This window comes from Malus domestica, chromosome 09 (genome assembly GCF_042453785.1).
Source record: "Malus domestica chromosome 09, GDT2T_hap1".
In the NCBI taxonomy this organism is placed as follows: Eukaryota; Viridiplantae; Streptophyta; class Magnoliopsida; order Rosales; family Rosaceae; genus Malus; species Malus domestica.
The window spans coordinates 34250875-34395053 of NC_091669.1; the positions used below are offsets into that span (position 1 = coordinate 34250875).

At 38.2% G+C, this 144179-nt stretch overlaps 8 protein-coding genes, 4 long non-coding RNA genes and 2 pseudogenes across 12 annotated transcripts; 8 read left to right on the plus strand and 6 right to left on the minus strand.

Moving 5' to 3' along the window:
- Positions 1-15836: 15836 nt before the first annotated feature.
- LOC103444254 (protein DJ-1 homolog D-like) lies at positions 15837-25097 on the plus strand. The gene is made up of 4 exons (XM_029108660.2): positions 15837-16243; positions 16915-17355; positions 23854-24216; positions 24748-25097. The coding sequence occupies exons 1-4, from the start codon at positions 16058-16060 to the stop codon at positions 24934-24936; spliced, it is 1179 nt and encodes a 392-aa protein (XP_028964493.2). The 5' UTR covers positions 15837-16057; the 3' UTR covers positions 24937-25097.
- A 1841-nt stretch (positions 25098-26938) lies between these two features.
- On the plus strand, positions 26939-31633 carry LOC103444255 (protein DJ-1 homolog D-like). Its single transcript, XM_008383181.4, has 4 exons — positions 26939-27299; positions 28127-28567; positions 29788-30150; positions 31267-31633. The coding sequence occupies exons 1-4, from the start codon at positions 27123-27125 to the stop codon at positions 31453-31455; spliced, it is 1170 nt and encodes a 389-aa protein (XP_008381403.3). The 5' UTR covers positions 26939-27122; the 3' UTR covers positions 31456-31633.
- A 509-nt stretch (positions 31634-32142) lies between these two features.
- On the plus strand, positions 32143-81909 carry LOC108174010 (protein DJ-1 homolog D-like; annotated as a pseudogene).
- LOC139187975 (uncharacterized) lies at positions 33940-34530 on the plus strand. The gene is made up of 2 exons (XR_011571019.1): positions 33940-34075; positions 34235-34530. It is a non-coding gene; the product is annotated as an uncharacterized lncRNA (long non-coding RNA).
- Positions 37705-40631, minus strand: LOC139187973 (cold-responsive protein kinase 1-like; annotated as a pseudogene).
- LOC139187506 (psbQ-like protein 3, chloroplastic) lies at positions 47062-48053 on the minus strand. The gene is made up of 2 exons (XM_070804691.1): positions 47534-48053; positions 47062-47288 (listed from the first exon to the last, which is right to left on the minus strand). Exons 1-2 carry the CDS (start codon positions 47996-47998, stop codon positions 47193-47195), a joined length of 561 nt encoding a protein of 186 aa, XP_070660792.1. The 5' UTR covers positions 47999-48053; the 3' UTR covers positions 47062-47192.
- LOC114826342 (CBS domain-containing protein CBSCBSPB1-like) lies at positions 53990-57928 on the minus strand. The gene is made up of 8 exons (XM_070804689.1): positions 56686-57928; positions 55981-56162; positions 55432-55614; positions 55234-55347; positions 55020-55086; positions 54714-54819; positions 54564-54622; positions 53990-54359 (listed from the first exon to the last, which is right to left on the minus strand). Exons 2-8 carry the CDS (start codon positions 56115-56117, stop codon positions 54228-54230), a joined length of 798 nt encoding a protein of 265 aa, XP_070660790.1. The 5' UTR covers positions 56118-56162; positions 56686-57928; the 3' UTR covers positions 53990-54227.
- LOC139188064 (uncharacterized) lies at positions 61179-61861 on the plus strand. Its single transcript, XM_070805087.1, has one exon. The coding sequence runs from the start codon at positions 61179-61181 to the stop codon at positions 61725-61727; it is 549 nt and encodes a 182-aa protein (XP_070661188.1). The 3' UTR covers positions 61728-61861.
- A 96-nt stretch (positions 81910-82005) lies between the features above and the next one.
- On the minus strand, positions 82006-91948 carry LOC103444258 (cold-responsive protein kinase 1-like). The gene is made up of 7 exons (XM_008383185.4): positions 91424-91948; positions 84460-84869; positions 84088-84338; positions 83465-83678; positions 83079-83310; positions 82695-82845; positions 82006-82572 (listed from the first exon to the last, which is right to left on the minus strand). The coding sequence occupies exons 1-7, from the start codon at positions 91822-91824 to the stop codon at positions 82258-82260; spliced, it is 1974 nt and encodes a 657-aa protein (XP_008381407.3). The 5' UTR covers positions 91825-91948; the 3' UTR covers positions 82006-82257.
- Positions 91949-92927: 979 nt separating this feature from the next.
- On the plus strand, positions 92928-94300 carry LOC114826786 (uncharacterized). The gene is made up of 2 exons (XR_011571018.1): positions 92928-93066; positions 94109-94300. It is a non-coding gene; the product is annotated as an uncharacterized lncRNA (long non-coding RNA).
- A 4256-nt stretch (positions 94301-98556) lies between these two features.
- LOC139188166 (uncharacterized) lies at positions 98557-101389 on the plus strand. Its single transcript, XR_011571389.1, has 5 exons — positions 98557-98792; positions 98894-98962; positions 99700-99759; positions 100523-100592; positions 101013-101389. It is a non-coding gene; the product is annotated as an uncharacterized lncRNA (long non-coding RNA).
- Positions 101390-118629: 17240 nt separating this feature from the next.
- Positions 118630-119661, minus strand: LOC103444386 (psbQ-like protein 3, chloroplastic). Its single transcript, XM_070804690.1, has 2 exons — positions 119150-119661; positions 118630-118904 (listed from the first exon to the last, which is right to left on the minus strand). The coding sequence occupies exons 1-2, from the start codon at positions 119615-119617 to the stop codon at positions 118710-118712; spliced, it is 663 nt and encodes a 220-aa protein (XP_070660791.1). The 5' UTR covers positions 119618-119661; the 3' UTR covers positions 118630-118709.
- Positions 119662-126216: 6555 nt separating this feature from the next.
- LOC103411777 (auxin response factor 8-like) lies at positions 126217-137319 on the plus strand. The gene is made up of 13 exons (XM_008350399.4): positions 126217-126786; positions 126945-127168; positions 127299-127355; positions 127456-127611; positions 127721-127805; positions 131125-131215; positions 131301-131465; positions 131542-131664; positions 132059-132134; positions 133100-133247; positions 135133-136121; positions 136213-136403; positions 136806-137319. Exons 1-13 carry the CDS (start codon positions 126744-126746, stop codon positions 136981-136983), a joined length of 2526 nt encoding a protein of 841 aa, XP_008348621.3. The 5' UTR covers positions 126217-126743; the 3' UTR covers positions 136984-137319.
- A 61-nt stretch (positions 137320-137380) lies between these two features.
- LOC139187976 (uncharacterized) lies at positions 137381-140017 on the minus strand. Its single transcript, XR_011571020.1, has 2 exons — positions 139790-140017; positions 137381-137957 (listed from the first exon to the last, which is right to left on the minus strand). It is a non-coding gene; the product is annotated as an uncharacterized lncRNA (long non-coding RNA).
- Positions 140018-144179: the final 4162 nt, after the last annotated feature.

Consider the following 144179-nt stretch of genomic DNA (forward strand, 5'->3'; position numbering starts at 1 on the left):
TTAAGCAATCTTTTACCATTACTTAGTGCCTTTGATTTTGAACATGATAAAACAATGGACTAATATTTTTGATATGATAGCAATAAAATGAAAGAGATTGCCATGATTGACAACATTTTATTGTGTGTACATGATTGATCACGTTGAATTCTCAAAGTTTACAGTTAACCACAACTTCATGTTAGTGAGTTTAATGTACTCTTTTAATAGTTCACATAAGCTTTTAGAACAAACACAACATGTTTTTTGGCATAATTAGATTGTCATCCTTGAATAGGATGCGTTTCTCATTCAAACCAGGTGTATAAGATTGAATATTGAATTTGATCATTTTCCTTAAAATTAGCTGATTAATATTGACTTTTTGAGTTGGTTTTCTTTTACATTTCAAATTGATTCTTAATTAACGTTTGCATTTTACAAGGTCATTTAAAGGTCTAATAAATATTGGGTTTCCATATAATATGAGCTTTTGCTCTTACAATTTTGGAGGTATCAAAAAATATCGTGGCTGTGATTTTGAGAATAAGAGCAACTTGTTCAATTCAAATCCATCTTTCTCCAAATATTCATACCAAATCCCAGAATTCATGCCAGTAGATACTTCTTCTTGTATTTTTTATATTGTGCACTTGTGTATTCTTTTGTTGAGTTTCTTTCCCTATTTATGGACCTATATGTTTTTAATATTTATCTATGTACTTGTATGTCTGTACTACATATTTTTGTGTACCGAATATCCGTATCTTTTTTTTTAGTATATTGATATTTTTACATTAAGGAGATGAGGAGTTCGGCAAAGCCACACAATGAGTAGCCTAATTTGGTATCGAATTCGTCATCCGAATATCCGTACCTTAAACATATGTGGAACTATATAGTCATCTACTAGAAAATATGCCCAAGCATTGTTGCAGGAATTGAATATAGTAGTCGCAACATGCATGAATAATTTCCACACAAACTAACTTAAACGACAGTGTAGTACCTAAGAACCAATGAAGTAAAACTTTGCTTGCTATATACGGATATGCATGCTATAAGAAAGCATTCATTTGTAGATCGTATTGTGCCATCAGTATTATACTCATAGTTTCAGTGCTTAGCCTACCATGTGGGGAAAAACACAGAAAAGGGAAAGCAGAAAAGTAGAAGACATAATATTTGAGCATCTGGCAGGAATGGTAAGTTTCTGAAAAAATTGTTAAACCGTCTCACAAATTCAATCGTTAAACATTACACTGTGACCTAAGATAAAGATAAAGTATATAGTTCGTTCACAAATCAAAACAAAGTTCTATCAAAAGAAAATGTTTAAGATGATGAAAATAAAAAACTAGACTCGGTAACCATATTTTCCATTGGTAACCAAACGAATAATTTAGAATGATACAAACCCAATTCTAGCTCATCTGGTTGCTCTCATCCTCAACTCTGTATTTCAAAGGCTAAGTAGCCATGTTTGCAGAAGTTGCCAAATAATCACCATCTGAAGATTGAGAATAACTCACATTGTTCACATCGCACAAAATTTATAGAAACGGGGACAAATTAACATATTTAAAGTAAGCATTAAGATGTAAACATATTCAAAGGCTGAGTAGCTGATTGGATTCGTTTCATTTTTCGAATCCAATGAAAATACAAAACGAAAAGGAATTAAAGAAAAGTTAACAGTTTAAGTATTTCAAATTAGTGATTAATCAACCAGTTAGTCAGTCTCAATGATCTATCAATACCATGGACATCATACAGAAATTCAAGTAAATCCCGTAAACTATCAACTCCTCAACTCCATCACTCTTCCACCATTGTTTCTAATTTACCTCTCCCTTACTACTTTATATAAAGCAAATTGAACTGTCCATTTCAAATCAAATATACATGGGCAGAAAAGCAAAACCTAAACTCCCACCACATAAATTAATCAATAATCAAACAAAGAAAAATTCTTGGAGACCAGAACAAATCCAATTGGATTTTCATGCGAGTGATTGTAATTGCCAAACAAAACACATATATTTAAGTGCCCAAAATTTAAGCTTTACATCATAATCTATTCTTGTAACAAAAACAATTTCTCAGCCGTTGGGTATTTTCTGTGGCTTTTGATCAATAGTTGTACTTATATAGAAAAAAAGTAAAATAGTCGAACAAAAATGAAAGAAAGACGGATCAAATTATTAAAAAATCTAAGTTAGAGTTGTTAAAATTCACTTTCAGGTGTATGATTCAAACTTCAACACATTTATTATTACATTTTACCAACCGTCAGACATTGCTAATTGCCAAGATAGCAAGATAATGAATTCCATGAACGAAAAAAAAAATGACATGCAACTTCAACTTACCATGCCAAAGAAGCTCCATAAGAGTAGCGGCTTCCTCCTTACTGCATGTATCAAAAGCATTGCAACCGTAGATCCTGGAAATTATAAAAAAAACATCCAGTCAATAGACAATATAATAGTTGTGGGAAGGTGCAGTTGTGGGAAGGTGAGTATGCAACCAAGAATCTAAGATATACTTGGTTTGTGATTCCATTATAATTTCACACAAAAAAGATCAAATTTTGATTGAAACATCAAACAAAACAATCTCATCTGTTACAGATTGGACCAACCAAATAAAGAATCTATTGATATGGTTTTCAGCCTAACTATAAAGGAGTTTTATAACAGCGCAATCAATATCATTTGAACCCAACTAAAAAGAAACTGATTGTATGTTATAAATTCCATGGGTAATTTGATTTTGCAGATTAAAAAGAGTCGAAGAATATTGAAAATTACTAAACCCCATCACAACATCGCATCAGCAAAGAATCAAATCCAAATGTAAACTGTAGAAGAGTGACAATTGCATAAAGAATATGATAATAGGAAGCATAAATGGGATATTGAGGATCTCAAGTAAATTCGCAACAACACAAAACCCAACCAGCAACAATTCGTTCATGACATCTTAAAACACCAAATTTCGTCCCAAAAACAGGATATTTAATGCACAAAAATTAAAATGAGAGCGTTGCAATTCTTATCTTTAAAGGCATGAATGGTAAACTTAATAAAAGAATAAGAATCTGCAATGAACTAAATAAAAACACAATTTCTATAAACATTATTGCACAAAAATTAATTGTATTGAGAAACTCACCATCTCACTTCTCACGATGAAGTATGATGATAAAACCAATTGGTGGGTGCACTGAAATATATTAAGAGGCCCATTAAACGCACTAACATTATACAGTGAATTGCACATAAAGTACAACATTATCAAGTATACCTCGAGGCGGCATTGGATACGATCATTATAAAGTCTTCATCTCTGACACCAAGAGCACTCAGCATCTTAGAATTCCTCATCTCCCTACCATTATATAGCAGCTGCTGCTGCTGAAGCAGCACCCGTATCTGCTCATGCGCACTGAAAAACATACCACGCATTTGTTATATATTTCTCTATTAACTAATCAACTAACTAAATTTAAAATTAGCTTCCAAACCAAAAAAATTCTGAACTTTTAATTCTGCAATCACATTCAGTTCTTCATCTCTTACTCTAAATCCCAATTACAGAAATATCTAAGCATTACTTCAATTTAATATTGTTTTCCCCCAAAACAGCACAATCCCACAAACAAAAAAAAAAATTTTAAAAAAAATTAAAAGATCATGAATTAAGTTAAACTTCTCACCTCCACCTCCAGCAGAGCTTTCACATTCTCAACCTATCACAAAAAAAATCAAATCAAATTCAAATTAAAAAAAAAAGGAGATCTTCAACTTCCAAATTAATTGAAAGAACTATAAAACCAATTAAGGGTTTCTGCTGAAGTGAAAAGTAAGGGTTTTACAGTCTTGTGAGAATTGACGTTTAAGGAGAGGATCTGTTCATCTCCGGTCATCACTGTGAACTTCATCTTCTTCAATCCGTCGTAAAAAAAACAATAATAAATCATGAATTAAATTAAACTTCTCACCTCCACCTCCAGCAGAGCTTTCACATTCTCAACCTGTCGCCAAAAAAAAAATCAAATCAAATTCAAGTAAAAATAAAAAAGAGAACTTGAATATAGCAACCCTACTCCCCCTCTTACAGTTTAATATGTAAGGATGTTGTAATCCAATCATGTTAAATTCACCCTTTTAAACGCCACAATTTATCTAATAAAAAGAGAAATTGAAAGGAAAAAAAAAAACCTAAAGCGGAAAGTAGTGATTGAAAGCTCCCTCTACTGTCAATTTTTGCCTAAACTCCGTGAATTAATCGGAAACGAAAGAAAACTAAGAACTTGATTAATTGAGTGATTAAGAAAACATGGACTTGGTTAACTTGATATATGAAAGCTGAATTCATTTACAGATGCTTCACATACATCACGCATCCACTGTCTATTTCCAGAAAAAGGATATATTATCTGGATAACAGCACCTGGTAATGAATTGATACTCAAAAATCCCACAAAACCATCCACAAATACATATTTCACTATAAAGCATGAAAAGAGAGATTAAGGCTCAAAGGTACCTGTTGGGTGAAGTGCAGCAAATTCGAATGATGGCGCTAGGTAAGAGGACCTTGTTTTGGAAAGGAAGGATGCTGGGGCTAGTGGGAAGCTCCACCGATTCCGCCACATTTGCAACTTGTAGTGAGAGGAAAGAAGAAGAAACAGAAAGGAGAGTCAGAGGATGAGCTAGAGAACACAGGTATTACCATATAAGTGCCCTAAACCAAAAACAAAAAAACTTAACACAAAATTATGGATGTCGTTGGAGACCATTTTAAATGAAACAAATAAATATTGGGAAGCACTGATTGTCAAACTAACCTGACGAACTTCTCTTGTTGAAAATTCATGACTACAACTTATTTTCTAGAATCTCCAAACGGAAAGTTAACCTTTGAACGTTTGGATAACCCGAAGAACTTCCTCATGCACCACCATGTTCCCAAAAGCAATCCCTTGACAACGATTCAAAGTGAAATAAAGTGAATTCAACATAGAAACTTCTATAATTTCACATGTTTCCTAAAATTACTCGGCTACGTGTTCATAAAAGGGGAAATTTTTTTCTGAAGTCCAAGAGCAATACCAAAGTGTTATTTGCCCCAATTCAAGAAGCAGAAATCACACTAATACTAAATATCCACACAAAAATATCTTCATTTGAGCAATATCCCCCTAAATTTAGCATCCACCGTTTTCATACATTCATAAATTCATTGCTAACAAAAAAATGTAATAAATAAATAAAGAGTAAACTGCCGATTTGCCCCCTGAACTATCACCCAACTTTCGATTTGCCCCCTGAACTTTTTAATTGGAAAATTAAGGACTTAAACTAATTTTTTGGCCAATTTGCCCCCTGCTGTTAATTTTTCATTCATTCCATCCAAATTTCGGTTAAATGGAAGCATATGCACAACATGTGTGGGTAGTTCGGTCACTTCATTCTTTAAAATAATTGAAAACTTTAGATTTCTAAAATATAAACCTATGCAAATATGTGTGATTCTATAGCTTTTCTGTCTGAAGGTCTAGTGAAATGACGCTTTTGTCCACAAATGAGAGTTACGTGGTTTGCACATGATAAAAGTTAACGTTAATTTGGATGAAATTTATGAAAAACTAACGGTAGGGGGGAAATTGGCCAAAAAAATTAGTTTAAGTCCTTAATTTTCTAATCAAAAAGTTCAGGGGGCAAATCGAAAGTTGGGTGATAGTTCAGGGGGCAAATCGGCAGTTTACTCAATAAATAAAATATAAAACAAGGTCAAAAATGGACCAACAGGACCCCCTTGGATTCAAAATTTTGAACCAAAAATCAAATAATTTCAACAAAAACATGACATTTTGGATTTCCAATTTCATATCCTTTCAAGAAAAGATCAAAAAACTAAATTGTTAACATTCCCAAAAACTGAAAATCCAATCTTTGGGGGAAATCCATGAGAGCATGCAGTTGCATCAGTCAAAATATATTCCTTACCTTAATTACACATCTAGAGTTATCAGCTATAGCGAATCTTTTATCTCCAACCTTAAATATTACTCCCTTAATTAGGGCTTCTTTTCAGACCACAACATTGAATACGGTGGTGATTTGTGAGGACCACTAGACTAATTAAATCGTACAATACAATTTCAAGATCTAATTGCAACAACTTGAAATCATAGCAAGACGATCAATCGACGTAAGAAAGAGACCTTAAGAGCGGGGATCATTTTTCCTTGAATATGAATCCACATCATGTACCCAACTAAGATATAAATCCCCATAAATCCATTTATGGAAAGAACTAAAACACCCAAAACAAATATATATATATACACACACACACATATATTATATATCAGTATGAATATGAGGGATTGGATGAGGAAGTCTAAATATACCAGTAATGGCGAGTGGTGAGGATGAGCTTGATACTGACGCCATGTTCTTGGGCTGCTTTCAGAACCTTCTCAGGTTCAACTGGATCCACAACCGCTGCGTTTTTTGGTACTCTCGTCAATAATTCTAAACACCAATAACAATTGAATTTAGAACTGATCAATATTTAAGCCTAATTAATTAATAAAACCCTAATTAGGATAATCAGAAATTGAGATGAAAAGGGTGGATACAACCTTTCTGCTTTTAAAAACATGTTATAAATTTGTTCCGCACTTAGAAATACAGGAAATTAGAGAATTTTAATCAAGTGTTCGCAAGCATATAACATTAGCTGCATCCTATTCATGAAACCAAGGCTTATACACCCAAACTAAAAGGCAAAGCCCTTGAACACATCTCCTGGGGCCAAAACCAACAGAAAAAAGTTAATACCTGATTATTCGCATTTATTTATATATCATATACCAACACGTTAAACTCATTACTAAATCGCCTATTTGGGAGAGAGAATCTAGCATTGACATCATAAGATTGCTATATAACAGTGAAAATATGCCTACATTCCCCACCATTGAGTGCAACAAAATCCATGGTCTTGGGTGTGAACTTACCCTTCACTAGCGTCGTGGGTGTTCTTGAGAAGTCGGAGCCTTTGGAACAGTTCGGGAGCTTCTCTGGGAGGCTGAAGCTTCAGCTGTCCGGGAAGCATGCTTGCAACGGGTGTATCAGAACCTCCTAGATTAAATCAGTCGCAGGAAAACATTGCCAAGAAATGAAAATCAAACAAAATGGGCAACTCAGATGTTAAAAGAGAACACAATTATCTAAGATTCCCAAACTCCTTCAAACACATAAATTTTCTAGACTAAAAGAGAACTGGTACTTAGAAATCTGTACCATGTAATTGGGGCTGTACAAGGGCTCCATTTTGTACATTGCCGTGTTGCGCAGAAGCAATACTGGAATCCTTAGTGTTTATAGTGGCTACACTTGCTCTGGATTGTCCTCCATGTGCATTGTTATTATGCTACTTAAAACTGAATATTTGAAATAAAAATTATCAAACCCTAAAATTTCCAACAATCTCAAAAATTCCAAAACGCATTAAAAACCTCAATTTGAAATAGTAATCCAAAGCAATATAATTGCATAGATTGTTAAAAGTGAAGGAAAACTGATCAGGAACAAACCCTACACAAAAACACATATGTAAATATGTAGATACCGACACACACACACACACACACACACACACACATATATATGCACCTGCGGTTGGAGGAGATGGAAGGGTCGAGCCCACCGGCGCCGGTGCCCATAGGGTAAGCAGGTGAGTATCCCTTGTGAAAAATATGAAACCTTGTGAAAAGAGCGCATGTGGGAAAGAACGATATCAGCATCGAACACATAGAAACTGCAGCAGTAATAACATTCAAAAAAGTCTTTGTTCTATACGACACAATAAAAGAAATAACAGTGACCATAAAAAGTAAAAATAAAAAATTGGGGATTGTAAATTGTAATCTAATCACCCAATAAAAAAAATAAATTAAGCACAACAATATCAAAATTAAAAGGAAGGAATAATATGAAACCTTGTGCATAGAACGCTCGTGAGAATGAATCAGACAACAATCAAGGGTGGACAAATCACAAAAGTGACAACTAAAGGGCACCTAACGGACACCGACATCCCTCTCTCTGCAACGGACACCCCCGTCTCTATCTCTCTGCAATTGCAGAAATCCCTCGAGTTTCAGGAAGCAAATGGAAAACGAAGTGCTTTTCCATCCCCTACCCATACCCATACCTCCCTTACCCGTCTTTTTACCCTCGCAGAAAATCCTCACATCTCTTTCTCACCCATGTCCCATCTCTCTGTCTACAAATCGCAGAAAAGAAACCCTAAACAAATCCATGAAATCCCTCGCATAAATCCTCCCACATCTCTCTCGGACACCCCCTATCTATCTCTTTTCAAACCCTAAACCAAATCTCCTAAATCCTATCTCGGACACCCCACAAACAGCCAAGAAGCCAAAGATATTAAAGTAATCTCTACATAATACTTTGGAACAATGAAGCAAACGGGTACTTACTTGTTCCTTGTCCAAAACCGTTGGTGGCGCCGTACATTGTTATCAATTGTGGGTTTATCAAATCTTTCATGGCTTAGACTACATGAAAAATTAGAAACAAAAAGATGAATGTATGCTGTAAATCATCATATAAATGTAACTGCATTTGAAAAAAGAAGGGAATGAAAAAATCGAATTCTATTTCATCGGTATGTAACTGCATGAAAAGTTACATTGAATGCAGACTTAATCAATTTCCCCAAAGTCATTGTTAACCGAAAATCAATACCAAACCCATACATACCACCATTGAATTTGGCAAAACCCAAAAACAAAATACAAAAATTTACTCATATAATCACAGAAAAACATGAAATTTGAGCACCCATTTGGCCAAGTTAAAGGATAGAGGCACTCACATCATCGAAGTACTGTTTGAGAAGACCTCCTAATACTGGTTCTGCCTTTTTCGTGCTCTTTCTCAGAACTGCCATAAAAAAAGGGGAGAAGCATACAAATTCAGAAAAGGAAAGGTCCAAAACTGCCATAAAAAATCCAGAAAGCAAACAAATTTATCAAAAAGAAAAGTTCAAATTACAAAAACCAACTGATGTGAGTGAGTAGTGAGAGGTTGTGTTAGGCACCTGAGACACGTTTTGGTTTCAATTGAGAAGGCCAGAGCCTTGCATGCGAGGAAGATGACGCTAGGATTCCAGAGACAGAGAAATGAGGAGTAAGACGACGAAGGCGAGAGAAGGGAGACAACAGCGAGAGGATGATAAGACCCAATTCTCAATTCCCTTAATCAACCTGCAAGTAGCATAAGAAAGCTATGGAAGAAGAAGGAATGAGAGATGAAGGAGCAGAGCTCCAAATATTTTTGTATTTAATTTCTTTGTTGTAAACTCTGATCTCCTCAAAATACTGAGAGCTAGTGCTCTTATACAAGTTACAAATTATCATGCCAGCTGGACAATTATAACAAACTACATTAAAATAGGAATAAGCCTAATAATCCCAAGAATTAAACCCTTAATAGTGATTAAGCTAATCACTACTTACAGATCATATCATTATCCCCCCTTAAAGAACAACCTTGTCCTCAAGGTTAAAGAAAGAAAAACTTGTTTTATTTCTGCAATGGTCTAATGGGGTAGTGACTGTTGCTGCACTTCGAATTTTGACAAAATCGTGTGTCTCCAGAGTCCAACAAAATTGACAAGCAGGTCAATCGCAGAACCATCACTTTCATGGTTTGAACTGGCTGATTAGAATTTGTACCATAAAAGGCACACTCAGCTAACTCCTTCAGCTGTAATTCAGTCTCTGTGTCAGTTATGGACTCCAAACCCTCATCAGCAGTATGCACTACAGCCCATATGAGCAGTTGATACCGATTGCGCACAGAAGTCAAAGATCCTTGAACAAAGACAGGTGCAAATTTAGCATTTTCTAGTGCAGCAGTTTGGGTGGCACATGTTTCGTCAGCAAAGATCACAGGCTTCCTAGAAGACACCGTGCTCGAGCCTTCCACATGAAAGTTCTTAGTATTATAACGGTGTTTGCCATATATCTTTTCGGAGTCCACCAAATATAAAGCACAACTGCAACAATAATTGACATCCACAACTTCCCATTTGCCCAGCAGCCTTTCACGCTTTTCTTTTCCATAACCAATTCTTCCACCATAGTAAAGCAATAAAGTAATAATTCTTTTGTTAGTGAAATATGCCAACACTAAAGCAATGGACTCAATGGCAGCCCTCGATTTTATAGGTTCTTTTGAGCTTCCCACCAAATTGACCACATAGTGCATCCCAACAATTCCAAGGATAAGAATTAACAAGCAGCAGAATGCATATATAAGCTTCACACTAAACCATTGTTGGCTGAAGGCATCAAATAAGGATTCAACAAGGGAAATACTTCTGACAATATTGAATGCATATTGTCGAACAGCTTCAGAAACATCCACAACCTTACCAAGGGTTGGAGTTGGGTATTCTATCACTAATTCGAGAAACTGATAAGCTACAGTAACTAGCTTGTTAAGCTGCCTGTATACATTGGTTATTTCCTCTGGGATAGTTGGAATCTGTTCAAGTGGGATCTCAACTCCAAGGTCAACTCCCGCAACCTTTAGTCCATCCAATGCCTTTATAATTTCTTCCAAATTCTAAAGGAATTCCAAGTACTTCTTGAAATGCATTCCATCCAACAAGAGAATTAAGATTGAAGCAGTTGTTGTTCCATCTTTCTTCAAAGGGAGATTGACCTCAACCTTTAAATTCAGAAAACTTGTTAGATGGTTGGTAATCATGGAAAAGATTTTCTTGAAGTAAGGGATCTGTGCATTCATGGAGGTGATTATGTCGTTGATTCTATCATGGATAGCCTGATCCGTCATAAAAAGTGCAACCCATGAATAAAAAAGAATACACGCCATTCTTAGTTGAAGTTCAACAGGACTAAGAAATTCCATTGGTGCTTTTGCAAAAGAAGTAATTCCTATAGCTTTCATCTCAGAGACCAACGGAAAAAGCAAGTCATTTGAAACCCCATGAATTAAGTAGACCACATTTATAAGCGAGTAAAACAGATAATGTGAAATACTCGAGCATATGGTTTTAGGAAGGGAATCAAGGGGTTCTTGTTGCTGAAATTCTTCCCAATCTTTTCGAATCTTCAGACACAAGTGAGCAAGCATCTGGTCCTGCAGGTGTTGAGGCTGCTGGAAATATTTGACATCGAAGTCACTTGGCACACCATTTACAGTGGCTCGTAATTTTGCAATAACGACATCATAATCCTTTTCATCTGAGACAACAACTTCATGCAAAATTGGAAACTTCTTGCAATGTCCACACCAAAGAGCATAGAATTCCAGCAACACATATTTTCCGGACTTGACGTACTCTTGGAAGTTGTCAGTGACGAAGACCTTCAGATCAGTTAAATTAAGAAACAACATAGTCTTCTTATTTGGATTGGTAAAGAATTCAACCCCAACATCATCCAGCATTGAATCTACCACGTTAAGCACCTTATCGAGTTTCCCCGCATTGCCGGCATCAATAAAAGAGCTGCGATCACCCAAAATATTAAAAACACTTTCACATGTAGCAGTAGATTTCTCATATTGCATCACTTGTAGTAAATGGTAAAATGCATTGGATGATTAATGAAGTGTAGCTGTGTTTTCAAAAACTGAGGGTACTTGTCACCATGGTTCTCGTGGTGCTTGGAACAGAGCATCACCCCTAGAATTTTAGCTAATCCCCCTCCCGGATCCCATCCATTCCAGAATTCACCTATATTTATGCAGAATTGAGAGCATACAACCATGTTATGAAAAAGAGGGGTCATTCGATCGAAGATTTCCTGCAGCGTCCTCGCTTTGTCTCTTAGTTATTTCATCAAGCACTTTCTCTGCATTAAAAACCATCACAAACTTGCCAACCTCATACAGGCCGACCCACCCATGAATCTTATTCAAATAAACATCATTCATCCCCACATTTCCATCAGTATAACATGCAAGTAGACTATTCAAAATCCAATGCCATTTGACCTTCCCGTGTGACAAATTGTAAATCAAAGATCGCAATACCTCATGGCGACTTTTTGTGGTGTTTGTATGAGAGAGACCTATAGATGTAGTAGCTCCTACGTTCTTAAGAGGGAAACCCAGAACATGCGCCACTGTTGTAGCTTCCGTGGTGTTCAAAACGGGTTTGTGACTGTGAGCGTGGGCTGATTCAGTGCTAAAGATTGCTGAAATCGAAAATAGCAGCGGCGTTGTGGTCACCATCACAACGGGCCTGGTTTTCTCAACATTCTGCCATGAAACTGTGACTGATACAAAATCATTTGAGTGTGACGACTGGACGGGCGAATTTGCCATTGCTTGCAATAACAGAGATGATAAGAGTAACGAAGGAATGGAATGGACTTGGATTTTCGAGGGAATTCGTTGTGGGCTGCCTTCTCTGTCTTGTATCCCAAGTTGTGGAAGTTTCTGGTGACCGAGATCGGGAATTTCAGCATCATCGAAAGACATCGGGGCTGGACCGGAACCTTCCCCAGCACCTAGAGCCAAGTCATGGCGTAACAGAGCAAGGTGACGGCGGATTGGTGCGACGGCAGACTCCACAGCCTTGCAGAAAGCGAAGTCAGAATCCCGAATTGCATGGAGGTCAGCACGCATCGAAGCTACAAGGGAGTCGATTGCAGCTGAGATGCGTGCATCCATGGTAGGAAGACGGGTCGGGTGGGCGTGCACAGGAGGGAAACCAGGAGTTGAGAAGGATGATACCATTGATAAGACCCAATTCTCAATTCCCTTAATCAACCTGCAAGTATCACAAGAAAGCTATGGAAGAAGAAGGAAGGAGAGATGAAGGAGCAGAGCTCCAAATATTTTTGTATTTAATTTCTTTGTTGTAAATTCTGATCTCCTCACAATACTGAGAGCTAGTGCTCTTATACAAGTTACAACTTATCATGCCAGCTGGACAATTATAACAAACTACATTAAAACAGGAATAAGCCTAATAATCCCAAGAATTAAACCCTTAATAGTGATTAAGCTAATCACTACTTACAGATCATTTTAGAGGAGGATAGGACGGAGGCGAGACCGTCTGTGTTGTGGGTCTGCGAGACGGAAGAGGCAAGGAGGGTTTGAGAAGCAGATGGAAAAGGCCGGCTTTACCGTCGTTCTTCCCTTCCCGCGATCATCAACGCCTGTGCATCAAGATCAGTGGCAGAGATAGCCTGTGGCAGACTCGTAAATAAGGTGAAATTGAGCCACTGAAATCAGCCCGGTGGCAAACTCGTAAATAAAGTGAAATTGAGGCAAAATTGCACAGTGCCGTTCCCACTCCTACTTTAGCTGGTGGTGTATTCAATTGAGAATTTGAGAGATTTTAATAGATTTATAAATCCATGGATTTTTATGGAATTTATTAATTGATTTGTAGATATTCCATATAAAATTTTGATTCAATTCCCTTGAAATCTAATATGGAGATGTGAGATTTGTGGATGCTTAAAATACACTACGAAATCTCTCCAATTCTCTCTAATTCCTCAACTTTCTCAAATTCTTTAAAATCAATTTCTAATTGAATACATCTGGAATGTTATAAACTTCTTTAAAATCCTAATCGAATACACTCGGATTTCTAAGGATTTTAATAAACTATCTTAAAATTCTAATTGAATACACCTTGAATTTCAGAGAATCACTTAAAATCCTGATTGAATACCCCTAGATTCATTAAAAGAATTAAAATCCCTCAAAATCTCAATTGAATACACCCCCTAAAGTAATGTATCCACTTTGTCTACGGTTACATAACTCCATCATTTTGAAATTTGATTTGAGTATAGCTCATTTAATATGTGGAAATGTAATTCTTATTTTTAAGGATTAATTGATGATTGAGTAGAAATTTTCAGATGAAAATATTGGTAAATAATGATAGTACTATAAGTACTTTGATATGACATAACATTGAGTTTTAAATGGACAGACGGAAGTTAGATTTACAAACCATTCATGTTAGAATCTAAAGGATATCTTATTTAAGTTCTAAAGTCTAAATATTTTCTATTTCCATTAGTGTAGATAATATTGTTTATTCAAAAAATCCAAATAACCCACGTGTTTTAACTAGCGCCCAAAGTTTAAGGGTTTGTATTAAAGAGAAGTAAAGAACTTGTGAAAAGGAGGTCGAAAGTCCGAAATAACCCTAGACATAAGTCATGTGCTAGGCATATGACTTATATTGGATGAAAAACTTAACGGAGTTAAGGTAAGATGATAAATTAATGATTTCGAAAAGTTGATACGACAATTGCTTAGTGACAAATTAAAAAAAAATGTAAAATTTCACATAACATTTCTAAAAGTTTTCCATTAAGATTACAGTGTGATAACAAAGTAGAATAAACAAGTATGATCTAACATCTAATTTTTTGTGATTGGCTTATTAATTGATTTGCCCTACAAAACTGTCATTTAGTCTAATTTTACCGAAAAAAACTTGTGCACAGCACAACTTGCCACTAGATAATACTGAGTAGCAATATTATCCACTCAAAGCTTGCCACGTTATGAGTTTTTAAGTATAATTTTCACCTTTTCTTTTATATTCAAATTTATCGGTCGTGTCATATCAAATTCATTATCCTAAGGAGTTCTTAACATGTGACATAATGGCAACCTAGTTCGTTAACGGGTCATGTAGTTTCGTCTTGGATTAACGAGTCATGCAAAAATTTGTCATGCCTAATGCCTAAATTTGGTAAAACATCAGGTTCTTAGTAATGACCCAATAATGATTCGACTCATTAATAAATTCTTAATAGGTGACTCAATAACAACCTGACTTGTTAATAAGTTTAAGGCTAGAGTAGCTCAAATGCCCAGGAATATGATCATATTTGTGAGAATTTTAGAAATTACTTTATTGTGTCTGTTCATCTGTCATCTTGCTTGCGGTCAGAAATCATTTTGAATTTCTTTATTTAAAATTGAATATAAACAATACCTGACAAAAAATAAAAATAATCGTACGATAAACAGGAAATTTGGAAAAATAACCACAATTTGGACCTTATATAGAATTATAGCTACCTTTTTAAATTGATGATAATTATAACCAAAAGTTGACATAAAAATACTAATATACCCTTAAAATTACCAAAGTGCAAAATTAAAATATGCAAACCACAGTAGATGGATTCAACAGATTCCACGTATTCCACTTCCCTTTCAATTGGATTTGAAGTCAGAGCCTTTGAACACAAAATTCCTAAATCCTTTCAGCTATCACATTTCAAGCTCTTTTAGTTCTTCTTCAGTCCTTATATGAATCCAGTTGACGATTGAGAGCGGAGATGTCTAATTCAATGGTTTTGGTCTTCTGTTTTTTCTTTTTCTACTTCCCATTCTTTTACTTATGTCTTCCAAAACTTAACAACGTTCTGGACAAAAAAATTGTTAGAAGTGGGTCTTTTTATCGGCTTTCTTCCAAGTTTATGATGGAATAAATCAAAATTAACAAATTCTAATTGTTTCATCAGATTTCAAGATGGAAAATAGTTTGGGGATTCACAAATGGTGCCAAAAGGAATAAGGTTGAACCCAAATCAGCAATCTAGGGACTAGGAATTTTGAAGCCCCTCTGGATTGTTTTCAAATCTTTTTTTATCTTGAAGGTCGATTTTTTTTCCCGGTTAAGAGTAGCAAATGAGGAAGGTTTTAGCCATTAGGGGTATTTTAGTACTCTTATATCAACTTTTGGTTATAATTATTATATATTTAACATTGTGGCTATAATTCTATATAGGATCTAAATTCTGATTATTTTTCCAAATATTTCACGATAAACAGACACGATGAGTGATCCTCGTAAAAAGAATCCAAAGAGGATCCTTGTCCAAATGCCAACAAACGAATAGAAAAAGATACAGTTTAGTCCACTCTAATTTTTATTTATGTTTTAGGATGAATACCTCTCTCTTTCTCCGAACCAAGAAGAAATAAAGGAGTGAAAATTGCAAGAAATGGCGAGTGGAAAAGGTGGACGCAGGGTGCTGTTACTATGTGGGGACTACATGGAAGACTACGAGGCCATGGTCCCATTCCAAGCCCTGCAGGCCTACGGAGTCACCGTCGACGCCGTCTGTCCTGCCAAGAAAGCCGGCGACATCTGCCCCACCGCCGTTGAACAATACTCTCCTGCTCACCAGGTGATCAGCTGAACTCAACTACCTCTGCAAACTTTTAAATTCATACACTCAAGTTTTGGTTTAGCCATTTTACATACTTCGATTAGTTGACTGAATCAATTTTTAGGATTGCTAATCTGTTTTACCGATTAATTATATTAGTAATCAAAACTTGAATCATCAATGTAATTAAATAGATGATCAATCTAGATAGGGCTTCCCTTTCTACACCCAAGTTCCAGTGCCCCATTCCCGTAGTTTATATGAGTTTAGTGGAGATTATAGGAAAAGAAAAACTGGATAAAGCTCCTCATCTCTCATGATCTTCTAGATTCATGATTCATGTCTTACAAGGACAAGTTTTATACTTTGTAATTGACTAACAATCAATCAGAAGGTGGTTATAATAGTTATAACTAAATGATTGGATGGTACTTCACTTGAATTTTTCTACTCTTACAATGTGCCCTTTCGAAGTTTGGGATCAGTTTTCGGCACTAGAAATCAGTTGCTAATCAATATTTAAGAGTGCCCTCATTGATTGGAGATACTCTAACAATGGACAAGCTTGGTTTTTTTTTGAATCATGATCTGTGTTTCATTTGTACTGTATGCATATTCAAATATTGAGAGCTATGTTCATGTGTTTTAATCCGTTTTGTTTTTGTTATTTGTATTTTTTCCGCTTACAGACTTTTTCTGAATCACGGGGTCACAATTTCACGCTCAATGCAACATTTGACGACGTTGAATTTGAGAAATATGATGGATTAGTAATACCAGGAGGACGAGCTCCTGAATATCTTGCTATGGATGCATCGGTTGTGGAATTGGTGAGAAAATTTTCGGACTCCAGAAAGCCAATTGCTGCTATTTGCCATGGTCCGTTGGTCCTAGCAGCTGCAGACTCAGTTAGAGGGCGCAAGTGTACAGCGTACCCAACTCTGGGACCTGTACTTGCTGCTGCAGGTGCATACTGGGTAAAACCTGAGACCATGTCGGGGTGTGCTGCTGATGGGAATTTAATTACTGGAGCTACATTTGAAGGTCATGCTGAGTACATTGGGCTTTTCATAAAGGCACTAGGGGGTAACGTAACTGGTTCAGATAGGAGGATCCTGTTCCTCTGTGGAGTAAGTGTTCATTTCCTTTACAATGCAATGAGAAGTATAACATAGTGATTCCCATAAGTATATATAAGATATTTATAATCTCTATACTGTAGAAACCCAGCATATACAAATATGTATAAGGGTGAAAATGGTCTATGCGCCCATGAACCCTTCTTCGTGAACAGGTGAATAGTTTATACACTTGGAACACAATACACGCAATGCAATTGTTAAGAATTTTTGTTTGTCCACTGTAGATGCATGAATTGGAATTATAATAATAAACTTAAAATCAAAAGAATTAATGAAGTTCGTCCCTTCGAATAAATCACTCTGAAATTTTCTTCCTTGATTTTCTGTTCACTGTTTAATTCTTCTATCTGTTCACCCAACTAAATCTCAAAAACACCAAAGATTTCTCATATGTTAATTTATTAGTTTGCTCTCTAAAGTCCCAACACTGTCCCAAATCGATAAATTAGTTATTGTCAAATTTCATTCAACCTAAATTAAGAATCAAACTAGAACTTTATGTTCCCTTTAAAACCTAAGACCTTGAAGCTTACCTAAACTCGTTTCTCTACACTGCCAAATGTTAACAGTACAAGATGAAAAGCAGTAAATGTTGTGCTAGGACAGCACCAAACCCGTTGGAACCAACTCAAGCTAACCCACAGATAATATATCAAATGAAAATGCAAGAACAAAATATAAAAGACACCAAGATTTTAACGAGGTTCCTCAACAGTCAGTGTAACTGGAGTACGTCATTGGAGCAGTAGGAGCTCATCCAATAATCCACTATCAACCAAATGGGAGTTTACAAAGTGTTGGCAATCTCACAACCCAAATAACCCAATACACCCAATAGCTCACACACACCACAGAAACAAATAGAGAAAGAAATATAATGAATAATTTCTTCTCTATACATGTAGCTCAAAGCTATTATAACAATAACTATGATGGATGATTGCTAACCAAAAAGAAGAGCACCTTCTTCTTCTTTTCTGCTCTCAGTTTTCTGCTCTCTGCAGCTCTCTTTGCTCTCTCAAAGATGGACTACAAAACAGAAAATGGTGCACACTTCCTCTATCATTCTCACTTCCGTATCCTCACTTCATCAATACAAAAGCACCTAATAAAAAATTCAAAAACATCATCATGACCATCAATTTTTCTTTTCAACAAACATAATCATGATGCCTCCTCATCATGATGTCTTTCACCTTTTTTTATTTTGGTTTGTTTATTAGCCGAAAGTTGTTTTGTTTTGTTGTCCACTTGGCCACAATTCAACAATCTCCACCTTGGCCAAGTTCCGAAAAACGCCATGATAAGCCAACCAACACAATTAACACACAACATCACTCCCAAACACTAGCAAGAGAACAACTCATGCCGAGCCAAATGCTCCAAAACTCCTACTGCTCAACGCCTTCTTTATATAGGCAAAATGTGAGCCAAGTTCAAGCAATGAACAAACTTGGCTACACCAACAACCTTAGTCAACATATCAGCGGGGTTGTCTTTAGTTGGAATCTTCTGGAGAATGATTTCCCCTTCACCAACAATTTCACGAACAAAGTGATAACGCACATCTATGTGCTTGGTCCTCGCATGATGAACCTGATACTTAGCCAAATAAATGGCACTCTGACTATCACAATGTACCTCCACCTGCTTCTGATCAACCCCCAAATCTCTAATCAGCCCATGTATCCAAATGACCTCCTTTATAGCTTCAGCAACTGCCATATATTCAGCATCTGTAGTAGACAAGGCAACAGACGACTGCAAAATGGACCTCCAACAAACTGGTCCTTTAGCCATAGTAAACACATAGCCTGTAGTAGACTTCATTCCATCCAGATCACCTGCATAATCTGAATCAACATAACCAACTACAAAATGACCAATACCAGAGTCATCTCTCTCAAAGCATAAACCAACATCTCGAGTACCATGGAGATACCTCAATATCCACTTAGCTGCTTGCCAATGCTCTTTACCTGGATTATGCATATATCGACTCACCATGCCAACTGCATGAGCAATATCCGGTCTAGAGCATACCATTGCATACATCAAACTACCAACCAAATTTGCATATGGTATATTTTTCATTTGCAGCTTCTCTTTATCAGTTTTAGGACACTGTAAAGAACTCAATTTAAAATGAGGAGCCAAAGGGGTACTAACTGGTTTGGTTGAATCATGAACTCCAAATTTCTGAATCAACTTTTCAAGATATTGTCTTTGATTCAAACTGACCAAACCCTTCTCTCTATCTCTAGTGATCTCCATGCCAAGGATCTTCTTCGCTTCACCAAGATCCTTCATCTCAAACTCATTCTTCATTTGCTTCTTCAAATTTTCAATCTCTTCAACATTCTTTGAGGCAATCAACATATCATCAACATATATCAACAAATAAATGAAAGACCCATCTTGCAACTTCTTGAAGTACACACAATGATCATATTGACTTCTACAATAATTTTGGCCTCTCATAAATTTATCAAATCTCAAATACCATTGCCTTGGATATTGCTTCAAGCCATAAAGTGATTTTTTCAATTTGCAAAACAAATTCTCCTTCCCTTTCACTATATACCCATCCGGTTGACACATATAAATCTCTTCATTCAAATCACCATGTAGGAAAGCCGTCTTCACATCAAGTTGCACAAGCTCAAGATCATATTGTGCAACAAGAGCTAACATAATACGAATTGAGGAGTGTTTCACAACCGGAGAAAATATTTCATTGTAGTCAATGCCCTCCTTTTGTGCATACCCTTTAGCAACTAATCTTGCTTTGAATCTCACATTGCTTTTCTCATCAGCATCTTCCTTCTTGGCATACACCCATTTGCAACCGATAGCTTTCTTGCCCTTAGGCAATTTAGCTAACTCCCAAGTCTTGTTCTTCAAGAGAGAATTCATCTCATCACCCATGGCATTGCACCACCTCTCCTTTTCTTCACTCTCAATAGCTTCCTCAAAATTGGATGGAATCTCATAAGTGATAATAGGAAGAGCAAAAGAAACATAGTCACTATACCGAGCTGGCTTGGTAATTTGTCTCTTTCCTCTGTTCTTGGCAATAGACTCTTGAGGTGAAACTTCCTCTTCAACTTGAATAGAATCTTCAAGTTCAACTTCTTCAACATCCTCATGGTCTCCAACTTCTTCACTTGTAGTGGCTTCGACATCAGCGGAAATAGGATTTGAAGTATTAGAGGCAACTTTCTCAAGCTCCACCTGTTGGACATCTTTCACATTCTTCTCAGAGACTTTGTACATACTTTCTTCATCAAATGTCACATCTCTGCTGATTACAAGTTTTTTCATCTCTGGGCACCACAACCTGTAACCTTTGACACCACTACTAAAACCAAGAAAGATAGCCTTTTTGGCTCTAGGATCAAGTTTATTTTCAGTTACATGAAAATAAGCAGGTGAACCAAAAATACGGATATAGTCATAATCAGAAGAAGGTTTTCCAGTCCATACCTTCATTGGTGTCTTACCCTGAACAGCAGCTGAGGGTAACCAGTTGATGATGTGACATGCATAATTAACTGCCTCTACCCAAAATGACTTGGTTAAACCCGACTGAGACAACATACATCTAACCTTCTCAAGCAAGGTTCGATTCAATCTTTCTGCAACTCCATTTTGTTGTGGAGTTCCCCGAACACTGAAATGTCTCACAATTCCTTCCTCTTTGCAAACTTTAAAGAAAGGATCGGATGTGTATTCACCACCATTATCCGATCTCAAAATCTTAATCTTTCTCCCAGTCTGGTTCTCAACCATTTTCTTCCAACTCAAGAAAATGCTCAATACCTCACTTTTGTGCTTCATAGTGTAAACCCAAGACCTTCTTGAATAATCATCAACAAAGGTCACGAACCAATGTCTACCACTCAAAGAGGGAGTCTTTGTAGGACCCCAAACATCCGAATGCACATAATCAAGAATGCCCTTCGTCTGATGTACAGCAGTACCAAATTTCACTCTAGTTTGCTTCCCCAAGACACAATGCTCACAGAAATCAAGCTTACAAGTCGTGGCACCTTTTAGAAGACCTTGTTTCACAAGCCCTTGTAGAGCTTTCTCACCGGCATGGCCTAGTCTCATATGCCACAATCTAGTAGTATCTGAATCAGATGTGCCCATATTTTCAGAGACTACAGATGCTTCACCTGTCACAGTGCTTCCCTGTAATAAATACAAATGGCCACATCTAGGAGCTTTCATCACAACAAGTGCACCATAAGTAACTTTCAATGTCTGTCCATCTGAATGAAACCTGAAACCCTTGGATTCCAAAGTACCCAAAGAAATAAGATTTTTCTTCAAATTCGGTACATACCGAACACCTGTCAACTCTTTAACCATGCCATCATGCAACTTCAAACGAACTGTACCAATCCCTTTTGTTGTGCAAGGATTGTCATCTCCCATGAACACAACGCCACCATCAAACTCTTTCAAGCTTGAAAACCAATCCTTGTGAGGAGTCATATGATGAGTACAACCCGTATCCAACACCCACTTAGTAGCACAATCAAATGATGAGGAAGTGGTTAAAGTAAAATCAGAAAAATCTGTTTCAACCTCAGTAACATTAGCTTCAGAACTTTCTTTTCCTTTGGTCTTCAATTTGGGACAATCTTTCTTCCAATGGCCCTTATTACGACAAAAGGCACATTCATCCCTTTCCAAAGGTTTTCTACCTTTAGAGTTTCCTCTAGGTCGAGACTGTGATTTTTTCCTGCTAGAAGATGACCTCCTCTCCGATGATCTACCTCTAACAAATAAAGCTTCAGAGGTACTATCATGATTTTTATCTCTATGCCTCATTTCATAATTCATCAAGGCATTTGACACATCTTCAAATTTCACAGTTTCTTTACCATGCATAATAGTGGTAACAAAATACTCATAAGAGTCCGGCAAGGAATTCAACAATATTAAGGCCTTATCTTCATCCTTAATATCCTCATCTAAATTTAACAAGTCGGCAATCAACTTATTAAAAACATCAAGATATCTAATCATTTTTGTACCTTCTTTGTATTGGAAGCAGTAGAGTTTTTTCTTCAAGTGTAGCTGGTTCTCTGCACTCTTCGTCATATACTTGTCTTCCAATTTTTGCCACAACACACTTGCTACCGTCTCCCGCATCACAAAATACTTCTGAGTTTTTGCAAGGCACAACTGAATTGAAGAGCAAGTCCACAAATTTAATTTCTCCCATTCTGGCTTCGACATAACTTCCGGCTTCTCTCCCAAAGCGGCAAGTAGATCTTGTTGAGCCAACACATCTTTGACCTCACATTGCCACATCCCGAAGTTGTTTGTGCCATCAAACTTTTCCACTTCGAACTTTGCATTTTGCACCGTAGTTCTTGCAAACCCGGAGCTGCTTCCAAAAGGATTTTCATCTTGCCCGTCTGACATCTTTGGCAACTAGACAGTACCCAAGAGCAACCAGTGCTCTGATACCAATTGTTGTGCTAAGACAGCACCAAACCCGTTGGAACCAACTCAAGCTAACCCACAGATAATATATCAAATGAAAATGCAAGAACAAAATATAAAAGACACCAAGATTTTAACAAGGTTCCTCAACAGTCAGTGTAACTGGAGTAGGTCCTTGGAGCAGTAGGAGCTCACCCAATAATCCACTATCAACCAAATGGGAGTTTACAAAGTGTTGGCAATCTCACAACCCAAATAACCCAATAGCTCTCACACACCACAGAAACAAATAGAGAAAGAAATATAATGAATAATTTCTTCTCTATACATGTAGCTCAAAGCTATTATAACAATAACTATGATGGATGATTGCTAGCCAAAAAGAAGAGCACCTTCTTCTTCTTTTCTGCTCTCAGTTTTCTGCTCTCTGCAGCTCTCTTTGCTCTCTCAAAGATGGACTACAAAACAGAAAATGGTGCACACTTCCTCTATCATTCTCACTTCCGTATCCTCACTTCATCAATACAAAAGCACCTAATAAAAAATTCAAAAACATCATCATGACCATCAATTTTTCTTTTCAACAAACATAATCATGATGCCTCCTCATCATGATGTCTTTCACCTTTTTTTATTTTGGTTTGTTTATTAGTCGAAAGTTGTTTTGTTTTGTTGTCCACTTGGCCACTTGGCCACAATTCAACAGTAAATCCCTCCGTATAAGTGTTGTTATCTGGCAGGTTTGTTGGTTATGCTATCCCACGTCAAAATACTTCTTGTACATCTTGTACTGGAGCAAATTTGTTGTTGAACAACAGTGATACGATGATCAATTAATAAAAGATTGGCTGCTATGTTTGGTCCAGTGCAAATCAAGTAACCTGTTGACAAAAATTTGAATGGGTCTTGTCATATATGTTTGTGAGCTAAGTTTTATCTGCATATGATTTTAGTCTATGCTCAAAATGTTTATGTCTCACAGTTACTAAGCATCATTCACTTTCTCTACCTCAAAATTTCTAGGACTTCATGGAAGATTATGAGATAGGCGTGCCTTTTCAAGCCCTTCAAGCCCTGGGGTGCCATGTTGATGCAGTTTGTCCGAAGAAGAAAGCTGGTGATATCTGTGCAACTGCTGTCCATGATTTTGAAGGTGATCAAACCTACAGTGAGAAGCTGGGCCATAATTTCACTTTAACAGCTGACTTTGATGCACTTGATATCTCAAGCTACGATGCTCTTGTAATCCCTGGAGGCCGAGCTCCAGAATATTTAGCTTTGGATGAGAAAGTTATTGCAATAGTGAAGCAGATTGTGGATGCTAATAAACCAGTCGCATCCATCTGCCATGGACAGCAGATTTTAGCTGCTGCTGGTGTTCTGCAGGTAAGACTATTAACGTAGTTATTTAAAAGCTGTTTTCAACTTAGTACCTTTCTTTTTAATCTCCTATGCCAGACTACACATCAGGAAAAGCTAAATCAAACCCTCTGTCACAATGCCTCGTACCAGAAAAAGCTAGATCCTATAAAAAAATTATAAGGTTATTTTGGGTATTAAAGTACACAAGATGGAAAAGCAATATCCTATACTAACATCTGAAAACAGAACATAATCAGATTTGAATTAGACAAAGAACTTAAGCCTGGGTAAAAGAATGTTATTGTACTATAAGCTGTAAAATAAAATGTTCGTATAAACGTTTGCTGAATTAACAACATTTAACATCCCATTTAGGTTTAGGGTGTGCTTAAGGAACATGACTAGAGGTAAGGCTGTTATAACTGTTGCAACCACCGTGAAGTTCTAGTCTGTTTGTAATTGCTTCTAATTCTTGTGAATGGTAGTCAACTGACTTTTTGCACTTTAGGAACATTTCACAATGTCCTAATGGTTTTAAACTTGCTACATTTGTAGGGAAAAAAATGTACTGCATACCCAGCAGTGAAGCTTAATGTGGTTTTGGCGGGAGCAACATGGCTGGAACCTGATCCCATACATCGTTGCTTCACTGATGGAAATTTGGTTACCGGAGCAGCTTGGCCAGGCCACCCAGAGTTCATTTCTCAACTGATGGCATTGCTTGATGTTCGAGTATCATTCTAGTTGCTTCTTACCAGGTCAGAAGCTTGCTTGTCGTATGTGTAATTCAATAAAGAAAACGGCATGTATGTTAAGGTGACTTGTGTTTTGATGGGAGACCAAGTGATACTCTAATTTTGAACTGTATATGCCATGTTCTATGCAAGTTTTGGTTGCGGATGAAACTCGGTATTGTTAATAATATAGTTGGTATTGGAAGGGCGAACTGACATCGATAGAAGACATCGCCAAAACCTAAATCCAGGGCTAACTTTAACTTTGCAGGGGCAGGTGGCCCTCTACCACGTGGTGGAGAGGAGTGACGCCCTTGTATAACGACGTGGATTCGAACCCCGTCAGTGGTACACTAATTTATAACTTAACGACAATATCGCTCAACTCAAAAAAAAAAAAAAAAACTTTGCAAGGAAATGTGATCTGCCCAGCAAAATTAAACAGCGGATTTCACATGCATGAAAGCTTGAGTAGGAAAACGAGATATGTAAAACCATTCTCACCTCTTTGCATTTTCATTGAGAGAGAGAGAGACAGAGAGAGATTGAGAGAGGAAATGCTGGAAACGGGGCTTCTAAAATGGGACTTTTCGGTCTTTTCATTCCATAAAATGTTCTATATTAGCTAAGACCATCTCCAACTCGTCACTTAGTATTGTGGTTTAGTGGTATCCATCTTCATTTGAAAATGAGAGGTTTTACATTCGATCATTGTCAAAGAGGAATTTTCCCAGTGTGAGGCTTAGCTCACTCCCTCACCCTTAGATAATATCGTTTGCTAAGAAAAAAAAAAATCTATTCCCAAAAAAAAAAAAAAAAAAAAAAACTTCTCTAACCGAATATTCAATTCCAAGGTGGAGAGTTATAGTAGTTAAAACTAAATAGTATCATTATGATTGCTATTACTCTTTTAATTTTCATAATAAAATAATATAATTTTTTGCATACTGGGTGGAGAAGAAGGGTAATACATATTTAATGTCAAATTGAAATGTCATCCTCAAAATTAATTTGACAATTCTTTTCGAGATGCTCTAAGCAGCTTAAGCTTTTTTTTTTTTTTTTTTTTTTTTTGGCACTGAGTCTTTGAAATCGTTCTACAACAACTAATTTTAACTTGTACTTTTCACAACCATATGAGATGTTTTTTTCGTTGGATTGACAATATGTAATGCCACGAACAAAACCATAATTGATAACACAACACAAGCAGCCGTTTTGTAACCATTTCGTTTAGTCTTTATCTTTCATATTTTTTGCTATATATAGAGGAAAATATGAGAGAAATTAGATATGAAGAAAGGTAGAGGTAATTTGTTCGCCATTGTACTTTGTTACAAATTTAGTAGTATTATTCCCATTCATCAGTTATGACATATCATTTGTTTCCTAATACAAATAATGCAAAAGTAAATAGATTCAACGTTGAAATTATTTTAGCTAGAAAAAGATGGAAAATTTTCATCTTTCTCAAAACACGAGGGACTTTGCACAGAAGCAAGTTGAGCTAATTTTCATACTTCCAATTAATTTTATGATGTAATTTCAACTTTAAAAAAAAAAAAAAAAACAAGCATTGCAATGCCAATCCAAAAAAGAATTGGAATCAAATGTTAGTTCTAATTTCAGAATTTTGGATCATTGGAATTTATCAAAAATTTCAGAGTCAGTTTTATTTTAGAATTTTCAAAACATAATTTGAATCTCTTACATTTTGCTAGACTTTTAAGATTTTTCAATTTTTATGTATCCACCATTCAATTTTTTTTTTTATAATTCTTGGACATTTAATATATAATAGTATAATTAAATATAAAAAATAACATATCTAAACATATTAATAAACAAAATAAATTTCAATCGAGTAGATAGATACATTTTAATTGTTAGCTAAATCTTTCGAAATTTTTTTAAATAAAAAAAGTTGGGGCTCGGGGATTTTTTGGTCCGGGCCGGAATTTTCAATCCAACTTGCACCCTATCAAAAACAAAAAACAATGGGAAATTGCCACGATAACCAAAGGACAACGTGGTCTTGTCATAGATCTCCGTCCAGAAGTTTCCAAGAACGCTTCGGTCTGCGCCTGCCGAAGGCATGGGATATTTGGGTTTCATTATCCACTTTCACAATTTAGTCCACCCAGCTTCACCTCTCTCTCTCCCTCTCTCTGAAAAACCAAGAAAAAGAGAAAATAAATGGCGAAGGGGCGCAGAGTGCTGATGGTATTGGGTGACTACGTCGAAGACTATGAGGCGATGGTCCCCTTTCAAGCTTTGCAGGCATTCGGAGTCTCCGTCGACGCCGTCTGTCCTGCCAAGAAGTCCGGTGATATCTGCCGCACTGCCATTCATGAACTTTCTCCTGCTCACCAGGTGACCTCACCTCTCTGCTTTTCATAGTCAATTAGTCATACTATACTCTCAATTCCCGATTGGTCCCTTTCTACTTTGTAATCAAAGCACGATCAATTAGATAAAAGATTTTATTGTATTGTTTCTCTTTTGATACAACTTGTATGGGGAGGAGGGACCGAACTCGGGACCTCGGGGGCAATGGTTGAAAGTTATGAACCAACTGAGCTACAAGTTGCTTGCTTTAGATAGAATGATTACTTAACTTGAATTTGTAAAACCCAAACAAGGTATTTGCCCCAAAGATTGGAATGGTTACAACTCTCACATTAATTTGGTTTGGTAGAGTTTGTCAACCAATGAACTGTAGCCCTAATTTATAGACAAGAGGGGGAAAGTTTATTATTCAGTAGATTCACTCTGTCAGTTTGACAAATTTCAAGATGTAGCATTTATATTAGGTCGCATAATTTCTGATACCGAATTTATTTGGCGTGGTAGAAATCAAATGCAAACATCTACCCAGTTGAGATTGTGGAATTCTCACAAACAACTTGATGCTAGTTTGTGTGGAAGGGAACAAAAGCCAGGAGGTTTATTAGAGTGTTTACTCACTCGTTATGAGCTCCTTAACTGACCTGTAAATAGGTCGTGTTCAGGGGACAGATAGCCTGAACAAACTCTTGGCGCGATCACTTGCTACACTTGTACCTAGGTTTTCTGAATCATGATATGCTTTTCACTTGTACTGTCTGCACAATTACAAATCTCAAAAGCTAAATGTATTTCTATACCCTTTGTTTTAATATGCTTTTTGGGGGTAAATGTGTTTTTGCTCTTGGTTGCAGACTTATTCTGAATCACGGGGTCACAATTTTACACTCAATGCTTCATTTGATGACATTGAGTTTAACAAGTATGATGGATTAATAATACCAGGAGGACGGGCACCTGAATATCTTGCTTTGGATGCGTCAGTTGTAGAATTGGTGAAACAATTTGCTGACTGTGGAAAGCCAATTGCCTCTATTTGCCACGGGCAACTGATCCTAGCAGCGGCAGGCTCAGTTAAAGGTTGGAAGTGTACAGCATTCCCTCCTGTCAAACCAGTACTCGTTGCTGCAGGTGCTTACTGGGTGGAGCCTGAGACCATGTCCGCTTGTGTTGTTGATGGTAATATAATTACCGGGGCCACGTATGATGCCCATCCTGAGTTCATTAGGCTATTTGTTAAGGCATTGGGAGGAATCATAACTGGTTCAGATAGGAGGATCCTTTTTCTCTGTGGAGTAAGTTCTATTTTCATTTGAAATGCAATGAGAAATATAAGTTTGTGATTACATATAAATATATAAGAACGTGAAATTGACTTTACAGTATTTATGTTTTGATGTACTTTGTTTATGACAAATGTTATGGTGAAGTCAAATCTTAAGCTGAAACAAAATAATTTATGAACATGAATAGGTGGAATGGTGTATGTTCTCTTGAAAGTGTGAAACTGATTAATTTCTTTGTTTGTGCATATGCATGAATGGGAATAACGATAAACTTAAAATATGATAACCATCCCTTGACAATTTATTTCGAAAAAGAAAGGGGAGAAACCTGGGTAGGCTTTACCACATTGTCCACAATTTTCGTGTCGGTTTCATCAAGCATTGCTATGTGTGTAATGTATGCAGCGTTGCCTGTTGCCTGTATGCTTCAGTGCTCTGCCTATTTGGGTTGTGCTTCGCATTAGACCACTAGTGTTTTCCAGGTCAATGTGTGAATTGTGAAAGTAAAACCAAACATGTATACCAACCACTTTTCAGGTCATTTGCATGAGTTATGGATATGGAACATGTTAGGTAGTGAAGTCAATGGCTTATGAACTTAAATAACTCCTTTTACTTTAGTTAAGAGACTACTCTAGAATTTCAAAGTTCAGTTATTTTGAATGCATAACTTAGAGAATCTTCTCCCTTGCTTATTTCTGTACTGTTGAATTCTTTTTCATCCCCTCTTCATCACTGAAATCCCAGACTTGTCCCATATCCCGAGACAATAATTGGCTCTCCAAATTCCAGACACGACCCCTTGTAAATTTGTTGCTGTCAAATGTCATACAACCAAATTTCTTGAAACCAGTCCGTTAGTTATCCTTTTAAAACAAATCTTTCACTTTCAGAGCCTACCTAAACTTTTCCACTTACAATGCCAAAAGTTAGAATGCAACAAAACATACGTTAGCCCACCATGTATGCTTTAATAGGCTGGTTTTCTAACCTCTCCTGCATCAAATTATTTGTTTTACTTGTTTTTCGGAATCAAACTTACTGATTGTTTAACAGTGATAAGATGGCAGTAAATCAAGATTGACTCCTTTGCATTTGCGTTTTGAAAAGAAATTAAAGGGGTTTGTCATTTTTTTATGAGCTAATTCTTATGTATGTATTGTTCTAGGCAATGATCAAAATGTTAGCTTTCTCAGTTACTAATCACTTTCTCTCTTCAATATTTGTAGGACTTTATGGAGGATTATGAGGTAACTGTGCCCTTTCAGTCCCTTCAAGCTCTTGGATGCCATGTTGATGCAGTTTGCCCGAAGAAGAAAGCTGGTGACATCTGTGCAACTGCTGTCCATGATTTTGAAGGCGACCAAACCTACAGTGAGAAACCGGGCCATAATTTTACTTTAACAGCTGATTTTGAAGCTCTAGATGTCTCAAGTTATGATGCGCTTGTAATCCCTGGAGGTCGAGCTCCTGAATATTTGGCATTGGATGAGAAAGTTATTGCATTAGTGAAGCAAATTGCTGAAGCCAGGAAACCAGTTGCGTCCATCTGCCATGGGCAGCAGATTTTAGCTGCTGCTGGTGTTCTGCAGGTATGGTTACTGACATAATCATTTAAGAGCAATTCCCAATTCGTACCTCTCTTCCTTTCAGCAAGGTGCCTTTTTCCTTAAGTTTGATCCAAATTTCATTTTAGTTCATATTTTTTTAAGTTTTTCAATCAAATTCGATTATTTCCTTATCTGATTAAATCATGTGCGGCTGTCAACCATAGTAATGTTTTTGTTACAACTTTCACGGATATTCGGTCAATCCTTATGATCCAACCAAAGGAGTTCCTCCAATAATTTGGTTCAACTGGAAACAAAGTGAAGCTATAATCCCTGTTTAGGTAGCTTTATTATTTTATTGCTTCTGCGGCTCATTTTAATATGGGATATGGGTTTTCGGGGATGAGTTCCTGGCTGTTTTATTGGGATCAGTCCCATTACTGAATACGAAAGCAATAACATAAGTTTCACAAACAATGACACAAAATTCTTTAAGAATCCAAAATCAATTTTAAGCATATTAAAATTGTAAATTTTGAAATTTCAAATTAAAAAGTAGATATACAAATACAGTGTATATTTCTGTATATTTCTGTGTTTAGCTTAGCCTTTTCCTTTTTCTGAAAGATAAAAGTTTAAGTTCTAGTCTCCTGTTAGATATGTCAATGCTCAATGAAAAAGAAAAAGTAGATGTTCTGTACTTGTGGTCGTGTACATTTACAACAACAACAACAACAACAAAGCCTTTTCCCACTAAGTGGGGTCGTGTACATTTACATTGTAGAAAAATGTAAAAGGTAACGGAAACTATGTATGCCCAAAACAGATTAGAGTTCAGATCTCTAGATCAGTAACTTAAAAGATGTTCATGAACTGTACCCAAAGTGGGCCTTGAGGCGGCAGCAAAACACCATAGGTTTAGTTTAGCAAAACAAATTATCTGGGAATATATTTTTTTGCTTTAGCATCGATTTGAATTCTGGAACCTATTATCTGCCTAGTTCATCCTGAATGAATGTTTGTTCTGACTTCTGATGGATGTGCCGATGTGATTAAGCTAGAAAGCTTTGTGTTTTTGTTTTTTGTTTGTGAGGTAACTGTGCCCTTTCAATCACTTTTTGGGCACGTTGTAAGTGTTTATAAATGGCTACGTTTCAGGGAAAGAAATGTACTGCATACCCTGCGGTGAAGCTTAATGTGGTTCTTTCGGGAGGCACATGGCTGGAACCTGATCCAATAGATCGTTGCTTCACGGATGGAAATTTGGTTACTGGAGCAGCGTGGCCAGGCCACCCAGAGTTCATTTCTCAGTTGATGACATTGCTTGATGTTCAAGTATCATTCTAGCTCCATTTACCAGGTCAACCGCTTGCGTGAGTTATGTTTAACTATTATTCTGAAATAATAAGAGGTGTATGCTATGTTCGACCAGCGAAAGGCGACATGTATGTTATGTCTAAGTTGATGTCTGTATCTACGAGGGCGTACTCTTTCTTTGATCTATATATGCCGTATTTCCATGTAACTTCTTTCCTTCGATGGTTGCACATCTAACCGTGAAAAAAGCTCAGCCGCTCCATCTTTTGTTCCTATCGTCAAGCATATATATGTGTGTGTATATGTATAGAATGTTCTCTAACACAGTTAACCTCACTTTGGCCGATTGCCTGGTATCCCCAAGTGCGGTTAGCCGAATCATAGAAAACGTCGATATGTACGTACATGTGTGGGTGTATTATGGTCGAAGTCTCTGGAAGTACTGACTGGAGTGGACTGGACATGCAAAGAAAATTGGCATTGTTGTAACCCCAAATGGCCAATCTGTCGTTTGTGTGGACCACAGATTGCGGAAGGAAATCCAGAGCCCTGACATCGACCAATCACTATGCTTTTAGCATGACCTATATTATACTTTCTCTCTTTCAACTATGATTTCTCGACAACTAGCTTGGAAGCATTGAGCTCCAAGCACCAACAACAAAGTTTTCTGTAAGACGTCGAATTTAATGGTCGGAAAAGAGTGAAGATGCTCCGATGAGCGTGACGTGTTCTGCTACTTGTTGCTCAATCTACGATGTGTTTAGTAAGCAAGCAAAGCAGTGGCAGCTCAAGTGTATATACCATATACGAGTTTCCATCTCTTCTTCAATCATCCTCCATTACCCCTTTACAGCCTCAGAGTTGAATCCACCGAATTCGCTTGTATTTCTCTCTGGAAAAGAAAAACCAAGCAAGAAAAGTAAGAAACTAAGAAACGGGGAATGGAAAAGGAGAGCGGAGGAGGGTTGTGTTGCTGTGCGGCGACTGCATGGAAGAGTATGAGGTGGTGGTCCGGTTTCAAGCATTGCAGGCGTTTGGAGTGTCCGTAGACGCGGTCTGCCCTGGCAAGAAATCTGGTGACATCTGCCCCACCGCCATTCATCAACATTCTACTTCTCAGTTTCTCACCAGGTCAATCAACCACCTCTGTTCTGCAGTCTTTACTTCTATTAAGACCTAGTTTGAGAGTGAGGTGCTTAAAAAAAAAGCACCCATGAAAAAAATCTGTGAGGGTTTTAGGTGTTTGGTAAACTGAAAAAAAATGGCTTATTTTGGAAGCTGTTGTGAGAATAAGCTGAAATCAAAGGAAAAAGCTGAAGCTGCTATTTGCAGCTTTGGAAAACTGGTTTTTTTTCAAAGTACACGGAGCTACAATGCTTCTTTAATGAAAAGACCCACTATTAGAGTGTTTTTTTTCCAAAAGCACTTTTACAAAAAAGTTTACCAAACACTCTGTTGATTTATTTCACAGCCGCTTATTCTCATAGCACAGCCGCTTATTCTCACACCAGTTTTTTTTCAAAGCACAGCAATATCAAACCAGCCCTAATTCATTTATTTGGAAGAAAGAAACTGAGTGCTAGTTTTCCCGCTCTTTTAGGAAAACAATTAGCAAAAATTACTATGTATTTTTGCAATTTCACACTGAATGCAACATTTGATGACACAGATTTTAAATACTACGATGGACTAGTAATATCAGGAGGGCGATCTCCTGAGTATCTTGCTGTGGATGCATACGTTGTAGAATTGGTGAGAAAGTTTTCCGACTCCAAAAAGCCAATTGCTGCTACTTGTCATGGCAGCTGCAGCCTCGATTAGAGGGCGGAAGTGCACAGGGTTTCCGCCTGTGAGACCTGTATTGGTTGCTACTGGGGCTCACTGGGTAGAACCCGAGGTCATGTCGTCTGTTGTTGACGGTGATATAGTTTCTGGGGTTACGTATGAAGGTAATCCCAAGTTCATTAGGCTTTTTGTGAAGGTACTAGGAGGCAATATAACTGGTTCGGATAGAAGGATCCTGTTTCTCTGTGGGGTAAGTTGTGCTTTCATTTGTTAATCTTCAACGTCCTAAGTTAAAACCGTAACATTATGCTTCACGTTATTTGTATGTAGAACTTCGGGGAAACCAGTTGCATCCCTATGCCATGGGCCGCAGATTTTAGCTGCAGCTGGTGTTTCTGCAGGTATGGTTATTGGCATAAGCTTTTGTTTAAGAAGCTGTTTATGCCAACTTTGCACTATCGCCCGTGTAATCATTCTTGAGCTTAATATTTTTCCTAGATATTACTACCAGTCTTAATTATTCTTAATTATTGTAGTAATTGTCTTGGAGAAATATATTATGAGCTTAGAGATGAGGACAAAACCGAGAGGAGTTGTTCAATAAGAATATAGACTAATCGTCAGCAAAACTTCTCACAAACTTTCTGTGAAACACTAATTGCTTGACTAATCGTCAGCACTAACCAGTGGGGTTGGCAGTTGACGGACGACGACTGTCTAGTTAGACGAGGAGTCTCTCAAGTTTGACTGGCTATCTATCTTTAAGTCTCAGCCGGCAAAGAGTCCTTGATTCTTTCACCGAAAGAGGTCCCTTCATCAACTTTCTTGGCTAAGTGGAGTGTTCTATGATCAGATATTCCAGGTTACATTCAAAATTTGGCATTCAGATGGCTAAACTACTTTTACGATACATTTTGATACCGAGTTGGCTAAGCTATGTTTTCACAAATATAGTTGAGGCTGTCGAACCTGGGGCAGATGGCCCAGAACTTCATGCTAATCTGCATAACCTTGTCTTTAGGTTATAGAACCCAAGGCAGAGAGTGTTCCTTCCTCGGCAAGTCACTTGTTATAGGAATCAACAGCGCATTTCACCACACTACCACATTCAAAGGTATTCGCCCAACTATGCTCGGTAGGAAACTGGCACGCCCGCATCAGCAATCAAGCCATCGAAGGACGTAGATAACTCTTAATTGATAGTCCTGCTCGCCACGTAAATTATGTAATTTTTAGGACTAACAAAAGCAATTTCCCCATAAGCAACTAGACTTTTGTTTCCTAAAATTTGATAAAAATTTCTGTTTCTTTTGATTAGTGGTTAATGTAGTATCGTCTGTTATGCTAGAAAAGTCTACTCTTTAGCATCAGAGGTTGGACCATCCTACTAATGAAGTATTGTCTGTTATGGTAAAGAAGTCTCAAATAAGTCCTGTAGTAGATAAACAATGTAATTTTTTTTTTTCTGATTTTATCAATGGGAAGATGTCTAGACTAGCTTTTCCTACTTAATCTACTAGATGTTTAGTACCATTTGAAGGGATTCATATTGATATTTGGGGTCCGCCAGTAAAATCCATCCAAGGGTTTAGGTATTATGTAAGCTGTGTGGATGATTGTACCAAGTTTGTATGGATCTTTCCCTTATGCAATAAATCAGATGTTTTTGGAATATTTGTGAAGTTTTATACTTTCATATCAGTTCAGTTTGGTACTCTTATTAAGTGTTTACAATCAGATGGTAGAGGTGAATTTGTTAGTAATCATTTTGAACAATTTTGGCCTCAAGGGAAGTGTATCATACGATTTCTTGTTTATACACTCCATAACAAAATGAATTTGTTGAAAGAAAGAATAGACATATAGTAGAGACAGCTATCACACTATTGTCAGAGACAAGGTTATCTCTAGGTTTATGGTTTTTCATGCTTGTGCTCATGTTATATATCTCATTAATAGAAAGCCTTGTAGATCCTTACAAATGGACTCTCCTTTTTTTTGTTTTATAGAAGAAACCTCCATCATTAGGTCACTGGAAGGTATTTGGTTCTGCAGTCTATCCCTTTTTCAGACTTTACAACAGCAACAAACTTCAGCCTAGATCAGCTTTATCTATATTATTTTGGCTATGCAGTGCAGTGGGGTACAAGGGTGTAATCTGTTATCATTTGCAAACCAAAAATTTGTTATTGTCAAGGCATGTAGTTCGTGATGAGACCTTGTTCCCTGCCAAACTTCAAACAATAGACTGGTTCCTCCTTTGATTGTGACATTGCCTCAAGTGTTTCAGCAAGATACAAGTACTCCAGTGATGTCATCCAGCCCAGAAGTAGCTTTATCATTATCTTTGAGATCATTAACAAAGGAACCTGAAAATTCAAATGCTCATTCAAGTGCTACTCCTCCACAACCTCCTTTGTTACCTGTCCTTGATCCAAGTCATCTTCAGGTAATTTTACCTATTGATTCTTTGTCTTCTAGTATTGTGGAATCTTCTCATAATCATGTTATGCAAACAAGGTTGAAGACTGGGTCTATTTATAGGCAAGATTGTTCTGCTTATTTGACTGCATCTTCCTTGCCTAATAATTTTTTTATTGAACCTTCAGAATTATAATCTCTATTTATTACTGACAATGATATCGGTTATTCTGGTTATACATTCTTGACTAATATCACTGATGTGGAGGAACCGAAGACCTTTAGGGCTGCCTAGTTCCTTTGTGGCAACAAGAAATGAAGGAAGAGTTTGATGCTCTAAAAACTCAAGGAACTTGGGTTCTGGTTCCACCTCATGTTGATAGATCAGTTGTAGGAAGTAAATGAGTTTATAAAATAAAGAGAAACTCTGATGGTACAGTTGCTAGGTATAAAACAAGAATGGTAGCTTAGGGTTTTACACAGGAGCAAGGAATTGATTACTCATAAATGGTCTCTCAAACAATTAAACATTAAGAATGCCTTTCTTCATGGAGATTTGCAGAAGGAAGTTTATATGCATTAACCTCAAGGTTTTGTGGATCCTACTGATTCATCATATGATTGTAGATTAGTCAAGTCCTTATATGGTCTAAAGCAGGCCCTTAGAGCATGGCATTCCAAGTTTACAAGAGTACTACCTTCTCTGGGATTCAAAGTTTCCTCTTCTGATGCTAGCTTGTTTGTCAAATTAACATGATGGGGTCAATATGATCTTGTTATTGTATGTGGGTGATATAATCATTAGAGGTTCTGATGCTAATTAGGTTCAATCAATCATTGGTAAACTTGGTGAACTTATTAATTTTAAGGACATGGGTGTTCTTACCTATTTTCATGGGCTTCAAATTAGTATCAATACAATGGAGACTTGTTTGTTAATCAATCTAAGTATACCAAAAAGTTAATTAAAAAGGCAGGTATTGAAAATTGCAAGCCTGCACCAACTCCATCCAAACCTCATTCTCAAATTTGCATCACAGAAGGCATTCCATTGGCTGATCCTACCTTATATAGGAGTCTAATAGGTGCACTTCAGTATCTTACATTTACTAGACCTGATATATCACATGCTGTCAATGTTGTGTCAATATAAGAGTCAACCTACATGGTCTCATTTTTTTCACGGTGAAAAGAATTCTCAGATGCCTTCAAGGTTCTTTACATTGTGGCTTGAGATATAAGCTGTTTCTAGTACTACTCTCTCAACATATGTTGATTCAGACTGGGCTGCACATATAAACACTAGAAGGTCTATAACAGGATATGTTGTATTTTAGGCTCCAATCCTGTCTCATGGCAATCCAAAAAGCAGTCTTCAGTTTCAAGGAGCTCTACTGAAGCCGAGTAGAAGGCATTAACTCATTGTGTAGCTGATGTGTGTTGGTTAAGGAATATCTTGAGAGATTTACATGTAATTGTTCCTTCTCCTCCTCTGTTACATTGTGATAATTTGTCTACTCTTGCTCTCAGTACAAATCTTGTATTTCACTCTCGGATTAAGCACCTCGATATTGACTATCACTTTGTCAGAGAGAAGGTTCAAAAGGGGATCTTTTGGTTCAATACATACCTACAAAGGAGCAACTGGCAGATTTGTTCACGAAGGGCTACAAAATTCTGATTTTATTAGACATTGCTGCAATCTTAACCTTGGGTACCCACGTTAAGATTGAGGGGAGTAATAACAGATAGGTTGCCACTAGTCACTTGTATGCTGGTTGCTTAACATGTAAGCTGAATGTTAGCTCAGTTGTTAAACTAAGATTGGCAAGCTATAGATTTTGTGTAAAATAGTTTAGGTGGTTAATGAAAAGTTTTAAGTTCTGCAATTCTCTTTTCTTCTTCTTCAAGAACTCAACTAAGCTATTTCATTTCTTGTTTCAGAAAACCGTAGATTTCAATATACTTAATAAGCTAGAGGAATATATACTAGTAGCTCTCCACGAAACGCATATTCTCGACACTCTTAATATGCTATCTTCTCCACTTCATTTTATGAACCCTTCCATGTAAATAATATAGCTTTTATAGTTACAAACATGAATAACAAACAAACGTGCTTTACATGACAACCAAGTGTGAACATAAAACAGAAATTTCTGAAGCTAAGTATCTTCAAAACTTCATAGTAACGAAGAGAAACACATTAAATATTAAAGCCCGAAACACCAAAGAAAGTAGAAATCGAAGAAAACCTTCAAACCTTTATGTACAAGCGTTGCAAGATTGTACTCCTTTCCCAAATAGTTTAGCATTTAACGACCTGAAAGTTGAGAAATAGATGCAGTGGCATTCGATGTGGAGGAACTAGTAGAGGTTGATGTGTCTCCCCGGACTTTCGTATCAGAATTGATAAATACCGGCCTAGTAAGCGACCTATTTTCCAAAGACCTTGTGCCTGTGAGTAAAACAACGACTTCAGACATTGTTGGCCTCAGAGCAGCTTATGATTGAGTGCACATCAGAGCAATCTGTATGATTTTTTTCATATCTTCTGGTTTATGATCATTTGGGTCCAGGGTTGCATCGACCAACTCCAAGTGCAAACCATTCTCATACAGTTTCCATGCCTAGCCAGGGATGTAAATTGTGAAAAAACAAAAGGTACAAAAGTTATACAAATGTAAGCATTACAGGATCCATTTCATAATCTCGATGGAATCTGAGAGAAGAAATAATGTAGAATTTGGAAGTTACCTTTTCAAGTAGAAATTCACCCATAGCATCGGATTTAAGTTCACTGCTCTTTTGACCACTTATGATTTCAAGGACAACCACGCCATAGCTATAGGTATCCGCCTTTTTGGACAACTGGCCATGAATTGCATATTCTGGTGCCGTGTATCCCCTGTCACACAAGATGGAATTGTTAGTTGCTCTAGTGTACCGGCCCTATGTAGTAGATTCATAACACTTCTGTTTATGGACAGAAAACGTGAGTAGGTTAAAAGACCGTTATCAATATCGGTGTTCATTGCAGAAGAATCCCGAATTAGCCTAGTGCCAAAGGCGGCAAAATGAGGTTCAGTGATCCCAAACCCTGCAGGGTTCGATGCTTGGTGGGAAGTGACGTAACTTACAATGTTCCTGCAAATCTGGTACTGAGATGAGTCTGATCATCTGGTAAAAGCCTTGCAAGCCCAAAATCTGAAATTCTTGGCTGGAAACTATCATCCAAAAGGATGTTGCTGGTTTTTATATCTCTATGTATGATGCACACATGAAATTCCTCATGTAAATAGGCGAGACCCCTGGCTGTGCCGATGATTCTGTCAGTTCGTTGTTTCCATTTGAGAGAGCCTTTCTTGGACCTATTTCCCGTAAAGAATTATATCTTTAAATGAACAGCGTAAAATAAAATTCATATATGTTCAGAGTAAATATGTGTATGCATATCTATACATGCATTTACGTAACTATCATATATTTAAACCTAGCTGGGCTAAAAGGCCTAAAATTACCAAATAGGAATCTGTCTAGGCTGCTGTTTGCCATGTATTCATATATGAGAAGTAAGTCTGGTCCTTTGCTACAACATCCAAGAAGACGAATAAGATTCCGGTGATGAACATTGCTTATAAGCTTGACTTCGTTTAGGAAATTTGCCTTTGCCCTGTCAGATTGAAGTACTACTAGTTTTTTCACTGCAACTATTTTCCCATTGTTTAGAGTTCCCTGTCAAAAGATTAGGTAACATTAAGATTAGGTTTTTCGAAGTGTAATTAGAGAATACTCTTTGGAAAACATTCATGCAGAATCAAGGACTAACATTACGATTTTCCCTTTTTATGAAAACTTTATGCATGTTTGTATGCGAGGAGATATAACTGTCTTTAGACTATATACTGGACTGGGCATAGTAGCTGTATTATTTGAAGATTTTCCGAGGTCTTTAGCAGAAGATAAACATCGTACAGCTCTTCGCTAAGTATGAAAACAATCTGGTTCGGTATAGCTTACTCCAATGTAAACTAGTACACCTCCACTAGACCGTGCCAAACCAGACGACTAGACGACTAGTCATTATTAATTTCACAAACACAAATATTGACTAAGTTGATATAGGAGCATAATCATGTAGCTGAATTCTGTACTTTGTTATTTATTTTACCTTGTAAACGTCTCCGAAACCTCCTTCTCCTAGTTTGTTTTCTTGACTAAATTTTTTTGTTGCGGACTTCGTATCTTTATATTTGTAATTCACTGGTCCTTGCAACTCCGTTGCTCCCAATATGTCATCTCTATGATCCGCAGCGGACTTTCTTGAGAGTTTAAAATAGAGAAGAATTCCAACAATGAGAAGAAGAATAAGACCTCCACCTCCAACTGCCACTCCAATTATTATGCCTTTGTTTCTTGAATTACCTCCTACAAGTATTGTTTGCATTATCGAGTTTGTTCGATTAAGGAATGAGCGCGGACATGTCATTTGGGGAACAAATTTGACAACCCTAGTAATATTGAAATACATATAGAAAGGGTGTTCTTACCGCCTTTTAAGAAGTGTGCGATGTTCGTAGTCTGGTTATCTGAGAAGGAAGAAGTACTAGGGTACCGCATGAAACAACCTGCGTCAACTGCCCTACCATCGGTATCTGGAAGGCAGCTCTGTAGGTTGTTGTATGCCACATTCAAGCAATCTTGGCAACCGATCTTGCTAATTGTCTCGGCACATTGTGCCACACCGTAGACGGTTGCATTTCCATTACCTCCACTACTAACAACTTCGTTCTTAGTTGCTGCAAAGAAACCGTTGATTTTGGGTGTTGCAAGCCGAAGATCAACTAGCAGTGACCCAGCAGCTGCAGTGAATGTAGTGACCTGTGATGCAGTTATATTTCCACAAAGCCCTACATTACCTGGAAGGGTAGTCTGGTCATAGAACCCAGCGCTCTCGTACCTAAACCAAAGCATGTATCAAACTTAAAAAAATCAAAATTTTTATTTTTACTACATATTTGTACCATTATTTGTATTCCATCTCTATTAGAGAAATGATACAAATGATGCCACAAATATATGGTTCTAAAAAATAATTTGTTTCCATACCAAACAATTGTATAGTCAACATATAAACATTACAACATAGTATCGTTCCTCCTAGACACCATGGTTCAAAAAAATGGTGATCACCCACCATTCGATCTTAATTCAACGTTGGAGAAAAATACAATAATAGAAGTTAACTGACCACCTACCTTTAGGTTAAGATCAAACATTAGTCACCACCATTTTCCTTGGACCATGGGGTTTGGGAGAACAAGATTGCGAGACAAGTGTATGTGGCACTTTAAACCCTTCGGTCTTATTTGCATATAAGATTTGATTAGGAGAGATAAAATCAAGGATCCTCTCTTGATCCTTTTTGTGGAGATTTGGGGAACCAATCAATCTTGTTCATTCATCGTATATTGTGTGATTAGTTTTCGTTAGGTACTATTTATATTCAATTTAAAATTTAAAATTTAAAATTTCAAATGATTTCTAACCGCACGATATATGATAAACATACACGATTGATTGATCTTTCGGATCCTCACAAAGAGAATCCAGAAAGGATCCTTGTTCTTTTAAGATAGGGTAAATCGCCAAAATGGTCCCTGAGATTTGCATAACTCATCACTTTGGTCCCTGAGATTCCAAATCGATAAAAGTGGTCCCTGAGATTGTCTACCATCCATCATTTTAGTCATTCCGTTAAAAACTCCGTTAAATGTCCCGGAGCTCTTGGTCGAAAGTTTGGGCAATTTTCAAAGCTTCGTAACTCAATCGTTTCTTAACCAAATTCAACCCATAATATATAAAAATGAAGATAGGAAAGTGTAGAATAAGATTATACTTATTTTGAAGCCCAATGGTTGCCTGAGATTGCCGAAAAATAGCCTCAAAGTTGACTGGTTCGAGTGAAAACTTGAAAACTCACCGGAAACTGGTAAACTTTAAACGTTCATAACTTCTTCAATACTCAACGAAATCAAGTCATTCAAAAACGAAAATCATAGAACAAAAATTCCTGAAGCTATGTTTGTTAGAGGTAGATCATCAGAGATGAGATATTTCTCTAGTAAGAAAAAATCACTTTCTCGACCTAGAGGAAATTCTAAAGGTAGAAAAAGTTTGGAAAGGGATGAATGTGATTTTTGTCATAATAAAGGCCATTGGAAGAAAGATTGTCCTAGGTTGAAGACCAAAGGCAAAATGAGTTCTAAAGCTAATGTTGCTGAGCTTGAAAATGATTTTTATGATTTTGCTTTAACCACTTCCATATCATTTGATTGTGCTACTAAGTGGGTGTTGGATACGGGTTGTACTCATCATATGACTCATCACAAGGATTGGTTTTCAAGCTTGAAAGAGTTTGATGGTGGTGTTGTTTTCATGGGAGATGACAATCCTTGTACAACAAAAGGGATCGGTACCATTTGTTTGAAGTTGCGTGACGGTATGGTTAAAGAGTTGACAGGTGTTCAGTATGTACCGAATTTGAAGAAAAATATTATTTCTTTGGGGACTTTAGAATCCAAGGGCTTCAGGTTTCATTCAGATGGGCAGACATTGAAAGTTACTTATAGTGCACTTGTTGTGATGAAAGCTCATCGATTGTATCTATTGCAAGGAAGCACTGTGACAGGTGAAGCATCTGTAGTCTTAGAAAATATGGGCATATATGATTCAGATACTACTAGACTGTGGCATATGAGATTAGGCCATGCTACTGAGAGAGCTATACAAGGGCTTGTGAAACAAGGTCTTCTAAAATGTGCCACGACTTGTAAGCTTGATTTCTGCGAGCATTGTGTCTTGGGAAAGCAAACTAGAATGAAGTTTGGTACTGTATTACATCAGACGAAGGGCATTCTTGATTATGTGCATTCAGATGTTTGGGGTCCTACAAAGACTCCCTATTTGAGTGGTAGACATTGGTTCGTGACCTTTGTTAATGATTATTCTAGAAGGTCTTGGGTCTACACTATTAAGCACAAGAGTGAGGTGTTGAGCATTTTCTTAAGTTGGAAGAAAATGGTTAAGAACCAGATTGGGAGAAAGATTAAGATTTTAAGATTAGATAATGGTGATGAATACACATCCGACCATTTCTTTATAGTTTTCAAAGAGGAAGGAATTGTGAGGCATTTCAGTGTTTGAAGAACTCCTCAACAAAATGGAGTTGCAGAAAGATTGAATCGAACCTTGCTTGAGAAGGTTAGATGTATGTTGTCTTAGTCGGGTTTGAGCAAGTCATTTTGGGCAGAGGCAGTTACTTATGCATGTCACATTATCAACCGGTTACCCTCAGCTGCTGTTCAGGGTAAGACACCAATGGAGGTATGGATTGGAAAATCTTATTTTGATTATGTGTATTTTTGATTCACCTGCTTATTTTCATATAACTGAAAATAAACTTGATCCTAGAGCCAAAAAGGCTATCTTCCTTGGTTTTAGTAGGTCAAAGGTTATAGGTTATGGTGCCCAGAGATGAAGAAACTTATAATCAGCAGAGATGTGACATTTGATGAAGAAAGTATGTTCAGAGACTCTGAGAAGAATGTGAAAGATGTCCAACAGGTGGAGCTTGAGAAAGTTGCCTCTAGTACTTCAAATCCTATTTCCACTGATGTCGAAGCCACTACAAGTGAAGAAGTGGGAGACCAAAAGGATGTTGAAGAGCAAGTTTCACCTCAAGAGTTGATTGCGCTTTCGGAATTTGGCCAAGGTGGAGATTGTTGAACATGTGGCCAAATTTCAATGAGCCTTTATGTTTCCCAGCAGCCCAATTGAATGGGCTTTTTTATTTAGACCTTGTGAGAGCCACGTGAGGTGGCCTAGGTTTTAATTGGCAGTAGCAGCTGTTTTTGTTTGAGAACAGCAACTGCCTTTGTTTGAGAGCAGCAGAGGAAAAGAAAAAGGGTGCCGCAGCCCCACTTTGAAGAGAAGAAGAAAGTGCTCTTCTCTTTGGTTAGCAATCATCCATCAAAGTATTAGTTGTTGTAATAACTTTGAGCTTTGTATAGAGAAGAAATTAATCACTATATTTCTTTCTCTATTTGTTTCTTTGGTGAGTGAGAACTTTTGGGTATATTGGGGTTTTGGTTGTGAGATTGCCAACACTTTGTAAACTCCCATTTGGTTGATAGTGGATTATTGGATAAGCTCCTACTGCTCCGAGGACGTACTCTAGTTACACTAACTGTTGAGGAACCTCGTTAAAATCTTCGTGTCTTTTTCTATTTTTTGTTCTTGCATTTCATTTGATAAATTTCCTATGGGTTAGTTTGAGTTGGTTCCAATTGGCTTGGTATTATCCTAGCATAACAATCTGAGCTTACTGACCACACAATTCGGGCCCTTGAAATTTGATCAAATGGCTAAAGTTATTATAACTTTTAATGGGACCCCTTGTTTTTAACAGTTTGATCAAATTTCAAGGGCCCAGATTGTGTGATTAGTAGGCTCAGATTGAAAGGGATCCGGACGGGATCCATTTCCTTAATTTATTGCATATGGTCTAAATTAGGAGAGTGTTCATAAAAGATGTTATATATCTGTCTAGTCCAAACTCATAATTAGGTTGCATTATTTTAAGTTAATAACGATCCCCACCCCCGGAAATTTGGATAAATAACCAAAATTTGAACCCCATATAGGATTATAGCCACACTTTTAAAATTACAATAATTACAACAAAAAATTGATGTGAAAGTACTAATATACCCTATTTAACCATATGTGTCTACAATGTCTCGAGCTTTTCTTTTCATGTCAAGTCTTGTCGTTGCGTTGCTCTGCACTCACATTGCAATGGAGACACAAGCTTCTTTCTTTTTATTCATCAAACACAAGGACAAGTTGCAGTAGCACCTTCTTGCCTATAATTTCCTCTTCAACCAACAACGATGCCATTTCAACCAACAGCGATACGGAGTAGGAGGAGTTGGTCAGGGCTTCTTGTAGAAACCTCTTGTTCCTAAAATCAAAGCCCATGATTTGCTCCACGGCTGCCAGGGATTGCTGCGTTTTTTGCAATGGTTGGACCATACGATCCACGATGGAAATCATCATTTGCCTTTTCAAATTTAATTCCACTAAATATATATTATCTCAATCATACGATATTTCTAACCATTTAGAACTTGTTTGAAAGTATTTTAAAATAATTGAATGTGTTTTTAGAAGAAATGTTTTTTTGGAACCCATCATTAATAAAAATGTAAATAAATAAAGACACAACCTGATTCACACGAAACATTTTCAAACGAGCCGTTAATTAAACAAATTAACTAGAAAATGTGACTAAATTTATCACAAATGTCTGAAATAAGAAAAATAAGTGAGTGTAGTATTTAATTACCTTCGTTCAAGTGGGATGTGTGTGCGCATTAAAAATGTGGCCGCCAGCAGCTTGGAGTACAAAACCAGGCTGCCAAGACAACGACTATATATATAGGAAGTAATATATATGTAACGGTGGGAAGCAAACAACATATAACATTCGACCGCTAACTCGTCGTGGTTTGGCTTTAAAACGGTTTAAAAATGGCTGTCTTGGTTTCATCGAGTTAGCCACTTTCGAGTCGTTTTCCGACTAAACCACAGCAAGATAGTCGTAAAAAAATGAACCATTCTCTTTGTCTCGTCGAGAATTATGATTTTTGTTTTTGAATCACTCGATTTCATTGAGTGTTGAAGAAGTTATGAACATTTAAAGTTTACCTAGTTTCTAGCGAGTTTTCCAGTTTTTCCGCAGACCAGTCACCTTTCATGCTATTTTTCGGCCATCTTTGGCAACCATTGGGCTTCCAAATAGGTATAATCTTGTTCAACACTTTCCTATCTTCATTTTGATATATTATGGGTCGAATTTGGTTAAGAAACGACTGAGTTACGAAACTTTGAAAATTGCCCAAACTTTCGGCCAAAAATCTTAGTTTCCGGTATGAGCTCCGGGACCACTTAACGGAGTTTTTAACGGAAAAACCAAAATAATGGATGATGGACAATCTCAGGGACCATTTCCATTGATTTTCAATCTCAGGGACCAAAGTGATGTGTTATGCAAATCTTATGGACCATTTTGGTTAAAAAGCACATATTATAATACTTTGTAAAACAAACATTCATTGTCATTATAAAGTGCACAAGTTATAAACAAGTATAACTCACATGATCAAGTTTAATCAAGCAGTTAAATTAATCAATATTCAAGCATCTGCTTAAGCAAATGCCTCTATATATTATATAACAAGAAAAAGAGAAATAAGGATAAATATAAAGACTTACAAAAAAGAATAATATAACATTAACATATAATAATAAGATGTTTTTTCTAGCCGGTAATCATAAGCATATTTAGCAAAATAATAAATAAATAAAAAAAAGGGCTGTCTAATAATATGTATTTGTATATGAGGAAATAAATATTAAAAACAAAAAGTGAAGAGCAAGGAGATGGTGGGTAATAAATGTCAGTAAGTGAAGATAGTGAGATAATAAATATTAACAAAGTGTGGTAGTTAAGGCTTTAAAGATAAAAATTAAAAATTAAAAAACAACCTCAGCTTAGACAATGCTGGGTGCAGGTTCATCCACAGTCATCGGTTGAGGACTTGGATGAACTTTCAACACTTCTTCAGGTACCTCTGGTTAAACCGTGGCAGTGGAGTAATAGAAGCCGGCATGGTTGTGAATGACTGGACGACATTCTGTGGGTTAGACACCACTGCCACGGAACTCTCAGTTATCGAAAGAGTTTCAAGTTGAGGGAGGAAATCACTGTTTGTTAGCTTTATTTGAGTTACAATCTATCTGCTAGCAATCTCATGAGTAGTTATCTCTTTTCTGGCGTGTCTATTATATGGAAATCGTTTCAAAATTCTGATATTTCATTTTTTTTAAGTCTTATTTGTAAGAGCTCAGATTTTACCTGGTGTGTGATTAAGAAGAAGAGTGGAATTTGTTCATGGAAAATGTGATGTACACCTCAAAAGTATGATTCGATCACTGTAGTCTCAGTTGTCGTGATCTAAACCTTGCAGTTTACTAATTGTTGCACATCAAGGATGTTTATTTACTCATTGTCACTCGTGAGCTAATTATGCAGTGAAAAAAATTGTTTAAATCAAGTTAGTCCCCTTTAATTGCTACAGTCAGTCTTTTAGGGGAATTAAAATTTGGCAACTGAAACTAAAGGCGGAACTTTGCTCCAATTACAGGAATTAAATTCAGCTAACTAAAACTAAAGGGGGAACTTCGCTCAAATTACGCGAAGAACGTCATGCATTTTTCATCGAAACAAATGGAACCTTACGGAAAAGGTGTGCTTTTGGCAAATTGATCTAATTTTTTTCATTAAGCCTACAAGCTTACTCGTTATCAAAACTGCTCGATGTTAATAGACCGGCTTAAGAAGCTCTACTACTTGCGATTTCCTCTACAAGCCATCATTTGATGCACAACAAAAATGCAGGAAGGAAATAAAGAAGGAAAGAATTACTTGATAGTTATATTCTTGATAAAATTTGATCCAGAACTACAACAATGTTGTCATAGCATTGTCGGATATACGATGCGTCTTTGTCCCTAGTTGCATAATCAAGCTGCAAATGCACAAAAACATGTCAACTCACTGAATCCATTTTTTGCACCAGACTAAGAGCATTCACCACCTGAAGACCCTAGTTTAATTCACCCGTCCCATAATATAGCTTGTAAAGAGAAAAGAAAGACCCAAGTTTTCACAATGCATTCACACCATAGTACCACGACAAAGCTATGTCATCACTTTATATTCTTTGTAATTATCTTATCGTTTGTCAAAAGAAAAACGAATGGGGTTACTTACTCGGGTAACATTGTTGAAGAGGTCGGTATAAAGCTTCCTGAGTTGGGGCCTCTCACTTGCTGGTTTCCCTTGAATTATGGTGTAAAAGTCTTGCTTCAACAACGATGAGCTCTTCCTCAGAGCTGCCTGTAATTCTCTCCACGACTTGAACTCTATCAGATCCTTCACTTCCAACAAAGCTTGTGCATGCCCTCTGATTTCGTCCTCCGCTTCTGCAACCGTCTGATCAGGTGCTACCAGTGGTAGCTCGAACCCAGAAGCAGCTACTGTGAAAAGTACTTCTTTTGCCAACAGTGCCACCCAGCTTATTGCTGCCATTGCTCCTATTCTTCTTCTCTTGACATGGAACTCAAAACCCTTCAGTGGCAGTGGCTTCTCCCTCAACTGCTGAAACTCATAGGGTTGTTTCAGACAACAAGAAATTGTAGGATTCATGTGTTGCAGTATGGCTGGTTTAAATGCCATTGTCGTTCTTCTGCATAAGAATACAGAGCAAACAAATAGTGGATAAGGATAGAGAAAAATGTCTGCCTGTGGGATTATGAGAAGTGGGTGGGGGTGGAGGGTTGGGCTGGGCTGGTGTTGGGATTAGGCCTGGGCTAAAAATATAACATTGTCACCCTATAGAATAAACAAACAAACACACACTTGTACGGATATAGTCATTTTCATCAAATTTTGTTTGAGTTTTTTATACAACATTTTTTTTACTTGTACAACTCTTGTTCTCAATATTCACGTTTAGTTTTTTAGTTGTCTTCCTTTGGCCATCAATTATATTGTCTTATACATGGTGTTATTAATAAAAAAAAAATTCTAATATTCCAAAAAAAAAAAAAATTATTGACAAAACTGAATAATTTTAAAGAGATTGCTAGTACTTTATAATTTACTAGCCAATTATCATGCGCTCGATCATGATAATTGGAATTTTGTTTATTAATAAAATAAAATATTAAGATTTGTAGAACCTATTGGAATGCAAAATTGTGAGGTAGGAAGTTCCGGTAGAAAAAGGGTCCCCTCCGGATCCTCTTTGTGGGGATTCGGATAATCAATCAATCACGATCGTTCATCGTACATCGTGCGGTCAGTTTTCGTTAGATACTATTTATATTCAATTTTAAATTTTAAATTTAAAATGATTTTTTACCGCATAATTTACGATGAACAATCGTGATTGATTGATCATCCGGATCCTCACAAAGAGGATCTAGAGAAGATCCATTTCTGTTCCATTATTCAAATTGCCACGCAAGTCAATAAATACATACGTAAAGAGTCTGCATTAATTTATGGAAAGGCGATCCTCTTCAGATCCCTTTTATCTGTGTTGAACATGTGGCCAAATTTTAATGGGCCTTTATATTTCCCAACAACCCAATTGAATGGGCCCTTTTATTTAGCCCTTGTGAGAGCCACGTGAGGTGGCCTAGGGTTTTAATTGGCAGCAGCAGCTGCCTTTGTTTTAGAGCAGCAGAGGAAAAGAAAAAGGGTGCCGTAACCCCACTTTGAAGAGAAGAAGAAATTGTTCTTCTCTTTGGTTAGCAATCATCCATCAAAGTATTAGCTGTTGTAATAGCTTTGAGCTTTGTATAGAGAAGAAATTAATCACTATATTTCTATCTCTATTTGTTTCTTTGGTGAGTGAGAGCATTTGAATGTATTGGGGTTTTGGTTGTGAGATTGCTAACACTTTGTAAACTCCCATTTGGTTGATAGTGGATTATTGGATGAGCTCCTACTGCTCTGAGGACATACTCCAGTTACACTGACTGTTGAGGAACCTCGTTAAAATCTTGGTGTCTTTTTCTATTTTTTGTTCTTGCATTTCATTTGATATATTTCCTGTGGGTTGGCTTGAGTTGGTTCCAATTGGTTTATCCTAGCACAACAATTGGTATCAGATCCTAGTTTCTCTTGGTTACCATCTAGTTGTTGAAGATGTCAGACGGGCAAGATGAGAATCCTTTTGGAAGCAACTCCGGGTTTTCAAGAACTACAGTGCAAAATGCGAAGTTTGAAGTGGAAAATTTTGATAGCACAAACAACTTTGAGATGTAGGTTGAAGACCAAAGGCCATTGGAAGAAAGATTGTCCTAGGTTGAAGACCAAAGGCAAAGTGAGTTCTGAAGCTAATGTTGCTGAGGTTGAAAATGATTTTTATGATTTTGTGTTGTTTTCATGGAAGATGACAATACTTGTACAACAAAAGGGATCGGTACAGCTCGTTTGAAGTTGCATGATGGTATGGTTAAAGAGTTGATAGGTGTTCGGTATGTACCAAATTTGAAGAAAAAACTTATTTCTTTGGGGACTTTAGAATCCAAGGGCTTCAAGTTTCATTTAGATGGGCTGACATTGAAAGTTACTTATGGTGCCCTTGTTGTGATGAAAGCTCCTCGATGTGGTCATTTGTATATATTGCAGGGAAGCACCGTGACAGGTGAATTATCTATAGTCTTAGAAAATATGGGCACATCTGATTCAGATACTACTAGACTGTGGCATATGAGATTAGGCCATGCCGCTGAGAGAGCTCTACAAGGGCTTGTGAAACAAGGTCTTCTAAAAGGTGCCACGACTTGTAAGCTTGATTTCTTTGAGTATTGTGTCTTAGGGAAGCAAACTAGAGTGAAGTTTGGTACTGCAGTACATCAGACGAAGGGCATTCTTGATTATGTGCATTCAGATGTTTGGGGACCTACAAAGATTCCCTCTTTGAGTGTTAGACATTGGTTTGTGACCTTTGTTATTGATTATTCTAGAAGGTATTGGGTCTACACTATGAAGCATAAGAGTGAAGTGTTGAGCAATTTCTTAAGTTGGAAGAAAATGTTTGAGAACCAGACTGGGAGAAAGATTAAGATTTTAAGATCGGATAATGGTGGTGAATACACATTCGACTCTTTCTTTAAAGTTTGCAAAGATGAAGGAATTGTGAGGCATTTCAATGTCCAAGGAACTCCACAACAAAATGGAGTTGTAGAAAGATTGAATCGAACCTTGCTTGAAAAGGTTAGATGTATGTTGTCTCAGTCGGGTTTAAGCAAGTCATTTTGGGCAGAGGCAGTTACTTATGCATGTCACATTATCAACCGGTTACCCTCAGCTGCTGTTCAGGGTAAGACACCAATGGAGGTATGGACTGGAAAATCTTATTCTGATTATGACTATATCTGTAATTTTGGTTCACCTGCTTATTTTCATGTAACTGAAAATAAATTTGATCCTAGAGCCAAAAAGGTTATCTTTCTTGGTTTTAGTAGTGGTGTCAAAAGTTATAGGTTATGGTGCCCAGAGATGAAGAAACTTGTAATCGGCAGAGATGTGACATTTGATGAAGAAAGTATGTTCAGAGACTCTGAGAAGAATGTGAAAGATGTTAAACAGGTGGAGCTTGAGAAAGTTACCTCTAGTACTTTAAATCCTATTTCCACTGATGTCGAAGTCACTACAAGTGAAGAAGTGGGAGACCAAAAGGATGTTGAAGAAGTTTAACTTGAAGATTCTACTCTAGATGAAGAGCAAGTTTCACCTTAAGAGTCTATTGCGCTTTCAGAATTTGGCCAAGGTGGAGATTGTTGAACATGTGGCCAAATTTCAATGGGCCCTTATGTTTCCCAGCAGCCCAATTGAATGGGCCCTTTTATTTAGCCTTTGTGAGAGCCACGTGAGGTGGCCTAGGGTTTTAATTGGCAGCAACAACTGCCTTTGTTTGAGAGTAGCTAAGGAAAAGAAAAAGGATGCCGCAACCCCACTTTGAAGAGAAGAAGAAAGTGATCTTCTCTTTGGCTAGCAATCATCCATCAAAGTATTAGTTGTTGTAATAGCTTTGAGCTTTGTATAGAGAAGAAATTAATTACTATATTTCTTTCTCTATTTGTTTCTTTGGTGAGTGAGAGCTTTTGGGTGTATTAGGGTTTTGGTTGTGAGATTGCTAACACTTTGTAAACTCCCATTTGGTTGATAGTGGATTATTGGGTGAGCTCCGACTGCTCCAAGAACGTACTCCAGTTACACTAACTGTTGAGGAACCTCGTTAAAATCTTGGTTTCTTTTTCTATTTTTTGTTCTTGCATTTCATTTGATATATTTCCTGTGGGTTAGCTTGAGTTGGTTCCAATTGATTTGGTGTTATCCTAGCACAACAATCTAAGCTTATTGACCACACAATTCAGGCCCTTGAAATTTGATCGAATGGCTAAAGTTATTATAACTTTTAATGGGAGCCCCTGTTTTTAACCGTTTGATCAAATTTCAAGGGTCCAGATTGTGTGATCAGTAGGCTCAGATAGAAACGGATCCGTAGAGGATCCCTTTCCTTAATTTATTGCAGATGGTCAAAATTAGGAGAGTGTTCATAAAAAATGTTATAGATCTGCCTAGTCCTTACTCGTAATTAGGTTGCATTATTTTAAGTTAATAATGATCCCCACCCCCGGGAAATTTGGATTATAACAAAAAATTGATGTGAAAGTACTAATATACCCTATTTAACCATATGTGTCTACAATGTCTCGAGCTTTTCTTTTCTTGTCAAGTGTTGTCGTTGCATTGCTCTGCACTTGCACTGCAATGGAGACACAGGTTTCTTTCTTTTTATTCATCAAAGACAAGGACAAGTTGCAGTAGCACCTTCCTGCCTATAATTTCCTCTTCAACCAACAACGATGCCATTTCAACCAACAGCGATACAGAGTAGGAGGAGTTGGTCAGGGCTTCTTGTAGAAGCCTCCTGTTCCTAAATTCAAAGCCCATGATTTGGTCCATGGCTGCCACGGATTGCTGCGTTTTTTGCAATGGTTGGACCATACGATCCACGATGGAAATCATCATTTGCGGATTTTTTTGTACTACTTTTTAAATTTTAAATTTTTATGGGTTTTTGTTGGGTTTGATGATACTGGAACTTGGAGACTACTAGACTAGTATGAACTTGGTTTTGAGTTTGAAGCACATGTTGTCTTTTTGGATTATCTAGAAACCTTATTTTTCGGGTATATTAGTACTTTCATCTCAACTTTTGGTTATAATTATCATAAACTTGAAATGGTAGCTATAATTCTATATGGGATATAAATTATGGTTATTTTTCAAAATTACCACACCCCCACCCCCTTATACAAACTGGCCAATAATTAGAACTTGTTTTGGTCAGCCACCATCATTCCAATTTTTTGTTAACCCGATTGGGCCAGTTGCGCTAATAATTGCCTTTTCAAATTTAATTCCACTAAATATATATTATCTCAATCATATGATATTTCTAACCATTTAGAACTTGTTTGAAAGTATTTTAAAATAATTGAATGTGTTTTTAGAAGAAATGTTTTTTTGGAACCCATCATTAATAAAAATGTAAATAAATAAAGACACAACCTGATTCACTAGAAACATTTCCAAACGAGCCCTTAATTAAACAAATTAACTAGAAAATGTGACTAAATTGATCACAAATGTCTGAAATAAGAAAAATAAGTGTGTGTAGTATACTAGTATTTAATTACCTTAGTTCAAGTGGGATGTGTGTGCGCATTAAAAATGTGGCCGCCAGCAGCTTGGAGTACAAAACCAGGCTGCCAAGACAACGACTATATATATATAGGAAGTAATATATATGTAACGGTGGGAAGCAAACAACATATAAAATTGGACTTCTCTATTTTTTTCCTTTCTAAATTCAATGAATCTTATCTATATATACAGGAATAATTAGGAGTATCGACAATATTTATTCAAGCAACATGATGTATAAGACTAAATACAATATGTACTAATACTAATGTTTTGATTTAGGTACATGTTATAATGTCAACCCTAATAGAAATTTAAGAGAATGGTGTGGAAGTCAACGATACAAACGCCCCCTCTATTCTAAACAATTATTTAGATCCTAGTTTATAGTGTTACCAAGTGCCCCAAATAATGTAATGGCCTAAAACAAAGAATAATACCCCATATATTGTAACTAATTATTATTGGATTCAATATTAAGGATGGAGAAGAAATGGACGTATTTTTAATATTTTAATTTCAACTCAGATCAGATTTAAGAATTGTGTGATCAATAGTTCGTTGTCGCACTAGGTGACCAAGAGAATGAAAAACCAAATAAATATAATAATTTATTATTAAATTTATTTTAAGAGATATTTTCGTTCAAGAAACTCATAAATAACAGAGTTAGCAGGTATATTAGACTTAAGACTTGATTTAATATTTGGAGTTAGTGATTTTGTTTAGAAGAGTCAGAAGTAGGGGTGGGCGCGGTGCGGTTTGGTGTGGTTTCGAGTGAAACCACAACCGAAATCGAAACTTTTTGCGGTGCGGTGCGGTGCGGTTTTGAAGCCAAAACCGAAATGAAACCAAACCGTTTGGTTCGGTTCGGTGCGGTTTCAAACGGTTTCGGTTTGGTTTTTGAGAAAAAAATGTACAATTTAAAATATACACATATTTATGCATAAGATTGTCTTATTTCCTTGTATATTAATTAATGAATATGCACCAAAATTGCACCAAAAACAGCAACAACACCAAAAACTGCACCAAACCTGCAGCAAAAAACTGCAGCAAAACAACACCAAGAACTGTACCAAACCTGCAGCAAAAAACTGCACTGAAACTGCAGCAAAAAACTGCACAAAACTGCACAAAGCTTAGCTACACAATAGAGATGCATAGTTTAATATCCCTAACATATATAGATATATAACCTCCGAGACTCATCGTCATCATCATTGGGACTCAAGGCCATGGCAGAGTCCCAAAACTTTTGCATCATATTGGTTGCAGCCTCATTACTCGCTGCAGCAGTATTTCCAACCTGGTTAGCAATGAATATTATGTAAGATATTTCTTCTTGCTCAAGGTTAAGAAACAATTAAAAGAATATTAAACAAAAAAAAAAGCAAAACAGAAATGTGAAGATGATTGTGAAAGCAAACAGCGGCCACAGCAGGAACAACAAAAATGTACAATAGGTAACAAAAAATTGTAATAACCAACAGTAGGTAAGGACTAGACTTACAGTGGCGACAGCAGCATGAGTGATATGAATTACATCAACAACGGCAACTACAGCTCCATCTGCTTCCCGGTAATCAATAATTATCATAAACTATAAGTCTTATGTTACTTGACAAAGCAAAACACATTACTCTTACTATCAGCATCTTACCTCTGTCGAGAACAGGAATGTGTAAAAACTTTCCATCATGCATGGTATGCAACGCATCAACGATTGGTGTATCAACTGTAGCACATTCTGGATTTGGAGTCATGACCTATTAATCAAATCAAAAGAATGCTGAGATGGTTGGATTATTTGTATTCCTTCCATTATACAAGCATAAAATGAAGAGCCTCTTGGAATTAGCAGATGTTACAACTTCTGGCCAGATAAGACAAGGACAGAGGGATACATTTGCAGTTTTCATTAAAATGGCCCTAAGGACAAGATTTCCAAACTGATAGAGACGTGTACCTTCTCTACAAGAGTGGTCTTCGGAGGAAGATTTTGTGATATTACGCGCATTAAGATATCTTTTGAGCTGACAAGAACCAAAAGCGCAGATTAGAATCCAACTTATCTATGAAACAATAAGATTATCACAGCGACAAAAAAAGGATAGAATTACTGTGAAAAAAGTTAAAACTGTAATTTTGTTACTTTAAAAAACTTAGGACAATAAACTCACGTAAGAATTCCTCGTGGCTTGTTGTCAATCATCACAACTGCCGAGCTTACTCGCATTTCCTGCATCTTCTTTGTTGTCATCAAAACTGTATCTGTTGGTGAAACTATTAAAACCCTGAAAGACAAACCTCTATTAAATCAAAACTGGTAAATTTTATAAGCGTGTGGCCACATAAAACAACAGACATAAAAATATTACCTACTTTGTACTCTCCGGAATGATTGTTGACAAGGATGGTCTAAACAACCGCTCTCGAAGTGTCTCAACGAATGTATTGGAACCTGCATCTCCAAAAAAGAAAAAATAGCCGCAACCGTTTCAGGTACCGTCAGAGCCTTTGATAGCCGCAACCGTTTCACCGTGCGCTCTCCAGTTAGCCCCCTACCCCCAAATGCAAACAGATAAGAGACTATTGTCACTTTCATTCCAATGCACAAAATTTCAAACAGAACATGCCTATGCCTATTGATTTAGCTGTCCTCTACAGCATAAACCGATTCAATCTCAATATCTACCGATACCCAACTTCTAATCAGAACATCGAAATCAACCATCATAAAATTTTACTGTTTTACATTTACACAATCATGGGGTTTTCCACCCAATTCACATTCATGTAAAACCTCAATTCTTTCAAATAATAAACATTTCATGTCATTGAATATATACATACATATAATATATATACATACATATAATATATATATATATATATATATATATATATATCGAAAGTCGAATACTCACATTGAATGAGAAGCTGTGAAAGATTTTCGGGCAGAATCAGGGCCTCCGTTACTAGCATCAGAGGGTTTCTTCTTGTCCTGCAACGATGTGTTCGTCAATGACAGACTTCTCCTCGAAGAACTGCCTTGACTAGCCATCGTCACCTTCAATCAAAAACCTTTATATTCTCCCTCTTCAAATCCCTGCACCAAAATTAATTATTCAAAATTCAAAGCAATTCACGAATTTAATTTCCAAATTTTATTCATTCCCAAAATAGAAATTCCTCAATCTTCGATTTTCAGCTCGTTTTCTCCATTTCCAAACATCCCAACCAAATAAACGTGAAAAATATCGGATTCTTTTATTCAATTTTCTTCCATTTTCTCGGCAACCAAACAGAAACAGAAACATAAACTCACCGGACCCAGAAAAAACCTCCTCCTCCTCTTCCTCCTCTACTACAATCGAAATTACGAACATAGAAAAACTAGTGTACAGCACTGAAACCTGCCTAACCCAAGTAGACCAGACAATTTTGATACTAATATCTCAACTTTCGAAAAAAAATTACTTACTTTGCCAAACCCAAACCTGCCTAACATTCGAAAGAAATGCACATTTTAAATTATCAATCATGATTCAGTGCATGAGTTTGTTCTCATATTTTCCCCTTTAATCTAACAACATATATGAAATTGAAGACAGAGGATGAGAAATTTTTACCTTTGCGTGTGTCGACTCCAAGATTGGAGGCAAGGCAGAGATGAAAGCAAGCCGCAGAAGCAATCGCAGAAGCAGAAGCAGAAGCAAGCCGCAGAAGCAGAAGCAGTCGCTCGCAGGCAGTCACTCGCAGTCAGGTGACCAGGTCGCTCGCAAAGGCAGTCGCTCGCAGCCTCGCAGGCAGTCGCTCGCACGCAGTCAGGTGACCAGGTCGCTCGCAAAGGCCAGATGCGGAGATGCAAGGAGGCGCAAACCCAGAACCGCAAACCAAATGTATAAGTATAACCTAAACCTAGTTGAATGAACTAAATAAAAATAAAAAAGTGCGGTTTCGGTTTCGGTGCGGTTTTGAAAACCCAAAACCGAAACCAAACCGTTTTGTGTGCCGCGGTTCGGTTTTGAAACCGAAACCGTTTCAAAACCGCAAAACCAAACCGTTTGGTGCGGTTTGATTCGATTCGTGTTTCGGTTTCGGTTTTCGGTTCCAAGTGCCCACCCCTAGTCAGAAGGGCACACCACAGGCAAAAAAAAAAAAAAACACTTTAAAGTAAACACAATTACCGGTGGCTTGTTTAAGAGTTTAATTTACATTTGGTGGGTTTGGTTGGAAACCACATAGACAAAATTCAAAGTAGTCACAGACTCAAAGTTGCTGGCGGCTTGTTCTAGAGACTTATTTGACCAGCAAATGATTTTGTGATAATATTAGTAAGCATAATGCTGAGATCTAATTTGTAAATCAAAATTTTGTTAGTTAAAATGATGTGGCTGGTTGTTAATAATTGAATTATTACTCAAGTGTTTATTTTTTAGTGGTGACATATAATTTGATTTGCAAATTTAATTTAAAATTTTGATCTTCCTACCATTATCATATTACTAATTGGAATGTTTACTTTTTGTGACAAGTAAAGTGTACCTAAGGAAGCAACCATCATAGATGACACGACCACCGTTGGCAGCGGAGCAGTTGCGAATTTGAGACACGGCGGCAGTGAAGCAAGCAACGCAGTCAGCGGTGGAGAGGTAGTTCCTACACTGCACCATAGCGTAAACAGGGTTGGAACCCCTGACCTGCTGTGCCGTCGCAAAGTGGCTGCTGTTTTCCATCAGTTGCGTTCTGAGGTCGGAAAATGTGGCTTCGAGGTTGGTATAGAACTCGGACGCGTTGGTGGCATTGTATTGGCTGCAGCCCTCGTTTAAAAGATTGATCTGTGGGTCTGCATCAACGGCTGTGATGATCAGACAAGTACATGGCCACCATAGGGTCTGCATAAACTGATATATACATATTATCTTATCATCATCATCCATGACGTATCTCTCTCCCCTCCACATAAGCAGGGCCCTCATCGGGTTAGAGGAAGGAACTTACATGCATATTAGTGGGTGGACTTTTGACTTTTCTCACAATCTTGTAATGCTTGCAACTTATTTGTCATCGTTAAATAAGTTTAAATTGTAAAAATTTATATCTATCCACTACATAATGATGCCCTTCTTACAAGCCTACTATAAGACTTTGTAAAATAATATAAGAATTTACAATATTGGGGTATCACAATAATAATTTCAATTATGCGGACGAGCAAATTAAACACCAACGAAGGGAGGAGCTAAGTCGGGTCCAAAATATAAAACATATGAGAAAGTGACTGGCAGATGTATAAGTAATGACATTAGTGTTGCGAAATTTAAACTAACCAAAATTAGTCCAACTTAGTTCCAAATTTTATGCTCGCAAGCGTACGAATCATTTGATAGTATAGAAAGCAAGCACTTAATATCGTCCCTTAGAAAATGATTTAATTCTTATCAACTAACTTAAGTCCAATTGCAACGAAGTAAAACTAGCAAAGATTGATGAAGGATGGTTTTGAGAATTGAAACTAATAGTAAAAACAAATAAAAACAAGAAAGTTTGATCACAATGCAAAAAGTGGCAGCCAAGAACACAATTAGTAATTCAGTCGAGCAAAACGCTAGAGCATCCGACTCACCATAACCAATTCAACTTATTTTCTGCAGTGAATTATTAACGAGTACTCAATCTCGCTTATAGTCAAATTTCCCTAGCACATGTAATATCTATGGCATCTAGACTATTACGTATATCCCAATATGCAACCATCCATGGCATTTGGAATAGTTTAACATAATGCAACTCATTACGATCAGTGGAAATTTATATAAAGACTACACAAATCCTAGAGTATGGCATCTACTACTAGGCAATTCATGGTATCTATTTGCAAGAAGCTATCACTCAAGTTGAAAACATGGCATCTGCACAACTTGCATCAAATTTACCAAGTAAAAGTCAAGATGATAGCTAATCACCAAGACTAAAACCAAGCATATAAACACAACAGACGATACTCAATGAAATTGAAAACTTGAAATAATTCACTTCAGAAATTAAGCATTCATAGTCATGCCTACATCGTAGCTCTAGCTAAGGAAAATTAGTTCCGAAACATAACTGGAAATATCATTGAATTCATAATAAAATTAAACGAAAAACTAAGTTTAGAAAAGCCTGAAATCCCCGTGCTCTGCCACTGCTGCTTCTCTTTGTCTCTACCGCTGCCTTTTCTTTTTTTCTTTTTTTTTTTCGTCGCCTTCTTATTCCCCTTTTTTTCAATCATGACCAGGCTACCTCATTTCACTCTCCAATTAGCCGTTTCTTTTTCGTAACCGTCAAGACCTTAACGCCAATTTATTGATAAAAAATAGCAGATAAGAAGCGGAAAAGAATTGAATTCTTCACCAGCCACTTCGTACACTCAAGCATCCATGTTGCCTCTTTTCCCTATCCGCTTGATTAGTAACTGATATTTCATCTTCCAATTCCACTTCCAACAAATCTTGAAGTAACCAAACTGCCCACTGCAAGTGAACGGAATAGGCAGCCAAAATATGAAAACTGAATATGCCCATACTATTCATGCACCGATAACCCACAAACAAGAGATTGAAACAGAAATTCGGTGTGTCGGTTGTGAGTCAAGGAAAATGAGATGGAACAATACAAATTCTTCTTTCTTTTGTTGGTTCGAATTCAAGAAAAACCAGCCTGGTAGTCACGTGCACAAATTTATTGCACTAATAGGTTGACAAGTCAACCTCCTTTGATTGCAAAAGGATAGAAATGCTGCTCCTTGTTGGACAAAAGGGCAAACCTGGATAAAGTTTAAGTGAAAACAAATTTAGCTTTTTAATACTAGAGCTTAACAAGATGACAAATAATTCCCAAGATTAAAATGGAGCCTAACAAGTCTTTTGTGTGAGCCAATTATACAATGGTTATTTTTTTAAACAAAAGATGAAATAAAGCAAGTTAGTTATATTGCAATTCAGTCATCTCTATTCCCTAGCCATCATGGTACAGAGACAAGTAAATTCTTTCATTTAAATCCAACACATCATAGGAAAAATGTAATTTTTTAGGCAAAATAAGTAGTATAATTTGTGCTCATCAATTAGTATAACCCTTATTTATTTCTTATTCTTAGCTTTTGTATCAATTAATGGCTTTCGTCACCCTCGGGTGTCGGTCAGTACGTGTCTATCCTGGTATTCGGGGAATATCAGGGTTGGGGCGTGTCAAACATAGTGCTCAATATAACTTAGTAAAACTCTTCATATGAAGATATACGAAAAGAGAGGAAGCAGATATCACCTGGCGCGAGTAATGCTTTGCATCCCTCTTTATGGAAGCCATCTCAACTCTCATTTTTTGGACTTCAGCTTGAAATCTAGAATTTCAAGAAGGTTGTTTGACAAAGCAAAAAATTCAGAACGCAAAGCTACAAATTGATAATAACAACACTGTTGGGCAATAAACAAAGGACATTAACCTCCAAAGAAGAAAGTTTGCCCTCTGCATCCCTATGACCTTGGCGTGCATGGTCGACTTCTTCATGCCATGCATGCACCTTAGTATTCACAACTGTGAGTGAGTACTATAATACCTATTGAATTGTAATCTTGTCTTGGCCCAAAGATCATGAATCTAGTCCATGCACAAAGAAAGATCCATGCACATGCTAGAGAATTCTAGCAAAGTTCAAGTTGGTGGAAGAGTCTATAAGAATGGTGAGAATTCCACCAACATACAAGATTAGTGTAGATAATTCTAGCATAGGAAGGTAGTGGAATTATCTAGATATATCTAGCATGATGTTTCCATGCTTCTCCAAGGTTCCATCCATGCCTATAAAAGGAGAAGGCATCCACACCATTTGTAACAACCAAGAGAGCAAGTAGCAAGAAGTGAGAAGAAGCAACAAAGCTTCTAAGAGTGTTTGAGTGTTTCCTTTTGTACTAGTTTGTGAGTGAATAAAAAATCTTGTGTAAAAACTTTGAGTGTTCTTTCTTTCTCTTGCCTATCAATTTTGCTGCATTACATTCTCTTTGTGAGATAAACATCTCCAAAGTAGTGAAGTCTTTTTAAGCCCCAACAAAATGGTACCAAAGCTATGGCTAGGAACGCTATGGCAGCCTTCCAAGTTCCAGTGCTCGACAACAACAGCTTCGATAATTGGAGTATCAAAATGAAGGCCTTTTTGGGAGCACATGATGTATGGGAAGTCGTGGAGAAAGGCTACATTGAGCCAGAAGATGAATCTACTCTGTCCCAACCCCAGAAGGAGAGTTTGAAAGATTCAAGAAAGAGAGACAAGAAGGCTCTCTACCTCATCTACCAAGCATTAGATGACAATGGCTTTGAGAAGGTCTCGAGTGCAACCTCTGCCAAGCAAGCATGGGAAAAGCTTCAAACCTCTTACAAAGAAGCCGAACAAGTGAAAAAGGTTCGTCTTCAAGTATTAAGAGGTGAGTTCGAATCTCTACAAATGAAAGGGTCTGAATCAATCTCTGATTATTTCTCAAGAGTCCTAGCCGTTTCCAATCAATTAAAAAGAAACGGAGAAAAGTTAGAAGATGTTAGAATTATGGAGAAGATACTATGCTCGTTGGACCCCAAGTTCGAGCACATTGTAGTGACGATTGAAGAAAAAAAAACTTGGAAGAAATTAGTATAGAACAATTAATGGGTTCGCTACAAGCATATGAAGAGAAACATAAAAAGAGGCAATGGAATGATGAGCAACTCCTCAAGACACATGTCCAGCCAAAGAAGAAAGAAGAAAGCTTGGACAATGAGAGAAGCCAGTACGAAAGAAGTCGCGGTTGAGGTCGCGGACGTGGTTGGAACTTCAACAACCATAGAAACTACAAAAGAGGAGGAAGCTCAACAAAAGGTCGTGGAAGAGGGCGCTCAAACTTGAGGTATGAAAAATCTTAAGTTCAATGCTACAACTGTCAAAAGTTTGGGCATTATTCTTGGGAATGTGGAACTCCAAGCAACAAACTTGATGAGAAGGTCGATTATGTGAAAGAAGAGAACGAAGATAATGGCATTGTGCTACTAGCATGCAAGAACAATGATGGAGACCAAGACTATACATGGTACCTTGACACCGGCACCAGCAACCACATGTGCGGAAGAAGAAGCATGTTTGTAGAGCTCAATAAATCGGTGAGTGGCAACGTCTCTTTTGAAGATGAATCCAAAATACCTGTCAAAGGAAAAGGTAACATCCTAATTCCCCTGAAAAATGGCAGTCACCAATTAATTTTAAATGTCTACTACGTGCCTAATATGAAAAGCAACATTTTGAGCTTGGGTCAACTCTTAGAAAAAGGTTATGATATTCACAAGAAAAATTATAGCCTTTTTCTTAGAGATGACAAATGAAGATTAATTGCCAAGGTGAAAATGTCAAAGAATAGAATGTTTCCTATGAATATTCAAAATGATGTTGCAAAGTGCCTCAAAACATGTTACAAAGACACATCCTGGCTTTGGCAACTTCGTTTTAGGCATCTTAACTTTGGGGGACTGGAGTTATTATCCAAGAAGGAGATGGTGAGAGGCTTACTGTGCATCAGTCGCCCTGATCAAGCTTGCGAAGGATGTTTACTTGGGAAACAGTTTAGGAAAAGCTTTCCAAAAGAGTTAACCACAAGAGCCCAGAAGCCACTCGAGCTCATTCACACCGATGTGTGCGGTCCAATAAAACCAAGCTCTTTGGGTAAAAATAATTATTTCCATCTCTTCATTGATGATTTTTCAAGGAAAACCTGGGTGTATTTCTTAAAGCAGAAATCAGAGGTATTTGGAGCATTCAAGAAGTTCAAAGCTACTGTAGAAAAAGAAAGTGGTTGCAAGATCAAAGCCATGAGATCTGATTGAGGAGGAGAATTCACTTTGAAGGAATTTCAAGAATTATGTGAAGCCAATGGAATTCGTTGACCTTTGACAATTCCAAGATCCCCTTAACAAAATGGTGTGGCGGAAAGAAAAAATCGAACCATCCTTAACATGGCTCGAAGCATGCTCAAAAGCAAGAGATTGCCTAATGAGTTGTGGGTAGAAGCAGTAGCATGTGCTATCTACCTATCCAATCGGTCTCCAACAAGAAATATGTGGGGAAAGACTTGGCAAGAAGCATGGAGTGGAAGAAAACCAGGTATCTCTCATCTAAGAGTTTTTGGAAGCATAGCCCATGTACATGTACCAAACGAGAGGAGAACCAAACTCGACGACAAAAGTGAGAAGTTCATCTTCATCGGCTATGACTCAAATTTAAAACGCTATAAGCTGTATAATCCAAACAATGGGAAGACGGTGATCAGTCGAGATGTGACGTTCGATGAAGAAGGAGAATGAGATTTTGGCTCTCATGCAAGTGATCTTCACTTCTTTCCTCAGTTTGAAGAAGAGAATACACAAGGGATAATGGAACAAGCAAGAGAGGTTCAACAAGAATCAACTACTCCACCTGCTTCACCAACATCAACCAATCATGGTAATTCACCAGCATCAGCATCATCAAGTGGGAGTCTAAATGAAAGAGAAGTACCACGCATAAGAAGTCTACGAGATCTCTATGAGGTAGCTAAAAGACTCGATAATCCTACACTTTTCTGTCTCTTTGCTGATTGTGAACCAGTTGACTTCCAAGAAGCAGTGCAAGATACTAAGTGGAGGAAAGCAATGGATGAAGAAATTGAAGCAATCCAGAAGAACGATACATGGGAACTCACTATTCTTCCAAAAAGACATAAAGCCATCGGAGTCAAATGGGTGTATAAGACAAAGAAGAATGCCAAAGGAGAGGTCGAAAGATACAAGGCGAGATTAGTAGTGAAGGGCTATAGTCAAAGAGCCAAAATTGACTATGATGAGGTATTTGCACCCGTTGCTCAGTTGGAAACTATACGATTACTAATTTCTTTGGAAGCTCAAAACAAATGGAAGATTCAACAAATGGATGTGAAATCCACTTTCCTAAATGGAGTCCTTGAAGAGGAAGTCTACATTCAGCAACCGTCAGGCTATGAAATCAAAGGGCATGAAGACAAAGTTCTAAAGTTGAAGAAAGCCATTTATGGGTTAAAACAAGCGCCACGAGCATGGAATAGTCGCATCGACAAGTACTTCCAAGAAAACAACTTCATCAAGTGCCCTTATGAACATGCTCTCTACGTCAAAGTCAAAGATGGAGATATTCTAATTGTGTGCTTATATGTGGATGATCTAATCTTCACCGGAAGTAATCCAAGCATGTTTGAAGAGTTTAAGAGAGTGATGACCAAAGAATTTGAGATGACCGACATCGGGCTGATGGCATACTACCTAAGCATTGAAGTCAAGCAGAACGAAGAAGGCATTTTCATTTCCCAAGAAAGCTACACAAATGAGATAATGAAAAAGTTCAAAATGGATGACTGCAAGCCCATAAGCACACTAGTGGAGTGCGGAGTTAAACTAACCAATCATGACGAATGAGAAGGTGTAGATCCAACATTTTTCATGAGTTTAGTTGGAAGCTTGCGCTACTTTACTTGCACAAGACCAGATATTCTCTATGCCATCGGATTAGTCAGTTGTTACATGGAGAATCCCACAACTACACATTTGAAGACCGCCAAAAGAATTCTTCGATACCTTAAAGGTACTGTTAACTTTGGCTTGTTCTATTCAAGTTCTGATAACTACAAACTTGTTGGGTATAGCGACAATGATTAGGCAGAAGATTCCGACGATTGAAAAAGCACTACTGGATTTGTGTTCTTCATGGGAGACACTGCATTCACATGGATGTCGAAGAAGCAACCGATTGTCACTCTTTCTACCTGCGAAGCTGAATACGTAGCTGCTACCTCATGTGTCTGTGATGCAATTTGGCAAAGAAACTTGCTAAAAGAATTAAGCATGCCATAAGAAGAGCCAACATAGATCTATGTCGACAACAAGTCTGCAATAGCTATAGCAAAGAATCCAGTATTCCATGACAGGAGCAAACACATAGATACCCATTATCATTACATAAGAGAGTGTATTGCAAGAAAGGATGTGCAAGTGGAATACGTGAAGTCACAAGACCAAGTCGCCAACATATTCACCAAACCACTCAGGCAAGAAGACTTTGTCAGATTGAGGAACACAATCGGCGTCACAAGACAAGATTAAGGGGGGATGTTGAATTTTAATCTTGTCTTGGCCCAAAGATAATGGATCTAGTCTATGCACAAAGAAAGATCCATGCACATGCTAGAGAATTCTAGCAAAGTTCAAGTTGGTGGAAGAGTCTAGAAGAATGGTGAGGATTCCACCAACATACAAGATTAGTGTAGATAATTCTAGCATAGGAAGGTAGTGGAATTATCTAGATATATCTAGCATGATGTTTCCATGCTTCTCCAAGGTTCCATCCATGCCTATAAAAGGAGAAGGCATCCACACCATTTGTAACAACCAAGAGAGCAAGTAGCAAGAAGTGAGAAGAAGCAACAAAGCTTCTAAGAGTGTTTGAGTGTTTCCTTTTGTACTAGTTTGTGAGTGAATAAAAAATCTTGTGTAAAAACTTTGAGTGTTCTTTCTTTCTCTTGCCTATCAATTCTGCTGCATTACATTCTTCTTTGTGAAATAAACATCTCCAAAGTAGTGAAGTCTTTTTAAGCCCCAACAATACCATGGTGAAGATTTAAATTTCCTCAACTAATTTGGGTTGGGCTGGGCGCCCATGTGACAATGACTATAGTCAAAATTTCAACAAACCAAAATAATATGTAGACAAATAAAATAGAAAATAAAGCTAGCTAATTTCATCAAAATTTAAACAATTCGGACACATTAAGACGCTGAGTAGCAGGAAACTGACCTGGTTTCTGAATGAGGCATCCGTCTCAGCCTCTCAAGCAGCCTTTCCCTAGCGAGCAGCATACTAGTTCTCTATCTTGTATGCTCTTTTTAGTTGAATCTTCTTAACTCGTTTCAAAAAAAACGTTCATATAGTTCACCTGCTAAGATTATCACATAGCCAAAAAGTAAACAGATTTGTACCAAGGAATACATAAGAAACCAAGAAATGAGAAAAAGATCTACCAACAGAGGGATGAGAAGCAAACACCAGCAAATTATGAAGAAGCAGAGAAATGAGCACAGTGAAACCCAAAAATTCAAATGATGGTTTTAACAAAGCAAACGGGAACAAAATAAAAAAAAAGAAAGGTTTTTCAAATAGTGTATAACCTGTTGAATCAAAAGAAAGAACTGAAAACCCATACCCTCCCACATGTCCTTCCGTCACTCTGTCACTCACCCTGCACACCAACCCATTAATTAACACCAAAAAAAGCACACAGCCATGCTTCCTCCTCTCTCTCTATCTTTATCTCCTTGTCCATCTCTCTCTAAAATGATAAATTGATAGACGCATATTTATGCGACTTAGTTAACTAGTTTTCTTGCATTTACGTTATTAGTTCTTAGTTATTTTAGTACTTTAAGCCATTTTCGTGTGTTTGTAGGTCCAAAGGGCTAAGGTAGCAAGAAAGTGCATTTTGGAGCAGTTTTGAGCTTGTAATGGATTACATATGATATGAGCAAGATGGATGGACGAATTTGAAGACAAAAGAGGCTAAGAACATGCTAAAAATCTGGTGAAACAAATACAAGTTGCAAGAAGGGATAAATTTCTAGAAGGATTGGCCAAAACTTCACTCAAAACACATCAATGCCGTGGCTTTTACTTCCACCTCCACCAGAAATTTGAGTAATGATGCAATGCTTAACTCACCATGACATGTGAGTGGATGATGCAATGCTTAGCTCACCATGACATGTGAGTGGATGATGCAATGCTTAGCTAACCATGACATGTGAGTGGATGACTCAATACCTAACCCACCAACAATTCCCACTCTTTGCCATGCTCACCTACTCAATTCCACCAACATTTTGTGTTAAACAAGTCCATCCTCTTCCTATAAATACCATGGCATCAACCTCATTCAAATCATCCAGAAATTAACCATTCTCCAAGCCTTTCCTTGCCTCTCCTACATATCTAAACCCCTTCCCATCCATTCCTCCAAATAACCAACCCTTCAACATCATTCCAACCTTGTTGTTGTGGCAAAGAGAAGGAGAAAAGTCCTTAGACGCACTTGCTATCCAACATGGATCGTTGGAACGTTTAGGTGCTTTCTTTCCTTTGTTTTTCAATGTTTAAATTTGTTTATCTTTGTTTTGTAATAATGAGGAACTAAACCCCCCTTGGCTAGGGGGGGATTCGAAACCATGTTAATGCTTGCAATATGATTTGATTACTTTTAATTGCGTTTCATAAGTTATGAATTCGATTTACTTATCTATTTGATTGATAACATGTTTATGTATGTTGATTAGGGATGCATACTTAGTTTGCATGCATAAATATGATGCTAGAGTATAAGGGAATTTCACCTAATCGTTATGAACTTATATTCATGAGTAGTAAAAGTCGCTAGTCACGATTGTGTTAAGTAAATCCTTGGCATAAGTTTCATGCAAATCATAGTAACGAGTGCCTCGTCAATGCTTATGTTTTTCATAGAACTTAATGATTCTTGCTTGTATCTCTATTATGCAATTCATGTAGGGAACTTGTAGGGAATGTTTTGGGTTGTCGTATGCAATCATCCAACCCAATAACTTGTGGAAAAACTGAGGGTTAATTAGTGCAATTCACGGTTAATTTGGGGCGTTGAGAATTAATAAGTTATTGAAATGCAATTGGAAATCATTTTGTATGCAAGCAAGACATGTGTGGAGAAGAACCCCTTAGCTAGCCTTCCATTATCCATTCAACCCAAATTTGTTTAAAATCTATTTAAGTTTTTAGTTTATTCGTTTTTACTTTCAACTTCACCAAACTCAAATCCCGCTTTTACTTTCTTGTTTTAAAATCTTTTGTTTACATTTTTAACTTTGTTTCTTTTTGTTTTTGAGTCAGTTTAGAGGTTTTAGCAAGCCCTCCTAATCCCCGGTTTAGAACGATCCCTACTTACATACTTTGCTACAATTGTCAAAAAGAGGGTTTAATTTGTGTGCTTATTTTATTCGCATCAAATTTTGGCGCCGTTGCCGGGGATTAGCAACTTTGCTAATCCCTTGGTTCTTTTCTTTTTGTTTAGTTTGTTTTTGTTTTAGTTTCTGACTTAGTTTTGTTTTCCTTGTTTTGTGTTACTTTTGATATTTGAGTTATTTTTCTTTCTTTGATTTTAGGTACAAATGGAGCAAGACATGGCACTTGCGACCATTCAAGCTCAATTGGCACAGCTCACTGCTCAATTGACTCATAATGCCGAACGGACCACAATGCCAAGTGTCCCTACATTTGATGTGCCCTATGGGCAAGGATATCAACATCCTCAATTCACTGTGAACGAAGATGCTTGGGGTTATCAAGGCTATGATCAACCAAGCAACAACATGTTTTCCAACGCTTACAATTCGGCTTGGAGAGATCATTCAAATTATATGTGGGGGGAACCTCAACAATTCCAACAAGAGGGATATTGGCAGCAAGAGGAGGATTTCTATTCAAAACCTATGCAATATGCTCAATCAAACTCAGGTTCGTCAATAAATTATAATCAAATTCATAATGAATTAAATTCTTTGGTGCAGGGCTCACAAAATCAAGCCAAGGAGGCTCAACAAGATGGATATTGCCTATGCAACCACCACCGCATACCCCACAACAATTCCAATCAAATTCAAGTATGTCCATGGATAGTGATCAAATTCTTCAAGTACTAACCTCTTTGACGCAGGACCAACAAAATCAAGACAAGAAGTTGGATAAATTGATGAGTCAAATGGGAGAGATTATGGAATTCATGGTACAAATTCAAGAGCAAAGTGAACTCTCCAGCTCAACTGTTGAAAATTCGAAGGAAGATTTTGAAATCCACGATGCTATCACTTTGGAAGGTGACATGAAGGATGAAGCTGTCCCAGAACTATCCAAACACAGCCCGAACATGGATGAATTGCTGCTGCAAGCAGAAGAGGAAGAGGACGACCTGGGCAGTTTAGAAGAATTCTTGCTGCAAGCTCCTCAAATCCCTATGTCATCCAACTCAGGTGAGGAAGTTTTAAATCCACTTCATTCTAACATTATTCCACCAAATGTCATTTTTCCTTGTAGGTTTTTGATTCCAAATATCAAAGAGAGTGAAAAAGACATTGTGGAAGCTCTTCCAACGGTGCAAAGTGATATCCCAATTCTTGGTGCACCAAAACAAGTTCCCGATGGTATTGAAACGTTCAAAGAACCTTGCACACCAAGAAAAGGGATTCAAGAGAATGAAGTGGTTAAAGCATATCAAGAATACATCCAAGAGGCTGTGCATGAGACAATCAAGCCCAAAGCAGTTGAGTTTGATGACACGGGACAAGCCACAACCATCATAGTAAACCTGGCCAAGTTCAAAGTCCCGGAAATGTTCAAAAATGTGGTGTTTGTCATTGAGTTTGTGTCGGAAAAAGAAAGTAAGCCATCTTCTCCAATTTTAATTTTAATTTATACTAACATGTTTCTGATTTTGATGATTCAGGCACCCACTCTTGAATTTAAACCATTGCCGAATCATTTCAAGTATCACCTCCCATTAAAAGATAAATTCCATGCTTTGGAGCCGAGTGGAGTTTAAAGGAAAGATTCGTCCGGCTAAAGACGTTAAATCAAGCGCTTCTTGGGAGGCAACCCAAGCATTCAACGAAGGGAGACTTTGGAGTCGCTAACCAAATCATATTTGCATTCTTACAGCCTTATCTTTACTGCTTTCATTTTGTTTTGTTCAGTTAGTTGTGTTATTTGGTTGATTTCTGTGAGTTTGTGTTATTTAGTTTAAGTGTGGGGGAAGGTTAAACAAAGTTTTTTTTTTTTTTTTTTTTTTTTTTTTTTTTTACATTGATTTACATATTTTACATTGATTTAAAAAAAAAAAACAAAACAAAACACACCTAAAAATAAAAAAATAAAATAAAAATAAATAAATAAATAAAAATAAATTAAAAAAAAAAAAAAAAAACATAAAAGTAAAAATATTTTACAATGATGTGTAAACTAATAGCATTCATTGGTCAGGTGGTGCTTCAGTAGTCGGCGGTGCTTCAACAGTCGGCGGGGCCACGGAAGGAGGAGGTATCGGAGGTTGATCAGTTGGAGCTTCACTACGCGGTGCCGCCCCAGAAGACGAAGGCAGATGCGGTTGGAACAAACCCACAAACCTCCGGTGATCAAGTAAAATTTGACCATCAGTGTCTTGCAGCTGGTCAATTTTCCTCTTCATGTTTGTGGCATAATTGTGTGCAAGCTTGTGCAATTGTTTATTTTCATGCTTGAGTCCTCTAATCTCCTCTTTGAGACTCTGTATTTCAGCCACCAACGATTCAACGTGACAGGTTCGAGCATATAGGCGTTGGGCCATGTTGGACACCGAACCAGCACACTGCACGCTAAGAGCCAGAGACTCCTTAACCGCCAATTCATCAGACCGTCTAGCGAGCAGTCTGTTATCTCTGGGGGTGACAAGGTTCCGGGCCACCACCGCAGCTGTCATATCATTTTTCATCACCGAATCCCCCACGGTAAGGGGACCGGTAGGGGATATGAAGGATGGGCGCCATATGTTGTCTGGTGAAGGCGGAGCTGCCTCTTCACCAAGGTTCAAGTCAAAACGACGATCGGAAGGGCCAGACATTTTCAGAGGTGGTGAAGAAAGAAGAGAGGATGACTGATCAAGATTAAACAAGTGTAAGAAGGGAGTGTTTACAGGAGGGAGCTCAAGTGTGTTGTGGAACAAAATTAGCGCCTCTATAAAAAGAAGAAATCAAAGAGGCGCTCCTCAGAAATTGAAGAGGCGTCCTCTCGCAAATCGAAGAGTCAGGGCTCCGTTCTCAAACGCCTGATTCTTTTCTCAAAAGAGGAGTTTCCTTTCTCAAAAGCTGGATTCTTTTCTCAAAATAGGCGTTTCATTTCTTAAAGGATGGGCTTGCTCAGAAACCACGAGCCGAACCCCGGATTTCAAAAGATCAATTTGTCCAGACGTGTCGTCACTTGTCACACGCAAATTGCTTTGCGAAAATCTCGGGCAGTTTGTCGAAGCACCAATTCAGAAATCGAAGAGGGAAATTCAACAGTCAAAGACACGCTAGCTTTCTCAAAAGCTGGGCTTCAACCCACGGGCAAATCTTCTTTTCCAGATTTATCCGCACGTGTCACATGCTACCTCTACAATCGACGATGCTCAGAGCTCGAAGCGCCGATTCCAGATATCAATGAGGAATCTGCTTTGCGGAAATTACGGGCAGCTTTGTCAGAAAGCGCGTAATTTGTACTATTCATCCATCCACCGGCTGCCGACAATGAGTGAGGGAATAGTTCCGGTTGTGAAGAAAAGTCTCATAAGTATCTACCTTCGCCTTCCACAGCAAAGGCACACCCTCTCAGCACTTCTTCCTCTCTGAAATGGCTTTCCAACAAACCCTCTCAAGTCACTCTGTATTTTTCATCCCCTGGGATACCCCTGCAAACAACCCATCCAAAGCAAAAGTATTTCATATCATGAAGGTTGAAAGCAAGAGTATCTCATATCATGCTTTCTCCCTGTCCTTTCTCCAGCCAGCACTTGCTCTCGAGTACTCATCATCTTATGTTTCCTCTTCGTCTCTCACGTATAAGGGAAGTGAAGATGATACCTCGAAGCATGTGGAGACAACGTGCTGATTCATCCTCAGCTAGGGACAAGGAGAAAGAGAGCAAGAGGTGGGCACTTGGAAAGATTGAAGAAAGAAACAGACCAATACCTCTACCTCGTGCCTGCCCGCCATGCAGAGGAAACAAGCAGAGAAGAATGCAGCTCGTACAATCATCCCAGCGGAAGGAGTCCGAGCTGAAGAACTAGAGAAGCTGCCACATCTGCTTGGAGAACAAATAAGGAACTGCAACATCACCAAAGAGCAAAGCTTCGCCGTACAATATCATCAAATCATCACTTGCAAGTAAAAAGCTAAGTGTCACCCTGTTCAAGAGGAAAGCTGTGGAAAGTCAACAAGCACGACCAATGATCACTTATTAGTTCTATTCATTGTCTTTTATCGTGATTTTCAATTTTTCGTTTGCAATTTTTTTTTTTATTTTCTTGTGTTACTAAACTGATTTATTTCTTTTCTTTGCAGGAACTTTTGGTTATTTCCACCCTTGAAGTTGATTGCAGAATTTTAGCTTGGGGGGTCATCGCTTGGTTTTACTGCAAACTAGGGAAGTTTTCAGTCCAATTGCTTTATTTTGTTTCTTATTATTTATTTATTTTATTTTTATTTGCATTATAGTGTTTTCTGACATTGGGGTATAGATTTCATGGGTCCTTTCCCTCCATCTTTTGGTTTCACTTATATCTTGCTAGCTGTTGATTATGTTTCCAAATGGGTGGAAGCCAAAGCCACCCGGACTAACGATTCAAAGGTTGTTGCAGATTTTGTGAAAACTAATATCTTTGCTAGGTTTGGCATGCCTAGAGTTCTCATTAGTGATGGAGGCAACCCATGGAAATAAAGAAGACCTAGGAATTTCCGACTCCAAAACCAGGTGTTTGCGTTCTTTAACCCTCCTCTCTGTTGCTTTTACTTTGCCATGTTTATCATGTTTCCTCGTTGTTTGTTTGTTTGCTTTTGTGTGAGTTTATGTTTGAAACATTGAGGACAATGTTATATTTAAGTGTGGGGGGGTAAACAAGTTGCTGTTGCATGATTTTCGTGGGATTTTATTCACCTATCACTTACAATGTTGTTTCTTGCTGTTTTAAGTGTTTTTAGTGTGTTTTTAAGCATGTTAGTATGTTTTGACATAAAAATCCGAAAATTTGACAAAAATTTGAAAAAATAAATTGTTTTGAAAAAGCCAAAAAGAGTTGTTTTTGTGTGTTTGTTTGTGTCTTAGGGTACCTTCCAACACAAATAATGAGGATTTGGTTTTTAATTGCATGACTGTTAAAGAAAGTTATAAACATGGATGGAAGTTTGATATGCTCTTGATTTATGCTTGGTTATAGTTATAGTTATAGTTTACGAATTCACATGTAATCACAAAGAAAAAAATCAGTTTTTGTAACATGCTTGAAGGAAGGAACTCAAACTAACACTACAACCTTGAGAGACTTGAGCCTAATACGTTCTTTGGAGAGTTATTAATCTGTGCATTTTTGTTTTCTAAAGTCGTTGCATGATCTCATCATTCTTTGCTTGGTTGCTACTTAGAAGGCGTTTCATCATTTAGTTCCAAATACTAGAACTTATGCCCGTTCCATTCAAAGCATGACATTGATTTGCATAACACATATTCAAGATGAAGTTGTGTAGTGAACTAGAGCCAAAAAGCTTATCCCGTGCATATTTGTTTAAGTTTAACCCCGTTGAGCCTTGTTTAGCCTGTTTTCTTTGTTAAACCACATTTCCCTTACCTAGCCTAGATTAGGACTATCCATACCCTTGTTTTTAAAGCATAATGAAGCATGACTTAAAATGAATTCCTTTTGATTGTCCTTATGCAGAAAACAAGTGTGGGGGAATGAGATTTTTGTGTTTTGTGTGCCAAAAGAAAATATTAAGGCACGGGTTAGAAAAGAAAAAGAAAAAAAAAAAAAAGAAAAAGAGTTTGAAATAAGTGAGGAAAGGCTCACAAGTGTTGTTTGTAGTTGAAATCGGCCCTAAAAAGTTGAATGAATAACCCCATTGTGTTTAAAGTTAGTTGCTGCATTCAAAGGGAATTCTAAGCATCAATTTCATTACTTTGCTTATTATGCTTTAAAAACGTTTGTTTCCTTACCTTTCATTGTTAGCCAATCACCCCTAACCCCGTTACAACCCTTAACTTCAATCTTGAGTGTTATGTGTTTCAATATGTGGAGTTTGGGATTGGTACGAGCATATGGTGTCCCTGGTTCTCGCATCTAAGTAGTAGCATTCCAGTCATGAGATCATATCTATACATGCTTAATAACTCCAGAAATTGCTTTCTTTGCTATAAACATATGTGAGTGTTCGTTTTCATGTTTACATCAATCTTCTCACATACATCTAGTGTAGGGTAAGTAGTCAGAAAATCAGAGTGAAAATAAGAGTGTATCTTGTAAGGAATTGAGCAAATTCTCTAAGGCATGTTACTACATTCAAAACATCGTTTTAATTGGTTATATGTGAACTAGTATGTGGTGACTTTGATTAAGTATGTGCTCAAGGGTAGGGAAGGCAAAAAAATCTGTGGTTATGATGATCTTTTGCATGTCATGTTGCATTGAAAATCCCTAAGGTAATTGTTGGAAGGTTTAGGTTTTGTTTTGTTCTTATGTTTTGTTTCTTTGTTTTGCTCGAGGACTAGCAAAAGCTAAGTGTGGGGGAATTTGATAGACGCATATTTATGCGACTTAGTTAACTAGTTTTCTTGCATTTACGTTATTAGTTCTTAGTTATTTTAGTACTTTAAGCCATTTTCGTGTGTTTGTAGGTCCAAAGGGCTAAGGTAGCAAGAAAGTGCATTTTGGAGCAGTTTTGAGCTTGTAATGGATTACATATGATATGAGCAAGATGGATGGACGAATTTGAAGACAAAAGAGGCTAAGAACATGCTAAAAATCTGGTGAAACAAATACAAGTTGCAAGAAGGGATAAATTTCTAGAAGGATTGGCCAAAACTTCACTCAAAACACATCAATGCCGTGGCTTTTACTTCCACCTCCACCAGAAATTTGAGTAATGATGCAATGCTTAACTCACCATGACATGTGAGTGGATGATGCAATGCTTAGCTCACCATGACATGTGAGTGGATGATGCAATGCTTAGCTAACCATGACATGTGAGTGGATGACTCAATACCTAACCCACCAACAATTCCCACTCTTTGCCATGCTCACCTACTCAATTCCACCAACATTTTGTGTTAAACAAGTCCATCCTCTTCCTATAAATACCATGGCATCAACCTCATTCAAATCATCCAGAAATTAACCATTCTCCAAGCCTTTCCTTGCCTCTCCTACATATCTAAACCCCTTCCCATCCATTCCTCCAAATAACCAACCCTTCAACATCATTCCAACCTTGTTGTTGTGGCAAAGAGAAGGAGAAAAGTCCTTAGACGCACTTGCTATCCAACATGGATCGTTGGAACGTTTAGGTGCTTTCTTTCCTTTGTTTTTCAATGTTTAAATTTGTTTATCTTTGTTTTGTAATAATGAGGAACTAAACCCCCCTTGGCTAGGGGGGATTCGAAACCATGTTAATGCTTGCAATATGATTTGATTACTTTTAATTGCGTTTCATAAGTTATGAATTCGATTTACTTATCTATTTGATTGATAACATGTTTATGTATGTTGATTAGGGATGCATACTTAGTTTGCATGCATAAATATGATGCTAGAGTATAAGGGAATTTCACCTAATCGTTATGAACTTATATTCATGAGTAGTAAAAGTCGCTAGTCACGATTGTGTTAAGTAAATCCTTGGCATAAGTTTCATGCAAATCATAGTAACGAGTGCCTCGTCAATGCTTATGTTTTTCATATAACTTAATGATTCTTGCTTGTATCTCTATTATGCAATTCATGTAGGGAACTTGTAGGGAATGTTTTGGGTTGTCGTATGCAATCATCCAACCCAATAACTTGTGGAAAAACTGAGGGTTAATTAGTGCAATTCACGGTTAATTTGGGGCGTTGAGAATTAATAAGTTATTGAAATGCAATTGGAAATCATTTTGTATGCAAGCAAGACATGTGTGGAGAAGAACCCCTTAGCTAGCCTTCCATTATCCATTCAACCCAAATTTGTTTAAAATCTATTTAAGTTTTTAGTTTATTCGTTTTTACTTTCAACTTCACCAAACTCAAATCCCGCTTTTACTTTCTTGTTTTAAAATCTTTTGTTTACATTTTTAACTTTGTTTCTTTTTGTTTTTGAGTCAGTTTAGAGGTTTTAGCAAGCCCTCCTAATCCCCGGTTTAGAACGATCCCTACTTACATACTTTGCTACAATTGTCAAAAAGAGGGTTTAATTTGTGTGCTTATTTTATTCGCATCAAATTTTGGCGCCGTTGCCGGGGATTAGCAACTTTGCTAATCCCTTGGTTCTTTTCTTTTTGTTTAGTTTGTTTTTGTTTTAGTTTCTGACATAGTTTTGTTTTCCTTGTTTTGTGTTACTTTTGATATTTGAGTTATTTTTCTTTCTTTGATTTTAGGTACAAATGGAGCAAGACATGGCACTTGCGACCATTCAAGCTCAATTGGCACAGCTCACTGCTCAATTGACTCATAATGCCGAACGGACCACAATGCCAAGTGTCCCTACATTTGATGTGCCCTATGGGCAAGGATATCAACATCCTCAATTCACTGTGAAATCCTGATGACCCATATGGTCTTCTCTGACCATACCCACTCTCCCACTTGTGAAATCCACCTGCAGCAACAGTGCCGAGAACCCTTCCCCTCCCCCTCACTCTCCTTCCATTGCCATCTCCATCCCTCTCTCTCTCTCTCTCTCTCTCTCTCTCTCTCTCTCTCATAGAGCCTTCATCCCTGAAACCCTCATTCAACGACAGCAAATGAAACCTACCTGGTTACCCCTATCTCGCCCAAAAATGAAAGGACACAATTGTCCTTCCCGATACACCATCCCCACCATCGGATTGTTATTTTTTATGGGCAAAACTGTAATTTAAAATTTTGGGCCTGACCGAGGGCCGGGCCTCTCAGCTAAAACCAATACATTTGGGCCTAGCTGCAAGCCGGGCTGCTCACCTAAAGGCAACACAAAGAGCAATGGCATTGTTGTAATTAAATTGAAATCCGGATTGAAACACTATCCATTTCTACAGTGCCATTTCCAGCCTTACTTTAGACTAAAGTAATGATATTTTCTCTCAAAAAAAAAAAAAAAAAAACCAAGCAAGAAAAGTAAGAAATTAAGAAATGAAGAACGATAATACTACGTAGACCAAATTTTTAATCAATTAATGCATCATAAAAAATAAAAAAGAAGCACGCTAATCAATACTTCCACTCATCAACAACCACATTTGATTTACAAAATTTAGTTTAAATTTTGGTTTTAAGCATTACAGGCGTTTGGATTGTCCGTAGACGCGCTCTGTCCAGGTCAATCAGCCACCTCTGCTCTGCAACCTTTATTTCTAATACTTCATTTATTTGGAATAAAAAAACTGCTTGCTAGTTTTCCCGCTCTTTTTGGAAAACAATTAGCAAAAATTACAATGAATTTTTGTAAGTTTTTGGTTGCAGACTGATACTGATTCACGTGGTCACAATTTCACGCTGAAGGCAACGTTTGATGACATTGATTTTAACAACTACGATGGACTAGTAATACTAGGAGGGCAATCACCTGAGTATCTTGCTATGGATGCATCGGTTGTAGAATTGGTGAGAAAGTTTTCTGACTCCAAAAAGCCAGTTGCTGCTACTTGTCATGGTCTATTGGTCCTAGCAGCTGCAGACTCGATTAAAGGGCGGAAGTGCACAGGGTTTCCGCCTGTGAGACTTGTATTGGTTGCTGCTGGGGCTCACAGGGTAGAAACCGAGGCGGCGTCATCGTGTGTTGTTGATGGTGATATAGTTTCTGGGGTTACATATGAAGGTAATCCCGAGTTCATTAGCCATTTTGTGAAAGCACTAGGGGGCAACATAACCGGTTCGGATAGAAGGATCATGTTTCTCTGTAGGGTGTGTTCTGTTTTCATTTGTTAATCTTTAACGTCCTAAGTTAAGACCGTAACATTATGCTTCACGTTTTTTAACTTATTTGTATGTAGGACTTCTTGAAAGATTATAAGATAACTGTGCCCTTTCAATCCCTTCAAGCTCTGGGATGCCATATCAATGTAGTTTGCCCCAAGAGGAAGCCGGTGATATCTGCACCACTGCTGTCCATGATTTTGAAGGGGACCAAACCTACAGTGAGAAGCCAGGCCATATTTCGTTTTAACTACTGACTTTGACGCTCTAGATGTCTCAAGTTACAACGCTCTAGTAATCCATGGAGGTCAAGCTCCAGAGTATTTGGTGTTGGATAGTGGCCAAATTAGGCTAGGAAACAAAACAAAAGAATGAAAGAAAATTGATGAGGGAACATCATGATGAGGATTATGTTTCCTTGTTTTGTGGCTTGTTTTGTTCCTTGTTTTGTGGCTTGTTTTGTTCCTTGTTTTGTGGCTTTTTCAAAGCCATAATTAGTTGGTTTTCGGCTGGAAGAAAGGAGGAGAAGAAAAGGGGCTGATTTTTATTTAAAGGAAAGGTGTGAACTCATTTTCTGCTGAGAGCAAGTGAGCAGAGGAGAGAGCATTCGGCTCTCCCATTTGAAATAGAGTTGCTGCTTTCCCCCTTTGTTAGTGATCACTCAATCAAAGATATTTGTGCTACATGTTGTGGCTTTTGGGAGAGAAGGAATTTGGTATATGTTTCCATTTTCTCCATTTGTTTCTTTGTGATAGTGAGAGCTATTGGGTGTATGTGGGATTTGGGTTTGAGAGTTAAAACTCTATTTGTAATCTCCTTTTGATATTAGTGGAATTTCCTCGCCGTTTTGGAACTGGATGTAGGCTTACGCCGAACTAGTATAAATCCTTGTGTCTTTTGGATTATTTGTCTTGTCATATTTTGCCGTTGTAGTTTATTGGTTTCATATTTGACGCTTCCGCACAACAAGTGGTATCAGAGCTCTGGGTTTCGACTTGGGGCTTTGTACAAGTATGTCTATGAAACCTTCGAATATGTCGGTGAAATATGATATTGAAAAATTCAATGGGAGGAATGATTTTAGCCTTTGGCGGGTTAAGATGCGAGCTGTGCTAGTTCAACAAGGGTTGCTTAAGGCGCTACAGGGTGTGGAAGCCTTGCCACAAGATTGGTCTGCGGAAGAAAAAGAAGACGCTTTGAATCGAGCACATAGTGCAATTATGTTATCACTATCTAATGAAGTTCTTCGTGAGGTGGATAATGAAACTACTGCAGCTGGTTTGTGGCTTAAGTTGGAGAGTAGATATATGACCAAATCCCTCACCAATCGTTTGTATTTGAAGCAACGTTTGTACACTCTCCGTATGACTGAAGGTACGCCTATTCAAAATCATCTTGATGAGTTTAATAAGGTTATTATGGATTTGAAAAGTATGGATAATAAAATTGATGATGAGGATCAATCTTTGATTTTGTTGTGTTCTTTACCTCCTTCGTATGCGAATTTTGTTGAAACTTTGTTATATGGGAGAGATTCTATTTGTATGGAGAATGTAAAAGCCGCTTTGAATTCAAGAGAGTTAAAGAACAAAGTATTTGGAAATTTGAATGATTCTCATTCTGAGGCTTTGATAGCAAGAGGCAGAGATAGGGAATATGGTTCAGGGAGTAATAAAGAAAATTTGAGATCGAAGTCTAAGACCAGAAACAACACATGCAACTATTGTCGCAAGGAAGGGCATTGGAAAGTTGATTGCACAAAACTGAAAGATAATGCTGGTGCGAGTGCGAATGTCGTCGATGACGACTTCAACTTTGTTCTATGATGACAGTTGGCTACACCAGATTGGAAATTAAAAAAAAAAAAAAAAAAGGAATCTGGTGTTGTGGGTACTCTTAAATCTCTCCGCTACATATGGAGATTTAAGAGTTTGTAAGCATTCTTTGTTATGATTTGATAAAGTTGCTTAGTAGCCTCTATGTATGTTTGTGTTATGTCAGTTGCTCTTCATCGGTGTTTTTATTGTTTTGGATATTGGTATGGTTTTGCTTTTTTTGGTAAAGTTGAATTCAGTGAGGGCCAATTTGTTGAGTTCTGCAAGTTTGGATAGTGAGGCACCACACTATTTTGGATACACCACATGCACTGCAGAACATTTGTGTGGAACCCTCATGTAGAAGGCAAGTTATATGCTTTCTAACTTTGTTTGGGCTATGGACATTTGGTTGGATTTGTTTGCCACTGCTATTTGGTCTGTTGGTCTCCATCATCTGCAATTAGTTTTCTTGAAGACTCCAGTTGAGGTATGGTTTTGGATCTCCTGCTGATTATTTGAATTTGAAATTTTGGTTGTCCTGTTGGTGCTCATGTGATGATGGTAAACTTGAGTGAAGGGCATATTTTCGTATGTGGTATGTGAGACTTTGTTGCCAAATTTGTAATCAGTTTTGACTTGGAGAATGTGCCATGCTATGTGAATGAGTCTATTGGTGCAGTTTAAGACCATGGTGTTTGTGAGCAGGTGGAGTTCATTGTGTGTCCAACTTTGGTATGGTATACTTGATCTTTTGTTGGTGATATTGAAGAATTTCAGTTCTTCGTTTGAATCACCTTTTGTTTTGATCAAGGCACTTATGGTTTGCAAATTTGGAGAAGACGGTAGAGAAATGGTCTACTTTTGTTGGCTTTGGTACAATTTGAGTCGAGGTGGAGATCATTATGAGTACCGGAAAGTTTGGGGAATTTGATTTAGTTCCCGTTGTCTTTAGTTTGTACTTTGGGTGATTATGGTGATTGTTGATTTGTTTCTCTGTGATGTTTTCGGAATTTGGCCAAGGTGGAGATTGTTGGATAGTGGCCAAATTAGGCTAGGAAACAAAACAAAAGAATGAAAGAAAATTGATGAGGGAACATCATGATGAGGATTATGTTTCCTTGTTTTGTGGCTTGTTTTGTTCCTTGTTTTGTGGCTTGTTCAAAGCCATAATTAGTTGGTTTTCGGCTGGAAGAAAGGAGGAGAAGAAAAGGGGCTGATTTTTATTTAAAGGAAAGGTGTGAACTCATTTTCTGCTGAGAGCAAGTGAGCAGAGGAGAGAGCATTCGGCTCTCCCATTTGAAATAGAGTTGCTGCTTTCCCCCTTTGTTAGTGATCACTCAATCAAAGATATTTATGCTACATGTTGTGGCTTTTGGGAAAGAAGGAATTTGGTATATGTTTCCATTTTCTCCATTTGTTTCTTTGTGATAGTGAGAGCTATTGGGTGTATGTGGGATTTGGGTTTGAGAGTTAAAACTCTATTTGTAATCTCCTTTTGATATTAGTGGAATTTCCTCGCCGTCTTGGAACTAGATGTAGGCTTACGCCGAACCAGTATAAATCCTTGTGTCTTTTGGATTATTTGTCTTGTCATATTTTGCCGTTGTAGTTTATTGGTTTCATATTTGACGCTTCCGCACAACATTTGGCACTGAATGAGAATATCATTGCGGTAGTGAAACAAATTATGGAAGCCGGGAAGCCAGTTGCATCCCTCAGTCATTGCGGTGGTGAAACAGATTTTAGCTGCTGCTGGTGTTCTGCAGGTATGGTTATTGACATAAGCTTTCATTTAAGACGCAATTTCCGCATTAGCAGCTAGACTTTTGTTTCCTGAAATTCGATCAAAATTTCCGTTCTTTTTATTAGTGGTTAATATACTTAATTTCACATTAGGCCCTTTTAGCATGTCATAAATGTTTTAGTTGGCCATGCTTCAGGGAAAGAAATGTACTGCATACCCAGCAGTGAAGCTGAATGTGATTCTGTCGGGTGCGACATGGTTGGAACCTGATCCCATAGATAGCTGCTTCACTGATAGAAATCTGGTCGCAGCAGCTGGGTGGTAGGGCCATCCAGAGTTCATCTCTCAGTTGATGGCACTGCTTGGTGTTCAAGTATCATTCTACGTCCAGTTCCACTGTCCCAGATTAGCTGTTAATTTCATGTAATATATGTAAAATGCCGCCACGAATGTTTAAGGTGTCTTCATCATCCCCCACCTTTTAATGAATCAGGATTTTTCACTCGAGCCACTGGAAGAGGAGCTTAATTTAGCAAAAGGAATATATACTGGTTGGTTGCAGCTCTCCTCGACACTATTAAGATGCTACCTTCTCCACTTCGCTTTCATGTACATAATATAGTTTTATTAGTTATAAACATGAAGAACAAACAAACGTGCTTTACAAGACAACCAAGTGTGAACATAAAACAGAAACTCCTGAAGCTATGTATCTTAAAAACTTCATAGTAATGAAGAGAAACAAATTACAAAATCAAAGCCCAAAACATCAAATAAAGTAAAAATCGAAGAAAACTTTCAAATTTTTATGTACAAGAGTTGCAAGATTGGACTCCTTTCCCAATAGGTTAGCATTTAACGACCTGAAAGTTGAGAAGTAGATGCAGTGGCATTCGATGTGGAAGAACCAGTAGAGGTTGATGTGTCTCCCTGAACTCTCTTATCAGAATCGATAAATACAGGCCTAGTAAGCGACCTATTTTCCAAATAGCTTGTGCCTTTGAGTAAAACAACAATTTCAGACATTGTAGGCCTCAGAGCAGGTGATGATTGAGTACACATCAAAGCAATCTCTATGATTTTTTTCACATCTTCTGGTTTATAATCATTTGGGTCCAGGGTTGCATCGACCAACTCCACGTGCGAGCCATTCTCATACAGCTTCCATGCCTAGTCATTAAATTGTGAAAAAAAAAGTAAAAAATTTACGGTACAGATGTATGCAACACGTGATCCATTTCTGAATCTCAATGGAATCTGAGAGAAGATATAATGTAGAGTTTGGAAATTACCTTTTCAAGTAGAAATTCACCCATAGCATCGGATTTAACTTCACTGCTCCTTTGGCCACTTATGATTTCAAGGACAACCACGCCGTAGCTATAGGTATCCGCCTTTTCTGACAATTGGCCATGAATTGCATATTCAGGTGCCGTGTATCCCCTGCCACACAAGATGGAATTGTTAAGTTGCTCTAGTGTACCGGCCCTACATAGTAGATTCATAACATTTCTGTTTATGGACAGAAAATGTGAGTAGGTTAAAAGACCGGTATCAATATGGGTGTAACTTGCAGAAGAATCCCGAATTAGCCTAATGCCAAAGGCGGGAAAATGAGGTTTAATGATCCCAAAACCTGCAGGGTTCGATGCTTGGTGGGAAGTGAATTAACTTACAATGTTCCTGCAAATCTGGTACTGAGATGAGTCTTATCATCTGGTAAAAGCCTTGCCAGCCCAAAATCTGCAATTCTTGGCTGGAAACTATCATCCAAAAGGATGTTGCTGGTTTTTATATCTCGATGTATGATGCATACATGGAACTCCTCATGTAAATAGGCGAGACCCCGAGCTGTTCCGATGATTATATCAGTTCTTTGTTTCCAGTTGAGAGAGCCTTTTCTTGGACCTATTTCCCATACAGAATTATATCTTTAAATGAACAGCTTAAAATAAAATTCATATATGTTGGGAGTATATATGTGTATGCATATCTATACATGCATTTATGTAGTTTCTTGTCATAAATTTAGAGCTAGCTGGGCTAAAAGGCCTATAATTACCAAATATGAATCTGTCGAGGCTGCTGTTTGCCATGTATTCATATATGAGAAGTAGCTCTGGTCCTTTGCTACAACATCCAAGAAGACGAATAAGATTGCGGTGATGAACATTGCTTATAAGCGTGACTTCGTTTAGGAAATTTGCCTTTGCCCTGTCGGATTGAAGTATTGCTAGTTTTTTCACTGCAACTATTTTCCCATTGTTTAGAGTTCCCTGTCAAAAGATTAGGTAACATTAAGATATGTTTTTAGAAGTGGAATTAGAGAATACTCTATGGAAAACATTCGTGCAGGATCAAAAACTAACATTACGATTTCCCCTTTTTACGAAAACTTTATGCATGTTTGTATCCGAGGAGATCGGACTGTATTAGACTGTACACTGGACTGGACATAGTAGCTGTATTATACTAGATTGTACTGTTTTTTGAAGACTTTTCGAGGTCTTTAGCAGAAGTTAAACATTGTATAGCTCTTTGCTAAGTACGAATGCAATCTAGTTCTAGACACTGCCAAACAAACGTCTAGTCTTTATTAACTTCACACACACAAATACTGACTAACTTGATATACGAGCATAATCATGTCTCTGAATTAATTCTGTATTTTGCTATTTATTTTACCTTGTAAACGTCTCCGAATCCTCCTTCTCCTAGTTTGTTTTCTTCACTAAAATTTTTCGTTGCTGACTTCAAATCTTTATATTTATAATTCACTGGTCCTTGCAACTCGGTTGCTCCTAATATGTCACCTCTATGATCCGCCATGGGCTTTCTTGAGAGTTTAAAATAAAGAAGAAATCCAACAATGAGAAGAAGACCTCCACCTCCAACTGCCACTCCAATGATGATGCCTTTCTTTCTTGAATTACCTCCTGCAAGTGTTGTTAGGATTATCGAGTTAGTTCGATGAAGGAATGAGTACTGACATGTCATTTGGTGAGCAAATTTGACAACCCTAGTAATATTGACTTACATATGGAAGGGTGTTCTTACCGCCTTTTAAGAAGGGCGCGATGTTCATAGTCTGATTATCAGAGAAGAAAGCAGTACTAGAGTACCGCAAGAAACAACCTGCGTCAACTGCCCTACCATCGGTATCTGGAAGGCAGCTTTGTAGGTTATTGTATGCCACATTCAAGCAATCTTGGCAACCGATCTTGCTAACTGTCTCGGCACATTGTGCCACGGCGTAGACGGTTACATTTCCGCTACCACCACTACTAACAACTTCGTTCCTAGTTGCTGCAAAGAAACCGTTGATTTTAGGTGTTGCAAGCTGAAGATCTACTAGCAGTGACCCAGCAGCTGCAGTGAATGTAGTGACCTGTGATGCAGTTATATTTCCACAAAGCCCTACATTACCAGGAAGGGTGGTCTGGTCATAGAACCCAGCGCTCTCGTACCTAAACCAAAGCATATCATTTAATCAGGACAACGGAATCACTCACCTAGTTAATCATGAATTTACTCACACGACAAAGTCAAACACTTAATTTTAGAAAGAGAAAGTACTCACTTACTTCAATTGCTTTTTTAATTAATCAAGCATGTCTTAAACATACATATTGAGTCCTTTAAATAGAAAGATTACAATATATTGGTAGGATATATATTTAATACTAGGATTATAGTTACTAAGCACCTAATAAAACATAACTTTGAAATATGAAAAGCTGCAGACAATCAAATTTAATATAGGAATATTTATTGACGTGCACTTCATCATATTTGATCTTAATCCAACAGTGGAGTACAAATACAACAACAAAAGTTAATAGATCACCCATCATTGGACTAAAATCGAATGGTTGTTGACGACCATTTGATTGGGATAGATAACTATTTTTAAGATATGAAAGAAGAAACAAAAAATTTATAGTCAACTTGGAGGTAGGAGATCATCCAAGAAGAAAAGTTATCCATTTATCTAATCCTGTTCTAATCTCCTCAAAACATTAAAACAAGTGTATCGGCACCTTAAACCCTTATTGTTTGATAAGGCATGAGTCATAAGAGCTAATATATATATTTTCTGACGCTTATGGTAAACTTTTCTCACCACATGGCTAACCACCAACATTACGAATATTATCCTCTGCTTAATCATTTATTACTAGGTGTGAAAATTGAAATGATTATCAAACAAACTATTAGTATTAGGCGCTTTAATGGAAATGACTCCTACGTCTATTTTTTAACCAAAAACATTCTAATAATTGTATGAATATTGTCCTCAACTTAATCATTTATTACCTGGTGTGAAAATTGAAATGATTATCAAACAAACTATTGATATTAGGAGCTTTAATGAAAATGACTCTTACATATTTTTTTTTAGCCAAAAGCATTCTAATAATTTTATTTAATAAAAATGACAAAAAATAAAGACAAATGGACTAAGCATAATAAAACCCACTCTTTAGATTTATGTAGGTGTAAATCATCTCTAAAACAGTTAACAAACACTACTTTTTGCTAAATTTGAAGTGCTACCTAAAATTTCTTTGGTCAAACATGAAAGACGGTAGAATATAGTTTGTAATATCAACTCAATAATGAGCGAGACATTGAGCATTAATATTTATAGGAATAATACAAAGCAATCCGTGTGGAAGAGGAATATAGAAAACATAATATACAATTAGAACTAGACTGGAACTAAGAGTAGAACTTGGACTTGGATTAATCTTCAATATTAGGCGTGTCCATATTGGAGTGTATTGTTCTGCACTAATTGGAATCAAACTTGGTTTATCACTCCCCACAAACTGACCGTGTGACCACGTACGAGAAGTTTGGACAGCAAGAAGGAAAACCGAATAGCAGATAAACCCTTTGTAAGGAGATCAACCAGCTGGTCTATGGAAAAGACATAGCCAACAATGATCTCCTTGCGAGTGACTTTCTCACGGATGTGGTGATAGTCGACCTCCACATGACGCATACGTTGTTGATAAACTGGATTAGAGGCAATAAAGATGGCACTAATATTGTCACACCATAGTCGTGGAGAAGCAAAAGGAAGATGTAGTTCACGAAACAAAGTACGATACCAAGAAAGAGCAGCAATGGTGTATGCAAGTTGGTGATACTCAGCTTCCGTACTTGAACGAGAGACACCACGTTGTTTCTTTAAGCTCCAGGAGATGAGATTGTCACCCAGGAAAATGCAATAGTCACCAGTAGAGCATCGATCATCAGGATCATCAGCATAGTCTGCATCGGCATAGGTAGTGAGATGAAGAGAATTGGGGCAATATAAGATGCCATGACTGGGGGTAGCTTTAAGGTAGCGAAGGATTCACTTAACAGCAACCCAATGAGGCATGGTTGGCTTATGCATAAACTGACAAACTGATTAATGGTGAACGCAATATTGGGTCAAGTGAAGAGAAGATATTGCAAGGTGCCCACAACACTACGAAATTCAGTGATGTCAGACAAGGGTTCACCATCACTTAAACTAAGGTGACGTCCACTAATGGGTGGTGTGGAAATCGGTTTACACTCCAACATTTTGGTGTGTTTGAGAAGATCAGTGATGTACTTTGTTTGAGTGAGATGAAGATCGATGATAGTGCAATGAACTTCCATACTAAGAAAATAATGTAAAGGGCTGAGATCCTTCATTGAAAACACCTGACTCAATTGATGAATGAGACGTGTAATGTGAGGTAAGCTATTTCCTGTAATAAGGATGTCATCCACATAAATCAATAGGTAAATAGCCACAAAACCATCAAACAATGTAAACAAGGACGAATCAGCATGTGATGATACAAAGCTCAAAATTTTCAAATGTTGAGAAAAACACTGAAACCAAGCACGAGGTGCCGTAGAGGGATCAATGCAATTTGTAAACATGAGAAGGACGTTGTGGATCGATAAAGCCTGGTGGCAGCCGCATATATACCTTTTCATTCAACGTTCCATGTAGAAACGCATTTTGGACATCAAGTTGATGAAGTGGCCAATTAAAGTGAATAGCAATGGAGAGAATTAACCGGATAGTTATGATTAACAACAGGACTAAACGTCTCACCATAGTCCAAGCCTTCTTATTGATGGAACCCATTAGCCACTAACCATGCCTTATAATGCTTTATTGAACCATCAGAACGACACTTGATTTTGTAAACCCATTTGTTGGGAAGAATATTCATGTTGGGTTGAAATGGCACTAAAGACCATGTGCCATTCCTTTGAAGAGCATTAAACTCGTCAGCCATCGCCGTTCACCATTCTGAAACCTTATTAGCCTGACTAAAACATGTAGGCTCAACAAAGTCGTGCTCGACAATAGTAGCAAAAGCATATTTTGGATTAGATTTATGAAGAGCAGCTTTGGCCCAAGTAACCATTGGATGAGTCGAAGCACTTACCTCAGAAGTAGATGGAACCCTTGTACCAGAGGAGTGTGCAAGTGGCAACAGGTTTGCAGTTGGTGGCTGATCAGGATAAGGAAAAGATAAGGGTGGTGGTTGGGTAGGAAAGATAGGAGGCTGGACTGAAGGCACATGCTTGTTTCTACGTGTATAAACTAGCAAATGACGCTAAGTTGCAGGTTGTGAGTTAGGGACGGTTGAGACTGTGGGAAAGGCGGTGGGGCTACGACATTTGGTTGTGGAGAGGGTGCAAAGGCAAGGACGGGATGATGTGATGGGCCAATGTCTAGGACTGGATCCATAGGCAAGAAGAGCGACAATGGCGAAGTAACAATGGATTCTTTATACGGAAAGCTGTTCTCATCAAACACAACATGGAGAGAAAGAAAGATATGTCCCGTAAAGGGATCCAAACATCGATAACCATGGTGATTCAAAGAATAACCCAAGAAAACACAACGTTTAGAATGAAATTGTAATTTATTATTATTATACGGACACAAATAAGGAAAACATGCACAACCGAAAACCTTAAAAAATTGTATTGAGGTTTATTAAACAATTTTTCATACGGAGAGATATGTTGTAAAAGACGTGTGGGCAAACAATTAATTATGTAATTAGCAATGTGAAAAGATTTGGCCTAATAAGAAGTGGGAAAATCGGATTGGGCTAAGAGAGTAAGTCCAATTTCAACTAAATGTTAATGTTTATATTCGGCCAAGCCATTTTGTTCAGGATGATGGGGGCATGTGAGTGGATGTAAAATGCCATGTTCATTCAAAAAATTTCAAAAACCATGATTAACAAATTCACTGCCACCATCCGTTTAAAAAGCCTTAAGCTTAACACTAAACATAAACTTAATCTTCAAATTTCAGACCTTCATTTTACTCTCTAAATCTAGATACTCTTCAACTCACTTTTCAATTCCATTATTAAAATCTTTGGCTCCTCCATATGCATCCAACTTGATCTAAATCTCTCTCTCTCTCCTCCATTAAATGAATAAAATATTGGAATTTTGTTTATTAGTAAAATAAAATATTAAACTATTGGATGCACAACTATGAAGTAGGAAGTTTCAGTATTCAAATTGCCACGCAGGTCAATAAATATATTATATATGTGTAAAGAGTCTGCATTGTATAATTTATTGCAGATGGTCTAAATTAGGAGAGTGTTCATAAAAAATGTTATATATTTGTCTAGTCCTAACTCATAATTGGGATGCATTATTTTAAGTTAATATGGCCATCTCCAACCGATCCAGCCACAGGGATATAGGGCCGAAAATAGCCTGAAATGACACGAAAATTGTCTCCAACAGAATGCTAGGCCATAGGGTTTATGGGCCCCACTGGACCACAATTGCAGAATCGGGCCAACCGACTGACCTAAACCAACCAGCCAGCCAGTTCGGGTAGGTCTAGAAATTTGAAGCCCAACGTCATGCTAACACCAGCTAGCCGTTGGATTTGATTTATTTTTTTTTACAATTTTTTTTTAAAATTTAAAAATTCTAATTTTTTTCCCCTATAATTCCCTAAGCCATTAAACAATATTAAACAACATTAAATAACATTAAACTTAAACAACATTAAAACTTAAATAACAGTAAAAAAAAACATTTAACAACATAAAACTTATCAACATGTGTCATTCGAAATCATATCTGAAAAATTATTGAGATTACATCTCGAAAATTATTGAGGTAGTTTAATTTAAGTAACCATATTAATTCAATTAAAATAATAAATTATGTTTGGCCTATGACCCTTTGGTCCCCTCAGTTGGAGCTGGTTTTTGTCACAGGGTTATGTTTGGCCTATGGCCTTTTGACCTTCTCGGTTGGAGATGGTAAGAAATATGATCTGGCACTGTTCATTAAAATATTAATTTCTTGGAGGACTATAGGGCTAAAATGAGTCATCTGGTCATCCTTCGGTTGGAGTTGGCCTAATGATCCCCACCCTACCCCCTTATACAAACTGATCAATAATTAAAACTTGTTTTGGTCAGCCACCATCATTCCAATTTTTTGTTAACCTGATTGGGCCAGTTGCGCTAATAATTGCCTTGTGAAATTTAATTCCACGAAATATATATTATTTGAATCATACAATATTTCTAGCCATTTAGAACTTGTTTGGAAGTATTTTAAAATGATTGAAAGCGTTTTTAGAAGAAATATTTTTTGGAATCTATCCTTAATAAAAATGCAAATAAATCAAGCCACAACCTGATTTACTAGAAATATTTCCAAACGAGCCCTTAATTAAACAAATTAACTAGAAACCGCGATTAAACTTATCACAAATGTCTGAAATAAGGAAAAGCAGTGTGTTTATTATTTAATTATCTTAGTTCAAGCGGGATGTGTGTGCGCATTAAAAATGTGCCCACCGACAGCTTGGAGTATAAAACCAGGCTGCCAAGACAACGACTATATATATAGGAAGCAATATATACGTGACGGTGGGAGGCAAACAACATATAAAACTGGACTTCTCTATCTTATAGATTCTTTTTTCCTTTCTAAATTCAATGAATCTTATCTATATATACAGGCGTTATTAGAAGTATCGGCAATATTTATTTAAGCAACATGATGTATAAGACTAAGTACAATATGTACTAATATTTCTTTGCTCGAAAAACATGTAATAATATGCTACTTGGTGAGGAATTATTCATTGATAATTTTAAGATTAAATACTAATACTAATGTTTTGATTTAGGTACATGTTATAATGTCAACCGTAATAAAAAATTAAGAGAATGGTGTGGAAGTCAACGATACAAACGCCCCTCCATGCTAAACAATTATTTAGATCCTAGTATATAATGTTACCTAGCGCCCCAAATAAAGTAATGGCCTAAAACAAACAATAATACCCCAAATATTGTAACTAGTTATTATTGGATTCAATATTAAGGATGGAGAAGAAATGGACGTATTTTTAATATTTTGATTTCAACTCATATCAGATTTAAGAATTGTGTGACTATTAGTTCTTTGTCGCATTAGGTGACCAACAAAATGACAAACCAAATAAATAGAAGAATTTATTATAAAATTTATTTTAAGAGATATTTTGGTTCAAGAAACTCATAAATAACAGAGTTAGCTGGTACATTAGACTTAAGACTTGATTTAATATTTGGAGTTGGTGTTTTTGTTTAGAAGAGTCAGAAGGGCACACCACAGACACACACACACACACGAAAAAAAAAAAAAAAAACAGTTTAAAGTAAACACAATTACCGGTGGCTTGTTTAAGAGTTTTAGATTTTATTGGTTTGGTTGGAAACCACATAGACAAAATTCAAAAGTAGTCATAGTTGCCGGCGGCTTGTTCTAGAGACTTATTTGATCAGCAAATGATTTTCTGATAATTTTATAAACTAAATAATATGACTGGTTGTTGATAATTAGATTATTATTCAAGTGTTTATTTCTTAGTGGTGACATATAATTTGGTTTGCAAATTTGATTTAAAATTTGGTCTCCCTACCATTATCATATTAGTAATAGGAATGTTTACTTTTTTGTGACAAGTAAAGTGTACCTGAGGAAGCAACCATCATAGATGACACGACCACCGTTGGCAGCGGAGCAGTTGCGAATTTGAGACACGGCAGCGGTGAAGCAAGCAACGCAGTCGGCAGCGGAGAGGTAGTTCCTACACTGCACCATAGCGTAAACAGGGTTAGAACCCCTGACCTGCTGTGCCGTCGCAAAGTGGCTGCTGTTTTCCATCAGTTGCGTTCTGAGGTCGGAAAATGTGGCGTTGAGGTTGGTATAGAACTCGGACGCTTTGGTGACATTGTATTGGCTGCAGCCCCTGTTTAATAGATTGATCTGTGGATCTGCATCAACGGCTGTGATGATCAGACAAGTCCTTGGCCACCATAGCGTTGTAATTGTTGCTGCTAATAGCATACACAGCTGATGTATCTTTCTGTTCATCTTCAATTATCTCTGCTTATGCCCTTATCTACGATTAAGGACAAAGGATGGCTTCGTTCATCAAAACATTGATATACATAATATGAAGACTGGCGGGTGACCTATAATATATATTGGGGTCAATGGAAGCAAAGACTTGCTAAAATATCATATCATCATCATCCATGACGCAATGCATTCGTATCTCTCTCCACTCCACATAAGCGGGCCCTCATTGGATTAGAGGAAGGAACTTAGGCAATCTCCAACCTAAGGAATGTGAGAGGGCTCTCTTTAGCTCTATAGCCATCCAAGAAACTATATTTTAATGAACAGTGTTAGGTCATATTTCATACCATCTCCAACCGAAGGGACCAAAGGGCCATATGTCAAACATAGTCCTGTGACAAAAAATCATCTCCAACCGAGGGAACCAAAAGGTCATAGACCAAACATAATTTATTATTTTAATTGAATTAACATACTTAATTAAATTAAACTACCATATTAAAATAAGATTTTCGGACATATTTGAAGATTATTGAAAGAGGTGGCCATTTGAAAATTATTGAAAAAAATTAAAGGACAGATTATTAGAAGAGAATAGAATGTGAAGAATTAAAATAAAATGAGGTAAGATAATATTAAATGGTGAAAATTATGTAAGAAATGGTGTAGGAAAAAAATTAGAAATTAAAAAAAAATCGTCCAAAAAGAAAATAAAAAGTGGGCTTGGCTAAAAAAAATTCAACCAAAAAAAAAAGAAAAAAGGTGGGTTGGGCTCATTGGGCTGGCTGGCTGGCCGACCGGTTTTTTAAACCCCACCCTCAACTATTTGTAAATTTTACATTTTCCCTAAAGCTTATGTAATTTTTACAATTCGGTCCCCTTATCCTTTACCCAATCTGAATCCACTTTTTGGATTCCCTCAAACCTCTCATCCTCTCACAACTTGCCATGTAAGCACTCAACTCCCTCTCTCTTCTCTCTCTTTTCCCGAGCATCTCTCACAGCTCATTGTCTATCTCTTTCTATCTCACTCACTCACCTCTCTCTCTTACACTCTCTCTTTCCTGGCGACACCCACATCCACGCACACCCGAGGAGGCACCCCACGACACCACCACCCTCGAGGACCTCCCTTCCCTTTCCCTCGTCTCCATGGAGCTCTATGAAGCCCAAAAACCTAGAGAAGTCCCCAGCGAGCCATGGTACTCAAACCCAGTTTTTGGTCGATTTCGTCATTTTCACGGTAAAGCGAAGGTAACAATCTTTTCCCCTCATCTCTACCTTCATTTTAGTACTTAGATTGTAGGTTAAGGTGACCAAACGACGGTGATCAGAGCTCGAGAAGCTTCGGCCTTCTTCTCCGACGAGAAACGGGTCGAATGACCCAAGCTTAGTGAACCCAGGCCCTTTGGGTCATTTAGGACTCGGACCTTAGGCCTATTAGCCATTTAAACCCAACCTAAATCTTTTTATTTTTACTTTTATTTTATTTGTTTAAAAACTCAAAAACCCTTGGGTTGGGCCTTCAAGCCCAGGCTTGTTGAACCCTAAAAGCCAGGGCCTTCGGCCTATTGAACCCAGAACCCTTGGGTCGGATTACCAGCCCAAGCCTACTGGCCCAAAAGCCCTGGCCCATACTCAGTTCAAAACCCTACCCCAGCCGCGTGTGGCCGACGAATTTTTCAGCGACCCACGACGACGCGAATATTTTGGAATATCATATTTTATCGAACTGATGTTCTTTGTAGTATATATGATGAATGATTATATGCTATTTAGAACATGCTTTTACACACTTCTTTATAGTATAGATAATGGATGACTTTATATTATGAAGATGTTTTGATATATATGTACCTATGTTTGGAAAGACTATGTTAAATGGTTTTATGCCTATCTAGTGGTCACTGTTCTGCCAATGGGTGAGGGATATGGTTCTTGGCTACGAGCTGGGAGAAAAAATCTCTGGCTTCGAGCTAAGAGACATGGAGCTGGCATTGGGCCAGGAGAAATAATCTCTGGCTTCAGGCGCAGAGACATAGTAGTTGGCATTAGGCCGGAAGATATTGTTATTGGATACCATTATTTAGCCCACTATATACGAGATATGTTTTATGTAGGTTTTATGGCATGCTAGGGTTTTCAAAAAACCTACTACATATTATGCTATATATGTTTTCATAAAACTTTGGGGGTTAGTATGTTGATAAATGTTTCAGTATTATATATATATATATATATATATATATATATATATATAAACTTGGTCCATTTATGTTTGTTTTGCACCCTTCAGGACTTAGGAACGAGGAATACGATCCAAGATACAAGGCATTCCCCTACTGGTGATACTGCGTCATCCTCTTTGCTTTGACTTCTATTGTAATAGCACATCTTTATTTTATCTTCCGCTTGTATTTTGAATTAGATGTATGCCTTGAACATGTCATGCATTATCATTATATTCATAGTTGGCAGTTGAATATTATTATGGTATTTTGTAAGACGTATATATTAGTTTATTATTTTTGTAGTTCGAACGAATTTTATAAGCATGTTTTACATGTTCTTAGCATATGCATTCATTAAATGGCTTGCATCACCATCGAGTGTCAACCAGCACGTGGCCATCCCAATGTCCCTAGGACATCGGGATCGGGGCATGTCACGGTTGGCCTGATAGGTTGGTTTTGGCCCTGTGCGGCCCACAAGCCATTTGGCCTAGCCCTCAGTTGGACACGGTTTTCATGTCATTTCGGGCTATTTTTATCCCTATGGCCACCTTCAACTGAAGGAGAGCCAAAGGGCTCTCTTTAGCCCTATAGCCTCCAAGAAATTATATTTTAATGAACAATGCCAAGCCATATTTCATACCATCTCCAATCGAAAGGGCCAAAATGTTATATGCCATACATAGCCCTGTGACAAAAAACTATCTCCAACCGAAGGGGCCAAAATGTGAAACCCCTTCTCTAATTTGTATTATTTTCATATTGTTGGACTTATGAAATTACCAATTTACCCTTGAGTTGACTTTCGTTGACCATCTCGTTGAAATGCATATTTTAAATTTTATTAATTTATTCTTATCGTACTCATCTCCCCAAAAGCATTGGCGTGAACAGATTCAAAATTGGTTTTGTAACAAAGATTCTACGTTCGAAATGCCCAACGTTTTCAAATATTTTCATATATTGTCCTTAGTGACCTTGTATTGTGAACCACTGGGACCCACAATGAAAAGCTTATCCCCTTGCTTTTCCCTTTTGTCCCGTGCATTTTCCCTCTTCCCTTTTCTATTTCTATTTCTATCACTATCTCTTTCTTTATAGTCTCACTTTCATTTTCTCTCATCCCTCTCTCTAACCTTCCCTCTCCAGGAAGGCAACACAACACACAACAAACAACAACAACGACAACAGTCCCACCACCGCCCAAACCAAGAGCACCATGAGCTTCGTCTCATCCTCACAAGTCTAGAACAGCTAAACTCACCTCGAACTTACTTTCGGGACATAGCGGAGTATGTGAGTAGATGTTTAATCTACCAATAGGTTAAAGCAGACAGACAAAGACCTAGGGGACTGATGCAGAATCTTCCGATACCAGTTTGGAAGTGGGAAGATATCATTATGGACTTTGTGTACGAATTGCCTAGAACACCATCAAGGTACGATGGTATTTGGGTAATTGTCGATTAGCTTACCAAGACCGCTCATTTATTACCAGTTCGACAGACATATTCGTTGGAGAAATTGGCAAAATTATTCGTCGTTAATATTGTTCGTCTACATGGTGTACCTGTCTCCATCGCATCAGACAGAGATCCCAGATTTACTTTCAGGTTTTGGAAAGCCTTTAATGCCGCTATGGGCACTCAATTATTGTTCAGCATTACTTATCATCCATAAACTGTTAGTCCGAGCGGACGATTCAGACTTTGGAGGACATGTTGAGAGTGTCTATATTATAGTGGAAAGGTAGCTAGGATAACTATTTGCCGTTAGTGGAGTTTGCTTACAATAATAGTTATCACTCAAGTATTAGTATGGCATCTTTTGAAGCACTTTATGGGAAGATGTGTAGGACGCCATTATGTTGGACAGAGGCAAGAGAAAAGTCGTTGGTGGGACCAGAGATTGTTGATACTACCAACGCTAATATCCAACTAATTAAGGGGAATTTGAAAGCAGCACAAGACCAACAGAAAAACATTGCAGACAAACACTCCAAGGATCGTGAGTTTATAGTGGGTGACTTTGTATTCTTGAAGGTGTCTCTCTGGAAGGGTGTTGTTCTTTTTGGTAAGCGAGGAAAGCTGAGTCCTTGATACGTTGGTCCCTATCAGATTATTGAGAGAATTGGTGCAGCTGATTATAAGTTGGAGCTACCACCGGAGTTGTCACTGATCCATAACGTTTTCCACGTTTCCATGCTTCAGAAATATGTACCGGATTCCTCTCATATCATCCAGTTAGAGCCATTGGAAGTAAATCCAGATGCTAGCTATGTGGAAGAACCAATGGATATCCTTGACAGACAGGATAAGGTGTTGCGGAACAAAGTTATTCCTTTGGTAAAGGTACTGTGGAGGAACCATGCAGTCGAAGAAGCTACTTGGGAAATTGAGGAATCAATGAGGAACCAATATCCATTTCTTTTCGTGTAAATTCATAATTTCGAGGACAAAATTTCTGTAAGGGGGTAGATTGTTACACCCACCCCCACATTTTATTTACATTTCTATTTTTCCCCCTAGAACATGTTTAAGTCTATCAATTTGGTCCTTTATCTCATTTAATCCTAGCCTTTGATCTAGATTCCTTATTTCTTCTAAACTACCAAGTGGCAGGTCCCTATCTCTCTTCTCTTCCCTCTCTTCCTGAGCACTCCCTCTCAAACATCTCTCTCTCACGGGAACTCTCATCTCTCATTTTCTCTCTTTGCACCGTGACCAACCAAACAAACCTGCATGCAGCTCCAGTGTAAACCATCATCATCATCTCCCTTACATCATCTCTCTCTCTCCCTCCGTCGCAGCAAGATCGAGAAACCCAGAGAAAAGACCTCCAGCGGTTTTATCCATTTATTTTTCCAGCTAGGTAAGTTTAAATTCCTTTTGAAATCACCATTGTTGTTGTTGGGCGTTGTGTGTTGAAATCTACATTGTTTTTCCAAGGTTTTGAGGATGAAAATGGTGCGGAGGAAGCTTACCCACACTTTTTGGCGAACCCGTGACCTTCGAAGGTTTTTCCGAACGCTCACGGCCGTTCACGGCGAAGCTAGGGTATGAAAATACTCTGCTATCCTCCCTCTTTATTTTGGTACATAGTTTGGACGTTGGTTTGCATGTTCGCCATCGGCCGGAGCCATAGCAGCTCCGGTGTTCTTCCTCGAGCACCATGCAGGCCATCTAGGCCATTTCAGAACACCTACAGGCCTTAGCCCGTATTTGGACTAGCCCACTTCCTTTTAATTTCAGCTAATTGTTTTAAAAGTCCAAAGGGGCCTTGGACTGGTTTTATTCAAGTAGGTTAAGCCCGGTTTTCCCTTTGGCTATTAGGCCTACGGGCCAAGTGTATATGGGCTGAGTGTGGGTGTGTGTGTGTGTGTGTGTGTGTGTGTGTGTGTGTGTGTGTGTGTGTGCCCGTGTGGGTGTGTGCGTGTGTGCGTGTATGGTGAGTACGTGTGAGTGTGTGTGGTGCACGTATGTATGTATGTGTTGTGTCGTGTGTGTATGTGTGTGTGCTGGCATGTGTATGAGTGTGGGTTTGGGCTTAAGCCCTAAACCACCCCCTCTTTTGTTCCTAAACTATCCAAACCCAAAACCCAATAGGTCCTAATCCTATTTAACCTAAACCTAAACCCTAATCCGAATCTAAACCCAAGACCCATTTCCATTTCTTAAAATTCTATAATTGGGTAGTTTGATAAATTGTACATTTTTGTGCTTAGGTGAAGTTGCTAGTGGGGATTTCCTTAATCATTTTCTGCACAATTATGCTGCTACGGAGTATCTGTGAGTGGACCTCTTCTACAATTTTGCATAATTTTATAGTTTATTTGCATAAATGAAATGCATGCCTTACGAGTTTATGAACTAATTTTATGTTAAGCATGTTTATTGAAATGTTGATTATCGTCTCGTTATTTTGTAAGGAATTCATTGTTGGCCTATATTGAGCTATATTTTAATATATCGTATTTTCTATAAAAACCATGAGCTGGTATATTATCTGATGGATGACGATAGGATGCTAGAACATGTTTTAGAAACCCCTCTTTATAGTATAGACGATGGATGACTTTATACTATGTAGTTATTTATGAGAGGCGTAACTATTTGTGCGTACCTAATGGACACTATGCTGCTTGGGGCTAGGATCTGGTGTTGGCAGATAGGCAGGGAGAAATAACCCCTAGCTACGAGCTGAGGGACACGGAGTAGGCATTGGGCCGGGAATTGGTAATCTCTGGCTACGGGCACAGAGACCACGATGCTGGCATAGGGCCGGGAGTTATATTTATTCAGTGATCTTACTGGCAGCACACCGCGCTTACGAGACGATCTGTGAGACGTTTAATGTTTTTGGATTTCCATGATGTTTGAAACACCCCAACCCCACTTTTATTTAAAAATTGTTTTAAGGTCTTAATTGGTGAGCCCGTAGGGCCCACCTTATAATTTTTTTTTGTTTTTCCCCCTGTCTCTCTCTCTCTTCTTTGCGCTCCCCGTAACCTCCTTCTTCTTCGTTTTATCCCTGCACTCACTCATCTCTCTCTCCCTCTCTATCACCGTGAGCACCCATCACCATAACCACCTAGCTACAACACCACCATCATCTCTGGAACTTTCTTCTCTCTCCCCCGTCTTGGCGAAGCTCCGGGACACCCAGAGAACACCTAAGTTCCCCCCGATGACTCCGGCGACTTTCGAGGTCATTTCCGGCCAAACCACGGCGAGTTAGCCGGCGTGTAAGGTATCAATCTCTTCGTCTCGTCGAGTACTATAACCTTCCTTTTTGTTTCACCCAATTTCATTGAGTATTGAAGAAGTTATACTCATTTGAATCTTACCCAGTTTCCGGCGACCTCCGAGGCTTTCGAGGAAATTTACGGCCAAACCACGGCGAGTTAGATGTCGTGTGAGGTATCATTCTCTTCGTCTCTTCCAGGGCTACAACTTTCGTTTTTGTCTCGCTTGATTTCGTTGAGTAGTGACAAAGTTATGGCCGTTTAAAGTTGGGTAGTTTTCCGGCCGAATTTCCAGCCTTCTTCTTCCTTGGAATCCGGTAGCCCAGAAACCCCAAGGCCCTTGGGCCAATTTGGAACAGGGCCTTCGGCCCGTGAGCAGCAACCCAGAAAACCCTAGGCTTTTAAGCCCTTGGGCTTTCCAAGTCAAGGCCCTAAGCCCTTTTTCTTTTAAAAAACCCATTCCCTTTAGAACCCAAAACCCAACCCTTTTGGCTATTAGGCCTTTGGGCCGTGAGTGTGTGGAGTGTGTGTGTGTGTGTGTGTGTAGTGCCGTGGGCGTGTATGTTTGTGTGGGTTTGGGCTTAAGCTCAAACCACCCATTCTCACCCTAATACCCTTTTAACCCAAAAACCCTAGGTTCCTAAAATCCTTTAAAACCCTAAACCCATCCAAACCCAATAGATCCTAATCATATCTAACCTAAACCCTAAATCCGGATTCAAGCTTAAAACCCGTTTGACCTAGTTTGACCGTTGACCCCTGGTCAACGTTGACTTTAGGGTTGACTTTTCGGGTTTTCGTCCAGGACTCTTCTTAGGGTAATTCGACGTTCTGAATCCGTTTCCAATGTCCGTTTTCCCAAATTCAATTGCTATTATATAGTTTTATTTATTGGACTCTTCATGTGCTTAGGGGCAATTATTGTGACGTTTCCGTCTTCGCTAGTGGCGCAGCTTTTGGCAACTAAGTACTGTGAGTTGACCCCTTCTAAAATTACATGATTTTATAGTATTTGCATAAATGATTAGCATGCCTATGAATTTATGATCTGATTTATGTGGAGCCTGTTGATTTAATATATTGATTATCGTCTCGTGTTTTTGGTGAGGAATTAATTGTTGGCCTATATTGAGCTATATTTTAATATATCGTATTTTCTATAAAACCATGAACTGGTAGACTATATGATAGATGACGATAGGATGCTAGAACATGTTTTTGAACCCCTCTTTATAGTGTAGACGATGATCGGTAACCTATGCTATGAAGTGGTTATTTAAGAGAGACGTAACTATTTGTGCGTACCTAGTGGATACTATGCCACCTGGGGCGAGGATCTGGTGTTGGCATTTAGGCCGGGAGAAATAATCCCTAGCTACGGGCTGAGGGACATGAAGAGGCATTGGGCCGGGTGGTAGTTATCTCTGACTACGGGCGCAGAGACTTAGGTGCAAGCATTGGGCCGGGAGTTATATTTATTCGGTGATCTTACTAGAAACACACCGCGTTTACGAGACGATTTATGAGACGTTTGCTGTTTTGATTTTCGCGATGCTTTTCCGCGATACATGGCTTTTGAAATATTTTTGGCATGCTAGGATTTTTATTAAAACCCAATACTTATTATGCTAATAGTTTTCTTTATATAAACTTTGGGGGTTAGTATCTTGATAATTGTTTTATTATTATATATATAAACTTGGTCCACTCACCTTTGTTTTGCGCCCCCATTCAGGACTTAGAATCAAGGCACCTAATCCCGGCGTTAAGGCACTTCCGCAGCAGCATTTTCGGATCCTCTCGATGTAGGACCCACTCCTCTATTCATTAAATTTTATCTTAATTCTTTTTAGTGATTAGGTTTAGTTGTATGCTCTGAGTACGTTCCTAAACTGTTAACTCATTGTATTTCAAATTTCTAACCCGTCTTTATTTCTTATTCTTAGCTTTTGTATCAATTAATGGCTTTCGTCACCCCCGGGTGTCGGCCAGCACGTGTCGGTCCTGGTATTCGGGGAATATCAGGGTCGGGGCGTGTCAATGTTATTCCGCGATATGTCTTTAGAGTTGTTTTTGGCATGCTAGGGTTTCAATAAACTTATCATTTATTATGCTAGTAGTTTTCTTTATATAAACTGTAGAGGTTAGTATCTTGATAACTATTTTACTATTATTGTACATATATGAACTTGGTCCACTCACCTTTGTTTTGCGCCCCCATTCAGGTCTTAGAAACGAGGACTACGACATAACGTATGAGGTATTCCCCTACCAGTATCAGTCTATCACTCACTTGGGTGATACCTTATAATGATCTTTCCTTTTGTGATCTTGAATTAGAACGCATTTTGTGCATTCTAGACATTTCCTAAAACTTTGTTTATTACTTTTAGATTGTAATGATTATTCATGTATATTTCCTCCTAATCATTACTCTTGTATTCAATAAATGGCTTTCGTCACCCTCGGGTGTTGGCCAGCACGTGCCTATCTTGGTATTCAAGGAATATCGGGATCGAGACGTGTCAAGGATACCTCGGTGTGGACATATGTTGCTTGATGCCATACTTTTGGAAGAACTTCACCATATCTTTGCCCATGAATTGCGGACCGTTGTTAGTGATGATAGACTAAGGGATGCCAAATCGGCAAATGATGTTCCTCCATATGAAAAGCTCTATGTCCGTTTGAGTTGTGGTTATCATGAGCTCTACTTCCACCCATTTCGTGAAGTAATCGGTTGCCATAATCATCATGCTTCTATCCTCAGTAGCAGGCGGCATAGGTCATACCAGGTCGATTACCTATTGCATGAATGACCAAGGACTCGTCTATGGGTGTAGTTCGCTACCAAGTAGTGCTGGTATTAGTTGGTAACTGTCGCACTTTTGTACTAACTCCTTAGCATTTTGATGCATGGTAGGCCAATAGTAACCTGCGTTAAGAGCTTTCTGTGCTAAGAATCAACCTCCGGAGTGGTTTGCACAAACACCTTCATGGATTGAGCTTAAAACCTTCAAGTTATCGGGAGGCGTTAGGCAGCCGAGATGTGGTCAGGTGTAGGATCTTTGGATAAGAATGCCATTTCACATGCAGTAGCGTGTTGCCTTTATTTGGAGCTTTCTAGATTTCAACCTTTCCATGGAGAGTGTGTCATTGACCAGGTAGTCTATAATAAAACTTTGCCAGTTGGGAGTTATACTAACCCGTGACACCTTGGCTGTCTGCTTAACCTTTATGCTTGGCTTATCTAGATACTTTACCAGAATCGAGCGTTTAAGTTGGCAGTCAATGGTAGAGCCTAAGTCGGCTAGCGCATCAATGTGGGCGTTGTCTGCCCGCGGAACTTGAGTGAGAATGTAAGTTTGAAATGCCTCAAGCTGCTCACATACCTTCTCTAGGTATTGCGTCATCCTCGGATGTTTTGCCATAGATTCCCTAGTAGTCTGGCCCATGATTAGCTGGGAATCGGAATGAATTACGAGCTTTTTCACCGCCAAGTCTTTTGCCATTTGGAGGCCTGCTAGTAGGGCCTCGTACTCTGCTTCGTTGTTGGATGCTTTGAAGCCTAGAGTGATTGCCTACTTAAGCATTGAACCGTTTAGGGTGACAATAACCACACCTACTCCTGAGCCTTTGTAGTTGAATGTGTCATCGACATGCAAATGCCAGAAGTCTCCATCAGATGGAGCAGGTGCAGGCAAGGTGTGCTCGGCTGCTTTCGGGGCATCACTAGGCCACTCTATTGCATCACCTAGGCTAAGCGTGAATTCCATTATGAAGTCTGCCAAGACTTGGGCCTTTATCATCGTGCGGGGTTGAAAAACTAAACTGTATTGGCCAAGTTCCAATGCCTACTTCATCACTCGTTAAAAAGCATCCGGACCATGTAGGATTGATCGTATAGGATATTGAGTCATGACGATGACTGCATGAGCTTGAAAGTATGGTCTGAGCTTCCGAGCCATAACAACTAACGCCAAAATTAAGTTTTTGATCCTCGGATATCTTGTTTCCGCATCGATAAGAACTTTATAAGTGTAAAATACCAGTAGTTGGGCCCCCAGCTCTTTTCGTATGAAGGCAAAACTCACGACTACTTCTGAGACTTCCAAGTGGATGTATAAATCTTCCGCTACTTCAGGCTTGAATAGTAAGGGAAGTGATGTAAGATACTTTTTCAGGTCTTGGAAATCTCTTTCGCACTCTCCATCCTATTTGTCATGTTGTGCCCTCTTGATGGCCTTGAAAAAGGGCTTGCATCGATTAATAGACCTCAAAAGAAAACGATTGAGGGCAGTTGCTCATCCGGTCAAGCTTTGGATCACATTTAAGGTTGTGGGAGATTTCATTTATAGCATCGCTCGGATTTGCTTGGGATGTGCTTCGAATCCTCGTTTGGCTACTAGGTACTTTAAAAATCTACCTGAAGATACTCCGAATGTGCATTTGGTGGGGTTAAGCTTCATCTTGTACTTTCTGATGATGTTAAAAGTTTCCACTAGGTTGCGGATGTGGTCTGACTGCTGCTTGCCCTTTACCATGATGTCGTCGACATAGACCTTCATGGTTATCCCAATTTGCTTCTGGAACATCATGTTTACTAACATTTGGTAAGTGGCTCCGACGTTCTTCAGGCCAAAAAGCATGACCTTGTAGCAGTAGGTGCCTCGCTCGATCACGAATGTGGTTTTCTCCTTGTCGGGCTTGTACATGGCTATTTGGTTGTAGCCGGAGTATGCGTCCAATAAGCTGAGCATCTGGTTCTCGAAAGTTGAATCTACTAATAAATCGATCCAAGGAAGTGGATAAGGATCTTATGGGCATGCTTTGTTGAGGTTAGTGTAGTCTTCGCAAACCCTCAATTTACCCTTCTATTTCTTAACGACTAGCATGACGTTGGCAAGCCATACTGTGTATGCTGCTTCTTCTATGAATCTAGCCTCCAGCAGCTTGTCAATTTCCACCTCAATGATCGCTACTTGTTCGGGTGCGAAATATCTTCGCTTTTGGATCACTGGTTTGGCATCAGGGTCGACGTGCAGATTGTGGCAAGCTATCTCGGGATCGATGTCGGGCATGTCAGAAAGTGACCAAGCAAAGACGTCTCGATTTTCCTTAAGGAAAGTCGTGAGTTCTTCCTTTTTGGCTGGGCTTAGAGGTGAGCCGATTTTAGCCGTTTTTTCGGCCATTGGGGATCAAGAATGATGTCTTCGACGTCTTCTTCGGGTTTCCATCCTATCTCGTCTGCTTGGGTGCCATCTTCTTGATCAGCTTGCTGTAATTGCTATTTGGTAGCTTCTTCGTCCTTTTGGACCTCGGTAGCCTCTACGGGGGTAAAGGTTCTCTTCTTTGACTCTTTCAATACTTGCACAGTGCATCATCAAGATGTGGCCTGGTCAAACTTGATATCTCAAACTCTTTCTCATTGGATATGGAATCGGATCTTTTGATACTTGACGAAAGTGACGGCATCCAACTTGATCAACCAAGGTTTCCCAATAATCCCATTATAGAGAGATGGGTCGCTTACGATCGTGAACGTCTACTTTGAGACAACTGGTGGTGTTTTCATGTCAAGTGTAATGTGGCCGATGGCAGTCAAGGTGTGCCTGTTGAATCTAGTGAGTACCTTTGCTCGGTGTATGATTGTCATTTCCAGGCCCATCTTCTAAATGACTGAAAGTTAAAGTAGATTGACTATATTTCCATTGTCGACCATCATTCTGTCGACTATAGCATGGGCTAGTTGGACAGATACTACTAGTAGGGGTGGGTTCAAAAAATCGAAAACCGAACCGAATCGAAGCCGAAAAAAATCAAACCGAAAAAAAACTAAACCGAAAATATCAAACCGAACCGAACTGAATCAATATATATATAATTACTTTTTTAAATATTTATAAATAGTTTAGTCATACAATAATAACAAAACATAACCTGTTGTCGCGTTGGTTTCAAGGAAACTTTTCAAGCTGAAGCGCATGGGTTTGAACCCTCATGCCTCCAGGATTTTGGAATTTTTTTTTAATTTTTATGAGAAATAAACAATACCTTTTAAAGTTTAACCCTAGCCACTGTAGTAGCAGCCGCACGCACCTCACCTTTTCTATTTTTCATTCCCTTTGTCTCTCTCTCGTTCCTTGCCTCCAAACTCCCTCCATGTCCATGCCTCCAATTTCTCCATAACCCGCATCCTTCTTTCTATTCCAAGCTTCATATTTGTGAGACCTTCCATGTCCATACCTCCAATTTCTCCATTCTTCTCCATAACTCGTATCCTCCTTTCTATTCCAAGCTTCATATTTGTAAGAAGCAACTTCTTGCATCCTCCTTTGTATTGCAGCTTCTTCTGCCGTTTCGAGTCTCAACAACAAAAGGTTGGTCTCACACTCTCACTTCTTTGTGTTTAATTTTCTATTCTATTTATCTGTTCAAATTGGTTCTGATTGGACAAAGATTAAGGAAGGATTCATACTGTGACCTTTACAAATTTTCAATTATTAATTTGCATTTTCTGTCGACAAAGATTAGAGGGATTCATACTTTGCATTTTCTAGATTTATATATACAAGTTGGTGTGCTTGATGCTTAATTATTCCCTTGTTGCCTTACTTACAATGATTAGGACTTGTTATCCTGAATGGGATACTAAAGGATTTACCTGGTGGAAAAAAATGTTTCAGAAATTGTATCTGCTGTTATGTGGACACTTAAATATCTCATTTGTTCAAATTTGAAGGGAAAGATCATTCTTGTTTGCGTTTTTGTACTAAACAATTATGACCTTATTTGTAGCAACTGTTTAGGTGACAATATGTTCGAATTTGAAGGGAAAGATCTTTCCTGTTTCCGTTTTTGTAATCAACAAATAAGACCTTCTTTGTCACGGAAGATTATAGAGTGTGTTGATGCACAAAACCGGATGGTCTTGGTACAACGTAAATCCGACCGTGAATCTGCAAGAAATGTAAATGACACAAGAGTTATCGTGGTTCACCCCAAGGTTTGGGCTACATCCACACTGATTATATTATATTTCTCTGAGAAGTGAGGGAGAGAGAGAGCTCTGAGAGTGAGAGCGTTGAGAGGGTGAGAGAGGCTTCAAAAATGGCCTCAGAAAATCATCCCCATTTGTGAGGGTGAGGAGGCCCTTTTATAGAATAAGGGCTCATCCCCTAATTACATATTTGCCCCTTCCTTTATTACATAATTACATTTAAGTCCCCCGAGTATTTATACGAGGTCTAAATACGAGGCCCTAAATATGGTATAAACAGTAGTCCCCTAAGTCTTCAGTCAAGAGAGTCTTTTGGCTGGAGACTTGAAATTCAGTCCATGTGTGGGCCGAAGTAACTAGATGTTGTCTTGAAATGATGCTCGATATGAGGCAGTGCTCATTCTGAAATAACATTCAACTAGAAGTAGCACACGCTGCTCGGCTGCTCGGCTCGTGGCTTATGTTACCATGGTTGGCTCAGCTTGTGGCGTTTGAAGGTGAGTGAGTCCCTTTTATAGAATAAGGGCTCGCTCATCAATACATGAATGATGGGCTAGAGTTGATGCTCTCTAATGATGGTGAGGGAGTCCCTTTTATAGAATAAGGGCTCGCTCATCAATACATGAATGATGGGCTAGAGTTGATGCTCTCTAATGATGGTGAGGGAGTCCCTTTTATAAAATAAGGGATCGCTCCTCAATACATAAGTGATGGGTTAGGAGTGATGCTCGCGGCGAGGCGGTTGCTCAGCTGGCGGTGTTACTCTCTAATGATGGTGATGGAGTCCCTTTTATAAAATACGGGCTCGCTCCTCAATACATAAGTAATGGGTTAGGTCCCCCAAGTATTTTTCATGAGGCCCAATATATGGTACATAATGTAGTCCCCCAAGTCTTCGGTCAATAGAGTCTGTTGGCTGGAGACTTCAAATTGAATCCATGTATGGGCTGAAGTGGCGGTTGTTCGGAGACGGTATTTGTATACCCTGCATTGAAGCTTTTGTAGGTGAAGCTTTGCAAGTGGAGCTTTGAAGCTATAGCTCTGTAAATGACGCTTTTAAAGCTAGAGCTATGTAAATCAAGCTTTTGAAGCTGATTGGCATGAGTGATGCTCATGAATGTTAATGTTGAGTGACATGAGTGATGCTCATGGATGTTGTCATGAGTGATGCTCATGAATGTTAACATGAGTGATGCTCATGAATGTGGACATGAATGATGGTCATGGATGTTTATGAATGATTGTCATGACTGATGCTCATGAATGTTTATGTATGAATGACATGAGTAATGCTCATGTATAATTTGGAGTACTGGGCGTAATTTTGATCACCTGGTTAGTGGCATGAAGGTGAGTACGGGTTGTACATTTCATCACCTGGTTGGTGGTATGAATGGCTAGTTGCCAAATGATTTTAGAGTATGGGTTGTACTTTTCATCACCTGGTTGGTGGTAATAGCGGTAGATTGCCGAATATTTTTGGAGCACTGGGCATACTTTTGATCACCTAGTTGGTGATAATAGAGGGTCTGACATTTTTGGGCATATGGGCGTTTGACATTGCAGCCCATTACTTTGGGCTTGTAGCCCATTATTTTGGGCTTGCCTTTTTTTTTTTTTTTTTTTTTTTTTTTTGTTTTTGTTTTTTTTGTTTACCCTCTGATGGGGTTTATACAGATATCTTCAAAAGATACGAAAAATAAATTACATCATTCAAAAATAAAGGTTTCGACAGTTGCGTTTGTGCGTACTGGGCCTCTCTTTCTGTCTCTGTCATGCATGTGCACCCAATTTAATCATTAATATCTTCTTTATCGATTATCCCTTACCACTTGCGGTCCTGCTCATTTAAATCATAATCTCTCAGATTTTATTCTCTTTTCTGCTTTGCTCTTTTTTCTTTTGCTTTTGTTTTCTGCGTCTCTTTCTTTGTTTCTCCACCTCCACTCTCTCTGGCAGACTTGTTTTTGCTTTTGCTGACTTGCTTTACAGCAAACACATATAGCTTTTCCATGTGGGTGGTCGAAAAAAGCCAACCAGATTCATCATTTCCGATGGCATCACCGACAGAAACGGTTCGAGAGTTTGCAAAAACCTGATCTGCACATCTGAGAAGCAGGGATATTTCGAGATCTGAATCTCAAAGATTGACCAAAACTTTCAAACCTTAACAGCAGTTGAGCTACGCAGCCATTGTTATGAAAACAAAATCAGATCTTGTAACAAAATGCGGCTTAGAGGCTGACTAATGAAGCAACTCCCACGCTTGGCGGTTTCTTGCCACAACAGCAGGAAGAAAAGAGCAATGCGGCAGGCAATGAAGGCGGCGCAAGAGTCAGCAAGCACCGGGTTTTCTGGAAGCATAGTAGCGGGAGTTGACGTCAGTTGGTGGTGGCGACTCCGAGGCTTGGAGATTGTTGAAACAGAGCTGCCCGTTGACCCACCATCCACCATCGTCGGTCTCTGTGTCTGCTGGATAGCCCATAAAAGAGCATAAGAAACAGATTCGTCAGATTCAGAGTGTGGCCCATATGCTCATTGCGGCGAGAGGGCTAGATAGTCCACAACTCAGCTGCGGAGCTAAGTCCGCTGGAGAAGGGGCGGAATCCATGGTGATAGTTTCCTCGGAAAACCCGATCCGTTCAGCGCATCGACGAACCAAGACCTCAGACGACTTTGCGTCGTCGAGCAAAACACCCATTGACGCGGCGATTTCAGATTTCACGAAGAAGAGGAACAGTCAGAGTTGCGGTGGTGGTGGCTGGTGGGGAGATGCGGTACAACGACGTTGTTCTCCGTTTCGCCAGTGGAGAGGTAGGTGGCGAAGTTGTTCTCCGTTAAGCCCATTGGGGGATTCTTTTCCATCGATATGTTGTTGAAACTCGAGATCATCAGGTTGATGAAGGGTTCGCCAGTTGCAGGTTTAGGCTCGCATTTGGGTTCGAGTTGAGACTGTGGAGTGGTCTGTGCGGGTTTACTGAACTCTGGAGGGCCGAGAAGAGTCGGGGGATGAGCAGAGAACCGTCAGCCCAAGAATTGAGCTGAAGATGGGCAGAGAAGCTGGGAGAATTGGGCCAAGAAGTTTCTTCAGTCTTCAGCGCCCTTCTTGGCGAAAAAGGATGGCAGAGGCAGAGATACCGACCAGTGCAGAAATATCTGGAATCACGGTGGTCTTCATCGTCGGAGTCGGGGTTGACGTCCAGAAATATCTGAGAACTTCAAACACTACAAAAATGGCAGCAGCTACTTTCCCAGCGTTTGGCTACTAAGAAAATAGCAGATCACAGAAAGGGGGAAAAACCCAGTAGAGCTTATTCGATCTGGAGCCGAGTAGCGTCAAGTATCGAAAGTTTTGCTGCTTCTTCTTCTTCTCAGAAACCCACAATGGTGGCGAGCTGTAAGACTTTCTCAAAAGGATCTGATGCGCAAAGAGTTTTTGTAACGATCCCAACAGTAGAGATGGTGAACAAATCATCGGCAGTGGGTGCTGGCATCATTCGTCGCAAGCAATCGGGGGGAGTGAGATCGGGGAAGTTGGAGAAGGAACAAAGAGGAATATAAATGGAGGATGATGATGAGGGTGTAAGTTGTAACGCGCTTTTGCTTTCGTCGGCTTCTGCTGCTCTGTCTCTCTGGTTCTTAACTCTGGGTTTTTGTAGATTTTGCAGATTCATGGCGAATGTGAAAAATTGAAAGAGAACCGACATAGCTTTTCGTGTCGTTTCCCATAGACGGCGCCAAATGTTGATGCACAAAACCGGATGGTCTTGGTACAACGTAAATCCGACCGTGAATCTGCAAGAAATGTAAATGACACAAGAGTTATCGTGGTTCACCCCAAGGTTTGGACTACGTCCACACTGATTGTATTATATTTCTCTGAGAAGTGAGGGAGAGAGAGAGCTCTGAGAGTAAGAGCGTTGAGAGGGTGAGAGAGGCTTCAGAAATGGCCTCAGAAAATCATCCCCCTTTGTGAGGGTGAGGAGGCCCTTTTATAGAATAAGGGCTCCTCCCCTAATTACATATTTGCCCCTTCCTTTATTACATAATTACATTTAAGTCCCCTGAGTATTTATACGAGGTCTAAATACGAGGCCCTAAATATGGTATAAACAGAGTGTAAACTTAGTGTTGCTTTTGAAATTGGTGTTGCTTTAGACTAGTTCTAATATAAAATCTGCTAATACCATTATAAATTGATGTTGCTTTTGAAACTAGTTCTATTGAAAAGTATGTCGTAATTCCGGCCATTAAGCAAAATTTCGTTTGTTTATTTTTACTCATTGCCAGGCTTTCGTTAATAGCATTATAAACTGCCTTTCTTCATTAGTTTGATTTAGGTTGATTAGGTGAGGACGTTGCAATTAAGATAGTGACTGTTAAGGTTTTGTTTATGACTTCAATTTAATAATGTGCTTGATAGCTAGGGTGATTTACCATCTGCATGATTTCACTCTGCATATTTCATATGTTTACTAGTTTTCTACTGCTACTGACAGTGAATTACATTTTTTATTAACATTTACTTTTAGGTGTGAAAGACTTGAACTTTGGAATGTTTATTTTAGGTGTGGAAGACTTGAACTTTGATGTTTGTTTTAAGTTTGGACTTTTGGAAGATTTGAACTTTGATGTTTATTTAACTTTGGACTTTGGAAGACTTGGTTGTAATTGAAATTTGGAATGCTTTTTTTCATTGTCTTTGATTCTATTAGAAATTTGAAATTTGGAATGCTTATTACAAAGTGGCTGCAAGTTGGTTCTCTTAGAAATTTTATTTGTTATTGGGAAGATGAGAAAAAAAAACCGAACCGGGCTGAAACCGAACAGAACACAAATCGACAAAAAATCAAACCGAACCGAACCGAACAGTGATTTTGGTTCGGTTTTCAATTTTGGAAAAAAACCAAACCGAACCCACTTTTAACTACTAGTGCGTCATCGTGTGGAAAATCGACGCCTTCTGCATCCTGCTCGGTGAAGCTAATGATGGGTCCAGGTTGGATGTCAACTGCTTGGACTGTAAGACTAGAATAGCCTTCTCGAACTCAGAGAAGATGCCATTGATTCGAATCGTCTTGGTTGATGGTTATTCGTCTTCATCTGCATTTCTTCTAAGCTGTGCAGCTAGCTTGTCTAAGTATCTGTCGACCTTGCTTTCTTTCACGAGCTTCTCTAGGTAGTTCTTCCAAATTTAGTAGTCGTCGGTTGTGTGACCGAGACCTCGGTGGAATGCGCAATATTTTGTGTGATCCAACTTGGAAGTATCACTCATTGATTGTTTCGGCAGCTTGAACCATGGTTCATTCTTGATGTCGCGAAGGATTTGGTGGATCGAAATTGAGAACTTGGAGTGGTTCTTGGTCGTCAAGCCTTCTTTGGTCGTGGGTCAGTCCCTACGCTTAGCCTCCTGCCTACTTTTGTTGAACTGCTTCTCATCCTCTTTGTTTTGAGCCATTGTCGATTCTTTTCGAGGCTGCTCAGCGCCTTGTCTTCTTATCGTCCCAAAGTGCATGTTTCTCTGCCAGAGCGAAAGAGTCTACTAGGGTTAGATCTTCTTTCATGATCAATTCTCCGAATAGTAGGTGGTCTGTTAGGGAGTCTTTTTTGGAAGGCTGCATTTGCTATTGAGTCGTCACATCGACTATCTTTGCCTTCTCTGCTTTAAACTCTTCATGTAGTTGCAAAGCAACTCCTTTGGGTTCTTCTTCATGTTGAACAAATGATCGGACGTTTTCTTGACCAAGCGGTAAGATGAGTATTATTTGGTGAAAACAAAAAAAAGATCATCAAAACTCAGGATAGATCGTGGTGGCAAGGTGTGAAACCAATCTTGTGCTTCACATTGTAAAGTGGTGGTAAATATTTTGCACATAAGGGCATTGATGTTCTAATAAAGGACCATCGTGCTTCGGTAGTGCTTCAAATGCCTCTTCAGATCTCCATCTCCTTTGAAAGATGTGAAATGTGGCATGCTAAACTTGTGTGGAGGCTCTGGTTGCTTGATCTCATTCGTGAAGGGTGACCTGCTCATGTGGGTCATGTCCAGTCGTACTGCTTCGTCGACCACTTCGTTGGGTTGGAAATCACGTAATCATTCATTTAAAAGCCTTTCTACCTCTTCCTGAATTTGCCTTTGTTGGGGTAGCAGAGTTCTCTGCTGCCCTCGGTCTTGACATGCTGGTCTAGGCTGCACTTCTACTTGATCAGCTCGTCTATGCTGTGGCTGCAGTGCATGAGGTAAATTCCTAGCAAGCGAGGGATTTCTTCGCAGGCTGCTAGTTGAACTTGAGCCAGATTGAGTGACTGCTTCTCTCCGTCCATCGTGATGCCTACTCCGATGATATATGGATGATGCTTTTTACGGGCCTAACCACGAATTAATGTTTTGCATGGAAGGCTACTTATGTTGATCATCGGAGAATAGTTCCAACCATAAGTGTATACTAATCCGGGGCCCTAGTCAAGAATGCACGCTCCTCCGCGCGTTAAGATAGGAGTATACGTTATCTCGGGGGCCCAATCGGGAGTGTACGCTGCCCGAACACTTGATTCGTTGCTGGTCGAATGGCTGCTTGTCGGGACATTGCTGGAAAGGTTCCTCGTCTACCCTTATCCTACTTTTGGACACCTTGTCTAGGGCACGTTGGATCTCGGTGCATTGCAAGAACTGATTCACCAAGGTTGTCTGTTGTGCTAGGGCGCTTGTCAACTCTATGACTTGTCGGGACAAGTGTTGTTTGCTGTGAAATCCCATTCTTGGACTTCACTATTGCAAACTACAATTTCATATTAAGGAGTTTTTATAATTTGTATTTTATTTTTGGGAATTTAATATTTATGGGGGTCCTAATTAGTTTATAAAGGGACCAATAAGAAAAGAAAAAAAGGTAGGGGAGAAAAAGATGAACTGGAAAAAGAGGAAGATGAGGAAAATGAAGGACGAACGAGGGGGAGGAAGGAAAAAGGGAAGAGAGAAGGAAAATAAGGTGGTTGCGGGAGAGAAATGAGGGAACATGGGAGGCCAATCAGAAGAAAAAAAAAAGAGAAAGGGGAAGGGTGCAGAGCACCCAACCCGAACCCTTTATGTGACCCGTACACCCGCACCCAACCCGGTTGAATTTCTGGCCACCTCCACCATATTTTCAGGCAATTTTCACCCATTCAACACCTGCAAATATCATTACGCCATCCTCTTTCGTTGATCACCCAAAAATCGACAATTTGTTCGATTTCATTAAGGTTTACACCGTGGGTGCTGCAAGGAACCATGATGAAATCCACCAAATGTGAAACGATTTCCTCCAATTACCACCACCATTAGACTTCCCTTGGACCTAGGAACAAAGCCTGATCAGTGATTGAGGCGTCGGAGTACGTTTTGGGGTTGAATCAGAGCACACCCAATTCTAGGGTTCCAACAGATTAAGCCTGATTTCAAGAGTTTCCTGGTCGAATTGGACTTCGACCCAGGTATGAAATTTGGTAATTTTTAGAAATAGTTGGAATTTTCCGACGAGTAGGGGCGGCTAGCCGCCACGTGCAGCGGCGCGTAGGCCGAGACCCCCACTTGCCCTTGCTAGACTAATTTGGATATCATGATTCCATATGTGAAGTTCGATTGACGAAATCTTATCGCATGATTATAATTTGGATAGAGACCGCCCTTTGGACCTCAAGTGAATGGACGATCCGACCATTAGATCGTCACCAAAATTTAATACATTATAGTACGTAATAGTTGAGGACCTTAGGAAGTTACGGATCCGGAATCCGACGTATGGATCCTCCCGAAGTGGATTTGTAAGTTCGTAAAATAAAACGTTGACCGCCACCAGAAATTGTGATTGACAAAGATCCGACTGTTGGATCATAATGAAATTTTAGTATGTTGTTCTTGAAACATAATGTGGGCTATGGGAGGTTATGGATCCGAAATCCGATGTACGGATTTTCAGGATCAAATTATGTAGAGTTGTGGACCCTATCGTTGACCGAGAGTTAACTTGTGGTCAACCAGTCTCGAAACGTTCTAAATATTAAAATTAGTACTACGAGACTAATTGAAATCTATTGGGCATATAGTGGTAAGATAGTGACTTGAATATACAGAATATGATTATTATCTTAATTTCTTATATTAGTATCATTTGTGAATATGAATTGGTCTTATAAATATGATTTCTATTGAAATGTGAATGTTATATATTTAGCCATAGACCTATGCTAATTAAATATGATTTGGCTTGTGTATTGATGATGTTTGTGATATATATGTGTTTAATTAACTTTTAATAATGTGAATGATAATTATGATGAATGATATGACAATTATGGAATCTAAATATTGTTTGATAATTATTTGGATATGATTGCCAACTGAATACCTATTTGAACTTGACACTATTACCTAGCTTGAGATGGAGATGAAAGTCAGGAGATGAGTTAGGTACTTTATTAGATTTCTAGTAGGAATAGTAATTGAGGGATTCCTTGTGTTGTGCTCCATATGACTAGATGCTGGTTGATATGTGAAGTCGATAGCCTGTATGCATATAATTATGTATAAGGTGTGATGATGAGATTGCACCATGTAGTTGTAGTGTATGTATGGTCCTGCTTGGTTAATTCGCATTTGGGGACCATACTATTTATGGATCACGCTTGGTTAATCCATATTGGGCGATCCTTATGGCCATGTAGGCTTAGGAGTGATCATGCTTGGTTAAACCGCATTGGGTGATCACTTCCTAACAGATGTTGGAATGACTCTGCTTGGTTAATCTGCGTTGGGGAGTCACTACCTACTTGGTTAATCCGCGATAGGGGATCATTACTTACTTAGTTATCTTGGTCTTGCTTGGTTAATCCGTGATAGGGGACCATATTTTCTATGGATCGTGCTTGGTTAATCTGCGATAGACGATCCTTATATCTTTGGTATGGCCATACACACACACTTAGGGGTGATCATGCTTGGTTAATCCGTGATAGGTGATCACTACCTAACAGATGCGTAGGAATGACTATGCTTGGTTAATCCGTGATAGGGGGTCATTGCTTACTTGGTTACTGCAACAGTGGTTCTGCTTGGTTAATCCGCTATAGGGGGCCACTTCCTGTTTGGTTACTAATGTAGGCTTCGGCCAAACTGCTTCCCTCTAGCCCTAGTTTTAATGTATTTATGAACGATGGTTTTGGGAATCTTGGTAGTTTGAATGGGAAAAGCCGTTGGATGTCTGGGTGACTTCTTCAAAGTTTTCAACGACTTGATGATGATTCCATAAAGTATGATTCTATAGTGGATGTTTATAGATTGTGATTGTTAGTCCGTTTTAATTGAATATCACATACTTGTATTATTGTCACTCACCCGAGCTTCGCAGCTTAACCGAGTTCTGATTTGCTAGTGCACCATTCCCTTGATGTAGGCACTAAATATGACAGGTCTGGGTAAAGTACGAGAAGCAGCTTGGTATTTTAGTTCCGTTGAGTGTTCCGAAACCCATGACTGTTGGATTCCGTTGAGTGGTCCGGATTCCTTACTCTTGCTCATTTCCATAAAGTTAGTCTAGAACCATAGATTTGAATGAATGAGAATTACCACAATAGACCTTGTGAATATAAATTAGAATTATCAAGTTATTACTTGGAATCCAGGTAAGGAATTATGTAGAATTCCTTTAATTAATTTTGTGCACTGATATGTGATCTAGTTGACTGATTAACGTAATTAAATGTTAATATCGTGTCTCCTTGACTCAGGGAATGGGTTATTGGAGGTGATTGTGGAATGATGTTGAATATGATTGTTATTAATATGATTATATCAGTGATCAATGCGACTAAAGGATATTATTGTGCTTTGCTGATTCTTTGATATATTACATGATATGAATTGCGATTTTATGTTGAAACATAATGATTTATGTGATGGATGAAATAGAAACCTTGATTGTCTCGTGGGTTGTTATGTAGCTTGAATCGAATAATTTCATGCTTGTCAAGTCCAAATGTTTGATTGAGGAATGTTATGCCTTTTGGCTTGAACAAACCGTGTTATATGATGAGTTGTAATGAAGATGAACTACGAATGGCTTGATCCCTGTGTAGGGTACGTAGGCAGTCTAACGAGAAGGTTAGATGCAGCCATAAAATGTACAAAAATTTACTACGCAATTCGAGGTAAATATGAGGCATGGCATGTGCTTGGTACATATCTCGGAGACGGGTATGTTAGATATATGGTTATTTGATGACGTCACGTGTCAATCCTGGACGTACATCGAGATCGGGGCGTGACAACTTTTATGGTATCAGAGCTTAGGTATTAGGTCCTTGTACCTTTACCTTAGTGTAGGAACAATTTTTAGGTAACATCAGTTGTGACTTTGACAGGACACTACTTAAGCATTTGATCTTTTTGGTTTGAAGCCTTGTGTTGCTTATGTGGCATTTCTCTTGGTTAGTATCGGTGTGTTAAGCTCATGTATTGTGCTAATTTATTTCGAAGCAGAGTTTCTGTCGATGAATGTTGATAGTACATTGAATAAGTGATTCGATTAAATCTTATTTAATCCTAGAAAATGTGGTGTGAAATTCACATGCATCATGATTACTTCAAATAGTAGTTAGAATGCCTTTCATTTAAATCACAAATATGGATGATTGTGAAATGGTTGTGTTCGTATGATTGAATGGGAGAAGAAAATTTTTAAAATATCATATTTCATGTTATAGCTTCAAAGATGAGTGTTTGATTAAAATCTGGAATTAATCTTGAATTGGGTTGATATTATGTTAGATGATATGAAAATTTTGAATGTTAAGATGATTGTGCAATTGTGATAAGTATATAGAAAAGTCGTATTATATCTGTGCAATTGAGAAATGTTGAATAAGGTGGAAAATACCATGGATGTTGATTCGGGCGAAAGGCTGTGGAATGTGGAGGAATGTTGGAATGGGTAAAATGACCCGTGGAATGTGAGCAATGGATGAGTGGGCACAAGGACCCAATGTTTCCAAGGAGAAGCTCCATGTGTGAGCTGTGAGAATGAATTATTAAAGTGATAAATATGTGTGATGTGTATTGGCCTGATATATTACAATCTTTTTTTTTTTTAGTCTAGTAGTTACTTATGGGGATAAAAGAAAAAGGTGATGAAATCATTGTTTTGCCAATGATGAATTTTAAAATCTTATGGCCATGATATTTAAGGTTGGAGATTTTAATATTGTTGAAAGTCACGATGATTTATTCGTTGATTTATTTATTTTGAGCTTGAATAAACTCATAGATTGAGAATATGATTTTATTCACTATAAATCGAATGATGTGGAAAGTTTGTAATTACAAATTTGGTTGGTTTGGTTGCCAGCATCATGAGTATATTGATGAATTCTTATTAATAGTGGCATTCTTTGTGCTTGTACAAAGATTGGTGTTAAGATCGTGTTGAGACGATGATAATTGAATTTGTGAGTGGTGGTTCGATGTTGTCGAACTTGATGATAGCCAAATTCGAGTATAATTAAGATGTGAATACCAATTGTGAATCGTTATCAATTTGATATGTGGCATTGGTGAATATGGAAATTGATATTGAAATTTCGAGGACGAAATTTTTTTAGGGGGGAAAAATGTGAAATCCCGTTTTTGGACTTCACTATTGTAAACTACACTTTCATATTAAGGAGTTTTTATAATTTGTATTTTATTTTTGGGAATTTAATATTTATGGGGGTCCTAATTAGTTTATAAAGGGAACAATAAGAAGAAAAAAAAGGTGGGGGAGAAAAAGATGAATGGGAAAAAGAGGAAGAGGAGGGAAATGAAGGATGAACCGGGGGGGAGGAAGGAAAAAGGGAAGAGAGAAAGAAAAAAGGGTGGTTGCGGGAGAGAAATGAGGGAACATTGGAGGCCAATCAAAAGAAAAAAAAAAAGAAAAGAGAGAAAGAACCCGAACCCTTTATGTGATCTGTACACCCACACCCAACCTAGTTGAATTTCCGGCCACCTCCATCATATTTTCAGGCGATTTGCACCCATTCAACACCTACAAATATCATTACACCCTCCTCATTCGTTGATCACCCAAAAATCGACAAGAATTGGTTCGATTTCATTAAGGTTTACACCGTGGGTGCCGCGAGGAACCATGATGAAATCCACCAAATGTGAAACAATTTCCTCCAATTACCACCACCATTAGACTTCCTTTAAACCTAGGAACAAAGCCCGATCAGTGGTTGAGGCGTAGGAGTACGTTTTGAGATTGAATCGGAGCACACCCAATTCTAAGGTTCTGGTGGAACAAGGTTGATTTCAGATGTTTCCTGGCCGAATTGGACTTCAGCCTAGATATGAAAATTACTCCCCTCACTGAGAACTACTTGCTTGTAAAATTTGGTAATTTTTAGAAATAATTGGAATTTTATGGTGAGTCAGGGCGGCGCGTGGGCCGAGACCCCCACCTGCCCTTGCTAGACTAATTTGGATATCATGATTGCATATGTGAAGTTCGATTGACGGAATCTCATCGTGTGACTATAATTTGGATAGAGACCGCCCTTTGGACCTCAAGTGAATAGATGATCCGACCGTTGGATCGTCACCAAACTTTAATACGTTATAGTACGTAATAGTTGAGGACCGTAGGAAGTTACGGAACGGGAATCCGACGTATGGATCTTCCCGAAGTGGATTTGTAAGTTTGTAAAATAAAACGTTGACCGCCACCCGAAATTGTGATTGACAAAGATCTGACCGTTGGATCATATGAAATTTTAGTATGTTGTTCTTGAAACGTGGGCTGTGGGAAGTTACGGAAAAGGTGTGCTTTTGGAAAATTGATCTAATTTTTTCATTAAGCTGACAAGCTTACTCGTAATCAACAGTGCTCGATGTTCATAGACCGGCTTAAGAAGCTCTTCTACTTGCGATTTCCTCTACAAGCCAACACTGAATGTACAACAAAAATGCAGGAAGGAAATAAGGAAGGAAAGAATTACTTGATAGTAATATTCTTGATAAAATTTGATCCAGAACTACAACAATGTTGTCATAGCATTGTCGAATATACGATGCGTCTTTGTCCCTAACTGCATAATCAAGCTGCAAATGCAAAAAAACATGGTCAAGTCACTGAATCTATTTTTTTGCAACAGACTAGGAGCATTCACCCTCCGAAGATTCGAGTTTAATTCACCTGTCCCATAATATCGCTTGTAGAGAAAAGAAAGACCCAAGTTTTCACAATGCACTCACACCACAAAACCACGACCAAGCTACATCATCACTTTACATTCTTTGTAATTATCTTATCCTTTGTCAAAAGTAAAACGAATGGGGTTACTTACTCTGGTAACATTGTTGAAGAGGTCAGTATAAAGCTTCCTGAGTTGAGGCCTTTCACTTGCTGGTTTCCCTTGAATTATGGTGTAAAAATCTTGCTTCAACAACGATGAGCTTTTCCTTAGAGCTGCCTGTAATTCTCTCCACGACTCGAACTCTATCAAATCCTTCACTTCTAACAAAGCTTGTGCGTGCCCTCTGATTTCGTCCTCTGCTTCTGTAACCGTCTGATCAGGCGCTACAAGTGGCAACTCGAACCCAGAAGCAGCTTCAGTGAAAAGTGCTTCTTTTGTCAGCAGTGCCACCCAGCTTATTACTGCCATTGCTCCCATTCTTCTTCTCTTGACATGGAACTCAAAACCCTTTAGTGGCAGTGGCTTCTCCCTCGACTGTTGAAACTCATAGGGTTGTTTCAGACAGCAAGCAATTGTAAGATTCATGTGTTGTAGTAGTATGCCTGGTTTAAATGCCATTGTTGTTCTTTTGCATAAGAATACAGAGCAAACAAACAGTGGATATGGATAGAGAGAAATGCCTGCCTGTGGGATTATAGGAAGTGGGTGGGGCTAGAGGGTTGGGCTGGGCTGGTGTTGGGATTAGGCCTGGGCTAAAAATATAATATTGTCATCCTACAGAACGAACAAACAAACACACACTTGTACGCATATATTCATTTTCATCAAATTTTGTTTGAGTTTTTTTATACAACATTTCTTTTTTTCTTTTTTTTTAATTCTACAACTTTTGTTCTCAATATTCACGTTTAGTTTTTGAGTTGTCTTTCTTTGGCCATCAATTATATTGTCTTATATATGGTGTTTTTAATAATAAAAAAATCTAATATTCCAAAAAATAATAATAATAATTATTGACAAAAATGAAATTTTTTAAAGAGGTTGTTAGTACTCTATAATTTACTAGCCAATTATCATGCGCTCGAGCATGGCACCAGTTTAAATTTGGTATGGAGTTTTGTAATAATAAATATTGAATTTATAGTCCTCTTATGATTGGTTTGGTACACATGATTGAATTGAAATAGATAACCAAAGTATGTTGAAGGTGGAAGTGAATGGTTATTCATTTGGAGGAGATTAGAAGAGGATTAGCTATGAAAGAAATCCATCCCTTTTAATTTTACCATATTAAGGAGGATCTGAATGGATAATTATTCTTCATGAGTAATCTATCTATTATTCTCTAGGTGGTCATAATTTTATAATTTCTCTCTTTAACGCATGTTTAATTTAGTAAGTTATCCATTTTCAATCCAATTATGTGTTCTAAACGAACTTTTATTGCAATATGAAAACTTGTCCTTGTACCTGTCCTCACCACCACCTTATGTCCTTAGAGCAACTCCAGCGGATGCTGGTTGCTCGGGCGACAGAGGAGGAGAAAGGGCCTGAGGGCTGGTGGGAGCAGCTCCAGCGGGGAAGGGCCCGAGTGAGGGTGGGGGGCCGAGCGAATGGGGGGGTGGGAAGTCGACGAGCCTGTGGCTCGAGGGCTTTGTAATTGTTTATTTATTTTTTGTGTTAGAGAGAGAGAGGGGGGTTTTTTATTATTTAAACAAACAAAAAAACTATTATTTTAATTGTTTATTGCCAGGGGGAGGGTTCCAAGGGTGGAGATGTAAATGGTAATTACTGTTCATTAATGGTAGTTACTATTCATTTAAGGCAGTTACTGTTTAATATGGTGGATTGAATAGTGGATTGACAAGGTGAAGGGCTCTATGGGTGGAATTGCTCTTAGATGTAAGAACTTTGTGGCTTTCCAATGTGCTAGAATTACCAGTCCCTATAGTAGACGGACTGGCCGAAGACATAAGACCCCAAAAATTTCCTCACAATTGTGGACTGCGTAGGTACTCTCAAATGTGGTGGGGCCCATGTTTATTTTGAGTTAGGTGAAATCCTAATCACATGATGGGACTCTCAGAATGCTGTGCAGCTTTCAATTGGTGGGTCTTACTACTTTTTCTTTTATTTATTGGTGGGATATCAAAACTTATGAGAGTATTTTTTTTTAGTTTTATTTTTTTTGACTAATTAGACTAACGGCTGCAAAATAAACTATGATGTTTTAATCATTATGATTCTTTTGTTACATTAAACTGGATTAGGTTTAGTGACTAAGTTAAACGGTATTAGTGAAACGTTTGGTGCAATGTTTGACTAAAAATTTGATTATTTTTTATTATTTAATTCATATTTATTAATATTTTATTATTAGTTTACCTTTTTTTTTCTATCATCTCTCTCTATCTAAACTTGTCCCTCTTTTTCCTGTGCCACTTTCTCCCTCTTCCTTTCACTATTTTCCTTCGTTTCAACTTTTTTATATTTATTGGAATCCTCTTCATTTCACACCTATTTCTTCGTTTCACCATTTCTATAGAATCCTCCGCCCACTCTTCCCTCACCTCCCCCTTTTTTTCCTCTGTCACTCTCTCCCTCACCTCTCCCTCTTTTCCCTGTGCTGAGGATTCGTCGGAGCTCTCCACCCAACGCCTCTTTTGATTTTTTTTTTACAGAAAATATTGGGATTTTCTGGATATTTTACTTCTTTGTTTTGAATTTGTGTGGAGGATTCGTCTGTAGGTGCTTCTGGGGGGTTTTGCTGTTTTTGTTTCGAATTTTTTGGGTTGAATTTTGAGATTTAGGTGGTGGGTGGGGGTGGTTTCAAATCTAGGCATAGGTGGGGGAGTAGGAGTTGCAGACGACAAAGGCATGCAAATGATGTTGGAAACAGGATTAGCAATCTCATGCTTTTTGGTGGGTATATCTAAGTTGATCCCCTTAGTCGGAGCGTGTCCGACTTAATTCATTTAAGTTATTTGTGCTCTCACCAAACACGGATTAGTAGGCTTAGTTACCCCAATCGAGTCTAGTGAAACTTAACAAAGGCAAATTTGTTTCACCTTCTTAAGTGGGAGTTGACTAGCTAGAACTACTATCCCATGTTTGTTATGTCTAAGGACTAAGTTAAATGAAACTAGCACTGACTCGTGTGGACTTCGAGCCTCATTAGGTCGTCAAATTAGTCTCCCGCCGAACCATGGGATTGCTAAAAGACCTAACTAAACGCCTATTTCCCATGAACTGGTGAGAACAATCCTTGCTTAGCTTCGTTTCCTTCCTTCTCTCCAAAATCCCAATCAATCTATAAATCTCGCTACAAATCTGAACCACAAAATCTTGATTTCACTGATTCCCTCCAAAAACTCTTTTCTTATTTTCCACCGAATCCCCATCAAACCTGCCTACATTCACATCAATCCGTAAGCTTTAATTTCCTTAGGGTTTTTAGAGTTATGTAACTGTAGAGATAGAATGTAGGTAGTTGTCAAAATGCTAGGTGGGTTGTACAGAGACTTTCCTCTGCCCTATTCAACGGAGAAAGAGAAGCCCGGCAACAACACGGTGTGGTTGAGCAGCACGAAAATGGCGTCGCAGATGATTCTGAAGGCACATAACAAGCCCAAATCGTCAAATGCGGTGCAGCCAAAAATTACAGCATCAACGACAGTTGCATTGTCGCCAACAGTGATATACAGTGACATCGATAGAGAGACTCGGTGAAAGATTTAGTTGCAAAGAAGAAGAAAGACTTGGTGAAAGGTTCAGTTCAAGTACTTTATCAGGATTCAATTGCAATTTTTACTAAAGATTAGTTCCAAACACATTTTCATAAAAAAAAAGGTTTTTAGTCATTTTAAAATCAGTTCTAAATGAGCCTTAACCCAGTCTAGCTTAGTCGTTAAAGTCCAGTCTGAAATAATTTAATGCCTATAATCCTTAGATTTAAGGATTATAACACTTCCATTAGAGCTAATATTCCTTTAGAGACAGATATATTCTTTTTAAGTCCCTAAAATATGGACTCCCGTTCGAGATGCAGTAATCACTCACTTTACCATGCTGCAAACTTCTCTGAATTTCACTTCCATAACATCAAATGCTACAATAGTTTTGTCTTTGCAAATCCCCTATACGAGAAAGACCATTCCATTTTTCTTCAAATCTTAGTAAAGAACTAACCGAGAAAGACCATTCTAAATAAAAGATTCTCTCATCTTCTACTTTACGGCCTGTTTGAAAATGCTATCAAAATCGCTTGTAGATCTCTAAAAGAACTTCTAAACAATGTTTGATAATTACATATTTTTATGAAAAATCTCGACGGACTTTTAATAAAAGTGCTTGCAAGCGGAATTATTTCACATGCAAAATGCATATGATGCTAACGCTATACGTTGTCTTTGCATGTGAAATGTGTGTATGCAGCAAGGCCGACCCTGAGAATTGGGGGCCCTAGGCAAGCCTTCGAAGTGGGGTCTTAGAGTTCTCTGACTCCCAACCCTTTGTACACTGACATGTGTAAATTTTTTTTTACTAAATACATGAAAAGTCTATTTTTACTTCAAATATTATTAAAAATTAATATAAAAAAACGAAAGATATACAAATATTACTCAAATATTACCTGTCTCGCGTTTTTAGATGCAAATGCACTTATTAAGTTTACATAATCTAATTTTTCAACCAATTCAAACATAAAGAGAAGTCCATATACGCCAAATTCCAATCATTTTTCTATTGTTACAATATTACTTATTACCTTCAATAAATGAATAAATGGTTGGATTACATAGACAACATCTTACATCTAGGGCAAATACTAGAGTGAAGAGGATAATAATTTTCGTATATAAACCTAGGTGGACGAGACGGATTTGAATACGGTTGTCTTCTTCCTCGCACGAGGCCGACCCTGCATGATGTAGTGAATAAGGAGTTTATTCAATGGGGCTTTTGGTATTTTGGTGTTCATCCATTCCGTTAATTATTAATTTGAGATTCATGTATCTTAGGTTGTGATTTAATGTTTTGTGGTAATTTTGATGCATTGTAAGTTGTGTTTTAAATTAAGTGGCTAGGTGGAACAATTGTCATTTAATATGTTTAAGTGGCTTAGGGAGTTGTATTTGCATTGATGAAGATGTTTTGGCACACTAGTATATTAGGGAGGGAGTTTGATATGCTAATGGAGACAATTTGGAATTATAATTTTATGGTAACGAAGAATTGAGCATTGCTCTTCTATCATTTTTCTGTCAAGCCTCGTGTGTCTTTTGATATCTCATCTATCTCTTTGTCGTTCTGCATTATTTGGTACCAGAGCTTCGCTACTCTCTTTGGGTTGCTTCGGCGCTATTTATCTAAATGGCAGCGATGGAAGGTAAAGGAAGGCGTGGTAACCAAGAGCCTGGAGATCTAAGAGTTGAAAGAGATGACGAAATTCAAGAACTGCGACAAGAAATCGAGTTGCTTGCCTTGCGAATTGAACGCCTAGAAGCTCGAAGGAAGCATGGTGGATCAAAACGCAAGAAGCACAACCAATGATGGTCGACTACCCAAATGTCAAGGTTTGGTAGTTGGCTTAAAGATGCTAGGTCTTGCACCGTCATATGCGAATCTGATAAGGTGAACCCAAATACTTATCAAAATGAACAAATGGTGATGCCTAAAGTTTCAAATTTGAAGGTAACCCCATTAGTGTCACTTATCTTTGAAAATGAGTTCGATAATGATGAATTGGGCTATACTTATGATTGTACCTTACCACCTATCTATGATGAATATCATGAAGATGGAGATACATGTCCAAAAAAAGAGGTCACAGATGAATCTCTTCATCACAACAAGCTGGGTTATTCATCAATTGATATATCTCATGCTAGCGAATCAATTTCTCTGCACAATTTCATGTCTTGCTCAAAGGGGGATCCCGAAGCAAAAGGTTTTGCCAATCCATCTAGTGGCTCTAATGATGTCTTCTTGGAACATGGGAGAGATGGAACAATGAGTGCGGACCTGATTCCCTGTAATATTATTTCCCTGGATGCTTCAAACATTACAAATTATACTACTTATTTGCCTACAGTTGAGGAAAAGGTTCCCAACTTTCAGTTTTATGATTCCATTTGGTATGACTTTATCTATGGATCCATCAACAACTATTTGAATGCAAGGAAAGAGTTAATTATGATTTTGAAGCCTTATATCTTTCGTGAAAAGTTATGTAGGTTACTACAATTTTGGGAAAGAATGAATCTTTGTTTCTGCCATGCAAGTAATATTTTTGTTAGTTCGAAGAAGAAAAGAAAGATAAGTGAGGCAACGTGGTTTCTAAACTCGGCGATTTGGAAGGAGCTTGGCTTGAAATTAGTGAACTAGTGGACGAGTTCTTTCTCAATCGGAGAGTCTGATGTAGTGAATAAGGAGTTTATTCAATGGGGCTTTTGGTATTTTGGTGTTCATCCATTCCGTTAATTATTAATTTGAGATTCATGTATCTTAGGTTGTGATTTAATGTTTTGTGGTAATTTTGATGCATTGTAAGTTGTGTTTTAAATTAAGTGGCTAAGTGGAACAATTGTCATTTAATATGTTTAAGTGGCTTAGGGAGTTGTATTTGCATTGATGAAGATGTTTTGGCACACTAGTATATTAGGGAGGGAGTTTGATATGCTAATGGAGACAATTTGGAATTATAATTTTATGGTAACGAAGAATTAAGCATTGCTCTTCTATCAAGCCTCGTGTGTCTTTTGACATCTCCTCTATTTTTGTCGTTCTGCATTACTACAACAATTTTTTTTCAGATTTTAACATTTACATATAAGCTCGCATAGCTCCCACTTATCCCCGTCTAAACCAGCCTAGTTCCGTTTAAAAATTGAAGACCGTTTCGAAATGGAGCCGTAGACGAGCGCCTACTCGTGATGATGTGTTCATTTTCGTTCATGGTCGATAGCATGAATGAATAATACGGTCGTGGGAACTTCTCTTGAAAAATAGTTACGTAAACAAATTTTATTAAAGTAAGGCATAGTCCGTACTCTGACAAGGACCACTGAAGTATGGTGGCACATGGATACTGTCACATCAGTCCCATATTGAACGGTCAAGATTTACAGGTACGGATCCCTGGACGGCGATGATGGGAGGTTCCCGTATCGCTCCCAGACTCTCTCTTCTGGTATGAGGTCCAGCTCGGTCGGGACCCTTATAAGAAGGGAAAGAGTGAAGACCCTTACTCTTTCCCTTTCCCTTTCCCTCTCTCTCCTCTCTCTCCTCTGTTCGGCACTCTGAGTTACAACTTTCAAAGCAAAATCTCTCTCTTTCTCTTTCTCTCCCTACTTTTCTCTCTCTTTGGCTTTGGGGGTTTGAATCGAATGGACAGTGATAGACCGGAAAAGGAGGAGGAAAAAGCTTTTTGAGCAACAACAATCAGCTTTGAGCTTCTGCTTCTTCTGCTTCTTCTGCTTCCATGGCGATCTCTTAGAGGAGAGCGTGATGATTCCATGGAGGGAGGGGAGGGGTTTCCAGTTTCCTCCATTAGGGGCTTCAAATTGTAGAAAAGGATGGATAAATTGGATAGCTTGAAGTTGTAGTAGTAGTAGTAGTCAGGAACTCCATCCTCTTTCTTCGGTTGGTGAGGGTGGTTTTGCAGATTAGGGTTTTCCTATGTGTGAATTTTTAAATATAATTAGGGAAAGGTTTAGGTTGATATTTATATATCTTTAGTGATATGAAGCTTTCAACATCAGGGTTGGGTCAGCAGGATCATGAAGGTAAAAACCATATTTTTGAATAATTTTTTTTGCTTTTAGTTTATTATATTTCTGATATTTTAGTTTTAGGTGTAGCTTTCTGAAATTTCTGTAATTGATTACTATTATTGTTGCTGTCATTGTTAGTTTTTTTTGTTTATTGAACTGAAAAATGGCAGGAGGAGGAGGATTGGAAAAGAAGTGCTTGAATTCGGAGCTGTGGCATGCGTGCGCGGGACCTCTGGTGTCCCTGCCGACACCTGGGACTCGTGTAGTCTACTTTCCGCAGGGCCACAGCGACCAGGTTGCTGCCACTACCAACAAGCAAGTTGATGCCCACATACCAAACTACCCGAACTTGCCACCCCAGTTAATCTGTCAGCTCCATAATGTGACAATGCATGTTGGTTCCCTTTGCCTTTTTTGAATTTTGATTCAGCTGCATCACTTTCACTTGCTTATTACTAGTAGAAGAAAGAACACAAGTTAAAAATTGAAACCCAAACTGGAATTGATTAAGCATTGGATTTCAGGCAGATGTGGAGACAGATGAAGTATATGCCCAAATGACATTGCAGCCTTTGACGCCGGTAAATGCTTATGTCCTTTTTGGTTTTATTTGTTGAATTTTTTTTAGCTTTACCATAATAAGTTGTAATGTTATTTGAAACCACACCCATTCTCACACAGCAAGAACAAAAGGAAACATTTCTTCCAATGGAGTTAGGGCTTCCAAGCAAGCAACCGACAAACTACTTTTGCAAGACATTGACGGCGAGTGATACTAGTACACACGGAGGCTTCTCTGTTCCACGTCGTGCTGCCGAGAAAGTTTTTCCTCCACTGGTACTTCCCTCCTCAAACTGTTATTGTCTATTCGTTTCTTCTTTATTTGACTCTAGTTGGTTAGTGCTGCTTTTTAGTTAAACCCTATTATTTTTATAATGTCTTGCAGGATTTTTCGCTACAACCTCCAGCTCAGGAACTAATTGCTAGGGATCTCCATGATGTTGAGTGGAAGTTTAGGCATATTTTTCGAGGTATGATTTGGACTTGGAGCATTTCTTTCTTGTGTTTCATTTTAGGGTATTTTATATCTCAATTTACCATCTATTTTGCTTAACAAATATTTCTCCTATAACCGAAAAAATAATTTCTTCATTAATATACTTGCAAACTTAAAATTCTTTTAAATGCTAGTATTCTTCTAATTATTGGCAACATAAAACTATTGTTCATGAGACATAATTTGTGCAAGGAAAGCACAAATGTGCAGTTTCTCTTTCTTCTTCTGTTATTCAAGCAATGGAAGAAATTTTAGGTTACAATCATTCATGCAGCTGCAGGATTGATTAGTTTGTCAGGTTCTTGTATTTTGGGGGATTTGATCTGCTTTCCATATAGACATTTATATGGAAAGCTAAATATGGTCGCATCAATTGATTGTTTACTTAAAACCCTGGTTCAGCGGATGCCCAGTTAACTTCTTGATGGTACTGTAATTTTAAGTTTTAAAATTATGCTCATGCTGCCTTAATGATTGTAATTCAGGTATTAAGCATATTTTCAATAGTAGGTACGCTTCTAGGGTATGACTTTTGTCTGTTCAAATCATTAATGTATAACACAGGTAGGTGTTATACATATATGATCACTCAGTGGACTAATCCACTTATTTGTCATGTATCCTTTATGTCGACAGTATGATTAAAGGATTCTGATGGATGTTGTTTAGCACATCAATGTATAACCCTGGTGCTGAGGAACAAGATGTTTTTACGATTTATTGCTGGAAGAGTTAAAATGAGAATACTATCCAAATCCTTTTAGGATTGGATTAAAACTTTCGGGCCTGGGTTTTATTATTAGTTTCCTAGTTTTCTTTAAAGTTTCCTGTTTCTAGAAGGATTCGGCTAATTTCCTATTCTATTTTGGATTAAGATTTCTTAGGTATAATGCTCTATTAAAACCCCCTTTTGTACCTCATAGAGGACAGATAAGTTTATGATAGATAAAATTCTTGAGTTTAATTTCCCGCTATAGGAGTTTATTTGGTGTGATTTCAAATTTCAATTCTTGGTGCAAGGCCAAGAACAGGTGAAAGGCCCATCGTGCGATTCCAATTATCTTTTTACTATTGTTTTACCTTATGTTTTCTGTGTTTATACTTCTGCTAAACTATCTAATTTCTGCTGCCCTACTCTGTCCACTACTTGGCATGGTATACATAATCGTTTCTATAACCGTCCCACTGATGCCGCTGAATATTGAGATCCCAAGTTCCTAATGTGAACAAGACATTTTGATAAGATGCAATTATTAATGCATGAATAGGGAATTGCTTCCGAGGGACTCAAAATCTCAAACATGGAGACTTGATGTAAGCAACCCTTTGTCGTATGAATATGTTAAGGATCACAAGACTCACCACTATGATGAAAAGTGGACTTGAATCATCATGGAACAATATTTTGTCAATGGGGTGTTGTTTGATCAGATTTTATCTACCTGGTGTGATCCTTAGTCACCTGAATTAGTGAAGAGACAACCATTCATTGTTTTAAGGTGTGTAGCAATATCAAGGTATTTTGAATTAGTAATGAACATTGTTGTGGATAAGAGTACATGTAATCCATGCTGAAGCTCTTATATGGAAAGGGTTGCTAATGTTGGCTGTAAGATGTGGATGAAGCTGAATTATATGGATGATTGATAAAACAATGGAGCTGTATTTGAATATGTTTGAACTGCTGTTCCTGGTATTAGCTTGACACACAATGCTGGTCCATTCATCAACGACTTAAGCTTTTGAGCTCTACTGGTTGCCGACTCCAAGTGCTTTAAGTTTGTTTTGTTTTCTTTGTATTCTTTAGTTCTCATATTTCACCAGGTTCCCTGATAGATTTGTGGCACTTAGATAACACATATCTTCTGCTATGTGGTTGCTCTTCATCTTTTGATTCATCTTGGATGAGCTGTTCGACAATCACTACTGTGTTGATAGTGCTCCATTAGATTAGCTCTTTCTGAGACCTGTGGTGCCCTTGTTTGTTGGAGCAGTTCCGTGATAGTCAGTGCATGAGGCCAAGCAACAGAACTTCTGGTGGTTTGTGGGGGAGTGCTGCAATGTTTCCAGATGACAGAACCAGGAAACAGAGGATATATTTCCTCTGATTCTTATGATCTCTCTTATTCTTGGGGAAGGAAACTACTTATGATTAGATTGTGGCATGTATAAAATACACAGTTTATGCAGTGGTTTGTGCACGTGTGGTGGATCCGACATGGCTAATTACTAGGTTTCATTGAATAGGTGATGCCTGGAATGTTTGCAAAAAAGGATGATTTGAATTTGGGATTTGATAGATGCTCTGGCACCAAATTGATGTGCAACAGGAAGTACAGAGAGAATAGAAGAACCTGGAGAGTAAGAGAGAAATAGGGAGTAGAGGTTTAAGGAAAGAAAGGGATCAAGGAGAGAGGCAGGGTAGGATAAACACATTTCTTTATTGTCAAATCAAAGAATGTGATCCATTGAGAAAATACTAGGCTATCCGAAACCTTTTTGGTGGTTTCCGCAATCTTCATTTTAGCTTATTTATATTTATCTTTCTTAACCCATAGTTAGATCTCTTTGTATTGAAATCTCATACAATAAAATATCCTAGATTATCGTAAACAAAGCCAAATAACTAATGAATTATTAATTATAGTAAATAACATATAACAAAAATAAGCGTACTTTATAAATTTGTGTGCCTAAGATAAGGATAACTTTTTTTTATTTTTTGTTTCCACTGTCAATGCCTCCAGTGTTATGTGATTGTACAATAACTAAATTTCAAAAGTAAACTTTTAAAGATTTTTCAAGATTTATGCTTTATAGTTTATAAGGCAGGCTACTCTATTCTCAAAACTTGCCTCTTAAGCGAGTGCTGAGATGGTGGTGATGGTATGGCTTAGTGGAATATGAGCAAAGATACAATAAAATCTTTTTAAAGTTAGGGAGGGCTAAAGGAGGATGAAATACATGAGCGGAACAGTTTTAAATCTAATATATTTAAATGTTGTTACTTGTTCCTTTATTAGTTTTTGTTGTTGTTATTATGAAGTGGAACGGTTTTAAATGTAATATCTTCAAATTATTCCTTGATGGATAAACTACGGTTTAGTTTTCTGCATCCTCTATTTCTTGCTTTCTTCAAATAATTAAACAAGATGGAATCTTTATTGCTGAAACCACTGTAAAGAAAAAATGCTCTGGACTGCTGACTGGATAATGCTGTCTTGGTGACCGCCTAGTACTGATTAAGGGGATTCTTGAAAACTGACCTGTTCCATTCCTTGCTATTCTTGCAGGACAGCCGAAACGACATCTTCTTACTACAGGCTGGAGTGTGTTTGTTAGTGCCAAAAGACTTGTTGCCGGAGATTCTGTTCTTTTTATTTGGTATATCTTTCGTCTCTCTTTTCCTGTGACTTCTCTATATGCATGTAAAATCATGCGTTGATATCCTGGGTACATCCTATAATAGGAATGAAAAGAATCAGCTTCTTTTGGGGATTCGCCATGCTACTCGACCACAAACTGTGATGCCGTCTTCTGTTTTGTCAAGCGATAGCATGCATATTGGACTTCTTGCAGCTGCGGCTCATGCAGCTTCAACTAATAGCTGTTTTACGGTTTTTTATAATCCAAGGTGGCAAAGAGTCCAGATATTTGTTTCCTTGCAATGCTTTTACTACCCCATCTGCTTATATGTTTATGATATCCAGGGCTAGTCCATCTGAGTTTGTCATACCCCTATCAAAATACATTAAAGCAGTATTTCACACACGTGTTTCAGTTGGGATGCGATTCCGGATGCTATTTGAGACTGAAGAGTCTAGTGTCAGAAGGTATTGTTATTCCTGGTCAAGTACAATATTCATATTGTTAACCTAATGATCACCCATGACATTTGTACAGTTTTTCTTGCAACCATAGAATAATTTATTGTTTGGTTATAACTTAGAGAATGAACACCCTACATTGATTTTGGCACTAAGTTCTCTCTCTAGAATTGAAACACCCAAAAGATCATTAATCATGATGCTTGGGCATTATTTCGAGATTGCATTGTATGGAGGGTTAGGTGGCATATTTGTGTATTTTACTGATACTGAATAAACTAGTTTAGAACAGAAAATGGACATTTGTTCCTTAATAGTGTTCACCAACTGATTTTTTTCTGTGTTGCATTGATATACTTAAATGTACACTATTGACATGCTCAATGTTTGGCTTGTCAAGGTACATGGGTACGATAACTGGCATAAGTGACCTGGATCCTGTTCGGTGGCCAAATTCTCATTGGCGATCTGTCAAGGTAATGATACATAATTTGTGCACTGTAGTTATACAATTGCATTTTCTTGTGATTTTATGCCCTGGACTCCTTTTATAATTCTATATAATGTAGTGGGTAAGAATTATATATGTGAATGCTGTTTAATGAAAGATTAAGACCTCTGATAGGAAGAACAAATCTCCATCTACTTCCATATGTTTGTGCCTGGAATACAATGACACAACCTGTCTTGGTGCGATGGCAAGTGCCTTCGCCCATGAGCGGTAGGTCTCGGGTTTGAGACTTGGGAGCAGCCTCTTCATAAATGGGGGTAAGGCTAGCCGACATTCACCTCTCCCAGACCCTGCGTAAAGCGGGAGCCTTGTGCACTGGGTACGACCTTTTTACTAGTTTACTGAAATTTAGTTCAATCACAACTGAGCACATCAAAATTGAGTTTCTATCAGAAGACCAGATTGTATTTTTCATGGTTTCTTTTGTAAGTGTAAATTGTGCTAAACTCATCTCAGCTTGAAAGTTCAAGGACCTCCCTCATGCATTTGAGACGAATTCAAATATCTCAACATTCATCTGTATCAGTCCGCTCTGATTGTTAATCACAGCAAAATTCTACAAAGAATTATGCTATTTCAAAGCCATTATCAAGAGTTTTCACTTTTTCTTTCTTTTTTAAAAGCTCAAAATAGGCCCTTAAGCAGTCTCCATCTCTTTCACCACTAAATGGTCAATGTGATAACTAGTAAACAAAATATTTGATTTGGAAAATGAAATATGGAAGAAGAAATGAAAAGGTAGACAAAAAAGGAATTCAGATTTCACACCTTGAAAACCACCTAAACCCTTCTTCATAATCTTTTTCCACGTACTGTAATTTTTTACCCGTGCACTTTCTAGACTTGTACCAGGATTTACGAGTTTGGACCATTTTGTTTCTGCCTTACATAAAGTTTTGTTCTTAACAGTTTGTTCTTTTCTTTCTGTAGGTTGGTTGGGATGAGTCAACTTCAGGTGAGAGGCAGCCAAGGGTATCGTTATGGGAGATTGAGCCTTTGACAACTTTCCCCATGTATCCATCACTGTTTCCCCTTCGACTGAAACGTCCTTGGATTCCTGGGGCCTCATCTATGCATGGTAAAGTCTATGTTCAAATGTGGTTTTATTATTTGGTGCCTTTATCTTCTGAAAAATTCAATGCAATTTTCAATTTTTTCTTTCTTGCTTTTGGCATTTAGTTGATTAAATTTGATACACTTTTGTTTGATAGGCTAATTCTGAATTTCTGAGTGATATAGATGAGCTCTAGTAAATTTCTGCATGGAGAAGTGTAGGTTTGAAATTTGAAAATGGTCCAGTAAAATACTTTTCTTTGTGCATGAAATAAGCTGTTTAATGTTGCTAATGTTATGGAGGGGCTTTTCTCCTCGGATCTACTTCATGCCATTCTAGTCTCTCTCTATGAGGCCAAAGTGATTGAGGAGAGGTCGAGTCAGTCAAATACGATTTTAGCACGAAACTGACTTAAGGAACAAAAGATTGAGTGTTGAGCATGCATAAAGAAAAAGAGAGTTTACCTAGGTAAAGTCATAGAGGAAGGTTTAAGAAATTGAGTAATACTGAGAGAGACAATAAGACAGTTCCAAGGCTGTTGAGATTTGGACCCAAGTGGAGGATACATGACACTTGAATTAAACTTTGTGTTACATTTCTTCACTATTAGTTGCCAAAGGTATCATTTCCTGTATGCCTAAGAGCTTCTCCAAGGGTTGAGGTATAGTTTTGAGGCAGTGTACAAATCTTTAACAACCTAGGTGGCAGCGGTATAGGAAGGTTCAGGAAACATGACCCAGCTGACAATAGTACTCAGAGAGACAATAAGCCAGACCCCAGGGCTGTTGAGCATTGCACCCAAAAGGACACGTTAAGCAAAACCGCATTGCTAAATTCAGTTTTTCATTATTAGTTGCAAAAAGTAACATTTCCTTATGCCTTAGAGCATCTCCAAGGGGTGAGGTATAATTTTGAGGCAAAATTGAAGTTTAACAACCTAGTTGAAGTATAATAACATTTCACCAAGGGGCGCAGTGTAATACCATTTCTTCATTAGTTGTTGCAAAAAGTAACATTTCCTTTATTCCTCCCCATTTACCTTATCAATATTTTGCTCCCCAGCAAGTGATGAGGCAAAGTAGAAACCATTATTATAAATTTGTGTGGATGGTGGAAAGTTGGAACATTTAGGGTCACGAAATATATTGTATACTGGAAACTAGGAACAAGTAGGAGCATGTAGAGTCACTAAATATTTCTTTTATTCCTACCCATTTACCTCATGCTTTTCAACAAGGTCTATTTGCCTTATGTGAGGGATGACGAGGTAAAACTTACCTTATTACTAACCTAGTTCCTTGGAGACCCAAAATGGTGGCATGGCAAGGCAAACATGGTTTGCCTCATGGGATACCTAGCCCCTTTGGAGATGCTTTAAAGGACCTCTGTACTCTGATGAAAGAAAAAAGTGTTATTAGTGGAGTCTTCAGCCATAGGGGTATTGATTTCCATTTTTATCAGGCCTTGCATATTAGACTTAAACCTCTGGTATATTATGGGGCTTTGGACCTTGTGAAATTCACTACAAAGTTCCTAAGTTGCTCTTGCCTTTTAAATTGTAATAATACTAATGTCATTGCCTTTAAATTGTTAATACTCATGTTAAGAATCGGTGAATCATTTATATACATCATATTGGTTTTATTTATTTCAACATAACATGCAAAAGGTTCTGTTTTCCAATGAGACAGCATGACCCATTTAAAATTCTACTTTCCATGCTTTCAGTCGAGAGAATGGCATTTGTATTGTTCTGGTCGAGACTCGAAATCATGGTATTTCATTGCATACTATATAATTCACTATAAAGGCAGACGTAATGTTTCCTTTACCCACAAAAACTCGCTTCGTAGGGGCATTAGAAAGTCCAAATAGCTTAATTGTTCTTCTTCGTTCATTGTTACTGCAGATAATAGAGATGAAGCTAATAGCTTAATGTGGCTAAGGGGGGGAGCTGGGGAGCAAGGTCTTCAGTCAATGAACTTTCAAAATGTAGGTATGTTTCCATGGATGCAACAGAGATTGGATTCGACATTGATTGGAAATGATCACAATCAGCAGTACCAGTCCATGTTGGCTGCTGGTTTGCAGAATCTAGGAAGTGGGGATCAACTAAGACAACAGATGATGCACTTTCAGCAGCCTTTTCAGTATGTTCAGCAGCCGGGTAGCCACAATCCGATGCTGCAGTTACAACAGCAAGCAATTCAGCAGTCAATCCCTCATAATATCCTGCAGGGACAGCCACAAGTTTCAATGGAGAATATGCATCAGCAACTTCTCCAGCAACAATTTAACAATCAAACTGATGCGCAGGTGCAGCAACAGCAAAATGCCTATCAGGATGCACTCAAGGTTCAAAATGAACAGCTCCATCAGAGTCATGTGCCATCTCCATCATTTACAAAACCAGACTTCAGTGATTCAAGCACAAATTTCTCCACATCTACTCCTAGACAGAACGTGCTTGGTACACTCTGTCCTGAGGGGAGCGGAAATCTTTTGAGCATGTCCAGTGCTGGTCATTCAATGCCAACTGAGCAGTCACCTCAACAATCCTGGGCTCCTAAGTATGCACATGGACAAGCCAATGCTTTTTCCAACTCATTGTCATTTCCACCATTTAATGGGAAAGACAACGCAGTTGAGCAAGAGAATTTAAATTCAGATACCCATAATCCTACTCTGTTTGGTGTTAATATTGAATCTTCTGGACTACTATTCCCAAACACTGCGCCCAGTTTTGCATCTTCGTCAAATGATGCTGACATTTCAATGCCTTTAGGGAACACAGGATTTCAGAGCTCTCTGTATGGTTGCATGCAAGACTCATCTGAGTTGTTGCACGGTGCAGGGCAAGTTGATCCACCAACCCCCAACAATTGTACATTTGTCAAGGTGTGAGCTGAAAGTAAATAGGTGTTTTTGCTTTTTCAATTTTGTTGCTTTCATCTATTGCTGGACAGATGATACTGTGTTGCTAGTGCAGGTTTATAAGTCAGGTTCGGTTGGCCGCTCAATTGACATCTCCCGGTTCAGCAGCTATCATGAGCTGCGAGAAGAGCTGGGACAGATGTTTGGAATTGAGGGGAAGTTGGAATATCGTCTTAGATCAGGCTGGCAGCTTGTATTCGTTGACAGGGAGGATGATGTGCTTCTCCTTGGAGACGATCCATGGGAGTAAGTTCTCGGATCATTTACATATTACTCTGTTTACCATTAGATTACCTGTATACTAATTTAATTCTTTTACTAGTTAAACTACTGGATATCGTATAGAAGAAAAAAAATGGAATATGGTTTACATTTTTGGGGAACAAGCAAATGTTATCATGGTATCAAAGTGACAGGTTTTAAGTTGAATTATTGAAGTGTTAAACGCGAATGCATGATACGAGGTGTTTTGTTATTGAAAATAATATCGAAAAGGTGTTTTGACCCGTAAGGAATAGTTTCTTTAGTCTTCTCTTGAACATTTCCTTTTAGGCAGTTACTGAAGTCTATTTAACTATACATTATATGGGGGAGCAACAAGTAATAAGACATTTTTGAGGTCTCACTAATATATGAAATCATATTCAGGTCATTTGTGAACAATGTTTGGTATATCAAGATACTTTCTCCCGAGGATGTGCACAAAATGGGGCACCAAGCAGTTGAATCCTTTAGCCCAAATACGGGTCAAAGGTTGAACAGCAGTGGCTGTGAAGGGCAAGATATTGTTTCAGGGCCACCGTCTCTTGGCTCACTGGAATATTGAAACTTGTTGGTTGTGTGAAACCTTTCCACGTTCTGCTTCTAGTCCTCTTACTATGCGAGACACTTCCAGTTGAATGCATTAGCATGCGATACGAGACTCAATCTGGTGTTCGGCGTGCATTTTCATCGGTATTGTATGGCTTATCTTTCAGAGACCGTTAAGCTCTGATGAAAAAGATGTTTATGGTTAAATATATTTGAAGTTTGGGAAAATCATTCAACGTTAAAGATTTGTAGCATTGTATCCTTAGAAGGATTTTTCTTGTTTCTAGCAGCCAATTTAGCATCCAGAAATTATTGATTATGAAGTGCACTTTTTGTGGGTGCAGCAGCATTATTCTTGCTCTACCATTTCTTAACGATTGTGTGATGCATACATACATACATACATTCATACATAAAACAAAATATTAATGAGAATAAGGATAGAAAACACCTAGAAAATAAACTTGAAAAAAGTGTGCGTGCGTTTCCTCCTCTCCTTCCCTATTTCTTGCGTTCAAAAAACTCTAATGGCTAAAAATTCTTATTTATACTACTACAAAATAAAATCCTAAAATGTCTTAGAATAAAACTAGGAAACATAATAAAATAATAAAACAGAAAATAAAATGTTTCCTATTTGAACTAAAATTTGAACTTCTCAGAAAATCAGACTTTTGACCTACCATATCAACTTCAATTTGGTCCCAAAAGGGTTCTTTTGAAAGCTTAGGTCGTCCCCTACAAATCCTTAGAAGGAATCTTCCTCAAAATATGACATCTTGACCTCCAAAATACCCAAAACATTTAGAAACGTTAATCTGGGAAAACTGCACGCTGGGCCTTTATTTCATTGCCACGGTCAAACGGCTTGGTATAAAAATCTGAAACTTTGATACAATCATCTTGAAAAACTCACGAACATCCTCTAATTGGAATCATTCCAAAATTCATCCGTTTGATCACTTTTTGCTCCAGAGGAAGTCGAATGTCCTACATTGAAAATACATAACAAAGTATCAAAATTCTACCAAAATAACTAATATATTAATACTAAGATTAGAGTAAAATATATAGTATAATATCGACTCATATATATATATGTGTGTGTGTGTGTGTAGACCTGTGTATGCGTGTTGCATGTGATAGAAGTTAAAAATTTTCTTTTAGTTGTAGTGTAATCCTATCATTCCAGGGAAGCCTCGCATTGGAGTTACATGTAAATGCTCGGAGGTACTGAGACCTGTACTTGTAAACAATTGAACCAAAAAGTTCACCAAGGTCCTTAGTCGAACGCGAACTCAAACATCCTCAAGAACTCATCAATTTGATCCATTGAGTTTGCATTGGCGCATGTAAGTTTGGTGGAGCGAGAAACTGAGACGACCTTAGGGTTTGAAGTTTATGTCAAGTAGGGTCGACCTCTTGGACTTCATCTTATTAAACAAAGGAAAAGACGATGTCTCATCCGATGTAAACGTCTCAAGTCTTCATCCGAGTATAGAAGATTGGGGACAAAGTAGGGCCAATCGCACATGTGAGGTTTATAAATTATATCAATTTGTGAGGGCTTGTGATTCCTTTTTGAACAAATTCACCACTTCCTCCATCTCATGTACCCTTCAAGAGCAACTAATATGTAATGGGTTTTCGGTCATAATGACTTTTCAATTTAATAATACATTGTCATGTGGCTAAAAACTTACAAATGACAATGCATTAGTGAACCAGGAGGTCAACCCCTACATCCCAAGTTCAAAACTCATCATCCCTTAAATTAATGTAACAGTTTTGAATCCTCCTCCTCCCCACCGCTTAGTAAAATAAATTTAAAAAAAAAAGGGGGAAGGTCACGTAGCGATCAACCACGCAAGTCCTCCTAGGTGTCTACACCTTTTTCTCTTGTTTATCCAGAAGCACTTAACAGCATGCATATTGTAAACTTGTCATGACCACCACAATTTCTACCAGAAAGCGTTACACGCATCAGAGAAAGATAGCATGCATCGGACAACTGTACAAAGAAAGATGCTTTGTTTGTTTGTTTGTTTATTTTGTTCTTGTTGGAATTTAGGATTATTTTATTGATTGAATTTGAGCTTAGTCCGTTAGTATTAGGGTTTCGTTTTCTTGCTTATTAGGGTTATGTTAGTTTTCTATATATATGATGTCACGCCCCGAACCCAACATACGTCCAAGATCGACGCGTGACGTCACCTAGCATCTGTATATCTAATAGATCCTGCCTCCGAGATATGTACAAGGCATAACTCAAGATCCAACTGCATAATAATTTTTCATAAGCTTTATGGCTGCATCTAACCTCTTCATTAGACTGCCTACGTACCCTAAACAGAGATCAAGCCATTCGTAGTTCATCATTCACTACCCATCTACATTTACCACAGTACGTTCAAGTCGAAAGATATAACATTCTTCAATCAATCATTAGAACTTGACAAGTATGGAAGTACTAGATTTAGGGCTACATAACAATCCAATATGACAAACAACATTTCCACTTCCTCCATCATATAAATCACTATGATTTCAACAGGAAACCTTAATCCACCACATGTAACATATCCAAGAACCAACAAGGCACAATATTATTCTCAAGCCACTTTGAACAACGAGACTAATCATAATAATAACAATCATATCCCACATCATTCCGCAATCATTCTACTTAATCAATCCTTAAAATCAAAGATGCATGATATCTACAATTACTATGGAATTCAAGTACTAACATGATAAGTCTAATTTATACACAATGTCTACTGTGAACAATTCATATTCATTCAACTCTAAGGTCGGACTACCTGTATGGAAATGAGCAAGCGTAGGGATTCCAGACCACTCAACAGAATCCAACCAAAATACCAAGCGACCTCTTGTAATCTCTTCAGACCTGACATCTGTACAATCAGTGCCTACACCATGGGAATGGTGCATCGACATCAAGAATTCAGATAAGCTGCAAAGCTCGGGTGAGTGACAATAATACAAGGATGTGATAATAATGATAAAGCCAACCATTAATCACAGTTTACATCTCTTGAATATAAATCCTTCATAAGGAATCAATACCAAACCTTTGTAACTCCGAAGGAGTCATCCAGACATACAACGGTTCATCTGAAACAAATCACAACAGCTCACAATCATAATCTCATACAACACAATGAAAAGTAGGGTTAGAGCAACACAGTTCGGCCGAAGTCTATATCTCTGAAGCTATCTCAATCCAAATTCAATAAACCCCAAGATGAACACGATTTCGGACCATCTCTCAACAAAATCGCGAAGTAGGAAGGATTCCGGACCCTCTTAACGGGATCCAAGTGGGTACGATTCTGGACCATTACTCAACAGAATCGCGGAGTACAATGCATAATCACCACTAAATGAAACCCAAGTTAGATACGATTCCGGAACATTACTCAACAGAATCGCGGAGTATAAGGGATTCCGGATCATCTCTCAATGGAATCTGAGTAGATACGATTCTAGACCATCACTCAACGGAATCCAGACCAGGATACGATTCCGGACCATCACTCAACGGAATCGCAGAGTAGAATGTGTAACACCAATCAATGAAACAAGACATGGATCAAGTTCTTCAAGGTACAAAGACTCAACGAAACGAGAATGAAATAATGACACGAGGGTTGAAACATGTTTCGAAGTAACAAACCCCATAACAATGGGTTAATGATCCATTACTAGCCCTCGCATTTCATCACATCAATCAAATCATACAATACAAACCATATTTCCAATATGCACGTCAAATCACACCATAAAACAACATCAATGGCTAAATATAAAAATTAACAATTTTATAGGAAACATAATTATAAAACCATCTCATATCCACACAGGATAGTAGTTATGAAAATAAGATAATCACCAATATCACATATTAGTCATTCACATTTCTCCACATCACACCAACAATTGAATTTCGGGAAACCAAGCTAGACATTGGTTCACAGGATCACTAAAAGGTATTTGGTACTTAGACAACACTCGTGGACGGTCCCACGCACCACCACACGCAATGGTAGCCATGGTGAAGGGTTTGAAAACCCGAATTTTCAACCTTAACCCAAGAGGCTCAAATTCACATGGTAACTAGAGCTCAACAAAGGAGACATTATTCACAACTAGACCAATGACAAATTCTAACCGGAATCATCCAAATTCTTCGGGGAAACCGGGTTTCTAGGGTTCTAAACACCCAACTCTAAAACAAATACGAAAGCATGAACCAAGCATACCAACTTGAAGATTGTGAAGAGTAGATGAAGTTTCATACCTCATTTGAAGGAAATGGTTGCCGGAATTGCCGGAAAAATGACAAAACCGTCGGAAAATCCACTGGACTTTGCTGCTTCGAACTGGAAAAATGGATAAGAAAATGGAAAATCTAACATTACAGAGTTGTAGGGCTCGTCAAGAGCTTTCTATGACACCAAGATCACCCAAAACGGAGATCGGATGAAGGAGATATGAGCGGGTCAAGTTGGCGGGTTAATGGGTTGAAATCTTCCCAAAAACGGGTCAAAAAAGAATCAGACCCCCTCCCCTTTTTTTTCATTGGCTGCTATCTAATCCCTTGTTTTTTTCCCTTCTTAGTCGGTCCCTTAACCCAAATATATGTTTTTTTTGGGCCTTTTACTCACAAGTGGAAGTTAAATAATTCCTACAAACTATAGTATCACAATTTCAAACGTCCGTAACTATACCGTTATAATTCAGACTCACAAACGACTTTCGCCTATGCGCTCGTAATTTCAAGATCTATTCGAATACGTTACTTGTGCCCTCAAAAGGTCAACAAATTTTAGATAAATACTTTCCAAACTTCAAACTTTGTAACTAATTAATTAAAATCTAAATCCAAATAAATTAATATAATTTCTCGAAAAATAATACAAAATCTCAATAATACAAATACGTAGATTATAACAGTGAAATCCAGGAACGGGATTTCACATATGATGCTTTGTAGCTCGTAGAATATCAAGTTAGTCACAATGTAGCCTCTTAGGGTTTTTTAGCCGTTTCGGCATTCTCAGTTTGTTTAATAATATTCTTATTATTTTGTTTGTCTTGTTCGTTGCGCACTCTAATATTCAACTTGGTTTCAGAGCAGGTTTGATCTTTCGGGATCTAATATGTTCTTGATAGGTATCCATGTTGTTTGTTTGATATTAGTTTTTAGTATTAGTTTTTGAAAAAAAAAAATTGAATCAGTTTGCTGCATCATGTCATCGTCCTCTGCTACACTTGAAACCACCGCCACGAACCCACATCACCAGCGTGCTCGTACCATCGGAACATCACTGCGCCAACCTGCCATGCTTGCACCTAGAGCCACTATATCCCGCCTCATCTGTCGTGAAACAGAACCTTGATGCCATGAATCTTCCGTCCGCTTGAACCACGACCTGACGATCGCACCCGGATTTGAACCCAACCCGATGTTGTCTGACCGTATTCGATCACCATTCACCCATACTTACATGCACCTGCATCGTGTTTTATGAAGCCCAAACCCAAATCCTTCTCGCACTGCCAGATCAACCCAGCGATCCATAGTCGTCGTCCCCGCATCGTACCAGACCCGAATCCCATCTGCTTGCCTACCGCACCACCATCAATCCATATGACCTTGGTACCTCATCCTTCTCAGCCGCTTGCAGCTGCCTTGGTCCTTCTCCTCCCCCTCCTGATGCCTGCATCCGCTGCCCCACCATCGCTGCTGCTCGACCCTGTACTCCGCTTCAGTCTTGTGATAAGTGTAGACATATGATGGATGAAGCAATGGCTGCTGCCATGTCAGCATATATGGTTGGGAATGGTTGCTGCCATGTCAACCTATGTGGTTGAGGTAGTTGTAATTGGATGTAGGTGGTTAGAATCTGATAGTTAGGATCTATTAACTAGATAAGGAAGGGTAGTTTAGTCTTTAAGAAATGTTACTCTATAAAGCTTTGTAATCACACTTTACAATTTATTTTTTAATACAATCAACACTTTTCTTCTTATCTTTCAGACCTTTCTATTTCTCTGTAATTTCCTTTTTCTGTAAATCTTCATACACAGTTCTTCATTTTCTTCATCTTTACAATGTAGTTAACATGGTATTAGAGCCACCAGGCTCACGCCATGGATTCTAGTGGTTTTTCTTTGTAGTAGTTTACATTTTCTTTTTCTTCCTAGTTTAGTTTCTCTTCAAATTTCCATTAGATTCTTGGGTTGATTTTTCTGCGATTGTTGGGATCGTGATTGCGATTGTTGGGTTGATCTTCGGTGCTCCGTTCTGTTTGCCGTTCGCGATGACGCCGTTGAGCTGCGAGAGAACCTCCGCAGTCATGGTCGCTCCCCTTCAAACTCTCCGATTCGATATCTTTGTGTCGCTTCTTGAAGAACTCTTCCTGCGACACCCTCAGATTCTTATACGCAACGCACATCCTTGGTGTCGTTTTTCTTCTTTCGTTGAAGCATAAAGACTGCAGATTTTTTTTTTTGGGTTTCTCGATCTGGGTTTCTTCATCTGCGTTGGTTGATTCAAGATTGGAGTTTCGATTCATGGTTGCTGTTTATCAGGTCATTCTTGAACTTTTATGCATCGTTAGTGTTTGATGAATTGTTGCAGTGAGTTTTTGTTCTTCCGCTGACATTGTTGAAGATTTATGGTGCTTCTATGTGATTTGGGTAATGATTTTGACGGTCCTAGGTGGTACTACATCCGCTGTGTTAGATGTAATGGTCGATGATTTCTAGTGTTTCTCTGGGCGTTTTTGGATCAAGAACTGAAGATTCAGGTTTCATCTTTCTCTATGCACTCCAACTGTTTGTTTGATTGTCTCAGTGAGGAATTCTTGGTGTTGTTTGCATATCAGCTCTCTGTGCTTCTCTAGTGTTATTTGATCCATGTTCTGTTCGGTGGTGGAGCTGCCAATTCCCTGCAAAAGTGTATGATTCATTGATTTTGTGAAGTAGTTGATTGATTTCTTTGAGGCACGAAGCCATTATTCTTTGTTTGCGGCACGAAGCCATTTCAAGTTTGTTTCTTTGGGCACGAAGCCATTTCAAGATAGTTGTTTGGGCACGAAGCCATTTCAAGTTTGTTTGTATGCGGCACGAAGCCATTTCAAGATTGATTTTTTTTTTTTGGCACGAAACCATTTTTCTGTA

Excerpts from the sequence above, each read along its gene's own strand:
- LOC103444254 (XM_029108660.2), top strand. The coding sequence starts at position 16,058 with ATGGCGAGTGGAAAAGGTGGACGCAGGGTGCTGTTACTATGTGGGGAC. Across the intron at positions 16,244-16,914 it reads AATACTCTCCTGCTCACCAG|ACTTTTTCTGAATCACGGGG; the intron begins GTGATCAGCTGA and ends TTCCGCTTACAG. Across the intron at positions 24,217-24,747 it reads CTGCTGCTGGTGTTCTGCAG|GGAAAAAAATGTACTGCATA; the intron begins GTAAGACTATTA and ends CTACATTTGTAG.
- LOC103444255 (XM_008383181.4), top strand. The coding sequence starts at position 27,123 with ATGGCGAAGGGGCGCAGAGTGCTGATGGTATTGGGTGACTACGTCGAA. Across the intron at positions 27,300-28,126 it reads AACTTTCTCCTGCTCACCAG|ACTTATTCTGAATCACGGGG; the intron begins GTGACCTCACCT and ends TCTTGGTTGCAG. Across the intron at positions 30,151-31,266 it reads CTGCTGCTGGTGTTCTGCAG|GGAAAGAAATGTACTGCATA; the intron begins GTATGGTTACTG and ends GCTACGTTTCAG.
- LOC139187506 (XM_070804691.1), bottom strand. The coding sequence starts at position 47,998 with ATGGCATTTAAACCAGCCATACTGCAACACATGAATCCTACAATTTCT. Across the intron at positions 47,289-47,533 it reads TCTTCAACAATGTTACCCGA|CTTGATTATGCAACTAGGGA; the intron begins GTAAGTAACCCC and ends GTGCATTTGCAG.
- LOC114826342 (XM_070804689.1), bottom strand. The coding sequence starts at position 56,117 with ATGGCTAGTCAAGGCAGTTCTTCGAGGAGAAGTCTGTCATTGACGAAC. Across the intron at positions 55,087-55,233 it reads AAGCCACGAGGAATTCTTAC|CTCAAAAGATATCTTAATGC; the intron begins GTGAGTTTATTG and ends GGTTCTTGTCAG. Across the intron at positions 54,623-54,713 it reads CATTCCTGTTCTCGACAGAG|ATGGAGCTGTAGTTGCCGTT; the intron begins GTAAGATGCTGA and ends ACCGGGAAGCAG.
- LOC139188064 (XM_070805087.1), top strand. The coding sequence starts at position 61,179 with ATGGCAGCCTTCCAAGTTCCAGTGCTCGACAACAACAGCTTCGATAAT.
- LOC103444258 (XM_008383185.4), bottom strand. The coding sequence starts at position 91,824 with ATGAACAGAAAGATACATCAGCTGTGTATGCTATTAGCAGCAACAATT. Across the intron at positions 83,311-83,464 it reads CCTCGACAGATTCATATTTG|GTCCAAGAAAAGGCTCTCTC; the intron begins GTAATTATAGGC and ends TATGGGAAATAG. Across the intron at positions 82,573-82,694 it reads GTGAATTTCTACTTGAAAAG|GCATGGAAGCTGTATGAGAA; the intron begins GTAATTTCCAAA and ends TTTAATGACTAG.
- LOC103444386 (XM_070804690.1), bottom strand. The coding sequence starts at position 119,617 with ATGGCATTTAAACCAGGCATACTACTACAACACATGAATCTTACAATT. Across the intron at positions 118,905-119,149 it reads TCTTCAACAATGTTACCAGA|CTTGATTATGCAGTTAGGGA; the intron begins GTAAGTAACCCC and ends TTGCATTTGCAG.
- LOC103411777 (XM_008350399.4), top strand. The coding sequence starts at position 126,744 with ATGAAGCTTTCAACATCAGGGTTGGGTCAGCAGGATCATGAAG. Across the intron at positions 127,169-127,298 it reads TCCATAATGTGACAATGCAT|GCAGATGTGGAGACAGATGA; the intron begins GTTGGTTCCCTT and ends ATTGGATTTCAG. Across the intron at positions 131,216-131,300 it reads GATTCTGTTCTTTTTATTTG|GAATGAAAAGAATCAGCTTC; the intron begins GTATATCTTTCG and ends ATCCTATAATAG.